Source organism: Clavelina lepadiformis, chromosome 1, assembly GCF_947623445.1.
Source record: "Clavelina lepadiformis chromosome 1, kaClaLepa1.1, whole genome shotgun sequence".
In the NCBI taxonomy this organism is placed as follows: domain Eukaryota; kingdom Metazoa; phylum Chordata; class Ascidiacea; order Aplousobranchia; family Clavelinidae; genus Clavelina; species Clavelina lepadiformis.
In genome coordinates this window covers 9,124,167-9,246,181 of record NC_135240.1, presented here as the reverse complement: position 1 = coordinate 9,246,181, position 122,015 = coordinate 9,124,167, and the positions used below count along the sequence as shown (strand labels likewise).

The following is a 122,015-nucleotide window of genomic DNA, read 5'->3' as shown; positions in this document are numbered from 1 at the left end:
CAAAATGGCAAACAGCAGGAAATGTCCAGCACTGTATTTCCAGTTGGATGACTTTATTGAAATCTGTTAGCAGAAAAAGACATACTAAAACTGCTATAAAATATTTATGCTTAAGTATCCCCTGGGAACGTGTTGACGGTTTTCAGTTGTTTATTAGGTTACTTTCATCTCGGCAGAAACGTCTTGTTGTCAATAAAACTGTTTCCGTATTCAAGACGAAAATGTGCGTCCTTTATAGGTACATATGCTGTCTATCTTGCTTGCTGAATGTAAGGTTGTGTTTACATTGGGAGAAAAGATAGTCTCGAAGCCCAGTTTATTGATTTTCATTCTTTCCGGCGGGTTAAGCATTCATCTTGATATCAGCGATAATTTAATGACGGATTCATTATTCCAACTGAACATTTTGAGGCGTTTGGTGCTTAAATATAAAGAAAATGCGTTTTTCAAGTTGTAGCACCTTTGTTCATTCGTAAGCAGAACAAATTGTTGTTGTGTCCGTTACTTTTTGCAATCCGCTATTTACAGAATTGCGCCGTTTGGCAAGAAAAAAACGTTTAGCGTGGATTTGGAAAAAGAAGTTCAGTTTTGGTAAAGAATTTTTGCAGCGGTGACCGTAATAAATCGTTCCGAGTATTGAGTTAAATAGGTTCATAGAATTACGTGAGTCATCTGACATTCTAAGCATTACTGCTTATATTTAATAAACCACTAATGGAGATAGGGCTGCCCAAACAAGCCGTAATGCGGGGTAGAATAACAACTTAGAATCTTTGTTATTTTTTAAAACAAGATAAAAGGAGGTATTTTTTATTAAATGGAGGATTAAACAAACTGCTCCCCTTTGCCAGTGGACCTATATACATAGATAAAAAATTTGTTAGTTTTCAATTTTACGTTTCTACGGCTTATGCGTTTAACTCATTAGCAGCATGAAGTTGCCGTTTGAGGAAGGTGTGCATTTAACTAAACATAGTAATGTTGGTGTATTGTAGTTGTGCAATAACCTTAATAACTGCAAGTACAACATAAGTGCTGATAGCAAAGTCAGCTTATCTGTAATTGACAATGGTGTGTTATAACAACGCCTGCAGTTTAGCATAGCCATAGAGGGTTTACAGAAGAAAACGTTAGTGGCTAGAGCAGTCCTATAAACTCGGAAATGTGAAAACGGCCAATTATAAGTTGCAGAAAAATGTGAAAGAACGTCTTGTTATAAGAATGAAACATATCTAGTCTAAATTTTTACTGATAAAAATAAGAATAGATTAAACTTTTATTCTATAGACATACCTTACGACTATCCATTTGAACTATAAGTTTTACATTCTTTTATGAGTAAGCATAAAGTTAGACCAGCCAGCTTGACAGCAGCAGGTACCTTACCGGCCCATTATTTAACATTTGTTATTATTTACATTAGAGAGCAGTGTTATGACATATGATTCAGCTTTCTCTGTCTGTCATTATGCTCTTCTTACCGGAAGTTACGTTTTGCCGACGCACGCCAATTCGCTCAAAGTAGCCTGTAAATTAGATTTGGCGTTTTTTTTCACTAGATGGCGCATGTTAGTAAGAAATTCAAAATATCTTGATGGTTTTACCCCATAAAAACCCTTGTCGTGCAAATGATGTTGTCATTTCTCAGAGACTGCCAGATAGCTGCAGTTACGCTACAGAGGCAGCCCAAAAATATGATCTAAGTTATTGGGTAGATATATAGAAGTTATTCTTGGATGTTAAGAGGAACGTTGGAGTGACGTAGCTAAGTGAATAATCCGGTCATTTTCACTGGCACAGAGGAAAGCAGAAAATTGTGGCTTATCTATTTTATCGGATAAGATAGAAAGAGAAGTCAAGCCAGGGAACGCTGTACAACATATGTTTACGCCACTTGCTCAACCCCAAATGCTTTAAACAGCATTGAAAAGAAATGCTGTTATTCTTATGCAGCTGAAAATCTTTATTTTTTCATTCATTTTAAAAAGTGGGCTTGGACATGGCTGTTGTATGATGTGTTTTATTTCATTATCTCGCTTTATCGAAAAGTAAAAGTGAACTTGCGGTAATTTATGGCTTGTTTCATTGTCTCAGGTTAAACCTGGTCATACGTATGAATGCCGGTGGTTAACGTTTTCACTCGCAGTACCCGCAGTACTCGCATTAAGAAACTTAGCAAGCTAAAGAGTTGGGATTTAGATAGATTTACAAATAAACTTAAAGTTGAATGACAGCTTGCGTATGGCATATATTATTTAAACTTCATGCTTTTTATTTGTGATAGGATATACGGTGGTATAACAAGGTACGGTAAAACTTTGAACGTGACAACTTGTACCTAGCATTTGAAAGAAGCGATGACAGCAATTAACGCCACTGCGGTTACCCAGCTTGGAAATATCAGTACGACAGGTATATACGGCTTCGTTGAGCGGGATGGCTGGGAGGTACTCTTAATATCCATAGCTGCTGGCTTCTGTAGCTTTATTACAGTGGTAGGAAACGCCGTCGTCATATTGTCTTTCCTTGTCAACAAGAGCCTACGCAATTTTAGTAACTACCTGATTCTGAGCCTTGCAGTGAGCGACATTACAATAGGCGCATTTTCCATGAATGTGTTCACCACAAATAACGTTCACAATAGATGGATTTTGGGAGAGAGTATGTGCAAAGCGTGGCTGTCTGTTGATTACACTGCCAGCAATGCGTCGTCGATGAATCTACTGGTGATATGCATTGATAGGTGAGTAGCTAAACATGGATCGTTGTGTCGTAAATACTGAAAGAAGGCAATTTAAACAAAAACACTTAGGTAGATTATATCACAACTTAGTAAAAATTCTATAAAAAATGACACATTTAAATTAGTTTCAAATTGCATAAACCGAAAATTAACAGTAAATATCAATAAAAGTTTTTCTTTGTACGTTAGAAGCAACCTACAAAGATTTTAGTGCAAGTGTCGTTGCATTTATGTCTATGAGATGTAATCAAAAGTTTGTAATAAGTTAATCAAGTTTTGTTGCGAATACTTGACCTAAAAACTCATGCATTTATTATATGGCGAAACACTTGTTAGAATATGGAAGTTTTTTACGCCCGTATTTATTGCTACAAAAATAACTATACCTATAAAAATCGCTTGCCTCGAATACGTATACCCTGAAATAGAGTTTTAATTTACAGTATTCTGCATAATTGATTATGTATAAGCGTGATAACAAATTTTCCTACATTTGAAGATGCCATAAATTTTATGTATGATCAAACATATAGGTTTTTAGAAATAAATGAACTTCAAATGATTGATTCTGTGCGATACACCTGTACAGGCTGAACTTATACCCTACAACTTACAGTGCATACACAAAACTGCAACTCCAGTTCTACAAATCGAGAGCTTTACTTTTTTCTTTCATTTCAGGTACCTTGCCATCATAAAACCAACGAAATATAAGCGGTGGTGCACTCCACGTAACGCCGCTTATGCTATAATTGCTGTTTGGACTTTATCATTTTTAATGTGGGTGCCGCCTATTACGTTGTGGTATCTTACGTCCAACAATACTCTGATACCGGAGGGAAAATGTTTCATCCCGTTTATTCACGATAGTTCTGTGATAACAATTGCCACAATATGTACCGCATTCTATATCCCCGCCACGATGATGTGCGGTCTATACCAGAGAGTAATATACAAGATAAAGAAAAGGAGATGGTAAGTACTTTGTCCGCCAGCATTGATTACTGCACTAAGGAAAAACTCTAATTTTAATTATTGCATTTTTAACTTTGAACATTGCTGTAATTCATCAAGAAAGCATTATAGTGACTGGTTCCGACGAATAATTTTTTTCAGTTGTTAAACAATAAAGAAGCTCGACTGGCTTTTAATAACCATTTTGTAAAAAACTTCAAAATGATTTTGCAATATACGGTAAACTCTGCAGTTATGTGTTCTAAATTAAAATCGATTAATCTACCAGCACGGAATGCTCCTGCGCAGGCATTTGGTATACGCCTCGCTTGAGGCTGCTGGGCTTGATTTTTAGGTTTGGGAACCAGAAACATGGGGTGTTGTTTTATTTAAAAGGTCAAGCTACTTTATAGCCAATCTATCGACCCGGTTTATCCGTATTATAGGTTTTGTTGATACGGTCAATTGCAGTGCTATTGCCGTTATCGTTATCAGCGTATTCTGATTTTCGTACGCCATCTAACTAATCAAATGGTTTTGCATTTTTCCATTTAGATCTGCATCACAAAAAATTGCCTGTTAGTATATAAGTTGAAAGCTATTGTGAGCAAATCTTGCGTGAATGCGGCTTTGCAGAGAACAAAGAATCGCAGAGATAATTTCGTTTCAATACACGCGTCACTTAGCCTCATGCACAGCAGCAGCAGATGTCTTGACATTTTTAAGGCCTACCTGATACCGGCTACCTCCACAAAATTGAGAGATAAAGCAATTTTAAGCATTTCTAGCAAGAAATCCACACCTCATTTTTGACAACGTCGCTCCTATAAATAAAATTAAGCCGCTACCTGAAAGATGAAGCATCACAATTCGTAGTATATTTAGTACAGTACAAATAAATTTTGTTATTGATCAATCAATCTTGGTCGATACACATAACCTCAAATATCTTCCACAAAACTGCGTGAACAGTGAGTGATAGAAGTATCACATGTCTTGATATTTTATATGACGCGTAAGTCTGTGATAACGTCAGGGTTGTAAGTCGGGCTGGGCTTTTCGGGTCGGGTTTTAGTTTGAAAAAAATCGGGCCATATTCGGGCCTGAATTTATACTCACACTCTGCCACAACCACGACAACTTTGTGTCGTAATTTCACTTTCTTTACAGTTTTACACGAATGCGCATGAGCGTAGAGTGCTACAGACCTCCCCAGAGCGGAACACAATTCGGGCTTCAACTAAATTTTCGGGTTCGGGCTAGCAATATAAGGCCCATTTACAACTCTGGATAACGTGGAAACGAAATGCAACAAACAAACATACATTTAACTGACGTTGCCGATTGTCAAAATTTTAAAATATTTCAGATAAAAATTAAAAATAACCATTGAAATCTACTTAATAGCACTGTAATAACAATTCGTTTTTGTTGTATAGGGGAATCAAGTCGTTAGTTGTGGATGCCAAAAAGACAACTTCCAAGGACGAAAATATAACTTCAAACAAAAAGAAGAAACAGAAGACTACTTGCCTAAAATCCCAGGGAAGAGTGCGTCTTTCTTCAGAAGAGAGTAGTCAGGTTAACGCTGAACTTGAGGCGACCAAGAGGAATGAGGTAAAACAAAAACTGCTGATCGCTTGCGACCTGATGGGGAAAGGATCCGATGTAGATAAGTCGAAGAATACAGTAGAAGCATCCTGCTGCAGCCCCCAGATTAAACAAACCCTTCTTGAGACTCCAAACAAAGATGACGTAATCTTCTCTCCTGAAAGCTCTCCTGATCGCAAGAACGTAACCCAGACTACCCTAACCAGTAACCATAATTCATCAAAAACCTTGTATGCCTCAAACATGGAATATTCCATGCGGACCAGCAGGACTTCCTCTACGTCTGTCCATCTGTCCAGGGTACCAGAAAACGGATCCTTTCGTCCCAAGACTCACTCTTTTAAGGAAAATTCGAGAGAAGCAAGGGAACGTCGGGTTACCGTGCTTTTAAAATTTATCCTGCTCTGTTTCATTATCCTTTGGCTCCCTTACAGCTTGATAGTAGTGATCACAGCATTAAACCCCAGTTTGTTTGTGCCACCGGAAATTTGGGCCCTCAGTTACTGGCTTTGCTATCTGAACAGCACAGTGAACCCATTTTGTTACGGATTTTGCAACGAAAACTTTCGCCGCACTTTTAAAGTTATTATGACAACAAAATGGTGGACCAGAGAAAGTCAAAAGCTTCTTCGGGTCGGAAGACATGGGGGGCGTCAGCAGCGTTTATTTGCGGCAAAAAAGAAGGTAGCTATACCGAGGTAAGGTTAACGAGTGGCTTTGAGGAGAGCTGTGTATCTGCCAGGGTACGGTGAAGATTATGTCGATGATTTGAATTTCCTTTTCGAAAAGCTTGGGTATAAACGTACACTCAAATCAACATTATCGACAAAACTGACATTTTTGTTGTAATGACAGAGTTTTATGACAAAATTTGACAAGGTATCAAGCCTTACGTCGCCACGCAGCATCCACTACGAAAATATTATTCATACGTTCCCGGTCGACAACGGAGGTCTTGTATGCGTAACCATTGATTTTATGTCACCTTTGTCTATCATTCTGTCATATACAGCCTATTCTGTTGGTTTAGTCTTTAGTTTTTTTACCGGTTAAAAGATGGGCGTTGAAATGATCTGTATGACAGTAATTTCGAAATCAATATCTGGTATGATTTGTTTTGTTTTTTCATGGTTAAGGTGTATACCTATATTTTGTTCTATTGTTATACAGTTATCAATATTGCACAGTTTTTGGTCGTTGTTAATGGTAATTTGCAAAGAAATCAAAGAGGTGACGCGCGATGTTTCTTGCACTCAGCACTCTTATTTCACCTTTAACCGAACGTTTTCGCAAGTACATTAAAGTTTGTTTGTATCAGGAAATTTTCGCTTTAAAAGTTCAAGTATTTTCAACCCAATACAGTACTAAGTCTCCATGAATCATTTGCTGAAATAAGACAACAAATATCTAAAAATAGTATTTATCATTGTTACACTGAATGTATGTACTGTAGCCTATACTGTGATCCATGATTGATAAGTTATTGATTGTGAGCTTTCCATCTGGTCATCGGTATTTATTCTCACGCCTTTTTAAAGGTTAATATGAAAGGAAAATATATAAGAGGCAGAAATTCGCAATTTATTTCAGCACCGTGTGTATCGAATTTAGCAATAGTTGTTATGAAATGAGCGCATAAAAACCGGTTCAAATGCTATTAATAAATCTTTGTGTTCTTTCATACATGAGTAGCCAACATGTCCACATAGAGTCATAGAGTCTAGTTGTGCAAGATTATAGACCTTCACGTATCTCTTGGCTCTGACTTATAGCGTATTTTCACGAATTAAAAATGCAAAAACATGATAATGTTTATTTTTAAAATTATTGTTATATGAAATTAGGGATTTTAGAACAAAAATTTGCCAACTAACAAACAAGATTGAGCAGTTAAGCAAATGAACTATAAGTTGTATCATATTTCGGCAAACCTATAAAATGAAATGACCGTGCAAGGTCCATGCCATGCTAGGTCACGAAAAGCGACTATAAACCTTTAAGCGTAGCTTAACATATTTTCTACTAAAAATATGTGGGCTATGCACTTTTGGACATTTATGATTGCACACTTGCACAAGACAGCTAACGCTTGTAAATGGCACATTAAATAAAGTTGTTTTCTTTGATGCGCAGTATCGTGTTTTGAAAGGCAGCGGCCTGTTAAATGCAAATATCAATTGCCAAAACTTTCATTTAATCAATTCGTTTTTTTCTGTCCTGTGAGCGAACAGGGCAAGCGCTGACGCTCGATGTAAGTAAACTTATAAGCTACGCAGTTAATTTCTGTAAATGACTAGCAGTTTGCATCGGGTTCTAAACTGAAACACGTTTTCGTTTACAAATACAGCACTTTTTTACATCAATATGGAAGATTTGGACTGAGCCCGAACGTACGACGTCATAATAAAACAAAAAAAAGAATTTTAAATTGGGCAAAATGTCTTTGCCGTTATACCTTAGGCTCCGTCAAGAGCCTACCACCTATATCGGTACAGGTGCATTTAAATGGGTGTATGAAATGAAAGCATTTTACAAATACAAGTTGTGAGACTGGCCTTTCAGAAACGGAAATTAGTATATTAAGGCTACATTTTTGCGCGTATAAATCGTACGGTAGGTTATCAGGCGAAACGAACTGAAAGGTCGAACACGACACTCCACGCACCTCACATGAATTCCACAACGACAACAGCGGGCGTACAAAAAACTGCCGGTATAGCAAGTAATGAAACAAGAGAAAGTTTACATTAAAACGACTGGTTGCAACCTATTAAATTTAGTTTAACAGACGTCGGACTTTTTCTATCACGTAATCTATAATGTACGATTGTACATGCGTATTTCATATTAACCAATATTCTCAAATTGTGGATTGTGTGCTACATGTTTAATGTACAGTAGTCCATACGCTTTTTCCACACAAAAAGTCAATGTACGAGCATATGTGGGAATGAAGTTCAGGTTCGTGAAAACACATAAAATTGGTGAGTCCCGGTTTCATGTTTGGCACATCTCTACTATTCGTTATACAAAGTGTTTACGGTATATTGCTTAATCTGCGTACGTCCAGGCCACTTGTTGCGGACGTGTGTAGGAAAGTCCTTCAAATACTCTTATTATGTTATTGTCTGTATCTATGGCTGAATGATTTTTTTGCATTTTCCATCGCAGCGTTGCAGATTTTGCAAAGAATTAAGCGACGTCCACGACGTCCACGACGTCCACGACGTCCACGACGTCCACGACGTCAATAAAAAAACGTAATAAAGTCCCAAACTTATTGTTTGTCCCTTGAAATAATACTGTATTTGGTTTCAACAAAGAAAATTGTGTTTGAGGATATTCAAGTAGCTGGAACCAACTTGGCAATTGGCGAATTTGTGAGATAATCGTCTTATGTTTTGCCAGCACTTGTTAATTGAAAATTCTTGTCCGTCTTTTACTTATTGAAAGAAATTAATCTTGAAGCAATGAAGCATGAAAAATTTATAAGGCTCCAACGGTGTTTGCGGCTTAAATTTTTAAAAGCGAATTAACGGCATTTTGTGAAACGCTTGTTTTCTACTGTTCAAGATCTAATTAAATTCGAAAACTGTCCGAGAATCTAATTGTCAAAGTAATTTGTTTGTCGTTTGATAAGCTAACTCCTAGACACCTTCAATTAAACCTTGCCAGTATGTAGAGGGAAAATTATAATTTTCGCTGACTAACAAGTCAATAGATCGTGTAGATTTACCAATGTTCTTATTTCAAAAATTAATTGATTTTTTATCAATCTAATGCAGACAGCAATTGAAAAAGCTCATTTGCAGTGTTATCAACCCAAACCCAACACACTTTTTTATAGGGGTAAATCAGGTGAATCAAATTTTACCTATATGGCCGTAATTTATTGCGTGGTAACCTTTTATAATAGATTTAGTTGTAATTATTATCTTTAAACCTTGATTAAGTATTTTGTATCGAAATAAAACGTTTTCCATATTCATATTTAGGTGTAAATTTTGTATGGGTGTAACTCCCAGTAGATAATTTAATTCTTAAGAAATTTAATAGAAATACAACAATTGCCTATTAGCTTACAAATTGCTCAATAAACGTAATTTATAATTAATAAGACATGGATAGGCTGAGCTATAGTTATATATAGCTAACTATAGAGCTATATATATAATTATACATACTGTATATAATTTTTCGTATAGAATTTATAAACGTGCATAAATAGCCTATATATACTTCATACCTACAAAAGTTAATTTTCGGCAGATCACTTTAAAATAGTTGTAAATACAATAAAAGATCACGGCATTTTATTCATGGAAATGGGATATCTTTTGCGACGCAAAATAAAAACTTTATGCATTACCTCTCATATTTGTGTTAAGCAGTAAATTAAAAATTTCTTTTACAAAGCGTAGCTATAGCTTGACTGATGAGCTGAGGCATTAGTCAAGAAAAAAGCGAAAGTACGTTTTTGTTTCAACTAGTAAACTATGTTCTTAACTGAGCACACTGTTATAACGAAGTACATTTGACATTCATAAATATAAAAAACGGGACATTTTACAACATCGTTTATCCTCATATCTAAGATTGATTAGAACCTTTTAACTGAAGCTGTGTAGGCCTAATGCATAAGACCATATATTATGTGTGTGTAGAGAGCTTTGACATTTTATTTTTACCCGAATTCCCAAAAGTGGATGCCGTTTTTACGTTCATATACACAGGATCATCGTGATGTAAAAAATGTTAACGATGGGTATAAAAGCAAGTGTGAACCGGGTTTAGAAGGTTTCAAATAGAAAACAATTTGCTATTTGTTAAGATACACGATATCAGTTTGTGATGACCTGTTCCAAAGAGCAAAATAGAAAAGTGCGTTCGCATCATGTCTGACATATAGTTATGCGGTAGCTATCGCCACCGTCCCCATTGTGTTTTACTGATAATTTAGCGCATGACTGATTACTTCCGTTATTTTACCTTTAAGCCAGACAGGAACGGCGCAGAGAAAATTTCCTGACCATAAAATGTAATGCATCGTTTATCAATAAACTGTTGCACTTAAATCATTCTCGGATTTGGTTCCTCGCAACGAAGACCGACCTTTTGCCCTTTGTTTTGTTTGGTTCCACCTTGCGGTGAGGTTAATTTTTAGAGAATGCCGGCATACAAACCAAGCATACATCCAATTAAAGCCATACTTTAAGACTGGTTTAAACATGTTAATTCACCTATTAAAGCCAACTGTAAGTGATATTGTATAAAAATCAGGTTGTAACTGCGTACTTTCCTGTCCCAAAGCTACATAATTTAATCCAAGGCTGGCGCAAAAATATCGGGTGTTCAGCAGCCGCTAGAATCTAAAGATACCTACACGTCACAAATTTGTATTTTTGTAGTTAAATATGAATAAATCTTTCGAGCATGAACTGTTCCAAGAATATTGCTGAAGGAAAAATAAGATTATTTCGGTCCAAGCATGTCTTCAGGTCTAACCCATTCGTTAAATTGTTGTTCGGTTAAATAGCCAAGTTGAAGCGCTTCTTCCTTCAAGGTTGAACCGTTTTTATGAGCAGTCTTTGCTATGTGTGCAGCAGCATCATAACTGCAAGGAAAAAGTAAACAATGTTAATGACCAAACATATGCTCAGTAACGCGCAAAAATTCTAGAAACATGTTTTTGGTGCTCTAGTTCGTGCAACTAACTGATTTTGACAGCTGTAACGCATTTTACCCGATGTGTGGATTAAGGGCCGTGACAAGCATCAGTGATTCGTGCAGTAAGCTGGAGATTCGCTCCCGGTTTGCTGTTATTCCGTTCACACAATTTTCGGTAAAGGAGACACAAGCATCACCAATTAGACGTGAAGATCTGCATTATTTTATTAAATTGAGGAAATTCGCTCTCATACATTTTGTAAAAGCACGACTTTTCTCATAACACCGAAAAATGTAACGGTAAATGCAAAAAGCATGATATAGTTAGCATGTGTCACCTTAAAACGTTTGAAACCATCATTGGTTTGAAGACGTTCAGTTCAAAGTGGCCATTTGATCCACCAACGGACACAGCAACGTGATTGCCCATCACTTGAGCACACACCATTGTCAAGGCCTCACATTGCGTTGGGTTGACCTTACCTAAAATTGACGGAAAGGTAAGATGGTTCCACTGGCTGATGTGATTTCATAAAGTGGGTTTCAGCAAGGACTACAAAGGCCGTGAAACATTGTAAGGAAAACCATTAAGACAAAGCCTACTGTACAAAGCTGTACCTGGCATGATGCTGCTTCCCGGTTCGTTTTCTGGAAGCGATAGTTCACCCAATCCACAACGAGGCCCAGAGGCAAGGAACCTACAATATTATTTCAGTATATTTTGGTCTTGGTAATATTTATAGTCTTTATAAGGTAATAATATCTATTTAAGATTCTGTTGGATGGAACAAGAATAACAGATGTTAAAAAATTTATAGTATTTTTATAATTCCAAGATATTAAACACACGTGAGAAAAATTTAGTCATTTAGTGTTGGTTTCTTTACCTGATATCATTTGCAATTTTCATGAGAGAGCAAGCAATTGTGTTCAATGCACCACTAACTTCAACCAAGGCATCATGAGCTGCTAATGCTTCGAACTTATTTGGGGCCGTGACAAAAGGCAATCCTGTTATGTATTAGCACAAAAAATTAGAGCTTGTAGCAAAACATTTACAAAAACTGATACAACACGTGGCCTGCTTTGAAATAATGAACTTAATTCACAAACTAACCTGTAATGTTTGCGACTTGCTCTGCTACTTTTTCAGCAAAACCGATTCTAGTGTTGAGCCCAGTTCCGACCGCGGTGCCACCTGCTGCTAACTCATATATCCTTGGTAAACAGTTCTCTATCCGTGCAATGCTGTTTTCTAACTGTTGGACATAACCGGAGAGTTCTTGGCCGAGCGTTAAAGGAGTTGCATCCTAAAAATAAAGCAGCTTTCGGTTATTAGAAACTTGATTAGCATATATCCACATCTCCACTGCAAGCAATAAACTTATTAAGTTAACCAAATAAAATAAGACACAGCATCCACACCAAGTAATGGTAGCACACATTTTAGATGCATGAGGTCATCGTATTAATTGCAAACATCATTAGGCACTAAGCAGTGGTTACAATTAAGTCACCTGGGTGTGCGTTCTTCCTATTTTCACAATGTCATTGAATTCTGTGGCTTTGTTTTGAATGCTATTTTTCAAAGTCCTCAAGCCAGGGATCAAAACATTATGCACTGATCTGGCAACGGCGATGTGCATGGCAGTTGGATAAGTGTCGTTTGAACTCTGCATAGTTGAAGTAATGTTGAAGAAAAGTGCCCAATCACAGAATATCATAAAAATAAGGTAAAGGATTTGACAAGAACCCAATTCCACATTATCTTTAATTTTAACCAGCACATTTTAACAGTTGTGTTATTATTTTATAACTACGTTACAAAATCAAAACAGGATATCTTTCTTATCATTATTGTAACGTCAGCAATTTAGCGCTTACCTGACTTTTGTTTACGTGGTCATTGGGGTGAACTGGGGTTTTACTTCCCAGTGTTCCACCAAGCATCTCTATTGCTCTATTCGCAAGAACTTCATTCACATTCATATTAGACTGTGTACCACTTCCTGTTTGCCAGATAACAAGCGGAAAGTGAGAGTCCAATGCCCCATTGATCACCTAACAGATCAAAAGATAACTTACAAGTTAATTACAACTTTATAACATTTGCCGTATAACCAACATGTTGCTTAACACTGGTATACCGGTATATTAGCGTTGGTTAACTGATATTTGCTAGTACCAGTATTCAGTGGTAGCACTTTTATTAATATATACCTCATCTGCTGCACCCTGAATAGCTGTTGCTATATCTTCTTGCAATCCAAATTGCATGTTAACAGTTGCGGCTGCTTTTTTTAAGATAGCAAAGGCATGGATTACTTCGATCTATAGTGTACAAAATGTATTCAGATTTTTAATTTTGCATATTTGTGAATTCAACCACAAAATATAGACGTACTGGCATTTTCTCTGCAGGGCCGCCGATCTTGAAGTTCATCAAAGATCTTGCAGTATTTGCACCATAGTATTTATCATCAGGTACTTGCAACTCTCCAAAACTGTCCTTTTCAATGCGATGACCTGGATTTGCCTTGGAAACAAAAAAACAAACTAATCAGAAAAAACATGGTACACTGAATGAATCTTGTTGTCAAAAACATTGCGCACAGTGTTGAAGTAAAACAAACGCATCACTGTGCATCACCAAATTTTGCAGCCTGGTCAAAATATAACTCTACAAGGTTTAATATCCAGTCCATTAACAGATATCACAAAATTGTTCTTAATTTTATTTGAGGTGAGCGATTGCAGAATTTAGTGCTATCGACAACTGCTTGATGATAAATAGCCATAGAGTTTGGAAAGGGTGCTAAGTGCAAGCCTGAGATGTTAATACAACGTGAAAGCTAAATATTTTCACATTCCAACCAATTCATAATAAACAACCGCTTCAAACCTCAGCAAAACACATGGAAATTTGTGTTTTATTCAAAAGTTTGCATATACTTTCGAAGTAGTAGCCATATGCGAGTTGCTACAGATAACCTCACATTGTCTTCATTTTCACGTAATGTCACATTGTTAGTGACGTTTTGATTTTTTGAAGTACATCCTACACGTCGTAAAGGTAGGATTTTATAGGAGTTTTTATAGAACAATACAGGCTCTTGACTTAAAAAACAACATCTTTTACTGCAAAAATACTTTCGCTTACTGGCTACCTCATCAAACTCAGACAGATACAAAAAAGTGATTAAAATAGCAACTAAAAGTTATTAAGTCAGAAAGGGGGTCACACCTATATGAAAATTTAAAGATATTTTGAGGAGAAACTGAGATGTAAGTAAGCAAAAAAGAGCTCTCAAGCTCCTACGCTTTGTGAAGTATTTAAATATTTGTATAGGGATCAGATTTTCACAGAAATGGAAAATTTAGCTATCTTTGAGATTAGTGCATTTATTTTAACATAAATTTTGCAGGTAGCCACTTGAAATTTGGCATATTTTAAAGAGGAAGAGCTGCTAATCATATCTATCAAAATTCATTAACATAAAATGAAATATAAAAATTTAATTAGAGATTTTTGGAAAAATTTCACACACTGGGTACTGTTGTATATTAGCCACCGTTTCAGCCAAAATAACAGGGGCCATGGGCCCCGTGCTGCTACCTTGCACACTGGAATTTTGCTTCTGCACACCCAAGATCTCGGCGAAAACTGCCATACTCTGCAGTCTAGTCTGTAGTTACACTTTATACTTCAGTCAGAATATTGTTTAATAAATGAAATTTCAGTTATTTTCTACCCACACATGTCATGGTGCATAGTACAGTAAACGTGGAATATGTCGAAACTCGTCAACGTTCATGTCGAACCCTTTCGTTTCAACGCGGTATTACAATAAACAAACTTGTTAAAGCAAATTTGGTCATTTGATCGCCAGTTTATAATTATTAAATAAAAAAATGGCGTTTCAGTGCACACACAAAGGCAAAAATGTGTTTTTATGCGCATAATTGTGGTGGTCGAAAACTTCATACCTTTCCAGACAAGACCGGACAGCCGAAGCAGTGTGCCGGTAGCCTAGTATGCCTATATTTATGATACTTACCATGTTTGCAGTGCTTCTAAACAATGTACCAACAACCGGCCTTATATTTGTTCTAATAATATCGCTTCTCGACTTATAGAACCTTGTGACGCGCGGAAGAAACCTATACGTACGTGTCAATACACCAGACATCTCTATGAACACACGCGACCTAAGACAAGTTAGACAACATCACAACACCGCAATATTCTGAAGGTTGCTGGAGCCAACTTGACTATTTTTAGGCGGGCAGTATTTTGCATGAGCTAAAAGACTGAACCACTGGAGCGTAACATTTCTTGTTAATAACCATAGAAATCTTTCATCAATCCAGGCAAATAATGACCTGCTTTCTGACGTAATAAAATACCAGTATACAATATACATGCATTCGCAAAAGTTACGGTGTCACACTATTCAGCCGCTGAATATCACTAACAGAACTTATAGAGTATATAACTATATACTTTCATTCCCTTTGTCTTCTACAGTAATGTGCTAAGATAAAAGAGGGCAGGATAACCAAACTTACCGAAGTGCGCATGTTGACCCCATGTGTGACGTAATAAATTCATTGCATGATAAAGGATTTGACTCAGCAGAAAACGTGCGCCTATTCAGTGGCTGAATAGTATGATACAATAACTTTTGCGAATTCATCTATACTGGCAAACAAAATACCGTATATAGGTCTCAGGTGTTGGCCTACTTCTATCTATAAGTTCTCTAGAGTTATTGTGTATTGAATGAATAAATTTATTACGTCACAGAGGTGAATATCTGGCACTACAACATAACTAATCAGTAATCACAAACAACTGCACGTGCAATTGTCTAATTTCCGATGTGCGTGCGTATGTAGGCTACTCTCTAAACACATTGAGAATCCAAAGTTTTGAATCAACTGTGACCATAATTAGCAACGTTATTAAGCATTAATTAAAGGAATTGTGAAAATTTTTATGAAAACCCTCTCAGCAAAATAGCTGAATCAGTACCTTCTTTTTGTTCATGTTTCAACACCGCTGTGTAATCTATAATTGCTAAAGCTAAGTTTAAGGATTGCAAAAATTTGCAGTCATTCTCAAGCGTTCAAATAATTTATCGCTATACATAGTTGGTCATAATGTATGATATTATTGTTTGTAAATGTAATTTTAAATTACAAATATTTGTAAATTAGAAGTGCGCGATTTATTATAAGAACTACATACCTGTTTTCTTGGCTTCTTGGGGGGAATATTTGTGTCAATATATATTGTGGTAATTGGACACGCTCTTTTGCAACAACTCCTTTCTTGAAACTTTTCAAACTTTTCACTTATTTCCTAACCAAAAACAAACGTAATAACAAGTATCTATAGATTAAAAATGCATACATAATGTATCTAAACTTAATGTTTACAGCAGTGGAGCCCAACCTGGGGTCCACGGAGCCACAAGGGATTCCAGGGGTCTATCAATGTCATGATTAATGATAGGAAATTAGGTAATAAGACATTGATATTTGTTTAGTTATATAGTAGTAGCAAGGACCAAGTAGTTAATCAATGTTAGCAGTCATTATAACAACATAATACAAATCATTACACATGTCACTGTCTTACCAAATGCAAGTGTCTACTGTACATTCTACACTTTAAGCTAGGTTAACAGTAAACATTCCTTTTTAATGTTAAACAAAATGTACAAGCAAAGATATTCACTTCTGTAGTCAAGGAAGCCACAGCGTGTCCTGTGTGGTCAGTCAGCTTGGGTTCAGTCGTGTAGTACATCATCTGATAATTAATACTTTCGGCATTGCTTTCCAAATCCCTGCGCAGTCGTGCTGAGACTTCTTTTCTATCCCTGACTGACTTATCATTAACCTGCAAGTGAACATGCACACATTTTATGTTCGTCATTAACTTGTAGGTTTTTGTAGATGAAATCTAGGTTACAAGAAAAATACTTGCTAGTTTATCATTTCTGCACAGATATTCTTAAATTAACCTTTTGCATATTCTTTAATCTAATGCAATCACATGTATGCCATATAAGGGTGAAGAATATTACTATGCAAGGAAAATGCTGTATATAGCCCATACATACTTTAATACTCATAACATACGACTGCATTGTTTCTTTAATAACACTCTTAGTTACACCACAAAAATACATGAACAATCATTCCTGTATAAAATCTAGTCGGTTTAGAGTGTGGATCAATATTGCGATACCTAGAATCATCTGACCTTTAAAGGATACGATAATGCTAGATCTAACAAGCAAAGTATCTTAAACTTTAATTAAAAGTTCTGCACACCAAATACAGAAATACTAGATGGCTTTGTGGCATCTCTGCCCTACTCATTGCAAATTCCATCTGGTTGAAAATCACAGATGTAGGTTGTTGATCATGTGTAATAACTAGGCTGTTGACTGTCTGAGTTACAGCAAGCTATCAGCAATTTGAAAGAAACAGAAAGAAATTGGCCACATATCCCATGCTATAGTATCAAATACCTGGTAATCTGGAAATTTAGCAATCTGAAGAGTATAAATCTGTGCTGGACAATCTTTCTTCTTTGAAGGTTGAATCAATTGTCGCCTTTTCACAGGAGTGGGAAGATTTTCCTCCTGAAAAGAAAGACATGTAAAAGGTTGGTTAATGTAATGTCAATTTGCAATAATTAAATTAAAAAATCTCCAACAATTACAGTAAGTATACAGTAACAAAAGACTGACACAAAGCATTAAGTCAGCACACAGGCAATTAATTTGAAAGACATATATACGAAAGATTGAAGGCAATTCAATCGGAGTAGTTTATCATCAGGCAAAGGCAAGTATGTTTAGTAATAAAGCATGTAAGAAAAATGCCTACCCTTTCCCTTTGTTTCTGTAGAAACAATTCAAGCTTTGCCTTTTTGCATTTATCTTTACCCTGATGGCATCCAAGTACTCTTCTTCCAATAAACATAAAAGGACTTCCATCAAAAGCAATATTTACAGTGTTGTGAATTCCCATGTGTTCCCAGTACACTCTTCTGCCAGCATGTGGTTTCCAATCTGTAGAAGAAATTACCTTTGGTAAAGCTTTGTGCAACCTATTAAATTTGAATATCATACAATAACGACTAGCGAAATTTAATTTCTAAACCTTATTTTCTGATATCAAAGTTATAAAAGTTTTAGACTGTATCATAATAATATTTTTAATAGGCTGGATTGTACAACAATGAAACATAGAGCTAATAAAGCATTTAAAATTACAAGTTATGCATACATACATTTGATTGATACGCATGGACATGGCACAATTCTAAATTAAATTCTTCAGTATAAACAAAATACCTTTATTTGCATAGTCCTTTGTCTTTTGGAGCACAACATAGTTGGTCAATGAGTAATCCTTGATGTGTTCAATAAATTCATCCACACCTTCTGTACTATAGCTTATATGATAGGGAAATGCCATATGACAAAGCAATTAAAGAAAACGTTAACACAACTGCACAACACTTTAAAGAATAAGCTATTTTCTACTCAGTCATTTGCTAATATCTGAAATCACAAACCAATCATACGCTCACTTTACTGCTATTATTTTACACAGAACAGTTTTACTGTGTCTGAAACCATTAAGCTTTAGGTAACACAAAGGTGAAAAAAAAGGGCTCAAAATTTACCATAAAAATCTGAGTGAAATAAGATATATATAAATAATTCCACAGTAAGAACTTGTCCAGTATGCAATGCAATATTTCAGCACATTGAACAGCATACTTTCAAATAATTATATTCGATGTTTACATTGGGTGATTAAGGTTGGCGCTGCATTCCAAAATCCAATAACCTATCGAAATGACAAGTGTTTTCTGGAAAAGCTTTTGATTTGTCTAGAACAGTGTAGAATGTATAAAATTGTGTTTAAATTTGAACTGGCATTAACTTAGGTGCAGTGACTATAACTATGTAACCAATGTAGTGGCTATGTGACCATTCGTTATATATTTAATTATGACCATCATATACAGTGCGAAGACATAAAATATATGGTTTTTGTGGAAAATATCAGTTCATCAGTTGAAGATGTAGTTCATTACACACTGAAAGCCGATACTGAAACACCTCAACAAGAAGAGCAAAGCTATAGTCCAGTAATCTGTTATGTTTGGTTTGATACAATTTAAGAAAATTTATCCTGAGAAAAATCTTAGTGTAACTTTAACTCCTTGACTATTTATCTTCATTCAAGTCTTGGTTACCGAGCTAGTGATAAGAGGCTTGTCTTTATTCATTTTCCGAATAATTTTTAAAAATTTTTTGTGGTTTTGCTCCAACTTGGAACTGTTCACCAGACCATTGAACAGGAAAAGGCATTTTAATGTATACAGATATCAGATTCATTTTTAATGTTCTTCAATGTTGTAAAGTATCAAAACGATACGAGAACTTATTTGTTTTAAAGGAATTATTTCGGGCCACGTTGAACTTAATTCCGTGATATACAATAATCTGTTCTTGATACCGTACAAAAACGCGCTCCTCAATTGTCCACCTTCTGTCCTTTCTCAGCACGGGCATATGAAGCGTGCATTGCTTTCGTTCCATGCTGGCAAACGACAACTTAATGCATCCCTAAGAAAATCCTATCTACCAATATAAATCCTACCATGTGGACCTGCCTGATAATAAATCAACAAAAATGTTTTAATTGTAGGCCTATAGGCTAGAATAGTGCCACGTTTGCCAACTGGCAGAGTGGTTAAGTAGCCTTTAACAAAACATAAAATCGCCTGATACTGAAATTTTCATTTCAGAATGCGGTATGATAACAGGGAATGTCCCAATTTTTTCCCGGTAAAAATTTAGCAATAAGATGAATCAGCTATATATGCATCAATTTTAGACCAGTTACACTCTCACGCATGCAGATTTAATGTGTACAGAACAAAGGCCGCTGGCCCGGAACAACGGATTGCATATTAATTGGATATGTGCTTGAGTGTTACTATTTGAGTTGTTTAGATAAATAGTTTAACTCTAGTTTACAATATAGTAATTATTAAGCATCTTGTTTGAGTTCTTCAGGAAACTCAAAACCAACCATTCCTCAAGCAATTTCCTATCGCTCATGCCATTGGTTAGTCGCTGCGTGCATACTAGCAATAGCAGCAGATCACATGAACATCTTAACTTTTTGAATTACGTTGGTCAGTGATAACGGTATTGCACCCACTTGCAGTTCTACTTATACATTTAGTCGCAGTCTAACTGTTTTCAATTAATGTATTTGTATTTATTATTTTTATAAGGTTAGCTAATTGATTATTATCATTTACCACCAAAGTAAAAGTTTGTTAAACCAGAAATATATAAGCTAGTTAAACTATACAAACTATATTATATATGTCTGGTTAAATTGAGTATGGATGTTAGTTTCACATGGGTGCAAATACAAGTAACCGTTTTAGTCAGTCAGCTTGGTATAGTTAGTAATTACTGTAAAGCAAGAAACAGTCAATTGTAACAATCGACAGTTTAAAAACAAAATTGTTGTGTACACTATATAACTCAAATAGCATTGACGTACAACGCACCATAACGTAACTTTATAAGTGCAAAACAGCAAAAATCTTGTTTCTGAAACAGTTTAGCGATATACACTCTGTTCTTAAGTAAGAAATATCATTAAATTTAAGGGGTGTGTATGCTATGTGAATCAAAAAGTTGCTCATTTCAGTTACGTACATTGCCAACGTTTTGAAATGTACCGATTCCGATATCCGAGCTGAGCCCGAGTTAAGAATTTATGTTGTGCAACCGGTAGCCTATATGCTTGTTTTGTAAATTTTTGTGAAAAATAACTTTGTCTTTTTATATTGAACCTGAAGCTTGGTTGCCTCTTTATATTTTTATTTGAGATAGTACCTGGACGGAAACGTAAAACATTTAGTGTCTGGCGGTGTGTTCATTTGTTTAAAAATGTGCATTTGCGATGCGATCCGGGAAAAGTTTTCGTTTTGAAATATATTTGTAGGAACAAAAATCTTCTTGTCACTCGGACTAATTCAAAAGAGCTTGGTAGATGTGAAAGACCAACTGGCATTCTTATAGCTCTGTGACGTCACAGACGTTATGTTAAATAAGAAATGCACATGAGCAGCAATGCAAGTGTGCAAAGTTAGTTTAAACTTTAGCCAGTGTAATCGTGGCTTAAAAATTCGTTGCAATGGTGTATAAGTTATAAGTATTATGTATAATTCTAAAAGTTGTCATAACGTTTGTAAATTGTACATATCAATAATGTCCCTCGCATTTATTTAATCGTGTTTTATTTTATGGTTTATGTGTCATGTAAAAAATTTATGATGAGCCCAAATAACCCAAGTCACTTCTGCATTAATCACCTATGGTTGGCCGAAAGTGTCTCGAATAACAATTCGCAATTTCGAACGCGTAGGCAAAATTTAATTATGATAAGTACGTAAACTGCGTTCGTGAGAAGAAAGTAGTTATTGGACCTGATCAGAAGAGTCAAAACAACATGTAGCTAAATTGCATATTCGCAAGTAGGATTTTAAATTACTGTAATTACATAAAACTTCAATGGGTGGCGGGTTGAAAAGAATTTTCATCAACGCGCACATAAAATCTTTCTACGTAAGCAACTTTACGTACGTCGTACGTGTAAAGAACCGCAAAATTTGACCTCTTTGACGTACCATAGCCTATTTAATATTGGGCGAGTAGGCCCAATTGATTTGCGTCCGCATTTGCAAAAAGAGAAGTGATACCGACGTAACGATGGCTGGATGGTAGTCGTATATATAGTTACGCAAAGTGTTTGTTTGCCACAGTCTGCTTCGCGCTACAAAAAAGGACTGTTCGTAAAGTTAGCTGACGAGAGATTGGCAAATAAATTCCAAAGTTTATTAAAATCTTAAAAGACGGAAATACAAGGCACTTGGCAAACAGAAGCTAATTTTTAAACTAAAAGAAACCAGGATAAGGTCATATATGAGTAGAACATACCACGCGCATTGTAACTTTAATGGCGTAGGCTATACGATTTCTGCAGTCTCTTTTTCTTGATAATATCATTATATCATATTAAGCTAAAATACGGATTAATTCTTTAAAAAGCAGAATTTCTACATACGGCAAAGCCTAACCGTTAGAATATTTGGAACAATGATTCGAGCTCAATTAAGTCATTTATTTGTGGCAAATCCAATAAGTTGCCCGTGGCATTCAAAAAGCGCTAAAGTCTCATTCAAGAGACTGCAGTCTGGATTAAGCTAGAATCTACGGACACAGCCTGGTCTAAGCTAGAATTTTATTTAAAAATAACTGCATAAAAGTACTACGTTTGATTATTCACAGATTTACAGGCTATTTGCAGCAAATATGAAGTTTCGTAAGCATTGTTCAGGTCCACTGAATGCTCTTCTTATCGTTTTGTTTTTATTTTTCCTAATGGCAAACGCCCAAAATGAATCTGGATTTCGGAGACGCCGGGTTTACAGCAGCAACGTAGTTACTCAAAACCGTAAAAATGTCATGAGAAATTTACTCTCGCGCCACAGGGTTACCCATACTGCTGGTATTCGAGTTAGCACCGAACGATTATACGGGTTTGTAAAAACTTTATTATACTCGACTCATTCATACTTCACTATATACCTAAAGTTTGTATGACGTAAACACCACCTGACTTTTTTTTGAAGGCCTAACATTTGTGGAGCAAGATGCTGTCCAGGATGGACAACGTCTAAAGGAGGATTTTGCACTACAGGTATATACGTGAACTCATTTCTGTCCGAATTTACGCAAGTGTTATGTATTCGCAGAAAGCGTAATATACTTTTATTTTGAAATAATCACATTTTTGCAAATCAAATTTTTTTTCCGTTCAGCTATTTGCAAACCAAGCTGTCAGAATGGTGGAACTTGTCTAAAACCAAACAAGTGCAAGTGCCCTTTACCGTACCGAGGTAGAACATGCGAAAGCAGAAAGTACAAGTCTGTTAGAACAATGATGAGGAAACGCATGAATAAAAACCGACCATCGCAACGAGCCACGGTTCTCGATACTTTTAAAGGGAGGAACAATTCGCCGACAACGGGTAAGCAACAACAGATCGTAACTTTTATGATAATCTTTGCGTTAAATTTTTGCCAAATGCTTAAAATGGAAACGTTTCGTTCTTATGTTTGTAAGGTTTTCAGCCAACGAATGCACTCAGGGTAAATTCACCGTCTTGTTCGGATATTACATGCCTAAATGGAGGCGAATGTGTAGGAGCATCATGTATGTGTCCATCTGGCTTTGCTGGAGGACGCTGTCAGTATCGAAACGTCCCCAGAGTTATTTCTGCTTCGACGCTGGAACGCTCTTTGAGTAAGGCGAAGCGCCAAGGTTTTAGTGATGTATAAGAAAAGTCATAAGTACAGTATATGAATTGTAAACGAAACACCGACTCACAGTTACTAACTTTTGGAATTTTATCATGAGCCATGACATGGCAACTGATAAGATCTCGGCAATGCATCGTTGTTTGTATATTCTATATTCAAATTCTATCTCACATTCATTTTAGAAATATGCAAAGCGTTGTGTGTAAATGGCAAATGTCAGCCATTTCGAGGCAACCATGCAAGATGTATTTGCGATCAGGGATACCAGGGAACTTTTTGTAAAACAAAGATTTCCTCCTCATCGCCAGCGCGGATCAGAACGTCTTCTCCGCGGCGTCCGATTCCAACATTTCGGCCTTCTTTGAGAAGCCGGCGAAGAAAAATTAGACGAAGACGCAGTAAACAAATTTCCACACTTGTTTTTGTATTATTTTTCTTGCTTCATCGTGTCCAAAATTTTGACAAGATTGTCACAGCGGCCGTCGGTATCTTAATTTCCTGTTTAGTTAAGTTTTGCGTTTCATGTAAAAACTACATACGTAAGATTTTTAATTTTTCAACAGAATTTCCTTCAGACTCGCCATACTCTAATTTCGGGAAATGTTACCGACGATACGGCAATGGCACATGCTCGCTGGCATATGTAAGACCTTTACCAGCTCATATCTGTTGCCGTGATATTGGCCAGGCTTGGGGTGAAAATTGTACTCCCTGTGTCATTATTAAAGGTAAGTGTGCATGTTTCGGATTCTTCCTGTCAGCGATAAAATCAAATGTGGGGGGCATTCGAACAAATGTCTTCTGGAATACCAGGCATTTTATTGTTCGATAAAGTGAAGAAAAAGCGTTTTGTATTTCCATTAACATTTTTTGGCACAAAGAGTTGTTACCTTTGGATTAGTTACGTATAAAGCGTATCGGTTATATCAGCTTATATCGATTACATGCATACATATGTATCTATCTACGAAGGATACTGCATGGTTATACGCTGATAATAAGAACACTAATTTGAGGTGAAACCAATATCATTCCGGCACGCGGCGCTTTGCCCAAAAATAGAAGCTATTGAAAGGGTGATTGATGTTTATTGCGTATTGCCTGCAAGGTTCCGGTTTCCCGGTCACCTGAATTTGTTCGCCAAAGCTAACCAAATTTCCCATGGCTTTGATCGCGTAGCGCGTGTCCCTTCATTACCTCACGATAGTTTTCACAGATTCGTATCCTTTCATCTGACGAAATTCTTAACCATTATGACGTAAACGGAAGTTGTTCAAGCGTGCCCACGTCGTGTTCAGAACAACAGTCGTTTTACTTTGTTCGCCGTTACTGCTTCAGCGCTAAACAGGCCCTCTTAGGGGTAAACTAAACTGTTTGCCTTTCCGCCACTACAAGTCGAACTACAACTTGGAATACTACGTTGGCTGAAAAGGCCGTTGCAATGTGAAAAAATTATGAACTTTCAACGCCATTTTATCTGACCTTTCAAATGTCATTCTGGCTTTCATTAAGCTTGTTAAAAAAGATTTCTATAAAAACGCAATTTGTTGAACTTTGTCCGAATGATAAAGGTTAACTATTTTCTTCCAATTGCTTGTAAACTGTTTATCTGAACGTATTTGGAAGTGTTTCTAAGCCTAAAATATTTAAATCTTTTTTCAGCCAAAGTATCAAGGAAAATAGCCACGACCGTTCGCTGTGGAAAAGGATATAACTTAGTACGCGGGAAATGCAGGGGTAGGTTCCACAGGTTCCGGTTTAATTCCAATTGCTTTATAGCTTTTTTTCTCTGATCTCTGCTCCTATTTCCATCTAATCCGTTTTGAATGCACAGACGTAAATGAATGCCAAAGCGGAAAAGAAAAATGCAAAGACGGTAAATGTGTCAACATCCGTGGATCTTATTGGTGTAAATGCTATCCTGGCTATCATCTGGGCCCAACTCGCAAGAGCTGCTTACGTAAATTATTTGCTTTTTATAAATGTACAAGTTGGCGTCGTCGTCTTGAAACGATCTTTTACAAACACGGAAAAATAACTCCACCCTACCGAGCTGATGACGCCCATTTAATGTTTTGTCCGTTAATCCTGTGTAAACCAGTTGCAGATGTTAAGAACGATTCGCCATATCAGATAATGGAGCCTTTGAAGTAAAGAAAACGTATTGATATCGAACCACTTTTAACCCCCCACACACGTTCTCTAACTGTGGCTGTTTGTATAGAACGCCCTCGAGTAAATTTTCTCACATTATGGCCGGGCAAGTAGCCAATGCTTTTATTTAATTGCAGCTGCGGAAAGACGTACTCCCCCATATGTTCGAAGCAGCACTGTTAGTATATTACTTATTACTCCGCAGACTTTTTCCAAAAGCCTTTCCGGATCACTCGTGGGATTCAAATTCCTAGAAGGCAGCACTTACGTCGAAGGTGGTGACGTAATTGCACGTAAGCGCCGTAAACAAGTCGTTATCATGACTAACTCATTACGTAAATACAACTCACTTGTGGTTGTGTTACTTCGGCAAACATAAATTGAACGCAATAACTTCCTTTGTTGGAGGAGTAAACAAGGTCTCATAACTATGTCATTGTTTTTCTAAAGATAAAATTTTTCGATTATCGTAAAATCTCCTACCAGTGGAACACTTCAAACAGATAAGATCAAGTAATTTTAATTATGCTTTGCAAGCAAACACGTTCAAGTAAAAGGGCATCAGTTACGAGGGCCTACCACCAAACACCCCACGAAAGTTCGTGCGACGTTGATAGCGCCACAAAATACAATGCAAACAAATCAAACATTTATACCAGTATAGAGGAAAATTAATCAAAAAACGGCGATGCACACAATTTACCACTAGCTAATTGTTTAAAATATATTTTTTAAACCAAACTTACTAAAACAAAATAACTTAAAAGCTGGAAGCATTGCAAATTTTTGACAAAACTTTTTCTTTTGAAGCTAAAGCAGTGAAGCAAACTCATTTAAATCGATGTTGCATCGCTATCAATAAAAGTGGAAAATGCACAGCACCTATCACGGTACGTGGAACTAAATCGACATGTTGCTGTTCATTGGGAGTCGCATGGGGCGTAAATGATGAACTGTGTCCGCTAGATGGAACAGGTAATTCAATGTACCATACCTCAACTGAAAAATGAAAATGCGCTGCATAAACATACTTCAAAACATGGAATATCTCGAATCAATATCGAAATGTTTGATGGCAAGTTATATTTTCTGCTTGTAAGCAATATGCAACTTTACTGTGGCAGATGACCGACGACTTTTGTGTCCATATGGGTCGGGATACTCCAAAGTCCCATCCAGTTCTGAAGGAATGATGAGGATGGTACATCACATACAGTCAAATGTCAAGTTACACTCGAATCAACGACCTTCCACAACTGCTGTTGCAGAAACAACGAGCTCTGCAAGGACTTTCATAATTTATAACACAACGCGCTCGACCAACATGAAGCACACCACATCCACATTTACAATCGGATACATGGAAACTCAACCATTTATTTCAAAAAGAGAAGAAATTGCAGAAACACAAAGAAGTGAAGCAACCACAGAAGCGTATTCAAGCAGCTCAGAATCAAAGAGATCTTTCACTGATCAAAGTACAGTGCCTTTGCATTCTGAAACCGATCTTTCAATTGTAACTGAACCACCGAATAAAATATCTACAACGAAGTACTTCACCACAACTGTAAAAGATCTCGGAACTGATACTGTTGAAGTTACTGGCGTTAAAGAAAGAGTTGGAAAGCAGCAAAAAGCAACCCTCGAATCTGACGACCAAAACCATGGAGAGCCAATAACCAAATATGCCAAAGTCAGCACCATAACGGTAAAAACCGATGCACCCGAAACGACAACTTTGGAGAAAACAGAAAGTGGGCACTCCATAACGAGTAGTCGTTACTTTACTCCTCTTGCTATTGTCACCGCGCCTCATAGTAGCAGCCAACAGATTGTTGAAGAGCAAACCAAACATGATGCGTTAATCGAGCTAAAAAATATACAAGAAAACAGCACTTCATCACAGTTTGTTTCGAATAGTCCAGAGGTTGTAACGGGCAGAATAATTTCGCCTAACACAGCGAAGCTGCTTGGACATGTGAACGACACTGACGACACTCAGCTGAAATTCAACCGACAGCTGATGAAAACTACGAGTACTGCGTTTGCGTCGGTTGATCCGACCACTTTGCAATTAACAACTACGACAAAACCACCGACAACCCCTATTGTGGTCACAAGCGAGTCTCCACCTGCGACACAACCAAGCTTAGAAAGGTCAACGCTGTTATTAACAGAAGCAACCGCAAAGAAGATATCAATGACGTCATACGCAGTCACAGAAAGGCCAACTGAACTAAGCCCACCGAAAACAACTTCCATTGCTAAATACCTATTTCACAGAATTGCGTCAACGTTTACCCCCACCGAAGGACAGTCGACAACTCGTCGTGAACACTTACCAACAAAGGGTCATGCGGGCCAAGTTGCGACAACAGTGTCGTCTTTCACGACCACTTCGCCGTCGAGCGCAAACGTCTTTTTGAAAATTCTAAACATGGCTGTACCGCGAACGTCCAATGAGAAGAAGGGTTTAGATCATGATAAATTGCTCAAGTAAGTTGAGTATTTCTAAAATTCTTTTGAATCGATTCTCTATGATCTGCTAGGCATATCATACTTCCTGTGTTAAACATCAACATTGCTTGCAGATCAGGTAATGACAATGAAGTTCGCGACGCTTGCCACCCTTCGCGTTGTCTGAACAACGGCACATGTGTGCTTTCTTCAATTGCACGAAAGGGCTTCTTTTGTAGCTGTCCATCGGGATTCCGTGGTTCTCTTTGCCAATTCAGTGAGTTGTTGTGGGTTAATCTAAATTATTGATATAATTAAAATTTATAGAGAACTGATAAAAGCGTCTTCTTCTTTTTACCATTATTTAACGTTATAAGGCTACATAACGTTGCAATTAAGGTAGCTGATGATATGTGTCTTATTTTACAGCTTACCTGTTGCATATGTGCATTTTCCAGCCATGTCTTCATGGAGGAACATGCAAAGATCATGCCAATGGTTTCCGGTGTGCATGCCAGGAGGGATATCGTGGAAAAAGATGTCATCGTGGTTTGTGAAATATGTCTAACTTTTTGATAAGCCAATTAACAGCATTTTCCAAACTTGTATCTTTTAAAATTAAAATATTTAATGTTTTTGTGTCATTTTACAGATGTGGATGAATGCAACGATTTAGCTAACTGTGTCGGGGGATCGTGCATAAATGTTCCCGGATCATTCTACTGTGCCTGCCCTACAGGATACTTACGCTCTCCCGACAGATCAGCTTGCGCTGGTGAGTTAGACCAAGCAATGGTGGCGCCAACAATAAAAACATTGAAGCTAAACGTCATTCGTCATTTATTTGGGTTAAACAACGTTTTAGATGTTGATGAATGCGAGAGGAGTCCGTGTCCGAGAGGCATGCGGTGCCAAAACTCCCCCGGAAGCTATCATTGCGAATGTGAGGGGCTACAGGAGCAATTCGATCCCGTAACGCAAAGATGTCTATCACCAAATCTTCCTACTACGACTATTACTTCAGTGCTACTGGAGCCAATTGGTTAGGTTTTTTAAGCCGCGCATGCACGATAGTGCTTTATATATACTCCAACATAGACTCAGTAAAACTCTTCACGCTATATAGCTAAGACTTAAACAATCCATCTGCTGTATGCATGTCAGGTTTAGGTAACCTCATTTTGTCAGATTGGGCACATTGTGATATATTGAATCTCTGTAGGTGAAGAAAGAAGTACGTGTTACACCGATCACCAAACCTGTGGTCACGTGCTGGTTGCGAACGTTACAGAGCAGGAATGTTGCTGTACGATGGGTCGCGCTTGGGGAAAATGTAACTCTTGTCCATTTGTCGGAACACGTAAGTCGTTATCATCTTTCAAAACTATTTTCTGCTAACAAGTTCCAAAATAACATTTGTCTGCTTTTTTTACGTTTAGCTGGATATCAGCAGTTGTGTCCTAAGGGCCACGGGCTGATTGTAAAAGAAGATTCGCCAGAAATTCTCGATATAGACGAATGCTCACTATTTGATCAAAGAATGATATGTCCAAATGGAAAATGCGAAAATTCATACGGCGCCTTTCAGTGCATTTGTAATAGAGGGTTTTACTACAATCGACAAGCTCATGGTTGTGAAGGTGTAAATTTCAGAATTAGCCTACTTCTATTAATTTTTAGTTAATAAAAACCAAGCAGTATACTGTACAATAACACACAACCAAAACGCTCAATGTTTCACAAAATAATCAGATTTCGACGAGTGCATGCATGGAGACAAATGCGTTGGGGGTACTTGTTCAAACACAATCGGAGCCTTCAGGTGCCAATGCCCATCGGGAAGCGTCTTAAGATATGGACGCGCAAAGGCAGTATGCGTTCCAATACCTACAGGTGATGCAGATACAGCTTTGACAGATTGATTTAGCTGTACCTATCAGTGCACCGTACTTTGCAAGAGTCTTTTGCTTTGATATACAATAGAATAGACGCTTACCATCACTTTACGCTTCAGTACGCTTACCGGCACACGTTTGTTGCAGAGAGGTCGCAGGGAAGGAGGTGGTTCGAAAATGGCCGATCTTCGACGAGGAGACAGCGGGTGGATCAATGCTCTCGGGGAAGTTGTCAGCATGGTATCTGCGTCTCAACGAAAACTGGAAATGTCTGCAGATGCAGGAGAGGTTACAAGTTTGACCCAAGTACGAGGACATGTGTTGGTAAGTGAATGCAGTAACCCCAAGCCCGTTTCGAGTAAGAGAAGCCACGCAAAGTCAACTTGGGTATAGCAAGCGTATTTTTGAGAGACAATTATTTAACCATTTAATCACATATGAGGATAGATTATGTTACAACTTTGAATATTGTAAATATTCTTTATCAGATATCAACGAGTGCGTGGAACAGAACCGGTTGTATTTTCTCTGCATTCGCGGGCGGTGCATAAACACTGACGGCTCTTTTCTGTGCAAATGTAACCCAGGATATAAACTCACGCGAAATGCCCAAGGCGTGGGACTCTGTCTTCGAGATGTCATTACTGACAACGATTACTTAAACGACAGGCCGATTTGAAACGCTGAAGGGATGGTAAAGGCTACAATGAGAGTGAACGATTACGACCTGTGGTGCAGATTATATTGCAGGTACATCGAATGATCTCTGTTGCACCTTTAAATGTTGGTTTTCTTGCATAACTCTTTTTAAAGAGCATATATGTTGTCCTTTTTCCATTATTTTATCGTTTTGTGTTTACACGATTATTTGCAAGCGCCCTGCAATCTTTTTTTTAAATTACCCACTCTCTTTCATTTTGTTGCCAACCGTGAAGTTCGGACACTGTAACAGAGCAATAAATCAAAGCAGCAAACTGCAGCAACATCTTTTCTTGGATAAAGAAATACTACATAAAACTTGAGTATTGGCAACAGTAATATGAAAAATGTACCTGACAAAATTTACAACATATTGAAATTTATCCGTCATACAAACACAACGTAATGCTTAGAAAGCTGTATCACACAAGAATATAGTTAATTATGCGCACCTTAGTTAATTGATAGCAATAGACAACCAGAAAATAGGTTGATGTTGGATGCACAAACACCAATGATATGGGATAGAGCTAATATGCAATTTGCCAGGTTCTTGGTTAGCTCAGACGTGTTGTACTTATAACGACACTAAATACTTTTTAATGATAACACTCAACTCCAAAGCAAAGGTACTAATGCCATTAAATTTACTTAAATAGGTTTAATGAGTTAACATGTTCTCCCATTAAAATGCCAGAATAGTTTTCAACGCTAATTAAAATTATATTCTTGCCACTTAGATTTCTTTAATACAAGCATCAATACATATTACATCACAAAAGGATGGAACGGAAAGTACTAAATACAAAATAAATATCAGAAATCACCAAACACATAAAATCTTCTGACCTATGTATGTAGTGGTGTTTAAGCCTAGTCCATGGCATGCAACAGTTTAAGTGCATAAATAAACAAAAAATTAACAACTTACAAGTTTTGAAAACGCAAACGTATGTTGAGCTAACCCTTAATGAATTGCAATAAATTGCATAACACGAAGTCAAAATAAATTCACAGAATAACAATGAAAAAGAAGTCCATATTTTAATTCAAGCGTGAATATCACCACATACAGTAACATGTGCTTTAAGCAAAACAATGTAACACCAGTCCTTCTTTCTGGATGAAGTGTATTTTTGCCTTTAAACGGTTATAAACTTGTAATAACAATAAATGAACATCATTCATCAGTTTGTTTTGCCTCTATAGGCACATTTTGTACAGTACATTTTTCACCGTTTGTGTTTTCACTTGATGGCTGAACTTCTGAATCATCCAGCGCATCAGAAGACCCGGAATGCAATGGCTTGTCATCAGACTGCACGACCTTGGACACAACTGATTCACTTTCAACCAAATCTGCATCGGCTGGAGCTTCCTCGGTGACTTTTTGTGGAAGGCATGGCTCCAAAATGGACAGGACCTCATGCATATTAACAAAATTGTCTTTCATTTGCTGAGCTGACAAGTTCACTGACCCATATGAATCCGTAATTACTTGATGGGACAGTAAGCACTGTATGCAAGCTTGGACATGCGGAAGCATATCATCTGTAAAGGCATTACAAAAGCGTAGAAAAGCATTTTTTTCAGATGAACTAAAGGCAGGTTCTTCAGCAAAGTAATACGCCACAATTACTTTTGCTGCACTCTTTACAGATTCTGATACAACTTGAGCTAAATCCACTACCATAGAAAGGGGGCAGCACATCCTCAATTGATTAAGGGCAGCCAACATTCCATTAAGATAAACAGCCAGTGGGGGAAAGTCAACAAGGCCTATTGGTGGCTGGGGCAAAGTATCGCCAGATCCACCCGCACTGACAGCTCCGATTGACGACATTTGATTATACGCAACTGATGTTGCAAGCAAAGAATAAGACATCATATCATCTTGAAATTCATATGTTGTTTGTTCAATGATCTTGGAAAACGACTGGACAGCAGTTTTTTGAAAAATAGGAATTAAAAGACACCGAAAATCGGCGCCAACCCGACTAAAAGATTGGCCAAAATACATGCACTGACCCAATACAGAATCCAATCTATTTCCAACGCCAATCTCTAAAGCTTCTTTGATCACTTTCACAAATGAATTAATACGATATGTAAGCCAGCAATGAAATATTGAAGCATCATATGGCTTGCTGTCAATAGATTTATTTATGCCATCATTGTAAAGAATGTTGGAATCATCTGAAAATATTGCTCTGTATTGTGTAACAATGTCAAAAAGATGAACTCGACAAACTTCTATTGTCCTGGTTATTTTGTCGTAAGCATCACTTTCATTGTCTCCACTTGTTATGCTACCCAGCACACTTTCAAGCCATGAATTGCGAGCTTGCAGAAATCTAAGGCGAAGTTCTGATTCTGTGAAACATTCAAGTCGCCGTAAAAAGCCGACAATTTTTAAACAAGCAGGTAATTGGATGGATGACCTGAGTTGAGTCAGAAGCTGTTCAAGCATCAGCTGGGCTGATTGTTGCACATCTTTTATCACGCTTGACATTATTGGAATTTCTGCTATAAATTGCTTTTTGTCAAGTCGCTTGACATAAAACATAAGTTCAAGAGCATCTTCGTAATACTGATTACGAACACATGTGTCCATTAACTGCGGTATTTCCAATATCTCAAGTATTTCTGTATGCCTGGTAAGAGTCAGTGAGTTGGCTCGACGCACTGCACCAATATCATTTGCTTCTTTTGTGAAACTTTGGCCATGTTCTGACAGAAGAGGAAGTTTTTCAAGCATATTCTGCAGTCTCTCTTCAATCACACTAAAATCTTGGAAAATATCCTTGGAACATTCTGCCGTTCTTATAAATGTTTTATAATTATGGAAGGCAAGTTCTTGAGTGAGATCTAAAATACGAGCTTTTTCGTTTCCTAGCCTTGATGGTTCAAGGTTCAGCTTGTTAATACCAAATGAGGACAAATTTGACAAATACAATGCAAATTCTGGGTTTCTTCGTTCACTTTCGCTGAATTTTTCCTTGAATATAGAAGAGAGCACACTCTCGTCGTCAATATCAATAGCTGGTGTCTCACTACTCGCCATATTTGTGCATTTGTTTAAAGTTGCTGTAATTGCAAATTAAAAAGTTGTTATTAACTCATATAGCTGTAGTAAAATTAGGCTTTTTCGGCAGGCGGGGTTTATGGTATCGACATCGGACACCTTTCGGTTTATACAATTTTTTTCAACTTGTTTACTGTATATTTTGTTTAGTGGCCGTACTAACATTATTCATTTTTAGGCTATCATTTAGTTACATTATTCTTGCACGTTTGAAGCCTTTGGGCTTTGCTGTCTTTATACAATACTTTATCCTGTTACCTAACTGACACGTCGTGGCATACTAGGCTATGAACTGCAAATTAAAAGCTACAATAATGAGTCTTAGCTTGGGGAAAGTCCCTAATTTATAGAATTAAAATTCAGTAGAGTAAGTTTAATGAACAGCACTTTGTTTTTTTTGTTGTTTTACAGAAAGATTCCAGTGTTCTTTACTTTGTACTTACAGTCATGACCAATTTGTAATAATTCGAGTTGCAGTTTCAAATGATTTCTTGCAAATCAGAGTTACTTGAAAGAAATAAAGTTTGGGTATGCCCAATGACTTAGGCTATAATGCTATCGACGGTGTGATAATGGAAATAATTTGTTATGTCAGGTGGTAACTCTTTTTAACTGGTGCAGTTGTACTAATTACTTATTATTTTTTAACAAAATAAAGTGTTTGGAAATTTTGTGTAGAAGTAAAATTTGCATGAACTCAATTCCTATGGAATCAAGTTTGAGACAGTCTGGAGGGCAAATCCCGACTCCATTCGTACTCCCAAATCCCAACCATCAGCAGTCAAGCATTGTACAAATTTGCAACTGATTTTTGCTAACTATTGTTATTTTCCAAAATCGGTTGTCGGAAAATCGTTTATAGCCCAGATAAATGGTAAACAACTAGATGTTAACAATGCTATGCTATGTTAACGTACATTGGCACCGCTTGCAAGGTTTTTACACCCTTACATTTCTGTTACATTTAATTGTTATTGTAATCAGTAACGTAGTTATGGTATGGGCGTTTCGTGCTTGCTCATTAACCTATTCAAAACGATTTGCGTTTAAATCAAAACACAGTCTTGAGTACGAAATCAAGTTGCTTACGGTTAGATTTTAGTTACATTTCTGTATCGCGCCAGTTAGCAGTCGTCGCTTGTGAAGCTGGGTTGAGCGCGCCCTTCAAGGTGTCAGATTATATAGGAGTTAAAGAGGAATTGGCGGCCATACAAGTATCACATTCTCAGACACGTTACAATGCAGTTAACGGCAGACTAGAGCTACAGCTATCTTTGACTCCAGTTTGAAAGAACTTGTTTGGTTGCAGCGCTGGCGATGTTAGGATAATCATTAATCTTCATCCTCGGACTGCAGAAAATCTTTGCATGACTTGGACCCGGCGACGATTCCTCATCGATCGAGTCCCGTTACCCAGCTAGCACTTGCGCAAGTTTCGACTTTCACACACTTTTTGATGAAAGTGTAGACTATCTTTTATTTTCTCCAACTATTTATATTATGTTTACACGCTGATAATAACAGAAAAACAACAAGCATATTACTATATGGTAGCCTACACAAAACGCTGGTGAGAGTTTGTAGTTTTGAAACAGAAAATCATAGCAAGCAAAAGGCAATCAGAGCCTGCGACTTTTGCAGTTCCGTTATCCAAAGAAAGTGTATCTTTGGATCGTTCTTTTTAGAACATTTTTATCTGAATACTTTTTTTTAGCCTATACAGATACAACCAAGAAATTTTTGAAACCATTAAATACAGAAGTAAAAATTGGAGGCTACCAGAGACGCCTTTGACTGCAGTGTAAAGCCAAATATGATTGATATTTGGCCAAACGAACTCATTAAGGTTCCCGCCCCAAAAAAGTTGCATAGCACCAAACCAACACCAAAAAGAACCTTTAATAAAATATATTATTACTTTATTAGTTAACAAAAAATATTTGTTGGAATCCACGGACCAACTAACACAGACGAGGAACTATAAAGGGTGCGAAATAGTGAGTACGTATAACAGACAAAGTTTGTGTTAGGCATTTATTGACGACGTTGAAGAATGCTTTTTGTTATCAGTGTTCTTGGATTCAAAACTCGCATCGGAATCTTCAAAAACCAAGCTGTATGTGTTTTCTATTCTACTATATCGCTCCTTTGCTTTTTCTTCTTTGGATGATCCTCCCTAAAGAAAAAAATATTTTGTGGATGGTTTGTTCAAAGAAACTCACGTTGAACTGATTTGGAACGTTTTTGCATATTCCGCTAGTAGCTATTACATGTACCTGTACTGACAAAATACTTGAAAGTAATTTTCAAAACTTCAATGCAAAATATGCCACAGATACACGTTAAGGATAAAGTCTAACACGAGCATTTTACAAACTATATTAAATTTATTATTTGTGTGTATACAAGGTGTGTACCATAACGTCAAGAAGCATGTCTTTAAATTGTTGCGCTTCCGTTTCTGTGAGGCTGCGCTGTTCCCCGTCTTTGGTGTTTGTAACCAAATGAACTTCTATACGACCTTTGCCAAACAAATCTTTTGTTTTTTTCAAGCAGATAGGACATTTGCTCATAAAATCAACCATTTACGTTCGCAAAAGGATTCAACTAAAACACTACTTTAAAATACATAAATAGCATTCCTTTGGATAATTACTTGGAAACGAAAAGCCGGCGGCTTTCAACTCATTTGTAAGCTCATCTTCGAATTTTTTCAAAGCTGGATCTACTTCATCAATATCAAGCTCATCATCTTCAACATCAGGCTCTTTACCAGCTTGATAGTGACGCACTTTAATCCTCACGTCATCATCTGATTCAAGATTCGTCTTATCTGCAACGTAAGACAAAAAAATATACAAAACCGCGGCTGGAACTCTTATAAATATGCTTCAAACAACTCACCAATTTGATCTTCAATTGTGGAAGGATCAAGTCCTAAACCTTCCACTAATCTCGTGAAAAAGTTGGGTGATGACATCACTTGCCGCTCAAAAAATGTAATTATCTCCACCTGAGCCTGCGCAAGTCAGGACAATGTAAATACATGTCTGCTGCATTAAATTATCTTGTAGTCGTCATAGGAAAAAACACAAACCATTCGAGCCATATCAGCTGTGGGAAGATGGCCAATTGCTTCAACCAGTTTTACAACGTCACGAAATAAAGCTGCTCTCTGCTTGTCAGACAATGTCAATACTTGATCCCTGGTTTGGTAAAAAAATGATTGCTATCGCTTTTGAACAGACTTAAATCAACGATGCAGGTTATTGAAAAACATTACACTGGGGCAAAGCGTTCAATGAATCCAATTGCTTTTTCTTTTGTCATATCGTACTGATCATTGGGCTGACTCAACTGAAAAAAGTAGATAAATTCATCAATCTGTATTTGCGAGGTATCACAGCAAAAAATTTTTAGAAAATTGATTCACCTGCTCCAAGGCCGTATCAGGAAAGCTTTCACCACTTCCTGCAAAATGCAAAAACCGTGGTGAATTTTACTGACTTTAGTTTAAAGGTTAATTACAATACTTTTACTTATAACCGTTGTCGTCAATTTCAGCAATTAGTTAAGCAAATTTAACAATGCCATGTTAAGCCAATGCATGATGAATACTACGCAATGAAAACATGTTTGTATGCTACTTATGTTTACAAACCAGAGTAGGAAAGCGGGGAAGCCATGTCCATAGTCTTGATTTGAGTCTATAACAACAAAAAAAACTGTATAATATATAACTCCCATGAGTAATTTAAAACAATCAAAAATGTACTTCAGAAGCTACATTACAATGCAGATAAGTTAAATGTAATCTATTACTTATGCAGTTATAAACCAAACTTTGATGCATTGGTTAAACATTACTGCTAACCTGACTTTTCTTCATCTCTAACAGCAGCTGTAGCAATCTATTTCTTTTCTCTTTCAGTAAAGCATTTGCTTCTTCATATGCTCGTAAAGCATCATCTGGAAATCACCGAAACTTAATTTTTTACCATTATTAATCACATGCGATTCAAAGCAAACCATTTAATAACTGTAAACTTACTTAAATTTAATAACTTACGTGATAATCGATCATGGTACTGGTTGTAACTACTAGATGAGAGCATAGGTTGACAGACAATGTCATAAGATTTGGAGGCAGCAATCAATCTTGTGTGAGGATGAGGACAGAGGATGTGGGTTCTTACAGTTATAATGTATGAGCAGGTGGAGGGTTCATCAACACGTTCAATGTATGCTTCAGTCGCTGATTCATCACAGTAGTACTGGAACAAAATGAACAGATACAAGTTTGAAAGAAAGTGCTCACAGGGTGGTAAAGGAAATTTTTAAAACAGAAACTTAATTAATGAACAAAAATAACTCTAAAACATCATAACATTTTCATTGCACATGTAACAAAGCTGTATATGTTGCAAACTGAAGTTTCCCATACTGGTATGTGAATTGTTGCTTTCTTCAGAGTGATGAGTAAGATAGCGACTAGTGCTTGTTGTAATAATGTACAACAATACTATCACCTTAAGATTTGGTAAAAGGGGTACTCACTCACCCTAATCTCTGTGTCCCGTTTATGATTGATGACATCACACTTTGTACCATTTGTATAATACTGTGTGTGATAACGTTGCACATGAGACCTTTTGAACATCTTTTCTTTTATCTGTTTCTCATCATTCCAGTCAAAGTCAGATTCAAAATTGCCCAAACTAATGATGTCGCCACTTGGCACGCCATCTAACAAACACACATGTGTATTTTTGTAACAAGGAAATTGTAGACTTACTAATCTTACAAAAAGTACCAAAATATGGTGAAACTGCAAATGGTGCCCAACAAGCAAAACTCTACTTAGTATATGATGAAGATAACATAGTATGTTAATTTAAGGCCCAGGCAAAACTTGAAAAACTAGAACATGTAAATCTACCATCACTATGATATTGTTGGATTTCCTTTCCATAACAGAGCTCATATGTCCACCAGCCATTTACAATCTTCATGCATGGCTCTTCCTTAAGAGATTCCAAAAGCTTAGTTATGGGATATGAGCTCGGTAATCTACTCTGCAAACGAAATATTCAATAACAAGAAATATCAGTATATGGTACCATCAGTATGACTAAAAGCATGATAGTTGCATATTAACATGCATTCTCTATTTTAAACACACATGTGCCTGGTGTAACAACATATCAATGGCAGATTTATTTGTACTAGTAACTTTAGTGGCAAGTCATAACCATAAATTGTATGAACTTATATGTTTTTACTTCAGTGTCGGTTTGGCCAGCCATTTTCAAAACTTTCTCTGGAAATTTACAGAAATAATTTTGTCCATGTTTTGAGGCAAGCTGAAGACCTTCAGATAGGTTGACCTGAAACAAGTTAAAAAAGATATGAAATCATTTAAAAGCAAAAATTTAAACAAATTGAGAGAACATAACAAAAAGTTGTGATTGTGTATAGAGTGTAAAACAAATAACATTATGAAACATTAAAATAACACTATGCTTAAGATAACATTACTTGATGGCTACAGATAAAAAGTTTAACCTATAATAATTAATCGATTGAAAAAAGCTGGTGTCCATGGTTGCACTTGTACATTTTCAAATTACTAAAAAAAGGCTTCAACAATTGCAACAACTACCCCAAGCGAAAAATTATTATGCTTAGTAAGTTAGCTGCAAGCTACAAACCACACATTGAAAACAATTATATATAATACGCTTTTGTTAATGGGTCAAACAAAAGAAAAGATGAAATCATACAAGCTGTGGCTTAGCACAATCGAGTGAAACAGGGTTAAAGCAACAAATGTGCATTTGATTTCTGAAAATGCCAGTTAAAAGTAAGCTATACTGGGTGAAGGTATGCATTCTCTTTTCTAGTCAAATAATGACCTCATTTAGAAATTTTTTATAATAATGATGCAAGTATCGCGATTGAGCATATATAACAACCAAATACTGTTATTTAACTAGGTAAAATATATTAGGTCAAGTAGCTCATAACAGGTACCTCTGCTGCATTAATAGGATCTTGCAGAATGTCTACAACATATTTTTGTTCCTTTAGCTCTTCTATATTTAGAAATCCACCATCAACATTTAACTCGATACAGAAAAATAGAAACACCAAATATCCTAAAATAGCATCAAAATCCAATACCATTGTTATCACTGAAAAGTTAATAAAGCAATATTACCTATGCAATAGAGGTATGTAGCTATGTCATCTGATAACCTTCCAAACTTACAAAATGTTTCAAAACAACAAGAAACTTTTTCTTGAAATTTAAATAAAAGAAACATTGTGCTCAACAGTCAGATCTGAAGCAACATTTTTTCTGAAGAACTCAAATTGGAAAATGTACTCAATGAAATTAGCGCAATTTCCTTTTATTTTATGTCTCACAATTATATTTTATATCTATGTCTATTTTGTGTCTTTCATCCTTGCTGCATGAGGAATGCCGCCCCTGTGAAGACGGCATAACTTCTAATGGCCAGTGAAAAACCGCTTAGTGCAGCAGTTACCAGCCAATGGTACACTTCCAATTAGTGACGCAAGGATGTTTCAGGTGGTACGCAAGCTCCTTCCTTTCGTAATATGCGGTGGGATTGCATTTTGTTGATAAATGGTAACGTAACCTTAAGCACCTGTATAGAGAGCATCAGAATAGTATTGTACTATCCTGGAAAACGACAAATGGCAATGCTATCTCTTGCTGCTACTTCAATTGGTTATTGGTGTTTATTATTCTCATGCTCACATAGTTGAAGGCTACCTTACTGAGCCATACTTTGGCATAGTGCCACATGTGCCGAGAATACATTTAATATTGCGCAATTGAAAGATAATGTTAAGTTTTTACATGGTGTTTCAAAAGTAAACTGTTTGTAACTGAAATTATGGTTGTATATCTAGTAGTTGCTGATAACAAAGTTAACCATATTTATGAAAAACTATGCAATTATAACAATATAGTTATTGTCTATGGTGACTGATTTGTATCCATTATTGTATATTAATTAATTAAATTTAGTAAATTTTTTTTGAAACACTCTGTTTCTGTAACGATAAAATATGCAGCATTGGCAATAAAAAACCTAAAGTACTTTAACACGATACCCAGGTCAAAAATTATAATCAAACATTGCAATATTCAATCTCAATTTATGACTAGCTAGTACTGAAATATGGAGGCGGAATATTGTCAATCAATATATGAATATTCCGATAGTTGGCTGAATACCTTGACACAAATTCAACTTGTACCATTCCTAGTTCAAACTAAAATTACACCACAGATCATGTTGGCTTAGGTTATGCCGATTATATCAATTTAAATGTGTTTCATCTGAATTTTTTAGCCATTTTTTCCCGTAGTGGTGCCTGGTCGCAGAGATTGTTCTCATAAAAATATTGGCAATACCAGAAATATTGGCAATTCCATGAGAAAATTCCCTGTTTCAAAAATTATTTATCCAAAAATTAGCAAGTGAGTGACTTTAAAACAACTTTAATGAGCTGCTTAAAAAGTATATGACAATGAAAAGTTATTTGCGATGTATTGCATGCTGACATGGTAACTCTATGAAAATGCAATTTGTTGGCGTAACAAAAAATCAACATCCTGATGGCAATAAGTTGGTCTACAGCAAGGGTCTCAAACTCAAATTGCTCTGGGGGCCAAATGAGGACTTGTAAAATGCCCAAGGGCCGCAATTCACAATGAAATGTCAACCATCAAGAACACAATAAGAGATAAAGCAAATGGGCTGATGATTTAAGCTAGTTATTTTTTGTTCTGGCTACTTAACTGGCAGCGTTTTTCATGGACAAGGACATCGATATTGGGCTTCCCAGAATGTCCAGAATCAGCAGAAACCAATGTCAGAGTTGCTTGCAGATGTCCATCAGTGATACGTGACCTTCCGTCAGATTTTGAATACAGGCTACACCCCTGATAAACACAGCACATTGTGCGGTGTTGGAAAAATCTGTGCTCTCATCAAGGGCAATCGAAAATGCTTCGAAGTCTTTTACCGTTGCAACTAATTGTTTCTCCACATTTGCAGCTAAATCTGTGACCCTACTTGCAACTGTATTTGGGGATAAGCTTATGCCTTCAAACAGTTTTTTTTTACCTGGACATAAAATGTCACTTGCTTTTACAAGGCATTCTTTTATGAACAAACCCTCGGTAGAGGGCCGTGATGACTTTGCTATCATTTTACTGATAACAAAACTCGTTTTTGCAGAATCTTCGTTGGAGTGATTAATATTGGCAAAGAAACTTCTTTGTTTGCAAAATGTTGATTTCAGTTGTTTAACTTTTTCTTCTCTTACTTTGCCCTGGTAAGCATGCATTGTTTTGAAGTGCCGACGCATGTTATACTTCTTCATAACAGCTATCTTTTGCTGGTAAATAAGGCAATGACTAGTATCTCTGACCGCGGTGATAAAGTATAACTCCTACCACTTATCTTGAAAAACTCTCCTTTCATCTGTGATTTTTCTTTTTTTTCGAAGCAGAAGACATGTGTAATTTAGCTTTTTAAACTATATCAATTTATTCAATACTAGGCTAGCTTACACCTCGACAACCAATTTGAACATTATGACCAATTCCACTAACACTTGATTGGTGCAATTTCCAACGTTATTGTGACAACTGTACAGAAGTGAATAGGCAATGTGACGTAATACCAGATCTTTCACCGCATAAATGGTAGAGTTTGGAAGTGATGTGATAGAAAAGTTTAATGAGTAGTTTCAAATCTTCGGAGCAATTTTAGAGTGAATTTTAACTTTTCAAATCTGAATTGTCAAATACTTGAAAATGCAGTACGCGAGCCGCACAAAACATTGTTGCGGGCCGCGTGTTTGAGACTCTTGGTCTACAGCATTATAAGTGTACTCCCAATTGATGTCACAATTTGGGTAGCAGTGGTCTACAATACAAATGTATCACAGGGTTGTACACTTCTGCACTAGATCCTAACAAGTTTGGGCTTCCTATATTTATCTAAAAGGTTAATCTACCAATAACTTTTTTGTTCCTCATGAAAATGACAAAAATTAAAGAAAGTAACTATCTCACCATAAATAGGTCATTCTAGCGTTTCTTAAAGATAGGCTTGGTTAGAAGAATGGGTATGCAATAAGTTGATTTTATCTATTTAAGATCTCACTCAGATCGAATTAAGTTTAATAAAAAGATTTGGATAAGGCTAATATACTAAAATAATTAAGTTAGATTAAGAAGAAACTGTGAAAAATAGCTTACAACAATCGAACATATAATTTTTTCGGCTTAATGACCAGTAGTGATAATCAAACTTAAACGATACAATCCCAACACTGAAACCTTACCAAACTTCAAAAACTGATTGGGTTGGCTTTTAAGCATTTAAAACGTCACTTAACGTAAATTATCTTGTAACTAGAAATAACCACAAAATGCATAGACTGCTATAGAAAACGGGCAACTAAACAATAACCACTGATCTTATTGTGATATTCTGATTCCCACATCACCAAGCATTAGGACAGGATTACTCTTCTCTTTTCCTTCTTAGGTTTTCTAGGCTACTGCAGAACAAAAGATTAATGCTTGGCAAATAATTCTATTATTTATCATCCAAAGTGTTGGAATAATTTAAAGCAAATGCAACTTATCTTTTACCTTTAGGGCTCTATTAGCCAGATAAGCTTATTCAGTAGGCAACATTGCCTTACATTCTATTCATTAATGGTTCTAACTTCTACCTACCCTAAAGTTCAGCTAGGACATGGCCATGACAAAGCGACAGACTGCAAACAATAGAATCTATGGTTCTAGCTGATAAAAAAGAGAAGGAGACCAGATAAAATAAGAGTAATCCCGTGCGGATGCTTAGCACTGAACCAAGGACGGTTGGTTTCATAATATCATGCTGAGATCAGTAGGTTATTTGGCCGAACTGTAGAGTATGGCCGTTTTCAGCAAGATCTTGGCTGCGCCAAACAACCAAAACTGACAAGTGCCGGTGGGCAAGAATCAGACGCAATCGTTGATTTTCAGTCAATGATTGCTAGCCTAATCTCTGCTAACTGCATGGGTGTTGCGATTTCACATAACTGGTCAACTCGGACCCATATGCCGATAGTCCTTATCTCGATATGATAAACCTGGTGACGTCATTATACTTGCTTTCCTTATTAGCCTATTTAATCTATCGTATTGCGTTTAGTTTTATTTCCTCCGGATTAGGTTTACAAAACCCTAACAGGCCTAAGCTAACATAATAGGCCTAATTCAAATTTTCAATAAACAACTTTTTTCACGATGGCTAAATAATTTTATAGTCTGTTCAGAAATACAGCTAAGGGTTCCATGATAGTTTTAAAAAATCCAGTAGGGATCCGCGGCTGGAAAAGTTTGAGAACCAATGAGCACTGGCCTGAGGTAAGCCTAACTTGACTAACCCAAGGCTTTTTTTCGTCGTCGTTTACTGACCAATCAAATAAGGTTCCATCACAATTTCGCTAAAGGGAGTTTCCCAAGTTTACTAGATTTTTTTTTAAATTTCAAATAATTGATCAGTTCACTGATCAGTAACTATGATAGTAATTATTACCATCATTTTCCATTACCGCCATTTTTCTTGCCTTTATTTTCCAGCATTAACTCATGTCTTTAAATCCAACAGAAAATAGACGGCTAGATAGACACTTGGTTATTAGGCCTATATAGAAAGCAGTGGGCTTCTAATAATGCGGCCCGTGTTCGATACCAGGTGGGCTTTCATCGAGCTCTTGATGAAACGCTTGTTCCTGTTCGGTGGTCCTAATGAATGTAGCACAGTGTCCAATTCGGGCAATACGATATAAAAAAAACAAAAAGCGCATATCAATAGGAACTAACACAATGGCTAGCTCGGTAACCTGGGCTTGATCGCCTATGATTTCTAGTGCAAAGAACCAAAGACTTTTCTCAGTCCGAGGATTAAGATTATCATACCATGCCATAATGCGTTCAATTATGTAAAAGAATTTATGTTTTCCAAAAAATATTTTGGGATTTAAACGTTTGAACATACGATTGTATAGGGCTGGTCGTCTGTATGATTTGCTGCACGTCCTCGCCTGGATGTACTGTAGTAACCTACTAACGCCAAGTGCCTGCTACGTCATAATCCAGCTTAGATTAAATTTTGAAGGGTTTATGACTAAATTTTGCACGCTTACGAATTTATGGTAATACCGTTGTCTTTCCACGGAAATTAAGTAAATGTTTTATCATCATCAACTGCCAAGTGTCATAAAGCTTAAACGGTATTGAGGTTTAAGTTGTATTGTAATCGATACCGGTACCGCAAGTTAAGAAGCACTTAACACAAACGTTTGCCATCCCAAGAAGTGTGAAATGTTATTAACTGTAAAAACAACCGAAGATTAACAGTAATTCTTATCAATATCACAAGGTAATGATAATGTTACGTGCGGTTTATACAGCCGCGTTTTGAGGGACAGAAAAAGTCTCTGAAAATTTATACTTTTTAACTATGGTGATTTTTTAAAAGTGAAATTGGATTAAAAGGTAGATTTAGGTTACTATGCTATAATATTTAAGTTAAGTTAACAAGAATTGTGAAAACTGACTGCGAACGTACGATTTTTTCCATTGAAATAGTGTCAGTCTATTTTTTATACTTTGATGCACGATCCTTTCAAGTTTCTTAGTTGTCGTCACAGCCAAAATACTTTCATTGAAAGAACTGCGCGTGTGAATGAATTATTGGTTTATAAAAGTTCACCTATCAGTTGGGTTTACTCCAGGTCAGTTTGATCACATGATCGCACTATCGCCATTCGACCGCATAAGACCATAAGCTGTTGATATGGTTTCTTTCACGCGCGCTTAGTTTTTCAATGGTTGGTATGCGGCGTATTGAACAAACGATCACGCCCTTTCGAAGCCGATCGAGTATTAAGACTTACGAAATGTCATTGATGGGAATGACGGCACAGTAAGCGGATTATCGTACGTGGTATCTGAGATATACAGCAAGGGATTCAACATTTTGGCTAGGTTTTGTATGAAGTTAACTTACAACCGAAGAAAAATAGAAACATTTAACTGGATAGGCTAGGAAGGTTATTATGTTTGGCAACATTGGCCGATTAATGGCTTAGATAACTACAAAGGTTATTGCGCGTTGTTATAATACACTGAACTACGTAATATTGTGTCAAGTTCATGAAGAACATCACAATTAGCCTACATATAAATTACAATGTATTGGCACACGCAAAACAATGAAAGAAGCGTAATGTGATAGCAAAAATTCCAAAGAAATAGGACTTTATTGTGTAACAACACTTAAATGTTAGAATTTGTATAATTGCTTAGCTATGAAACGTGGAATATGCCCGGAATAGTAATGAATTTTTTGCTGTTATTTTGCACATATATTTGCTGTAGAAATACAGTGATCAGTGAAGTGTTAAACAGTTTGTTATGGCTGTCACTATTTCACTGGAAAAAATCGTACGTTCGAAGCTATTTTCCAGAGTAACCTAAGGTTATAACGTAGTAACCTAAATCTTCCTTCTAATCTTAAAATTTAATTTGAAATAGACCCTACAAAGCTAAAATCAACTTTTTTCATACACATTCTCCTAAACCTAACCTCCTATCTGTAACAACGGGCGTTACCGACTTACGGTGAAATCGTCACTTGCTTTTGTTTAGATGTACTTACAATAAAAAATAAGTCATAAGTTTAATATTACAGACGTTAGTTTATCTGGATTTAAAATGCGATTAATTTATAAAATTGTTATATTAGACTTGCTTCTATGCGTTGTGATAGATGTGAACGAAGGTTTTACAGGATTGCTTGAGTCAATCGGATTTTCGGCATCCACAAAAATAGCTGGTAAAGCATGATGCAGAAAGAGTTTTCTAACCATATTTGTTAACTAATTTTTATGACGAAATTTAACGTAAAAATTATTTTTAAGTCACAGTATACGTTGCATTAAACTGGTTATTATAACATTATTGAGAGTTGTAATTTTTTAGAAAAATATCCATTTTTGATATATAAAGTTTTAATTTTTACTGTCACAATCATCATAACGTGACTCAGGTCATTTTGCAATTTGACTCGGGTCATTAAGGAACTTTGACTCAAGTCAAGTTATCAAAATGTTTGACTCCTGTCATTTTAACACTGTATTATATAGACTTATGCCCAGTACTGTATAGTGTGTATACATTGCTAAACTTTTACAAACATGTTGTATTGCCATGTTTAGGTGACCCTCACATTCGAACCAAGAGAAGTTTACTCAATTTTCAAAATGTGATACAATGTCTTCAACCGTGGGCAAGCATCATTGCAACATATGGGGATTATGGCTGCTACTGTGGATTTAGAGGTCATGGAAGACCACTTGACGACACTGACAAGTAATTTATTTTGAAACTCATTAGTCATTATTAATGTGATATGTTACCGATATTTTTGTGTTGTTTGTTTATTGTTGTATATGAAGGTAGGTTTTATCTAGCGTTTTCCAAGAGTTATCCATTCAGTCTTCACTCCTATCCGAAAGGATTTGCATCATGAATGGACTAAAATTTTGACAAAGATATACTGGCATACTGATAATCAGTAAATTTTTAATATGCAGATGCTGTCATCACCACGACAAATGCTATGACAATGCAGACCTTACAGCTAGTACATTTTCAGAAATTACTGGTGGAACCTATTTCACAGATTATTCTTTTGATTGTACTGACAACAAAGTCACATGCCGTAAGACTAAAATTAACCTGCTTGTACTTTTCCACTTGTTTAACTTCCAGCTAGCTAGTTTTTAATGCATTTGGTTCTGTATGAAACTGCTGAAATATTGTACAACAACCTAGTGATGTGAGATTAACATGTCCAAAATCTTATTAATAACCTCTCCTTATAACTGATTAGATGGAGATATCAATACCCCTTACCAGCAATCTGTTTGCCAGTGTGACAGAGCTGCAGCAGAATGCTTTCTAGCCAGCAGAAGGTCTTACTCCTCAAAATTGTATAACATTAACACTGGAAAATATTGTAAGTTGTGCACTTCTATTGCTTAACGTCTGTCACATTTTGTAGTTGTTAAATGCAAGCTTTTTTCAGGTGGAGAGAATGCTAATCTAAATGATCTCGCTCTGAATGTTCACACATGTAAGTCTTAGATGTCGATTTTGAGTTTTTGACAACATTTTTTAATTGCTCTTTTTGAAAAAATATACAGTGTACAAATTTTATTCGTGTGAACTGGAACCTGATGAAGACAGATGCTGCTTACAAAAAGGCTACAATTCGGCTTATGAAGACTGTTGTGGTGGAAAAGTCAAGTAAGTTGTCAAGAAAAATTTTTTTAGAACTGCGCTTCGAACTTAACTTAATACTGTAATAAAACTAACAACATTGTTAAAATAGGGAACAAGAAAATGCAGTTTAGATTTACACAGGTGCAAAAAGAGAGTGACTGATATATTGTGCTGTAGTGTAAAGAACTCAAATAACCCTTAATTAATATCATAATTCCCTTATTGATAGCTTCTTATAATTATTATATAAATACTTGTTTATTACGTTCAGAAAGCTTCCAAAGGTTCAATTCAAATACCTTCGCTGCTGTAACAGTCGTTTGTATGATACTCAAACAAAATTATGTTGCCACGGCTTTCTATATCCAAATGTGGCTCATATGAAATGTTGTGGAAATTTAGGTGAGGCTGCTGATTCTCGTTATGCAGACTGCCTCGATGGTAAAGTAACGTTTCATGAATTCACAAATAAAAATAAAACCCTAAATGTCTCCTAAATGGAATTTGACATTTATCCGTTTCATTTTGCTTGTAAATATTATTTCATTGGAACATATTTTCATTTCTTGAACACATTTCTTAAATTTTATATACTTTGAAGCACTGTATTAAACATGTTAACATAGAGCTTTTCTATATATATGACCAATTTAATCTTACTGTTTGTTGCTTGTATTATGAAGTGTAATATTCGATTACTGCTGAAGTGCATTGCGTTGCATGTTGTGCTTGAAGTGCCTTTGTAGAAGTCCTATCTTACCCTGCTGTTTGATGTTCACGGACCAAAAGAACATAAAATTTAGCGTTGCTGCTCAAAATCTACCATTACATTGAAAAAAACTATGCCCAGCTATGAGCTATGCAATTCTTGAGCATAAAATGTAAAGTATTAATGGAATTAGAGTGCCAATTACTGTGATTCATAACTCTATATTCTATTACATTAATTGTTATTTTGTATGGTTTGCTTAAACATAGTTCGACAGATATTGCATTCAGTTTTTCATTTGTTATATTTTATGGACTGTTACATTCCTGTAATATGAACCGAGTGGTTACACGGTTTTACCAACGCTGACAAATTTTCTTGCAAAGCGTCTGCTCTTTTGGAAATCAATATAATCTTCCTTACAGAAATTTGAGTGTTTAAACTTTCAGTTGTATCTCCTACCAATTACCATTCTGTATTCCCCAGGTTTTAAATAAAAATGTCCTTATCCAAATACCTTGCTGCTTGTCTAATGCAGTCAATCCAATATAAATCAAACGATGCTGAAGATGTATGCTTGTCACTGAACCAGGTGTTATGTAACCTTAAAAATGCTTCTAATGTCAGGTTGCATACAAGCAAAGGACTTTTTTAGAAAACTTATCACCATTTGTTCTCCACTATGTTAGAAACTTGAAGTTTCGAATGTTTAGCGATTAAAAAATTTTCCCCGTGTAATTAGATATTCGATTTGACAGCTTGAAATGAAGATTAATAGTTACAGTATAAACCGCGGTTTATTTTATTTTTTCTATTTGTTTTGTGGGACTTACCATATTTCTTCGAAGAAACAAGCATCACAAAAACCTCGAAAGAAATGTTTTAGACGTGTTAAGTATTACTATCAAAGGTCCAGACAAACTCGTGTTTCACTGTAGTTAGGCTATGCCCTCCCTAGCAAGGACGCGCAGCAAAGTCGACAGAACGAATTGCGGGTAAATTTAGTTTGAAACATTTGTTCGGATCAGGCCTTAAGGTTCTTTGTTGGGTTTTGATTGTAACACCAGTTACCGTGGTACCACACAGTGGTGCAAGATTTCCATGCTTTATAAACGCGCGTAGGCCTAGTAGGACACGTTTTAAAACCTTAACTTCTGTTTGTGTATTTCTCAATTACAAAGTTATGCTGTAACAAAAAAAGTTTCAGTTACAGTTTTTAAATACTGATGCATAGGTTTGTTGCAAACTCTAGTAAAACATTAGTCCTGGAACACAAACGCCAATGACGTCTTACGGCTTGATTATGACGGCACACTCAATTGTATTGTTTGTTTTTAGCCATAAACTATGCAGAGCAAAAGTTACGATGCTAACCGTTGTAGTTATCGCACAATAAAACACATGCTCACGAACAATTAACGAGCAGGAGCATTGCAAATGCGAGGTGGGTGTAAATGGCAATGACCGTCAGATTAGCTTTGAATTCAGGGAGTTCTTATGGCTATTTTTCAGTGCTTTTTGATTGAAAGCTCTTTGATAAGAAGAATTTATTTTTGCACTAGTCTTCCCTTCAAAAGAAAGTACTAATTTTTGCGTGAAATATTTCCGTGCCAATATTAATAAGTAAAATTATTTTCAGCGGTTTATAGCTTGGTTCATAGATATCCTGTTTCATGGCTGGTTGTTAAAAAGTTTTTCTGAATAAGGGCACTTCATATGCGTATTCAAAATACTTCCACTTATAACTACAGTATTTGTGCAATAGACTAATCCTCACACTGATTCAATGATTGTTTTAGGAAACTCTAGCCAAATTTAATTAAATCGCAGGCAACCTTAAAAGTCTAAGACCAATTTCGTATCGTGATAGATTTAGACCGAAGGTAACAGGATAGGCTATAAGATAAATATTCTTTATTTATAAAATTATTTTTATGTTATTGTGCTTTTACCTTTGGTCGAAGTCTTTTCGAACTTCGTCTTAGAAACCTTGTCTTAGACACTTGATCTTTCAAATGCTATAAAATATTCGAATCGCTTTGCTGAGATGGTTGCTAATACATATCGATTAGTGAAAGTCTGAAACATACCAGTTTTGTAAACATACTTTATGCTATATGAATAATTTATACCTGCATTGTCGTATTAACTGCAACAGTTTGCAAAAGCAAGACTATATTTCAACCTTTTCCAAGTTATGAATAATATTTTTTTTGCTTTATGGTTTAAGCCAGTGGTTCCCAACCGGGATGCTATTTGCAATACACAGGAGTGCCGCAAGCTATTCCTATTAAGTTATTCATTTTTATCTATGACGTTTTGATGTAGTTATAGGTAAGATTGCTGTTGCCGATGCAATTTTTATGGACAATTGTTTTTGTTACATCACTAGGACAATTTTTGTCCTACCGTATGCTGGTTCAATGAACAACTCACAAGTTCTTAATGTAGCACATTTCGATCATTGTGGTTTTGTGACATCACATAGAATATATGTATGAGTTCTCCCGATGGTCGGTTCTATTTCAGACTAGTGAAAAAGTATTAAGTGAATACTGTGTTTGTAAAGGATGTTTCCCATTGTTTCTTATTAGGAGAGGAGCAGTGTGCTAAGCATCCATTTTGAAAGTAACATTCAAACTCCAAGTAAAATTTCTGTGTTGCTTATGTTATGTTGACATTTCAATGTGTAACTTCTAAGTAAGTGCCTTTCCTAATGGCACACCTAGAAAATTTGTTTAAACTAACAACCTGCTGCAGTCGAAGCCAATGCCCGTTGATTGCAAAAAAAGGTGCCGCAAAATATTTTTCTCTTCTATAGGGTGCCGTGAGCCTAAAAAGGTTGGAAACCACTAGTTTAAGCATTTAGAAAACTTAAAGTTTCTGTTCCGCAACAGGCTCACTTTATTTCGCTATATGTTCAACTTGTTGCCGAAAAAAAATTTGTGTAAACTCGTGAATTTTACATTGAACTGCTTGTGATAGTTCTATTGTTTACTTATTAGGCTTGTTAAAATCCAATTTACGGTGCAGTTTACGAACACTGGCAGATGGGTAATACTTGTCGTTGAGCTAGAGTTAGCGTAGACACACATACAGTAGTTTAGTACAGGATGTGGCAAACAACCATCGTGATTAGTAGGGCAATCAGTTTTTTGACCTAAAAAGTTTAAATTTTGACCTTAAAATTTGCAATTTTTGTCCTTATTTTGACCTAAAAAATTTAAATTTTGACCTTATTTTGACCTGAAAAGTTTAAATTTTGACCTTATTTTGACCTAAAAAGTTTAAATTTTGACCTTATTTTGAAAAACGCTATACTGATAGTCTCTACACTGTCTACAGCAACTTTCTAATCTAAAGCTGCATTTAAAATTGACAAAACGCTTTTCTAGTGTTGACTTTTTGTCGTTTCTGCGTATTAAGATTGACAACTTGCAGTTTCAAATGCAATGCCTTCACATCGTGACGTCACCAGACGCGCTGAAAGGCCTTCCCTCTCTTTGTGGCTTTGGTTCTAAGTATAATTTGGGGCACTGGAATTGTTTGCGGTACAAGAAAAGAGAAAAACGGAAGAATAATATTACAAAATGGTTACAAAATTACAAGTTTAATAGATTTTGACCTAAAAAGAAGACCTAAAGAAACAATTTGACCGTATTTTGACCTAACGTAACATTTTGACTTTATTTGACCTAATAACTTCTATACCACACGTCGTACAAAGCTGAAATTTGTTTTGTGCTTGTTTGATAGCATTCTGAGCAGGTTAAAAAAAATTGACCATATTGACTTTTGGTTGCCCTAGTGATTAGTGATTACAAAAAAAAGATCGTGACTATTTCACCGTAAGTACGCCTAGGCCACGCAGGCCGTTGATAACAATATAGGCTGACTGGAGAATGTGTAGGCTATACCAAAACTTGAATATATAAGCTTAACTATTAGGGGTTAATTGAATAAAGATTTATGTTAAGTTTAGCTTACTATGTTATTGTACAATATTTCAATAAGGTTAACAAAGGAACTGCGTAAATTAGCTTAAAACGTTAAGCCAACGATTTGGAAATAAGCTACATTTGTAAATGACATGATATGTACAAAAAGTCGGCTGGGCAAAATCCACGACGACGAAAGCCTCGCCAGACTAAACCAGAACGGTGCGTCAGACAAAAGTTCCGGCATTTTATTAAAACGTAAAATGATTAAATTATTAGGAATGTATCAAAGATTTTGGTTAACGATAAGTAACCAAGAAGCCGGTGGCGGTAACCAGCTTCACGTCGGTTCAAAAGGGCGTGAATAATTGCAGTAAACCAATAAAATAATGAATAAATTTTTGTATCTTTTCCATACTTTACTAAATACGATCTTGGTCGTGGCCTACTCCATCTTATGGTGGTTTTATTCCATTATTTTCGATTTTACTCACTTGTATTTAGCTTATTTTGTTGATAATGCCCATTTGCAAGACCACCAAACCCGTTTACTCACGAAACACCAACCATAACAAACTCGCGTAGTTGTTCGCTGAGCATTTATTCGCATATCATTTATTTATTTGTGTACTTATTTGCATGTAGTATCAATTAATCATTTTATTTTTCGTCATTGGCGACAAAACTGATTACTAATTGTTAATAGCTTGCGCTAACGTAGGCTACAGGGGAAAGTGACAGAGCCTTAAGACCAATCGTTTAATTTGCGGATAACAAGAAGCATGGCCACTCAACCCATGCAGTGAGTTACTCGCTGGGTTGTCCAGTATAAGCAAAGACATATTGTCATTTACGAAGCAGGTATACCAACGACAGCTCGCTGATAAATTTAAACCAATCAGCTCAACAGCATTGTCTGTCGGTCATAGCGCCTTAGAACGGCAACTTGACTATTATCAACGGGGTTGTAGGCCTAGTCTCTGAGTTAACAAGTTTGTTTCCAAAAATATATGTTAATTAATCCTTTATAGTTTATACCAATGTTAGCATCTGTTGATCTTTTTTAATCTAGAAATGTAATTTGACCAGGAGTAACCTTTACCGGGGGCATAATAGCGGTAAACATTGCATTTGCAGCAGCATCTTTTACAAAAAAGTACCGGTACTGAGTACTGACAAAGTACCAAACTACTTTTTAAAAATAGTACAGAAACCTTCGGTACATTTTTTGTCAATTACCAGTACCGTTACCGACGGTACTTTAAAAGTACCGACTGCCCACCTCTGCCTCTGAACCACGGTATTGCGCCACTGGCTCAAAAAATGAGCTACTAAGGTTATGCAGTGTTTACTTCCACAACACTGGAAACAGTGTTACTTAGGTCGTGTCCACACACAAACCGCCGCGAGCAGAGCATACGCTCGTTTGCAAGCGCGCTAGCGTAAGAAAAAATAAAAACATTTCTCTCACGAGTTCTCAAGCGAATTTTTAGCTGCTCTTCTACGCCTGCGACCTCAAGGGGAAATATGTAACTCTCACTCGCTCGGTTAGGTTAAACAAACGTAAAATACGCTTGCGAAAAATCTCTGGATACAGCTTTACATACTGCACTGGCGAAACTTCTAAGCTAGTATATACACACTGAAGTGCTGGCATTTACCACAATGCTTCTACTGCATACACTATACATATGATAAGCATGTAGGCCAGCATGCTGCGCAAAAACGGAGACGGGCTTTTAATATTTGAATGCGGGCTTGCGCCTCTGATTAAAAACAATTTTAAGCCACGAATGTGCTAGCCAAAATTATTTGTGCCGATGGCGCAAAATCGTCACTCAGAGACTACAACCGCCGTTGTTTATCCATAGATACTACATTAACATAACATTAACAAAATGGAGTAGCGTCACGTGATCCCTTTTTGCCAACATGCTGCGCCTGAAAGCACCAAAGGTTTGAAGGGCATGCCGTTCATGGAGATTATGTTCTTTGATTTGACTTTTTTTACTGAATGCCCTATGTCAGATTTTGCAGTTTGGATGCATGTAAAAATATATCAACGGACATTGATGTTTTTAAATAGGCTAGTTTCTTGTAACTTTTTTTATTGTAACCTTCAAATCCGTGAATGTTGATTGCAGAATTACGCCTTACTTATACAGATTTTCACTGATCTATCCAACGGGAGCATTCCAGATCTAAGACCTGAACGTTACGCCATTGATATTGTGATAAAATGTACGTTTAGGCGATATACCAGTATAGATTGCTTTTCGTTTAGTTGGATTGCATAGGCTAAACTGACTTTTGAGCTTTTGAAAGAGTTAATGCTTCTGTGCATGCCAAAATTAGCGTGTTTGAACACATGATTTGTTGTTGAAAGCTGCCATACTTTCCAGTTGGGGTGATCCAGACGACAAGAAAATTACTTTTTCAGAAAAAGCACACTTTCAGTCTGTGTCAACTATGTTGTTGGTATTTGACATGGTTCATCTATACGGTGTTTAACTTTATTGAATTTATCATCTTTAGGCTTACTGTTGAATGCTTATTAGTGTAATTTAGGTTTTTCAAAATGACTGATGGAGTAGATATAGACTTGTATGCTGATGTTGATCATGAGTTTGCGCAGGTAAACATTGCCGCTATTTTCTTCTATTTAGCCAAGTGTTTTTATAAAGGCTGTGTTATTGTGACACATTTCTGCATGATAATGTATAATATGTTATTTATATATTTGAAATTTTTTAATTGATATCACGGTTAATTACATTCAATTATTCTTTGAACAAACGAACAAGCAAGCGTTCAATTTAGTACTGTATACCATATTGCCATTCGCTTTCGTATTCAGAATTACCATTTGTTATATCACTAAAGCTTGTGATTTTTTGTTTGTACCCTTAAGTGCAATGATTCTCAAACTTTTTTCGTTGCGACGCCTTTGGAAAAGTTTGCTGGACTTGCGACGCACCAGCAGTAAGAATCTGACAAAAACGCTTATTAACAAAGTTGCATTTATTGATACAACAAAAAAAGAAATAAGAATGTCCAAAAAAGAAATATGATACAACAAAAAATAAAATATGAATAAAAAAGAATGTCATTTGATCTTGCTTGCTTTCGCAAAATTTATCTCATGTTGCAAGAATTTGAATTCATGTGAGATAGCAAATTATCATTGTGCGATGAAATTACATATTGTTGAGCTGAGCTGATATACGGTTAGCTACGAAACAGAATTATTGTGTGGTGCCGTTGGAAAATTAAAACCAAAATGTCGCGACGCACAGTTTGAGAACTGCTGCTTAAGTGTATCTTGTTCCATAATGACTTTATTTGCTCACCTAAATGTATAAGTTATGTATATATGTGATAGTGCAAATTTAATCTGAATTTCCTCATTGTCACGTATTCACGTTTCTGTATATGTGTATATCTTTATGTTAATTAGGAAGAAAACAACTATACAAGTGGGGATTTGTATGATGACATGCTACAGCCAGCATCAAGAACATCAAGTGTATCACGTGTGAGTTACCCAAAAGATTTTGTATTTTTATGACATTAATTCTGTTATTTGCATAATCGCATAAATTGTTTACTGTGCCCTTGCCGTTTTCATTCTATTTATTGATAATGTAAATACTTCCTTGCAAAGTGAGTGTGCTGCACATTCCCAGGTCGTAGCTTCCATGTGTAATTTTAGCTTTACAGATTAAAGAGTAGGATTCATTAATGCAATAGTACTAGATGTTATGGCATCCATGTATTCAGAAACTGTTTGTTTTTAGTCTTTTGCAAATGTGTTTTTATTGTTGCTTGTATTTTTAATTAAATCTACACTCTTTGGCATTGGATGCAAAATGCGATGACCCAGTCAGAAACTGATGTATGTTGTTAAACTTAGCAGGGATTTGCAGCTACTCTGCTGGTTGCTTTGTATATAATTCTAGTTGACCAATTCAAAGGCGAGTTTCTTAAAGCAAGGTATATTTTATATACTTCTGTTTGAGATCATTTTAAGTAAATACTCTTGGTTGTTTGTGATGTTACGTTTATTGTTTTCTGTTTTTAGATTTTGTAATTACTACAGGAAACCTATTATATGCATACTAAGTAATCTTTGTAATCAATTTCATGTAAAATATATGAAACCCTGCTGTTTTTTTGTTTACTGCTCTTTCTTTTTTTGAGATATCTCTTTAAGTCAAGGTTTGTTATCTGTTTTCATTTTGAAGGTTAAATTTCAAAGGCATCAGACTTGGATGGTAGATATTTTGTTCCGTCAACTATCTCTACCCTCCAAGTAGTGTTAATTTCGTATAAGAGCTGTTCTGGTTTGTGTGGTAATTTGTACGTATGTCTTGTTTCTGTGATGGCCTTGTAAAACATTCTGTCTATTTTACAAATATTTGCTGGATTAAACTGTTTATATATTTTTATTCCAATATATGAAGGTACTGTTATGTAAATGATATCAATTTTAACTCCAAAAAACAATCATTTTGGTATAAATTTGCATTATCACTATATTTATTAGTTTAAATATATCTTTTACACACACGCACACACACACACATATATATATACAATCATGTATTCAAATTTATAAATATATTTATTTAAAATGTTGGTTTTTGTAAGTTATGCTCTATGATCTGGTGAGTAGTGATATCGGATTTTTTTTATTTAGTCTATATATATATGCAGCATGCAATTACTGAAAAGCAGTGTGAACCAATTTTGTGTTATAAATGGAAGGCTTTCAAATAAGAAATTGATTAAAATTGAAACTGATGTTTTGATTATAGCTGTAGCCTATATGTAGTTAATTTATAATACCAGTTGTAACAGTTTATCAGTTTGATATATTTCAATTGTAACCTGTAGTTCAAGTTAAACGTTCATAAATTGATCATCTAAATGTATTTTCCATCAAAGAAATTTCATACCAACAGTTTAAAAATAACGTCACATGCTAGGCTTGTATATAACATTTTACTTTTTTGTAACAATTTGTGCTTAATTTTCAAGGTTTTGCAATAATGTGTTGTATACGTTTGTTTTTCTAAATATTTTGTTGAATTGGTTGCCAATGACCACATTTATTATTTACAGCAGATGTTGCTAAATTATTAAAGATAACAACTTAGTTTAATTCCTTAGACTTATAATAACATGATAGTAAACCACTTCTTCTATTTCAGGTTGTATGGATTTAAAAAAATAGATTTTGCTTTTTCTTTTGATCTGTTCGTGAAAGTCAATCCTCAGTTTTCTTCTCATTGCAAATATCTTTTTAAAACATAGGTGTTTGCTGACAGTATACCTAGCCCAATGATGAGCCACAGTGGTATACAGAATTGTAGCGTTGTATAAAATGTGCACTTATGTTACTACCAACTGATGCTGCATCTGTTATAGGCACTGCTGCAATCTGAAATTTATATGCAGTGCTCCAGTATATACCTTATATTGCGTCTTATATTTTAATTTATCATATTTGTGTTTCCTTTTTAGCAGGCTAGTAGCAATGGCCTTACAGGTGTTGCCCATGCTGGAATGCAATACAACTATCAAGGAAAAAAGGTTTCAATATACGTTGGCAACCTGACGTGGGTAATGCACTTATAATTAATCTATGCTAACTGAATTTGAATTTTGCATATATTGTTGTCACTTAAATAGGGTCCAAACTGATTAATTACGCCAGGTTGTTGCAATTATTTTAACAAAAGCAAGAATATATATATAATGGCATTTACAATCAAAGCAAAATCTGACATGTTACACATCTTTGGTTTATCTCTTGAGCGAAGTGAAACTGACTGACTTTGGTATTACTGTTTAATGGAGTACTAAGGACGGATGGAAAAATTTTTGACATTTTTATTTCAATAGCAACACTGTGGAAAATGGCTACAAAATAGTCTATAGATCTAACAATAACACAAGAATTCTTAACATAATACTGTCAGTACTTACGGTTAATCATTTAAAGCAATGGTGCGCAGTGTTTCGACCACGACTGACTGATTTATCACAGAGGTAGATCAAGTTTCAAGTCGATCTATACATATATATGTAGTTTTAAGTTAAAAAAAATCATGGAACGATTTATGTGCAAAGCACCTAAATAAGGAAATATGCTTAGCAAATGGTTTAAGAGCTATTTTATTGGACAATCATTTTGACCTGGCCATTGTAGCTGGGGAGCTAAAATGTTTGGGTGCACCTGATATAAAGCAATGGTTTTCAAACTTTTCATGATGTTCTCATACCCCTAAAAGTTATAAAGGATTGGAAAGATGAACTTGCACTGCATTACAACAAAAGAAAAAACAACTTTTTATATTTCTGTAGTATGCCAATTTTTATCCAATTTCTTGTAGACTAGCATCATTGTTTTTGTGTTTTGTACTAGTTTAGTGCTACCTGTTTTTGGTGATTTAAAAAAAATTACCTGGCAACAGTGCATGCATCCCCAGGTCAGCAAACCTCGATTGAAAGTTTTGTTACTATATTTGTTACAGTGGACAACAGACAAAGACCTGCAAAAAGCAATTGCTAATCTTGGTGTAACAGATTTAATTGAAATAAAGTTTTATGAAAATCGTGCAAATGGGCAATCGAAAGGGTATGTAGGTGTTTTATGTTTTTATGGCAGGGGTGTACCACATGAAACGTCGGCTTTATGAGCCACGTAAAAGCAGTTATAACTATTACTTAAAATTGAAATCAAAATGAGATTTATGTTTTCCTAGCTTTGCATTGGTTCACTTGCAATCTGAAGCATCTTCTCGGGTTGTCATGGAGAAGTTACCTCAGAAAGATCTGCATGGACAAAGTCCAGTAGTTACCCCATGCAACAGGCAGAGTTTGAACCAGTTTGAACAACAATCCAAAGCTCGTAAGTTACACTTTAAATGATGAAATTGGTCGGTTTCACCAAAAGCTCTGCAAAGATTTTACTTTTTTTTTAAATTTAGAGTCCGGAGGAGCTCCTCCAAAGCCCCCGACTCCAACCCCTGCACCGGCACCTGCATTGCCCCAGTTAAGTCAACCTCCTCCTGCCTTGCCTCTAGCCAATGCATCTGTTGCTATTAGCTGGCCACCTCCAACACTTCCTGCCGTTACTCAGACTTCCATTCTTGGTCACCCTCCGCTAAGAGCAGGACCCCCTCCTCCTTTTCCTCCTCCAGGTATGAGAATAATATTGCTGATATTTTTCGCTTAGATCAGACGTCCTCAAACGTTTTTCACTGAGGACCAGATAAGCATAAGACCTGACGATCGTGGGCCAGATTACTGTTTTGTTTAATAGGTTACAATGCAATAAGCCCATTTGTGGCACAGTGAGGCAAGCCAGTTTCAGGCCGTAGTTTGGTTACCCCTGGCTTAGATGATAAAATTGTTTATCATTGCCCCTCACCATGTAGCTAACATTTTCCAGCCTTGGCAGTGCATTATGCGAGCATTGAAGTGAAACTAGTGTTAGTATGATGCTTGGCAGTTCCAAAATTCGTTGTTCATAACTGAGTGTCATTGCTGGTGCTTTATGAGTTGAGTTGAGAATTTTTACAAAAATTAGCTCATCGGATTTGGGGGTGGTATGGTGGGGGTTAAACAGTTCCAGAATTTGTGTTTACTTTCAGAATTTCGAAAACCAGGTCACTTACCAAAAGGTCTTCTTCCTCCAGTTGCAGCATTGAGAGGTGGAGTTCATCCTCCGATCTCGATTCCACCCCCTGGAATTCCACCACGGACTGTCCCACCTCCAGGTCTAGCTAATGTTCCTCCACCGTCACTGGTAAACGTTGTTTGTGATTAGCTAGAATCACTTTGGGTTTATTATTATCTTGAAATAAGTTGGCACAAACAAATTTCTGGAGTAAATCATTTTTAATGCAATGTTGCAGGTTTTGCCTCCTGGAATTCCCCCACCTGGTTTATTTAAGTCTTCCATGCCGCCAAGGATGCCTCCGCCAGCAATTGCATTGCAGCCTCCTAGGGGCATCATGATACCACCACCTACTAGCTTGGCAGGTGTCAACACCAGGATCCCTCCACCTCTTGGTGTTCTTCCTCCTCCAATTCTTGCTCCCGCTGCTGTACCACCCCCCATAAGTGGTCCTCCAGTAGATCAACGTCGGTCAGATGCATATCGTTCAGAGAGTCGCTCTCAGTCTCCTCGGTTATCTGAGACAGAAATTGAAGAGATCATGATCAGGAATCGTGCCGTTTCCAGCAGCGCTATATCTCGTGCAGTTGCAGATGCAAGCTCCGGTACAGTGTTGCTTGTTTGCTAAATGAAAGTTTCCATTCAGTATAGCCCAATTTCATTATCAAAACAATGTCCCAACTATTTTATAAAGGCGATTATGGAGGTGCAATAGAAACTCTGGTCACTGCAATCTCACTCATCAAACAATCAAAGGTTGCCGGTGATGAACGAGCAAAAGTTCTAATAGGGTCACTTCAAGATTGTTTGCATGGCATTGAAGAGAAGTCATTCGGCTCCGGCACAGGGTAGTTACCTTAATTTAACGATAGAATACTGGATGATTAATTTTCACCAATTTGGTATACGCATTGAGCAAACACTAATAGATACGCTAAAACTGTTCTACTTTGTTCCAGTCGTAAACGCGACAGATCACGTGACCGTGAGGAGAGATCTCGTCACCGGGAATCGAAATCCCGAAGACGCGATCGTGATAGGGATCGTTCGAGGAGCAGAGATCGTTATGACGATCGCGAATATCGTGATCGTAGCAGGGAGCGTGATGGCGGAAGTGGCAGCTATTCCAGACATTCCGATCGTCACCGTCGTTGATTCTCATCTTGCTGTACAGAGGAACTGACATTCTCCTGGCTTATTTCAACTGCCACGCTTTGCCTTGTAGCCCATTTGGAAACTAGCAATTATTTCCCCTGTTAACACTACTGTTAGTAGTTCTTAGCGTACCACAGCTCATAGCTGGCGATGTTCTCGGGCTCGGATTGTTGCATTTAACATTAAAGCCAAGGTTTATCTCACTGAGAGATATGCAGCAATGTTCATTGTAAATAAAACACTTGATAATCGATCAGTTGTCAAAAAAGTCAAGTAAGAACAAAGAAACTAATTTAATTTCCGGGAGCTTACTGTGTCTCTGTTAATAATTCTTCTATTTTCAGTAATTGTTACCATCAGATGTGCGGATTCAGGTAGCACAAGGAGAACTGTTTTGTGACTAGAACTACCAGAAAATAGTTTAATTCGCTGGTTGCTTCTGAATTACGGACAATATCACAAATTCACAACTCATAAAAGTTAGCTCTATTCATGGTAATATCGACGTCGAACAATTGTTTTTTTTATAATACGCTAGGTTAAAACACCAAGAAACGTAAATGCCGAACGTATCCTTAGTATTTGTCAATCAATAACTGGTGTTTAAAATTCAACAAGGTTTAAAAAAATCATTCATTTGTCTATTCTGCTTTAAACGAAGAAAGGCAAATTAATTACAAACAGACTCGTAACCGATAGTGTTTGTTGTTTACAGAGGTGGACAGTACCGTGATACTTAATTACTTTTTTCAAGAAATATAAGTCGGTGCATTTAAAATGTTTTGTTCAAGGTTTTAAGAAGTATGTATTTTAAAACGTCCTTTTAATTAGAACTTACTGCCAATTTCAACGCATTTTTAATGTACAAGTGTCTAATCAACTTGCAAAGAGAGAGTTCATATATTTGTTGACGTGAAGTAACCTTTAGCGAGGTCATCATGTTAGAAAAAATATGTTGAAATTGCAATTCATTCCGATTCCTTTAAAGACATCACGAGGTAGAATATTAAAATGTTTGAATTCGATTAAACCAAAAAATGAATGAACGCTTACATCTAATGAAAAATCGAGCACATGTTAGTTAGAACAGGAAATTGCCCAGTAGTGTGACAGTTTTTTGAACAAGTGAGCTACATGACGCCTGAAAACGCAAGATGAAAGAATTTTCTTTCTTGTTGAGCCATGTGATTATAATGTAGGGCAGGCTACACACTGAAAAACTATTGTTCAAAACTTGATTGATGAATTATGAAAAACATTAACTACAAATTTGAAACACAGCAACTTACAATAAAGCACTTATATTTTATTTTGACTGGAATAATTGCTTGTTATCATTAACTGACCACAAAGTATTCACTTATATCTTTCGAATCTTCAGCGCATAATCGCAGCAATGCTCAGTAACTTATGACTGGACGTGTATGATGTGTAAAATGCATAGAGTGTCCCTTACATTTCGTGCATGTATAGGGTTATAAGCAAATAACTAGAAAATAAAATTAAATATTTTTTTAGTGTGTTTCGAAAGCTTTATGTTACACACGGAATAAAACTAATTTGGCCTTTGGACGTTTAGCAATTGGCTCATCAACTCAACTCATTAATTGGCTCATCATCAACTGTTAAAAAACCTCGTAGTTTCCTGTTTTTAAACATATGCCAGACTCGTGCCTCTATTTTAATATTGCGGTTGGCAGTCTGGCATTGTAGAAAAGACTGTTTAATAATACATGTACTGTATTGTATAATTTATGTTTTGTTATAAGTTTTCAGATCCAGGGTTAGACTAACTTTTACTGTTATAAGATGTTTATGTTGTAAACAAAGATCAACAGTTGCAAGTAAGGGAAACTACATTATAACGGTTTTTAAATTCTGTTATTTGTGCATTTAGTACAATCAAAGATTTCCTTTAAATCCTGTCTGTCTTGAGTTCATTTAAGTTTAGTTGAGATTGATCAAAGCTGTTTCTGTAAACAGAATACATCAATGTCTTACACCTTTAGGTCTTAACTTAAAATTAAAAATGGCGCAAGATAAAAAATTGAGAGAGATGAACAGGCGACTTCTTGAACAATTGAAACAGACTCAGAATGAGATTTCAAAGCAAATTGTTACGGTTAGACATTCAGACGACAAAATTTTGACGTCAATGCCATTAACATCAACTTTAGCTACCAAGTCTATAAAAAATAATAAACCTCATCATCAGACGCCCACTGTTGTTCATAAACCATCAGGAATTAAGAAGAAATCCCACACACTCGGAAAGTATCAAGAAATAAAGAATAGTCCCTCCACAAAATATCCTATCATCTCAGAATTCTTGCAAAGTCAAACTAAGAAAGGAAAAGTTGTATCCTTTGTTGATCCTTCGTTCCCACCAAATGAAACTTTGTTAACTGATCCTGGAAATGATAGACATTCTTGCTCAAGAAAGTCGATGAAGAATACGAAAATTTTGCGTGATACAGCTGGAAATCAATCTAAGTTTGTTATTACACCAAAGAAATATCAGCAGAAAGAATCAACACCTTTACTGGGTTATGACTTTGTGGCTGGCTTGGTTGAAAACCAAGATCCGACAAATGCCTTGTCAGACTCTTACTTAAATGAAGTAAAGGAATTTCGTGATGTTAATCATTCAGAATGCCACAGCAAGATGCAATGGAATGAAATGTTGAAGACTGTTAAATCACCTCATATTGAAGCAACACCTAGAACTAAACCTTATAGAAGTGCGCTAAAGACACCTGATCCAAGTGATACCAGAAGTTCTAGTGTAGTTAATTTTACCGTTAACAAGCGATTATTTATGTTACCAATGGATCCAGAAGAAAACATCAAATCACCATCAGCTCGTTCTCCACGATTTGTTCGTGTGAGCATTCCCAAGGCATCGCTGATATCGCCTTATGATTATTCTCGTCGTTACAAACAAAACAATGCATTGGGCGGAGCAGACACCCTTGCTTTACCCGATCACTGTGCAAGGGGTTGGCAGAACACTGTTGCTAGGAGCAGTGAGCAAAAGACAGGCCAACATGCGAATATTGATTTATGGTCATCAGTTCATGTAAAAGAGAATCTTACATCACTCCAAATAAAATCTGGGCAAAGGAATGCTCTTGCTTTTGCATTGTAGACTGTTGCATTGTACAAATATAAACTCTTCCTGTTGTCGATGCTGCTGTTTTACCAATTCGTATACTAAAAGTGACTCTGGTTAGTTGTCATCAAATGAAATTGCATAAATGACAATTGGTGAATAACTTGTTTTATTAAATATGATGCACAACCTTTGCTGTTGTAGAAAGAGTTGTGTAAAGTGGCATGCATGCGTTTATTTTGTATCCAAAAATTTTGATTTAATTAATTTCAGATCGTATGGTTTAAACTTTAAAGCAATTTTATTGCAAATATTGTTTTTCAAGATAATAGCACGGTATGTTTTCCCATTTTAGGTTGTAGGTAGGTGACTGTGTAACTAAGTGTGGATAGTTCCTGGATTGCTGAAGCTTAATGGCTGAAGAAAACAATAATATTGTGGAAGATGGTTTGAAGGTAAATTAGCTTGCGAGTTGCTATCTTTAATTAATATTGAAAAATTGTAATTTCTCTATCAATATTTTATACTGTTTCATTTCCAGACAACAGGTGGCAAAGATGGAAAAATGACCCCAGGTGAAATTTTTTATAGATTCATTTATTATACCATATGTATGTATCTATTTTAAATGCTAATCAGTTATTCATGTAAATGTATGTCCAAGCTAATTAAAAAGAAGTCTAAGTGCTGTGTACTTTTGAAAGTTTAATTCAACTCATTCTCCATCTCTTTTTGTTTGCAACACCTTTTGATTGTATTACAAACTCACATTATGACCATCCCATGTATGTCATGTACAGGTGGCTTGCTCGCGAACGTATCACTGCTCACCACTGGAGGATCATCGCTCCAACAACAGTTAACTCAAAATGACACCTTACGTTTTGCTGGTGAGTGTTTGTCTTATGAATTTGGAGCATTTATAGAAATGCACTATGGCCTGTGTATATAAGTCGTTTTGAGTTATTGACATGCATTGGTTTGTCAAATATACAGGAGAAACACTGCATCAAACTAAAGGTAAAAAAGCTAAGAATCAGGTAGATACGTCCACCCCTGCGCGACCATTTGGCACCAATAATGTCATGTATGGTTTTGACTTGTCGCCAGTTCATAGCCACGAACTTCCTTCTTCTGCGCGGGATCAGGTTACTCTTGTTCAGTAAAGTATTATGAAATTAGTCTTTTATTGTAATTTTCAACCTGTTGTTATTATTGCATTTAAATGTGTATCGTTTAATTTTTTTATTTTTATTGACTAAGGATACTGTTGAGAAATCTCCAGAACCTGCAAAAGATGTACTGCAGCCATCGATACAAGACAAACTTGAAGATGAATTTTTTGCTGACAGCAGAACAAAGGCAGCTCCCAACTTTATACAGGTTTAAACTTTATACAGGCTGTCTCACTGCATAAGTTTCTTGAACTACTCTCACTTACACGAGACATTATGATCGTTCGTCATAACTTGTTTTACTAGGCGTCATTAGTCTCATCATCTCATCAGTCTCGTTTGAGTACGCGTACTGACAAAAGTTTAAATGATGACACTGAAACAATGATGAGTCAGGTATACTCGCAATCATCGAAACCAAAGGTTGGTTAAAATTGTTTTTTAAAGATTACACAATTTTAATTAACAAGTGCAGTAGAAAAACTAGTCTGGACTGCATAAGTTTGCAAGAGAAGAAAGAAATAGAAGTGATTAAGAATACTATAAAACAAATCTTGTGCATTTAATTAGTATTGTACCACACCTACCATTCACAGAGAACAGGTCATTCGCCACGACAGGCCAAGAAAAATACAAGTATATCTGTGCATGGCAGCAGATCCACGCTTGGCTTGTCACCACGAAAGTCTAGCAAAACGTATGCCCATATCCATAGCTCAGGGTATGGTGCTATGACACCTGTTAAACTGTCAAATAAGAAATCGGAAAGCCGAAAGAAAATGACTGGTAAATGATAGTTATATTTTACATCGTTCCAAGAAAAACTGTTTTGTGTGCATGTTTGACCATATATTTCTAATAATAATAAGATTTAAGCGTGTTTTATGCAGGCTTATCTCCTAAGAAAAAGGCAAAACCGAAAAAGACTGCAACACCACCTACAAGTTTTGTTTCAGCAAAGCATGAGCAGTTTTACTCGTAAGTTACTAACTCTTTACTCATGAATATATTTATATGAGCATAACAGTATCAAAATGCATAAATTTCAAACATGATACCCAGTGTACAAGAAACACCAGTGCTGCCTGAAAAGCCAGGTTGGGGACAACAGCCAATGAACACTTACAAAATTGATTCTGGAGAAAGCAAGAGTATTTTTAAGGGAACTTCTGCTGACCTGACCATTGATGGTGAGTGCAATTGTAGCTCTTCTTGTCTGTTCTGAGTAATGCTTTAATGGAAATATGCATTTGCGTATAAAATAGACAGGTTTAGAGATAAATCTCTTTGAACATGCGTTATGTAGATTCACATGATGTACACCTGGCGCTCTTAGAAAAACAGGTAAGTTTACGCCAGTAAGATTACACAGTAAAGTTACATATTGAACATGTGTATTCTTGCTACGCTAGCAACTCGTAAAAATACACATAGCTGAATATTAAATAACTTCAAGGTTATTAAATGAATTCAATTAGCTTCAAGATAGAAGAGCGTTGGAAGAGAAGTACAACACACTTGAAAAACAATGTTCCCAACTGAAAGTGAATAATGCTGAAGTTAACCAAGAAAAGTAAGTTGAAAATACAATGAAGTTTAACGTTTTCTGCTCTTTTGCTCTGTTGAGTAACATTTTTTATTTGGCAGCTTTCTTTTGTCTGCAAAACTAAACAAACTACTTGGTGTTACTGAGTCAAGTGAAGTTCCCATAAAAGGTAAGATGAATTTTTGTATAAACCACTACATTTTACATTGAACATAATTCTGCATAAACTTGGATTTTGGAATTATTTTAGATTCTTTAAATGACAAGAACAAAGACCCCAGTGATTCAGAAGTCCAGCAGCTTAAAACGGAAATACTGGAGCAGGAAAGATTGCTTAAAGGTTATCAGCAGGTAAGTTGCAATGATCTAGGTCAGCGTGGTCCAACTTCTATTCATCGCGGGCCAAAATCAAAAAATTTTTTTATCTTGCGGGCCAATGTTTTTAAATCAGAACTGAAGAAATGTGAAATTAGAACTGAAGAACAATGTGAGATTGATATTAGAACTGAAAAAAGTTCTCTTTTTTAATTAAAACTGAAATTAGAATAGTTCAAAATTTTTAGCTATTAATGCTGATCAATGTGACATCTGCGGTCGAGGTTCTTCCTCGACAATAGCGACTATCAAAGCTGACTATCAGTTCACAGGCCAAAAAATCGGTGCTCGCGGGCCAAAGTTGGACCACGCTGATCTAGGTCGTTGCAAAACTATACTTTAACAAACCATCATGCTACCGGTAAGTTGCGTTACTTAACAGCCCAAGTTATCATGCAAAGCCAGGGCTTCTCTTGTTGTTCTCCATCCGTAAACTACTTCTGCTGTTATTACAGCCCTCGCTGTTTAAGTCATTTATAATGCATATTACTTTGCAGGAGAATGAGAAATTATATGGTGAGGTTGCTAAACTCAAGGCAAACACAAAAGAAAATGAAAGTGCCATGTTTGATGAGAATCTCAGATTAAAAAATAAAGTTGCAGCTTTGAGGGAAGATCTTATGGCCAAAGACGCAATTATTAAAGACAAGGTGACAATCAAACCAAGGCTTCTGTGTCTATAAACCTGGGGCAAGTTTTGTAGCGTGTTGGTGAGTTGTTGTCATTTTGTTGGCAGAATCGACTTTTAGGTGACAAGACCAACTTAAAACCAAGAGTTTTCAACGAAGCATTGCAGACTAATAAGGTGGGTTGGCAAGGGTTGTTCCACTGTGCAATTTATGGTAGATAATACTGCAACAGATTCAGGATGCTATCAAAACCATTTACATTGTTAAGGATTCCAGTGAGAGAGTTTCTGTCGAGAAATGGAAAGAAGCCTCAAAGCAACTAGCAGGTACCTGTTTCAATAGACGTGGGTTGTGTGTACGGAATTTGTGTTGCGTTGTTTTCTTTCGCATTTCTTCACCTTATATCCATCATTATTTTATGCCTTTTGATAGAAATGAGGGATAAGATATCATGGTATGAAAAGAATCAGGCCATTTTGGAAGAGAGGTGTGAGGGACTAACACATTCTGGCACTGAAATGGCAAATTTGAGAGAAAAGGTGAAGTTACTTGAAAAGCAATTGAATGAAAAGGCTACCTCGTTCAAAAAGCAATCTGAACAGACTGGGGATCTTCGCAGACAGGTTGATTTCATTGCTTTGAATTGAATTTTTGTGCTCCATAATGTAATCTTTTCATTTTATTTTTGTCTCCTAAGTTCTCTGAGAGCTCAAAAGTTTGCAAACGTTTTGCTTTCAGGTCAAAGAACTTGAAAATATAACAATGAAGAGTCAAACTTTTGACCATGTTAAAAGTATTTTACACGGCAACGATGAAGTAATCCTTCTGGAGAAACGTTGCAGGCATCTTGAAGATCAGCTCAAAGAACAGGAGGATAAATCAGCCAAGAGCATGCAGAGTCTCCATCAACTATATAAAAAGTAATTTGCACCAATTTAATCTTACTCTCGACACAATGCACTTACCTTTGAATTTTAGAGCGGGGTTTAACCAGTTTCAGACTATTTCATGAACAATTAAAATTATTTGACCAATATTGATTATACCTATTTCACTTAAAAGATCTTTGGGTTCATCATAGGTTGCATATGATTATTTTACCTGATCAAGATGGCTAATGAATTTATTGTGTAGTTTAACTTAACATAATTTAATATGAATAAGTGTACACAATACCCATATATTTTTCATGTTGTTTAACAGAATGAGTGCAGATTATGAGTCACGTGTGAATAATCTAAGCAAACAACTTGAAGTCATAAAATTAAATTCTCGCAAAGCCCCACACAAGCAACCGGCAAGATCACCAGATGAGACCTTGCTTCGAGAGATTGACAAACTAAAAGTCCAGGTACCGATTAGTTATTACTTTTGTTAATCACGTGTCAAGGAAATGATGTCTAGTGTCTATGTCTATGCATAATGTTTAAGATGTATTTAACATCTAAATACTGATTTTTGTGGAACAGGCTGAAGGTTTGCGGCAGGAAAATCAGAAATTGAAAGACGAGGTAAAGCACACAACTGAAAAGCTTCTGTTTTAACTACACTAGTGTACCCATTTGTTACCATTTGTGATCGCTCACTTGCTTGTCTATGCATTTTAATTTCCATAATTGTTCAGACCATAATGCCAATGTTAAATGCTTGCATGTGTAGGTGCAGTCATTATTCCAAGATTTATTGCATGAAAGAAGACTTCATAAAGTGAAGAGTCCTGGCAAGAAAAAGGGTAAACTCGAAGGTTTGTACCAAGTTGTGTGAATACCGTCCAAACGTTCATATCCAAAGTGTTTATTTAATAATATTCCATGTTATCAAATTTAGGTAGTTCGTGGTAGAAGGTAGAAATTGTTATTTTTCATCAGGCATACCCTACAACCCCGGCTATTTTTCTGAGCATATTGAAGCGAAAGCGAAGCCAACTGTTGAAGATGATGTCAAAACAAAAGAGATTGAAAGATTACAAAAATCAATGAATGCTGTAAAGGTAAAACCTCTCAGCTTTTGTTTTATGAGCAGCCTTGTTTTGTGGGACTTGGTAATAACTATGTTTTTTGTTAATGTGAAGAGCGAACTCTTCAAAGAAATTTCCCACTGGAAGAAATTATATGAAGAAACAAAGTCTTCAAATGACGCTTTAAAGCAGCGGCAAGATGTTGAAATTGAATCTCTGAAATCTTCTCATGAAAAATCAGTTGCCATACTAAAGTAATAACTAATAGATCATCGCATGACTGATATTTGTATATTTTGTTGTTTGGATGTTAGTGCAATGATGATGAACGTTGATCTATAGTTAATTTTGAATTTTTTGTTGCAACAATTCACAGAAATGACTTATCAACACTAAGCAGTAAAGTTACAGTGACTGAATCGAAGTTGTATCAATGCCAAAGCGAATTATCGTCGAGTAAAGCTTGCGAAAATGCACTTCAGATACAGGTTTGGCCATATTTCTACCAGGTGATTGCATCTAATCTCAAACATTATCGGTTCTACCTATTTTTACGATCAGATTAAAAGTCTGCTGGATGAGTTGCAGGCTACTCGGCGTGGCTCCCCTAGTGTTGTTGTCCGCCACGTTGAAGCACTCCAGGCACAAGTGAGAATGCTGGACTTTCGACAGAAATCACGAGAAGATAGGCTAAATAAAGTAGTTTCGGCTGGTGCTGATGAATATTTGAAAGCCGAGATAAATTCTCTAAATGGTGTTGTAAGTATATTTGCATCTATTGCAGGTTTAGTTCACTAAGTATTATGACTTCCCTATGGTAAACGTCAGTAACAAAGTTGGTTGAAGGATTTTTGTTTGTTTGTATTTTCTCGGTTTCAGATATCTGAGAAGAATCTTCTTTTATCAAAATTCCGATATGAACTTGACACCATCCTACAAGTTCTAGAAACTCTTCAGAGAGATAAATCAACATGACCAATCATGAACCTTGTGCATTTTCATTACTTTTTGCTAATACATTATATTTTTATATAGAGAAATCTCAAGTCTTTTTACATAAATGGACACAACACACCCATCATTACAAATGCAACTGTTTATTTAAATACTGCGCTTGCTTGTATAGCACCTCACAACATGGGCGTAAATGCATCAGAGAACCACCGAGTAAATGCAATTGCATCTAAAGAAGCATATCGATAGGCAATTCATGATAGAACAAAAAGAAACAAACATGCAATCAATGTAGGATACCACCAGTGTTTTCAATCTTCATCATTACCTAAAACCAAACAAAATTTTAATTCATATACGCTCCCTCTTAACCTACTAAGTAATAAATACTCACAATTAGCAAAGACTGGGTCAATATGGTCGTTCATTGATTTGTATTTCTTCCTCGCTGAAAATCGTCTGGCAATTTCATAAAAGCTTTTCTTGGCAGCTACATACAATTTACAAACAGTTTACAAGTTACTGATCCATTCATACTGGTGTTGACGTCAATGACAGAAAACTTAATTTTTCTACACCATATAAATCAAAAATTACCTATTGATAATGATGTAATCAAAATATTTCAAGACCAGCATAGACTTACTGTATTTACTATTTCTATAAGACATATACAGTAATTAATACGAGGTGATAAAATATTCAGCAAAAACTTGCCCATTTACTGTAATTAAAACAGCTACGAGCAGAAATGTGACAAAAACTTACATTTGCTCATATGTTTCAAGCTCTCTTTAAACGCTTTGTCTTCAGATGAATTAACTGTGCGATTAAACATTTGTGACTTTGCTAGCATTAATAGTAACATATATTCAAAAATCACCCAGTAAACAGCTAAATATCATGTCATTAATAATTAATATGGCACCTGATTGACTGAAATCTTGGCTGGATGGTTCATCCCTTGCAGTTGCCATCTCTACCATTGGATCGATGCTGATAGGGGTAAACTGCATATAACTTAAGCGTGTTAGTGAAAGTACAGAGGTTTTCTTCCAAAATATGCTCCAGGCATATTAGACAAACATAAGCATTATTACATACGGCGTTATATAAAGGCTGCTATTGTAATTGGTGCAATTTATAAGCGCTAAAATAGTCTCGGTTGAATTTTTGCCGAGTACAATATATGTATATTTTTCATTTCACAGTTTAGCAATTTATGTGATAGTATAGGCGAGTGAACAATAATGTACAGTTATAACAAGCTGCCTAACAAATTTAAGTACCAATAGAAAGGTAAACTTACATGTTCACACTGAATAACATGATTATCACTTACTTGGTCTCTTGGGTTGGATGATTTTGCTCTGCTTTCGCTGGTTGATGAGTCTTAAAAATAGACACGTTCAAAAAAACCTCAACTTCAATCTCTTAACAGATTTTTGCATAATTGATATTCACCTTCGTTAAGCTCCTGCAAAAACTGTTCATTTCTTCTTAGTTCCTTCAAAAACTCTTCATTTTGCAACAGAAGTGCAACTTTTCTATCTTCAACATATTGTGCTTCCTCCGTTCCACTCCGGTAAGTTCTTCGTGAAGCCGGAGAGCTATAAAGAAAATGACAATGAAAGTTAACAGCAAGCAAGCTTGTTAATGAAATCATTCAGAACACCAAGCATTAAAAGAAAGATGTTAAAATATTGCAAAATTAAAAATCAAGCTGGGCAAGAACACAACAGTTGTAAAAAACCTGAAATGGCGATGCAATGGCTGTTGATGGTTACGATGATGATGCGATGAGGATGATCTGGTTTTAGGTGATTCAACCATAACCATTCTTTAAATAAAACATGTTCAGTTACATTTAGGTTGGCTGCATACGAGGCGTAAAAACAAGCACAGGTACAGCTGCACATCATGACTGAACATACACAATGCAAATCATTTACATACACCCAAGCAAAAAGCATTCATTGATAAACTTAGAAGCAACCACCTTCGCTGTGGTGAATGGCTGCTGTTGCCATCGTTATCTCGGCGGACGCTGGCCTCCCCAACAGTTCTACGCCTATCTAATGGTTTTCTTGAACCTGATGATGACATTCTGGAGTTTGATTGGTCAGGCAGATGGGAGTGTGACTGACGTGTGATTGGTGGTGAATTCCAGCCTTCTGATCTCGACTTGTGCATGGGAGATGTCTGTAAGTTGCACAAAAAATAACATCACTCTCATATCATACAGTGCCAGCACTGCAAGGATATGAGACATATGCTAAGTCTTTGGTATTATCTGTTGGATTAAACCAGGGGTGTCCTACCAGTGGCCGGCGCGGCATTTTTCGAAATGACTTATATTATCAACTGAATCGCCTATGTAATTTATGGCGAACATACATTCCGAGAAATTGGCATTTATTGTTTGCTTTATTTGTCTATTGCTCTATACTATAGAGCAATAGATAGTAGAGATAATTAATTAATAGATAATGTAGATAATAGAGCAATAGATAGATAATATACTATAATCTCTAGTGCAGGGGTGCACAACTGTTCAAGTTAATTTTATTGCATCACAATCCACATTGTTACACATCAGATTTTCCACATTGTTACGTCCACATCCTTTCCACGCAATCAGTAAGTTAGTATGCTTCAACAGTCGGTCAGTAATATTTCTTGTTTTCTTGCTTCATTGAGGTACATCTGATATCAGAGACTCGCGCAAAACGCATTTAGCAGTGAAAAATCTTCTGCACTCTGCAGTGATATAGAATTTGTCGAATAGGAAACGAAAAGCAAGCAACGCTAACAGAATATTCCATGAAAGGTGGACATGTGACTACTTTTTTGTGGATGTCGACAATAAGCCAATTTGCTTGATATGCAATCAACCTGTATCACAATGCAAAGAATACAACGTAAAGAGACATCACGTCAGTAGACATTCATCAGCTTATGATAAATACCAGAATGAGTTCACACAAGATAAACTGAAGGAATTAACAAAAGTTCTTCGTGGACAGCAAATGGTTTTATCGAATGTTTCTTTGCAGCAGGAGTCAGTTGTGAAAGCGAGCTACTTGGTGGCTGAAATAATTGCAAAAAAATCGAAGCCGTTCGCAGATGGAGAATTCGCTAAGGAATGCATTGTTCGTGTTGCTGATGTTATATGTCCGGAAAAGAAAGAGACATTTGCAAAAATAAGTCTGTGAGATCACTAATTTCGGACAGCCATCTGGAAAACTCGCTTTGCATTGCTACATCGTCCATCTCACTGAATATTGTCAAACTTGTTAGAGAAAAACAGTGCCAAACTTCACATCGAAATGTCGACATGTAGTAAAAACTTTGTTGACTTTACTATACCTTGGTATATTTATTGTTCTTATAATTGTAAAAGAGGATATTATGTATTTCTAAGATCAGAATTTTGGTGTGAGGGTTTTAATTAGAAATTAGCAGTAAACACTCAAGTGGCCAATCATTTGTAAATCGCATGTGGCCCTTTGGCCAAAAAGGTTGGATACCCTTGGATTAAATTATAGTTTTGGGTCCACGACTGCCAAACTATATAGTTTAATAATGTTGTTGAATTAACTTGTGTAGTACAATATACCTGTGTCCGACTAATGCGGTTGCGATCTGGCACAATTCGAAGAAAATCTGGAGGAAGTGCGCCAAGCAATGGTGGATTCCAGTCCCTGTAATCACAAGTACATGTGGGAAATTTGCTCCTGTTTACCAATTACTACATGCATGGTGTATAAATACAATGTGTGTATAGTAAGGTGTTTCATTTTTCCACCATTTTTTGTATTTAAAAAGCTTGGGGTCTCTCATCCTCTTGTTGAAGTTTCGGGGGGGGGGGTACGTTTTTCTAAATTGGTGATATCTCGGTAACCTATTATATATAACTAGAGCTACAATCAAGATATTAAAAGATGCATGATTATTGATTTCCTATAACCAAGTTACTTACGGTATGTTTGCTCAGGGTATGGTAGAAGTTTAAAATCAGAAGCAGTCAAAATAAAGGTCAGATTGGAAACAATATGGCGATTTGCATACAAAATCTGGGAAAATTTCTTGCTTTTCTCAAATAACTGTTTTTCTAGATCAAAAATGCAATTAAAATGTATTAAGTAGTTATTGGAAATCAGTAATACTGCAACTTTTGATAACTTGTTGATAGCTCTAGCTTAATAGGTTACCAAGATATAGCCAATTTAGAAAAATTCACCCCCACTGAAACTTTAACAAGAAAATGCAACCTCAAAATGATGTCATAAGTAAAAAAAAATTCAAATTCTTTCATTGTGCCCAAAATATCACCTAGAGAGACTAAAAGCTTTTGTAAATTTAAAAACATTGGTGAAAAAATGAAACATCCTAGCGTAAACTCGAAGTCGGAAGACTACCAGTTTATATTTAGGGTAAGTATTAAAGCTCCATGGAAAGAATAACACCAGTATACATAAGGAAATACCTATTCAAAGATGCTTTTAAAATGAAAACACACGTTTAACAAGACCAGCTGAATGTTAAACAGGGCCAAAAGTATGACGCTAATTTAATGTCAAACCTACCAATTTCCAGGAAATATGATATTCTGTAATAAAATGCTGGTACCTTCTTATATTATGCATATAATTCAAATGTCTGCCAATTGAAATCACTAATGGATTCCGTTTGATTCTTATATTACTATTTATTAGAAATTATCAAAAATGAACAGTGTGGGACTATGGAGTGGTACAATTTCAGTTCATACACAGGCAATGATGCAATTAAAACGAGAAAATTGCAGAACACTATTCATCGTAATCTCAAAGCATATACAGCAAAGCCAACCTGTATGTTTTCCTATGACTTGAATGTTGAGACATGTCACCATGTTTCTCAGGATAAGCCTCGACTGGGTTTGTTGAAAAAGTGAAAGCAGGTGGTGGTGGTGGTTCAAAAGATGGAGCATATCGGGGAGGTCGATCATCATCACTGGAACTTAACCGGTCGCGCAACTTAAAAAGAACGCAAGATTTGTTAATTATTCAGTATGCAATAACATTTAAATTCAGGTGATACGAGACTAATGTATTCTGCCAGTTAGAATTATCAGCTTACTTCTGGTGATAAGCTACCACTTGACTCGGTGCTATCATCGTAAGTGTAATAAAGTCTCTCAAATGTGGCACTGAAACACACCAAAAAGCACACAATCAAAGTCTCAAATTGTCAGTTTTTATACAAGATATTGAGTGAAAGCTCATAAACTCATCGGAGGAAATCTGTTACATTACTCGTCATGTAAAGTTTGAGATATTAAAAGTTGGTAAAATTGGCACCATTGCACCAAGTCAACAACAAAAGCTATATTCATATGCACGGCAGTACGACAACGGGCAAAGTGTTGCAAAAAATATAATGAACAATCTGTTAATTTTTAGATAATGAACACTGTTCAAGCCCTAGGACAGATAAAATAATTCTGAGGTAAGAAAAATTTTGAGTTAACAACAGTCCAACATTTGTTGGAACGGAAATATAAGTGTTTGTGTATTTAATAGAAACTATGCAAAGACTTATCGCTAAAACAACTTTGAGTTATCGGAAATTATGAGATAACTTTCACTGTTCTACTAATACGAAACACTACTGGTAAGATTTCTTCTTATCACAGTACTTGATGTATTTTCAATAACGAATGTGCAGTAATCTACACATAGCATATCATATTACTTAATGATTATAATTTCCAACTATCATTGCTTACTTTCTTCCATTTTGTGACATACTGTCCTGTGTTAACTGTAGAAGTTGGTCAATAGTAGAGTCCACATGGCCAGCATTAGCTCGTAACACGCACTCAATAACATCTTTTCCAAGGGTTGGAAACATTACATGAAAATCCTTCATCGCTTGCCTGTACAATGACACAATGCAAGATTTAATAAATTGGAACATGAATCCTAATAAGTGTTCGTAAAGTCTATGCATGGGTTTCTGTGTTAAATTCATTATGTTATAAAGCAACAACTAAATCATAAATGAATTGATCTCATGACATCACAGTAAGTACTAGTAATGCTACGCTTATTGAACTAAACTACGCTAAAAATGGCAATTAATTCCATTGTAGTCTTACCAGAATTTTTTCAAATACCTGTACAACATGCATATATACCTGTATTCCAAAGTACGAGCTTGGATGGGAGAGTTTCTGGTATTGCTCATTTTTGTAGCAAAAGTGCACAATGCAAATATAAATAGTTACAAATTATAACCTGTATTAGCCGACTTTAATATTACAAAAGAAACTTCTAAAAATGGCAATTTCAAAAGATTTTTAAAACAGGGGAACCCGAACCTGGGTTGTAGCTCTGAACTAAAATACCAACACACCTAGGATAATTATTTCCTTGTACTGTAGTTGTAGTTAGAATGCCTGAAGCCTTTACTAACTATCCTTGCTACTACATCAGGCTACAGATGATGCAACCCACATCAGTCTACAGATAATGAATCTAACAAGAGAGTATTGAGTTGAGGATCAATGCTTGTTTTAATTCGAGTTAAATGCTATTGCCATGAATCACAATTCTACATATTTCACTTCCTGAATGGCACCCTTTAATGGTAACCCTGTTGTTGATGTTTTCCAACATATCAAAGAAATTGGTGTGTGTGCTTAGAATTCAGAATATTACTTTCTTATATATGAATTTTACTTCAAGTAAATAATATCAAGTGAAATGTAAAGTTCTTTAAACAATGTTTGTCATACGATTCTCAATAAAATAATCTGTATTTCAGCTCCAAGTTGAAACATGTTTTACAAATTACACTGAACATTCTTATAAAGGCCTCCGTGAATCCAAACATTGTTTGAGAAACATTAATATCAACCTAGACAAGTGACAAGTAAGAACTATAAATGATGCAGAACAAAATAAAGCAATTGTCAACAAGACAAAAATTCACTGCAGTTTATCAATGGAGTAGTTAATTAGCCAACAACAAACAACACAGCTGAGTTGACATCATGCAAAATTATACAAGCAAAACAAGAAAGGTTAACTATGATGGAGGGTACACAGTATTCCCAAATTCGTTGTTTTGTCACATCACTTGACCACAATTGCCAGCCTTTTTTTCTTGTACATTTGGTTGTACAAATATAACGAGAAAGTTTTTAGTTTAAAACAGATGCTTAAATTGTGGTGATGTAAAATGTGTAAGAGGATTTTTTAAAATTTGTGTCGCTGCTAAAGAGGTTTTAAGAGAACAACTGCACTAGAATGATTTTCTGTTATGTTACCATTCAAGTTGGTAAATTATAATTATTTTATAAAAAGTTTTTCCCTTATCTTTATAATAAGTACTGACATGAAGTGTCACAAAAACTGACATCACAGTGCCCGGTAAGAAACAGGTTTAAATAATTTTGAATCATTAACATATGGCTTATGAGACATGTCATTACTTTTTCTCTGAGCTGCGTTTCTATTTGCTTTCAACAATGAATCCCATAGATTAGTTTTAAAACTAAAACGCCTACGAAAAGAGAAACAAAACAAAGAGTGAAATTCTGTGTCACTTGTGTTTTACTGTACTGAAAAGCAGGCCTGCGACAAGAAAGTAGATAAAACAGTAGCCTGACTTGAATAAGCTTTAACTAATTTTCATCAGAATTCATAGCTTAAAAATTTAAGGGCTATGTTGGATTCTGTAACTAGTCGTTTTTGACATTGTAGTACATACTCTCATAAATACATTTATTGTTGAGGGAAATTGCGTGTATTCAAGGTCAAAATATTCTCAACCCTTAGTTAAAAACCAATGACAAATAACTTTGCAGACATTTATACAGATACAACATGTTGATGATGTTCATGGTTAGACAGTATTATAATATTAAAACTATTATACTATTATTAACCTATTATACTAGCCTATTAAAATATTATATAAAACTATATTATATATTATTCATTGATGTAATCCTGCATGCCTTTGAGGCAATTGCACAATATTCAAAGTTTTTTAAAAATGTGTTGAAACATGATCACAAACAATTTAAAAACTGACTTTATTTTAAGCATGTTTAAAACACAAGATAGTTATTTGCGTTACATATATGTAAACTTACAAATTTTCTAACTGTGTGTATACATTTTTCGGGTCTGGTACACAAGTGCGCAACTAGATGACGTTACAATTTGAGTAGCTGGGGTCTAGTATACAAAGACACCCTGTAGTAGTGCACTTGAATATTAGATCCCATTTTTCTGCCAATTATGAATGCATTTTGATTATCGCGCTTAGGCTTATTTACCATTTAAAAATTAATTTAAAATATCATCCACAATAATCAATAAACTGCTAATTGTGCATGTGAAGACACAAGTTTTGGGGGATGGTGTGGGCTGAAGCCTCAATTCTTTGATTATCTAGCTTATATTCAATTAGTGTTGAAACAACTAGCTTTTCTTTGTTTGTTTATTATAAATTGGTGTTAAGGCAAACAACTTTGAACAGACATAAACGTACATGTTGGTGAAACTTGCGCATGCAGGTGCCACACTTTCCACTATGGAGCCTAGCCTAGCTTATAATGCTGGCGTATTCGAAAAATAAATGGGCCCTTTCTGCCTAGGCCCTAGTTGTAGTTTTTTTTTTATTAGACCTCGGCTACTGGCAGACTTGGGTCTCTTACACTTTTGCACTACAACTTGAAGCTCTAAATGAGATGAGTTATGAAGTAATAGAAAAGAAATTATGCGTAATAATTCCTCAGTACACGATCCTGATATTAGTGATATGGGAGTGCAAAAGTAGGAGATCTGCTCACTGTATTAGGCTAAAAGCTATAGGCTAATGTTTATCTGATCCAGGCATGCTAACCTGGCTCTAGGCTAGACTGTAGGGCCAAATGGCCAAGAAACACACACATTACATTAATAAATTACTTATTTGAAACAAACTTGATAGAACCCGATCCCTACTATTGCTGTCGATTTGCCGTGGCCTGAGTGGCCAATTAAAGAAAAAAAGTGACACTCTCACTGAAACGAATGTCTGCACTGATATAAAACCACGTAAACCACCCTACCAAGCTATTTACAAAAGAACACGGATAGAGTTAAGCCATGACTCAACTCTATTAACTGATCCTTTTCAATCCAATTCCCCAATCATAAACACTGAATGGAATTTCTATCAAATAATCCTAACTGCTTTGATGGAAGCTGTGGAATTATTTTGCCCTTTAGCGCCACCAACACCTCGAAACCAAAACCATCATAGAATACTAATATACAGTACAGTAGTATGTAATAACATTTCGTTGGTGTTGCTTTCTCTACGATGGAACTTACGGCGGCAAAAATAGAGAAATGATTCTTCTGTGCAGTTAAATTTTCTTTAACATTCTAATTTCAAACACTTAATTTTCAACTCTGGAACTCCGTAACTGACAATTGTACATGCTTTTGTTAACCCTTGTTATGTTTTCTGGTTCCGTTTCAACTTTCCAAAACAAACAAGAAACAAGTCAATAGCGGACGGTTTGTTCATACCATAATTCTTATTTTATTCATGTTGCAAGCTATTTTTTACAAAGTAATGTGGAAAATTAGGTAACATTTTCTAAATCAATTGCATATTTAACGTACTGGAGAGATTTGATACGCGTAGTACGCCGCCGAACTGACTGTAGTAGCCGTGAGTGGCATAACTCGACAAAATTGCATAATATCTGACTTCTTAGAAGGGCGTATCCAGCCCAGCTCACAGGCGGCTTTAAGTCGATTCAAGCACAACAGGTAGCCTATGCTGCTACCTGGAGTGTAGCCAGTTTAATGTGTTCTGTCTATAGCGAATGCGCGACACACACAAACAAAGCGCATTCCAATTACGTCATACTTACAACGTGAATACAAACATCTTAAAATATACAACTAACAGACAGATGGCGGCGTACATCACATCACTCCGCCGCCAGATGAAGGATAAGGAGAGGAAATGCGCGACGAAGCATGAAATCATTAATTGAGCACTGAATTGCGAAAAAAGATGACCTAAGCATTACAAGCATATAAACCTTACCCTTGCGAATAAATACTGTAACTTGTGTAGGGCCTATATTCTTATCAAAAAAGATTACCAGGTGACCTAAGACAAATGTTAACGTAAAAAGTCGGAAACTTTGCATCGAAAGGGCATCCGGTAAGGGTTACCTCCGTCTGAAGAACGGTGTCATCGGTTGTATAGTCTGTGTTGGTGGCAGAGGTTTGCCTTCAACCCGAGTTTGCGTACCTTTATTTTGTGCTGTAACAATCGCAATGACTTGAGTAGACTTTGTTTCACACTTTGTTGGATGTAGATGACTGGCAGAGCAAGGCAAGGCAACACATTGGTGTTCGAAAATGATGGCAAAAGGTTTATTGCGCAAGTGTTGTTGCTGAGTTTGCGGAATAACTTACTAGTTTCTGGAGAAGGTTGGCAGCATGCGTGTTGTCGCGATGATGAAGTTGACGTTGCTACATGAAACTTTAAAAATAGACAACGTTCCGTCAACTTTTCTACTTGTTGTAACAAGAGAATTTGAGATTACATAGTTTGCAATGCGTGTGTGCACGTGGCAGCTGGATCGTACGAAGAAAATTGAGTCATGATAGTTGAAGTCTTGTCGCTAAAGTTGATTACAAAGTTGCTGTGAACCTGTACGATTTAATGGGGAAGAAATCCATGTTGTTCGGCAGAAAATAAATTGAAATCCACTGAGTTCGCGGGTGTCACCAGTGTAACTTTTCTTGAGATCACCGGTGTAACGTATTGGAGAGATGTAATACGCGTGGTACGCCGCCGAACTGACTGTAGTAGCCGTGAGTGGCTTAACTCGACAAATTTGATATATCTGACTTCTTGGAAGGGCGTATCCATCCATCTCACAGAGACTTTTATATGATTCAAGCACAAGTAGCCTATGCTGCTACCTGGAGTGTAGTCAGTTTAATGTGTCCGATCTATCATAATGAATGCGCAACGAACACAATCAAAGCGCATTCCAATTACGTCATAGTTACAACGTGAACACAAACATCTTAAAATATACTGTGGCGGTGGACGCCACACTTACTTTAAGTAGCTCACATCTGCTTGACGAGCTATTTTATTGTACAAATATTCAGATCAAGTAATGATTCAAATGATGTTACAGTATGTGAGTTTCGCAAAGCTTTTTAAGAGGCTTTAATTTTTTGGTAAGTGATTCGAAATCCTACACTAGCTCCGGTAGAGTCGGTGTGATAATGGAGGCGCAAGTTGTCTGCTGTTGAAGTAAAGCTTTGTCGAGGTATCTCTCCTTGGAATCGACCAACGGATTTTCCATTGTCAAAAATCTACGATAGTCAAAATTTATTATGTTAACCTATCTTGTTGTTGCGAAAATATTTTGGGGTATAGAAAGCCAGTAAACTAAGCTAATAGGCTACATTGCTCCATCTCCTGTCTTTCGTATCACTTTTTCTATAAGCCAATGTTTTGCAATTAAATTAGTCTACTCTTACTTTATAACTAGCTTACTTCCAAATAGTCGCAGCACTCTTGCGTTTCAAAAAGATCTAAGTTTAGTTGAATCAAAGAGTCTGGGTCGGTCAGAAACTCATAATAGCAATCCATATTATGAGGAGAATGTTGAGGAAAATTCGGAGACTGGATAGTAGTTCGAAATAAATATTTTACGCTAAAACTGCGATCGCAAGCTGTGGAATCATTTTCAGTGCAAGTAAATAATAAAGTATAAGAAGCAGTAAGAAATATTTGAGCCACTCACGCACATACAGTATATAAGCCTACTAGATGGATCATAACATTGTACCCTGTTTAAATCTTGCGGTAAAGTAATCAGCAGCATCTATTCCAGCGCGATGGAAGTAAATTCTCAACGTATCGCTATCTGATGTATAAGTCTGCAGCTCGGTGCTGTTTCCTTGTAGTTTTCCTAAACTTTTTAAACCATCCAATACCTAACAGTGGGCAGCAAGTCAAGAAAACCTACTAGGATATATCAGCAACGAAATGTGCACCAAAATACCTGGACGTAGCTGCAACACAGATTCGTCTGAATATTTGTTATGTGTAGTCGGACTTGGAGCGCGTCCACCGATCTAATCGTCCACATACAGTCGTAAGTATCAAGGCTTTCATTTGTGTATTGCAATGATGATAGAAACGTGCGGTTATTGGAAGCAATCAACTCCTTTCCGCAATTGTTTCCTAAAATGGACAAAGTTTACATATATTTTCCTTGCAGACATTACATTGTGTATATGAAATCGACTGAAATCTTAAATTTCTTCATATTATTTTTTTACAAAACCAAAAGATCCCACCATATATAGTAGACAAACCTTGCACGTAAGTGGCTGAAAAATTTCTCCCTTCGGTATACAAGCGCACTCGTAACTGTCCGCCGGACGAAACAACAGTGATATCGGATGGAAGTAACTCAGATACTTTGCCTATCTGTAGCAAGCCATCATACACCTGCAGAGAGTCATAAATAAGACTTAACCATGGCCTTATCCTTCAAGCAAAACCAACCTAGTATAAGTTTAGCTATTATCTTAAAAATAAAATGTTGCTCCTGGGAATAATACAAGTTACTTATAGAAAACACCAATAAGTTAAACAGCTTACAAAACACCATTTATTGGTTTGAAAGTTGAAGCAAAATTATAAGCTAAAAGAAGCAGAAAAGTATTTTTCCAGAAAGTTCTTTTTTGTAATGAGTTTAATCAAAATCAACTATACTTTTGCACATGTTCCTTATGTATAGATAATTACTTTCAACTGCACATATGATTTATTCCATTATACAATTAACTACTAATATCAATTTAAGTTAGTTTATATACATAATTACAAAAAATAAGTTATAGGTTTAATGAAAATCAATAGTCTGGATGTTATTCAGCCGGAAACCAACCAAAAATCCAAAAAAGAATCATAGACAAAATAGGATGTATATTGCTAAAAAGGTGCAGTTTCTTAGCGATATGATTCAATCATGAACGCTTTGGTCTTATTTCAAGCATGATATTTCAATATTTGGTTATATTTTTACATTGGCTTCAAATAGCATCTACTGGAGTTTGGCGTTTCCCAGTTCTTCAACCAATAACCAACCTACTAACCTCTACAGAATCGCAGCAAAACTCTGGCTCTACCAAAAGTTGATTTATTTTCAAGACAACTTGCTTCTTAGAAGGGGCTTTGATGAAATAATCACAGTCAATTCCGTTGTGTTGACCATAATTTGAATACGGAGAGACGAATATTCGAGGCGATGCCAGAGCCGTCTTTGTGAAACCGCATGAGTGTTTAACTAAAATAAGGTTGTAAATATTTATTTAATACGGTGAACCTATCACTCTCAGCCTATAGTCACTATAGCTTGACCAGCCCACTAGAAAAGGTATGACAAGGTCTGTTTTCTATGAAGGCTACTCACCTTTTAGTGTTATCTCTGCTGTAAAACCTTTACTGAACCCCGCCCCGCACGTGTGGTAACGGATCAGTAACTTCGGTCCACTGGATACGGCGACAGCGTTGCTAACATTGCCTTCAAGGCGACCCAGTTTCACTATATCCACAATCTATAAACATGTAAAATGATGAGTGATAATTTTCCAGCTTATAAAAAAATATGAAATTTTTGAATGCACAAACTTATTAAACTATATTTCTTTTAATGAACAAACAATTGTTTATAATTTAATGTTTTGGTGCGATAACCTCCACGTAATCACATGTAGTATCGGTGTCAACATCAAGGCGAGCTTCAATCTGGTAAAATTCTGCTGGTGCCATGAGGTAATAGTCGCAGAATCGATAACGTTCCGATCTTGATGGATAATTTGGTGACGTTATTCCTACTCCTCCGCCCGACAACTTTACAAACTCACCACACTCAGCTGGAAATAAATTGTGTAAATTGCAACGTCTAAATATCAAGTCACCGACGGAAAAGGTCACAGCACCAAAATTCAAAGCTGCTGATTATTTGAATAGTTTGGGTTATCATAGGAATATATTTAAAATAGATAGAATTTCCACATTATGTAATAGTTGGAATAATTCTTATTCCCTCGTTTGGATTATTCTGTCACCGGAATTAATATGTAACCGTGAAAACAACGGCTACATACATAATTAGATCTTTTGATGCCCTATATACCTTGAATTAAATTTCACTATATGTTTATACACAGCAAAATGATATTTTTACGAGTGTATTATTTCAAAACTTGTGTTAGGCTACTTTGTACGTAAGATGCAAGAAATCCAGTTCGTGAAATGCTGCCGTCTGAATGAAAGTAAACGACTAAGTCCTGACCGCTTGAAATAAACGTTTCTGGCAAGTCAATTTTTCCTTTTAATTTGGCCAGCCTTGTCAAACCGTCAAAAACCTAAAAGATTATAAACGCTTGTTTACAAATGGTACAAGTGGTGAACTTTGAATTAGAAATAAAAAGTAAAATACACATCAGTTTATTACTTCGACATAATCGTTGGAAGGCTCTGGGTCGGTTTTTAGTACGCTCAGTCGAATTTGCCTGTCTTTGTCCCTAGCTGTTACTTTCCAGAAACAGTCTAAGTTGTTTGCATAACCAGTCGGATAATTTGGCGAAGAAAACTGGTTGATGTAAGAGAATATGGCCGTAAGGTTCTCCCCACAGCTAGATACTGCAATAAAGGAATAGAAGTCTCTATAGTTTGTGAAATACTCAAACCAAATTCTGAACCCACAGAACAGACATGAGTTATAATATACCGCTTCTATATGTTCCCCAAAATCCAGAATTTTCTCCAACGAAAGCAGAGTTGTACACAAACTCTATTTCTAGTTTTCCATCGACCGAAGAAAAGATGGGAAAGCGGTCAATGTTTCGATCGATTTTTATGGAGTCAAACTGTCCACCTATAACCTATAAATAGAACATAAATTCTTTAATAACGATTGAAATAGAATTTGCAAAAAGGACAAAACAATATTGCTTAGTTCTCATATAACATGAAACTTATGTACAACCCGATAAGCTAGAAAGCGAATGCAAAATAAATCAACATAATATGCCTCAAGGGAACAACAAGATCTTATCCCCCATGCTTGCAGAAGCAGAATAACTCTGAAACCAGTTTGCGCGGTTATGGTCCATCTGCAAGGACTCCTTCCAGAAAAGAAATGTGGAGAACTTATAACTTGAGAAACTTTTCGAGCTGTTCTTATGAATCCGCACAAGCCTTGGAACAGATATAAGAATACACTTGTAATGTTTCAAAGAGACCGCTGAAAGTTGTATGACCTTATACTTGTTTAAAATTCAAAATAAAGTAAAATTCCAGTAAAAGCGCTTATGTAGTAGAAGTGTGCTTGCGGTAGAACAAAGAAGAGCAAAGTGATTAAAATTCCGCAAACCTTTTGGCCTTATCCGGTAGGTGGCGCGAAACCCAGCATGGACAATCTGGTGATCGGAATGGAAGTAGATTTTCATGGTGTTGCCCGAAGACAAGAAGAACGTTGGCGACTTGATACGACCTTTTATTCTTAGAACATCTTCGCTGGTGCTTGATATCTGTGTGCAACAATTCATGCTCCTTAAAATAAATGATGCATTTTTGGTCGAGGGTAAACAAAGGAAATCACATGGTCGCATAAAAAACAACTTAAACTCAATCACTATAATTATATATATCGACAATAGTCAAATATTTTTGCACATATTTCTTAAGTTAAGTAGATTTTCAAAACTTTTCAACGTTTAACATAGGCCTATTATGTGTGTTATTATGTTCACTTCAATATAATCACAACAAGGTTCCGTCATTTTTCCGAAAAGGGTTAATTGAATTTTACTAGTTCCTTGTGCTGTCAGCTTCCAAAAACACCCCAAATTGTTTCTGTAACGTAACGGAAATTGCGGCGTAGAAATGCTCTGTGTTCTGAAGTCAACATCCAGCATTTCTCCGCAATTAAAAGCAACTGAAATGAAATTTAAAAAATCAAATACGTGCAACAAGGTGTGTTATAGACTATAGAGTATAGACAATACTTGTTGATAACAGCATATGTCAATATACTATGTCAGCATACTTGTCAATAATGTTATGTCTAAGCACGATGATGTTTAACTGCGTTACGTCCAACCTACTTTGTTTATAAACCGCGTAAAATACTGGGCCAGATACACCGTCCGATGTAAGCCAGACAACCACACTTCCATTGCGAGAAATATATTGCTTGTTTTCTGTCACCGTATCTACGACCGACTCCAAATTTCCGATGTCATCCTCTACCTGATAAAATCATAAAGTTTTCAACACATTACTAGATGTTAACTATAACAGTTAAGAAAAGTGTTTGGTATCAGAGCTATGGCTTCTTACATAGCCAGTACTATAGGTGGATTATATTGATGAAACACTTACTGTGTAGGAAGTACAACAACTCGTAGTGTCATCCGAGGTGACTGTTAGAAGAATTTGACTTTCCGGAGAAGGAATGATGATCCAACTGCACGCGTAATATCTCCCATACTTTTTGGGATAACCGGGAGACATGAGTATTTGAGGATTCGTTGAAGCGTAGGTTGTGAAACCACACCAAACTAAAACGTTTTGTCAAGCATCGAGTTTAAAGTTGTTTTATTCAAATTACTAAATGCAGAAATAGTAGAATGTGAAGGACATTGACGTATAATGATAGAGAAGTTTTATATACCTACGTTTATCATACGCAGCGCGAAACACTTTCCCGCTACCTTTTCCATCGGAATGGAAATAAACTACCAAGCTATCCTTGGTAGAAATAAATGATGCAGGGGTTTTGGTGATCTTACCGGAGATTCTTGTTAAGCGCGTCATTCCATCAAAAACCTGGAGAGGAGAAAAAAAGTCATTTTGTTTCCACTGTTTTTATGCGATTGTCTATACTCACGTCGATGTAATCACAGCATTCCTCCGTCTCTCCTTCGCTAATGCTCAAAACGACTTTTTCGTAGTCTTTTTCGGCTTTAAGCAACCAATAGCAGTCCAGGTTATAACTGTAATTGTCGTCATCGGAGGGAAAGGAAAAGGTGCCGTCATAACTAACTTCCACGTTTTCTCCGCAGTTTTTTGCTGAAACGTTGGCAAAAACAGCACGATGATGATTTCACAGATTAGGTTGATTCAGCTTTGCTATGCACAAATAGTTCATCGTTAAGCGTCATTAAGCCTATATACCCAGTCTGTACGTGGCAGTGAAAGCTGGTCCTCTGTTATGAGTTATTTCGTAATGGCCTTGGATTATCAGGTTGCCATTTCCTCTTGTGACAAAGGGAATTTCCGTGCTTGTTGTGCCAGTTAGTCTGGTTGAGGTGGAAGATGAGTCGTCAGTAACCTTGCACGACAAAATCGGATCTCTTTCATTATGAAATGCGATATAAGAAATCACACAAAATCCTAGGTAATATTGAAACATAAACCGTAATTCATATACTTACTTCAATATAATCGTATTCTGGTGCCATATCTATTGAAGTAAATCTAATAAGAACTTGATAGCCTTTGGCTGGATAAATTGTCCAGTGACAATCCCCATTTTCCTTAAGAGGGGCTGAAGAAAGAATTTGATCATTCGTTTTGGCCGGAAGTGCGTGTTTGCAGGTATTGGAATCAAAGTCTGAAAACATTAAGAATACTCAAGCCTCAAGGACTGGTTCACGAAATATTCAGTTTACTTGCAGTTTACTATCTGCATACCCCTTACAATTACAAATGTGTTGTAGATGAAGATTAGAGTAAGACCAACCGTTTCTGAGAGCGACGTAGGACACAAGGAAACCTTCCCGTCTCCTTTGAGAATCGGAATGAAAGTAGACAGCCATCGTGTTTCCGTTGGAAATGAAACTCCGAGGAGATTTAATGAGCCCACGTACTCTTGCACGTCTCTTGCTCATCTCAGATATCTTCAAACCAAAAAATTCAGGTTATAGGCCTATAGGCAATTGGGCATCCTTAGTAAGCATTTAATTGTTTTACGTTTTAAACACTCAATAAAAACTAAACATCTTATAGTGACTTAGTTAACCGTATGACGTACGGCTGATTACTTTCTTATCTACCTCAGCGTAATCGCAACAGGCTTCTGTTCTTCCTTTTAAGAAAGTCAACTGAATCCTTTGGTTATGTCCAGCTTGTAATTTCCAATAACAATCCAGATTGTTCGGATAATTTTGCGTACGAGAGTTAAGATAGTTAGGCGTGTAAAAGTAGTCTACAACATGTCCCACAGATAAATATGTTCCACAGTTTGATGCTAAATCAAGACAGAATACTGTCACGTTTTTACTGCGTGCTTGAATCGTTTTATAGTTAAATCTTAGGATATTGCGGTCGAACCTTCTCGAAAAGTCGCCTGAAATCCGGTTCCGACATCACTAGCATCGGAGTAAAACTCGACAACAAGTTTTCCATGTTCAGAAGACATAGAAACGTCCGAGCGACTTGAACCATTGAAAAATCCTATCGTGTCAAAACCATCCGAAACCTGCCAGTTATTACTTAACTGTATTATGTTAATAAATGTCAGGCAACTCCAACGAGGTTTCTGTACCATATCCACATCCCAACCTTTACGTAATCACAGCAGGCTTGTGAGTCAAAATCTGTTATCGTGAGGAAGACTTGCATATCTTGGGACGCGGAAATCGTCCATGCACAAAAGAGATTATTGCCATAGGTACCCGGATAGTTGGGAGTGGCGATCGTCTGATCAGTTGCGTTCGCGGTCAAGGAAAAAAGACACGAACCTATTAACTCCATATTGATTATTGGAAATTGGAATTGTCTATAGAGTTGTCTTATTGCTACAGCTATTCAATTAACGGTTTAATTTGTTTGAACTGTAAGAAATTTTGTCTGAGAAATTTAGAACCTTTTAGTGATCAAATTAATTTTTTCGAAACTTACTGGCAACAGCACGAAAACCAGAGTTCTTGTGGCGTGGATGACGGGTAGTATCGGAGTGAAAATACACAACCAAATTGTTGGCATCCGATTGATACGAACGCGGAAAACCTGTGCGAGTTCTCCAAGAAAGGCGTTCTAACTTTATCAGATCATCAAAAACCTTGAAGCAATTTTAGTCGTTTCAGTTTTTTCTGCTATTGATGTCATTTTGATTCAATCTTTAACTTTACTCAAGTATATTTACGAAAGTTTTGTAGCCATTTAGAAAGCCTATGTGATTTATTTTACATTTTTCCAATATGGCGTGTTAACAAAGGCAGGATAATTTACTTACATCGATAAAATCTCCGTAGCTGACATCAGCTTCATAGATAGCAAGGATTACCTTCCCGTCCTGGTCAGCTGGCCGTAATTGCCAATAACAATCCAAATCGTTAGGATAGTTATCGGGATGTCCCGGTGTGGAAAAATTTAGCGTAGCGTTGCTAACATTTAAATTGCTTCCGCAATTGTTTGCTAAAGAAAAGCACCGTAGCATACATTTCTTGATCAATTGCATGTTGCAGTGATCACTATTTTGAAGCGTTTACATGGCGATATAGCCTAGTTCTTAACATCAATTCAGTACCGATATTAACCTTGTACATATGTTCCTTGAAACATTGACGTTGAACTGCTATGATCAGAGTGAAAACGAATCACCAAACTTCCACTCGAAGAAACGAAAGGAACTTCTTCCCGGAGTTCTTCGCTAATTCGACCTAATGTTAGAAGGCCATCTTTCACCTGCAATGCATAACCGTTGATAAATGCACTGCCTGTATTTATTGCATCAATACGAAACAAAGCATATTTCTTGCTACTGACAGTGAGGTAATGGCAACACGACTGGGTATCAAATCCGGAGACGGTGAAGAGCACTTGATAACCAAACGGAGCTTTTATTGTCCACTGACAATCCAAAATGTCGCTATGATTGCTCGAGTACATAATTGTCTTATCGATTTCTTCTGCATCTAGAGTAGTTGCGGTACATTGTTCACCTGCATAAGAAACTTTTTCTCAAAACTAAATTTAGCTGCTACCAAATAGGCTACATCTATAAGTAGCCTACGACCGTTATTAAATCTTAGATAGTTTTTAAATCAATTAATCAAAAATGTACACCGATGTAAGGTAGCGTATTCTACTGGCTGCTAGATACGTTAACCTGCGGCAAATGGTGAAACAAAATACATCAGAGATATGATTGTGATTGCCACGGAAGACATGCTTTTTCCAAAATATTTTAAAGGATAACGACATATAGCTTACACCTGCAGCAACAAGGATGTTTAATTGCTGATGTAGCCTATCTAATTACTTTTAAAACACGTTCCTTTACCAATATCTACACCAAACGAAAAATACCTGTTGCAGATAAAATGCCCCAGGCTTGTTTTTCATATGATTTTAGCTTTGTGGTATTATTTAAATATCAAACTTTCGTTCATTATCAAGTGCAAAACGTTTTTTACTCATTGTGTTGTTTATTTTTTGCCATTTATTGTACAGAGCAAAAGTTACTATGCTAACCGTTGTAGTTAGCCTATAGCACAATAAAACACATGCTCACGAACAATTAACAAGCAGGAAGTAGGCTAATGGTAAAGCTCAAGGGCTTAAAACAAGCAAGATATAATTAATACAATTGTGCTACAAGATGGTAGGTCAACATGGCAACGAAATCCACAAAATAGTTCCTAAGTTTAATAAATCTACACCAAATATTATAAACAACGAAACAAATACAGTATTGGGAAATGTAGAGGACATGTTTCCTATCATTGAAAACACAGATATTAACAACCATTTGTTTGAATGCCACTAATGATAAGAACTTGGGTCTTGAAAACGTTGGTGTTCTGCATTATGCAATCCATTGTATAATTAATTAAACCTAAATAAATCACGAGTTAACGAAAACTAAATCGTAACATAATGGTTTCCTGTCGTTCCGTTCTCTCCTGTTAAAAACTGTGTAGGTCCACTACCTGGTTATTGACAGAAAAGTAGCCTATGTATAGAAAAGCAACTTATTTATATGTTAACTCCCATCAAATGAACTGATCTCAGTTAGTCATGCAAGAGTAAATCAACAACTGTACGATATTACCGTACAATTCAGTGTCTCTCTTTGCTCTGATTTCTAGGACCTTTGGTACAATCCAAGCTTTATTTATGATAGCTATTCGTAGACGTTGTTTCGTATTTAGAATTCGTAACAAATAAACAGCACAATTGAACAAAACAAAAATACAAAACTTTGAATAATTTGGATTTTGATGTGTATTTCAATACGTATTTTAATACACTCTTTGAACAAATTATAAAAATTAATCTATGGGTTGCAATAAACGAATCTTTACCTTAACCTAAGCTTTCTCAAGTATATTTGCCTGTGTTTCGAAGCTTAGATATCCAAATCTGTTGGTTAGAAAATTGATCTTACGTGATGTACTATTTCTTTCGATTCTCTTTATTGATCGATTGGACGAAATATCAGACGACGTATTTTCGGTGAAAGACTAAAATTGAGGTTGGTTGGAAAAATGACACTTAGTTGGCGCTAGTACAAAGTTGCATTCCGATTTCGCTGTCGTCATTTACTATGTATCAAGTATCTATACAGAGAGCAATCCCGTTACGTCAAGATGTAAACAAGAAAAGTCGACATTCGGCAATGGGCAAGTGAAACAAAAGAAACAAGTTCCGTTTTAGTGTTGCTGTTGGTTCTAACCTAAGTAGTTCTTCAGAAACGTGACTGTACACAAGAGTCAAGAAGGTGAAGCATGTATGTCAGACATTGGAATTTTACAAGTATTTTCCGGATATCGTAACGTTTAATATTTTTTACTATTTTTAACAGGGTTAGGCAAACCGCAAAGTTTCTGCAGACTTGGACGTTTTTGTATGGTTTGAATTTTGCACGCATGTTGTAACAGTAGATATTTCTATTTGTCATCTGATTAGCAGTTTAGTGCTTTTTATCAAATAGTATAGGTTTCCATGATATAGCCTGCAGCTCAGTTTCTACAGTTTATCACAATATAGGGCAAGTTCTTTGCACAGGATTCCAACTAAACTTTTAGCTATAAGCTATATACTATAGTGGAAAGCAATAATCATGGCGACTGAACTCTCGAGATTTTTCAATACTCTGCTTGTTGCACCCTCGGACAACAGAGTATGACCGTTTTCAGCAAGATTTTCTATGCATCATGCAACCAAAAATGACCCATAGTGGAAAGTGTTGCAACTGCACGCACAAGATTCATCAACGTGCCCGCCAAACTTTTTTATCTTCACGCCGATTTATAATAAACAAACAAAGAAAAGCTGCTTGTTTAAATGCGAGGCAATAATAAATAAACAAAGAATTGAGGCTTCAGCTCACGCCATCACACTAAAGTTTGCATCTTTGCATGCACAATTTCTTGTCGAAAACTGCCATACTTTCCAGTTGAGAAAATGACAAATACGCATGCACAAAAGGTGCACTTGAAGTGGGCAATTACACAGAAATTGACTGTTTCAATCTCTTTGTGATTACGTGCAATTTGTTTTTGACAGAGTTAACATTTTGCACTAAATTCTTATTGTAAGTATTACATTGGCATGGCACAAATTTTGCCATTACATTTATTGGTGTGTTTATTTTGCGCACTGGAAGCAAGCTTTCCAATAGGGACATTAATAATTTGTTTTAAAAACTTTCTAGTCTTGGCCATGCATGCCTGTCGAAATATTGCATTTTGTGATTGTTTTTTTCCATAGTGTGCCTTGGGTGTCGCTCTAGTGGTTTAGATACATTTTGTTTGGAAAATTTTTACCTCTGAAGTCAGAACAAAATTCTTATCTGACTTTCAACTAAGTTGTAAGATATGATACTATACAATAACCGGACTACTGCGCTTGCTAAAATTGGTTTTAATAACAATATTTTATATACCTATATCATCCAATTGGAATAAATATTTCTTATGCAGGTGATGGCGCTGCTGTAATTGTAAACGTTATATAATTTGCACAATTGATGCTCAAAGAACGATTGATATACATGCAAACATGTTAACAAAACAGGAAGAATATATCTTCATGCAAGCACAAGAGATGTTTCCACAGTTAGATGCTGATGTGCTTTGCATGATATTGTCTGAGCACAAATTTCAAAGTTAGTATGCACAAGTTATTTTACGGTCATTAATGCATGTATAAGTAGTTATAAGCTGGCTTGTTAGCAGAGTGTATAAAGCACTAGATTTGCAATGGTGCAAACATGTGTTTGAAACTTGGGGATGCTATGGTTGTAATCGTCTTTGACCAAGACAGTAAAGTTGCTTGTCCTGTCTGTCCAATGGTCCTGTTGACATAGGTGGGCAGTACTGTGGTACTATAGTTCCGAATTACTGTACCGCTGTCCTTTTTCAGTACCCATACAGGTACCGTCGGTACTTTTGAAAAAAGTACTGAAACTCGGTACTTTTCACGTGATAATTTAAAAATTTTAGCAAGTATGTTTTCAAAATGTTACATGTTAATTAATAATTAATACTAATTTTAGCATCTGTTGATCTTTTTTAATCTAAAAATGTCAAGTAAAATTGCAAACGATTAACGTCTCATATGTTTTTACCTGGAGTAACCTTTACCGGGGGCATAATTGCGGCAAACCTTGCATTTGCAGCAGCATCTTTTACACAAAAAGTGACAAAGTACCGCACTACTTTTTAAAAATAGTACCGAATACCGGAACCATCGGTACATTTTTTGCCAAGTACTGCCGTACTGGTACTGTTACTGACGGTACTTTCAAAGTACCGACTGCCCACCTCTGCCTGTTGAACAGTTTCAGCAAGATCACATGTAAAATAAAGAATGATGTAAAAAGTTCATTCTTTGAAAGAAATGGGCGTAGACAAGCTTAGTAACCATGGGCTGAGAAGTGAGGATTACTGCCAAGTACAAGCTGTGCAAGGACTTACCTGAGTTTGAGTACAAAGATTCCAAGACCATATCATAAACGCTATTTACAGATTTATGATACATTTGATTTGTGATGTACCAGACTATATATTATATATACTTTGGTTTATACTCTTATTTTTTGTACTTTTCTGTGATTATTACAATCAAAATTATTGTGTAAGATTTGCACAGGATGCAGTGAATGAAACCGTGCATCTGGTTTAATTTTCATTTATATGTATGTACATTTTCAGTTGACGAAGCTCTGCAAAGTCTAATGATCTTAACACAAACCATGGAGGATGCCATAGATGAGAATGTGCCGCTACAAAATGGTAATATTTTAAGTATATAGTGATTGTATTTCATTGGCATGTTTACAATTCCTGTTTACATGGAAGTTTCATTTAATGCAGTCAATTTGCAAATATCGTACCAAAGCAAATCTGTAGTGTCAACAGTATTGTTTTGTAAACCCAGTTTTTCCCTCAATAAACCAGATTTTGCAGCACATCCATCCATGTCACAAAGTGAGGAGAGAAAACTATCAGCCACAGTACTTAAAGTCTCCACTGACTTTAATGTATACGAAAGTGTATATAACCAGGACCATGATCTTGAATACTTACCCGTCCTGAAGGAGATGATGGTTGAATCAAAGTTACCTACAAATCTCCAACCAAATGTTGTAAATAGATAGTTTAGTATCTTGTGAAGCAAACTAACTGATGTAGTTCCATTGTGATTAACTGCAGCCACTGGGTTATTTGTACTTTTCATCTTGCACTACTAATATAAAATTACGTGTTATGTTGTTAATGCTATTAAACAACATTTTTCTACAGAGCATCCATTTTAACTTTCGTTACCTTTGTCTTGACACTTTTCTTATTTTGGAAGGTTTCTTTGTTAATTTGCTGATTTTTCTGTAAAAAAATTGCACCTGGTATTTTTGAATAAAACCTAATTATTAACTTTTCTGTAAATCCTAGAATTGTGATAAGGTTCAACAATATTCTTATTTAAATTACGTTTTTGATGGTATATATTTTCTTAAATTATGCACGTTTAAATATCTACTGATCATTAAATGTAATTAAAGTTAAAATTAGAACTGTTACTAATAAGAATCATAGCAGCACTTTTATCAACATTTTTCTGCCCAGTTGCAATTGCGTTATACACAGTATTAATTGTGCTTTCAGATTAATTCAGCTTTGATCTTGCAGGGGAAACTCAATTCATTTGTAAGGCATTCACCCCTCACAATTGTGTTTTTATCAACTATCTTATGTATTCATATTAATAACAAGGCTGCAAATTTGTACGGCGAAAAATTAATAATCCCGCTCTGTAATGAATTGTTTTTAGCTTTTGGTATCGGAGTGTCAACAGCAATGTTCCCTCTAATTTTTCACGAGTCTGAGCAAACACATTAACTCTCTGAGCGGTCCTTTGGACCACTGTGAGCAACATCAGACGTGCGCACTGTGGTCATTATTATGCGTTTATTTTATTTTCAATTGAGGTTGTTGTTTTTCTTGTGCGGAGCACAGATTTTGTGTGTGCGGAGACCGTGTCAGCAGTGCGCATTTGCGCACGCGCGCAGCTTAGAGGGAACATTGGTCAACAGTCACTCACTACATAATCGTCTTTTTAGCAGAATCTGCTCACTAGTTTCTGCATTATGTATTGCGTATCTTAGCTTATTTACTTACCTGCATCTATTGTTTGTCATCAAATTTATTTTAAACCAAACTTATTTGCAGAAGCGGTTTTTGTGGGTTAAACTTACAGAGAACACTGAGCAATTGAGTGTCACTTCATAGTGTTCACTAATTTTTTGTATTTTTCCAATTTAAGGTTGAAGGAGAAGAAGAAAAAGAAGAAGAATGTGTCGGTTCAAATAAAATATGTGAAAGTCAAAAAAATTCTTCTGCTAGTTTGGATGATGAATACATTGCTACAGGTTGTGAGGAAAATGTAGATATTGGGTTTAAACCCAAGTTAAAGAAACTGTTTACTGTACTGTCATATACTACTGTTGGAAAGCTAAACGGGGTTCGTTTAAGTTTCGAAGGAGGTGGCCAGCGTGTGCCTTCCACAATAAGCAAAGTAAATTCTCACATTGTTGCAACCACTGTCTTTAATCCTTTGAAGAAGTAGGTATTGTTGTGTTTTTAAACAGCCCTATGTTGATTTTACTCATTTGAAAAAAACCTTCTAGTTTTAAATACTGCATTCTACTCAATTTTTGAAATTTAACTAATAGTTGCTTTGTGCGTGTACATACAAGGAATACTGCTAAATTTAAATTACCAGTCCAGTCCACTATTTGGTGGACTTTTTTATATGAATTAAAATAGGCCTTATCACAGTTATTATCTTCATTTTTTACACAGGCAACTTGAAAATACATCTTACCAGTCAAACGACATCAGTTTATCTTCTGAACTGGTTACTAAAGAAGATATCGAACCTTGTCCATCAATAAGAGGTTTGACCTTTTCGTTGCATTTTTGTGGTTATTGATTTGGATACCTGTTTGTTATTTCAACGTTAACATTTATGAATAGATGGCCATAAACCTGACTTTGTTCCTGAAACCGCTTTTGTGAGGACAGAAGAACTAATATCAACTGTAATTGATGTTGAAACGAAAAATGTGTTGAGCACATCCACTCCTGAATTGAATCTGAATGCAAACAAAGATTGGCAAGTAGAAGTGAACGAAACATTAAATGGAAACAATGGTTCTTTTTTTGTCGATACTGATCCACTTTTGAATCCTCCGAATCTCCAAAGAACTTGCGAAGTATTTCCCAACCTTCCATCTGTTGATAGTCTGCCCTGGATAAACATGAGACCTCACCACTCAGCAACAAATCGTGGTCGAGGGCAGACACAAAGATACCCAAACAATTCTCAAAGGTTTAGCTCATTTCCATCGCCAGTGTATTACAGACCAGTTTCATCATCAGGATATCCCCGAAATCCTCCGCCTGGTTTCAGTGGCCGTGGATCGTCATGGTCAGTGCCAGCCCCACAGAGACATTATTCTCCAAGATCATCAAGTTATCATTATGCTGGGTCTTCATTTTCACCTACACGAGCAACTAGATCTCCATCGCAACATCTTGTCCCAAAACCACGAAACGATCAGTGCCTGGAGATTTACCTTATGAGGGGGGCTCCTGGAAGTGGGAAATCAACTTTGGCAAAAAAACTTGCTGGTGATTTTATTAGCAGTTGTTGAATCAAAAGTGTAAGATAAAGTACATTTTTGCATATCGTACCTGTGTGTGTTAACCTGGTAGACTATCGCGGGGTTACACTGCAGTCTGTTGTAAAGTTGTGGTTGAGGCATTCGTGGGAAAGCAGGCATTACAATTGTGAGAATAATTGTTGTTGGTAGCAGATCACCATCTGCTTTTCATTAAAACATTTGTTGTTGGTAGTCAACAAACTAATTCCACAACTTAAACAATGGATATCTTTTGACCTCAACTTATTGTCTTAATTTTTTAATGTTAGGTAAAAATGGAGTGATTTTGAGCACAGATGATTTCTTTATGATACGAGGCATCTATTATTTTGACCCCAGTAGATTGTCGGAAGCTCATTCCTGGAACCAACGACAGGCTGAACAGTTTTTAAGCAAAGGTTAACCCAATTCTAAATTTTTCTTTATAAATTTGTCAATACAACTACTGCATACATGTATATACCTGCTAATAAGATCGTGAATAACAACATATTTGCTTCAATTCTGTTTTGAGGGCACACTATTGAGTGCTTCTATAAGTTATATTTATAACAAGAACAATAGGACATGTTGTTCTATTGCAACGTATCCAATCTAATTGACACGATGGGTAAACTTAACAGGCATGTCCCCAGTTGTAATAGACAACACAAATATTGTGGGTTGGGAAATGAGACCTTACATGATGACTGCAATCAAGTATTCATACCACATCTATATTAAAGAGCCAGATACACCGTGGAAGAGGAAAGGTAAATGATAAATAATAGAGTGTGTGAAGATGTTTTTCTACTTCATGAAAACATGCACTTTCCTTTTAATTTACTCTTATTTGTTATTTAGAAGGCAGTGTTGTTGAATATGTAGACCACGGAATGCGTAGTTTATACGGTGGGTCACACCCCGCAGAGTGACAGAGGCCAACGCTAATGTACACCTAGAGCTTGAAAGCATATTTCATTTCTTGTGTTTCAATTATGTGCACTGTTTGTTGTCTGCAGCAAGTGAACTGACGAAAAGAAATTCTCATGGAGTGCCAAAAGATTCTATCATCAATATGCTTGATAGGTGGAAAATATGTTTTATATTACTTTATGTTTGTATTATATTGTATTTGGATCACTATACTACTGTGACTACAGTGGAAGCTCGTTAACCCAACTTAAAGTTCTATAACTAGTCCTGGCAAACACCCGCTAAAATGCATGTAAATATCTTGTGCTATTTGAAGCTTACTAACTCGAATAATCTGTTGAGGCCAAATATTTTACTGGTCCTAGGGTTTAGGCTGCGCTTATTTAGCAATTTATGAGGAAGTTCCAAAATTTGTACCAATTCTGATATCAAAAAACTGCAACTCATAAGGTTCTGGCGTCCAGTCTTGACGTTTAGAATTCTTGACGTTTAGAATTTAAAACTCTACTTACAGATAAGGTTTGTGCAATTCGTTTGTTGTTTTTTTGCACATCAACTAATTCCAAGAAAAGTTGTTAACAGAAGAAATAAGCATTTTAATCTTAAAGATAAGCCTTGATTAAAATCGACAAACTAAACTATAAAATTATGCATTTATAAAGAAAAACAATTATTTCATGGAATCGTAAATTTTATAACAATTCTTTTAATTTCAATGCCGATACTCAAGAACTGTCCTATTTTTGATATCGATTACAAATAATTGTCTTATTACTACTCACTATCTTAACATTCTTCAAGAAAGTAAATCATAAAGTCGGTACAAGATGTACACTAGCTGCCATATGAACAAAACTTTACTTTTGGCGTTTAATTGATATTTGGTTTATCTTCTTGGAAATGAATGTAGGATCTGTTACATCATAACACTGGTCAACAGCCAATTTTAAACGGATATGCGATTAGGTGATTCTTGAAGGGTTTGTGATGCTGATTCCGAAAATGCCCTTATTTTGTTTCTAGCACATCAGGTTTTCGAGATATTTGCATTTTAAATTTTTAGTTGTTATGCTATAATAGCCTATTCTGGGAGAATCTTTTGCCAACCTTTTGCAAAACAAGTGGTATATTGAGCAGTTAATTCCACATGTAACTATTGCTTATAGCACTGCAGCAGAAAATTTGAAATAAACTGTTTGGTTTTCACAATGTTTGTTAATGGCAGATTTTAATCAAGTAGTAACATATACTGTTCAATAGATTTATTTGTGCCATGTTTTGATCGACTGCTATTCTGCCTTTGTTATGTCAAGAAAGTGCAAGAACAATCCCGATTGTTGTATTTGTGGTAGTTTTACAATCAAAGGCAAGCAACGAAGTATCACTTCAGATATCAAAAAGATGTACAAGTTGTACTTTGGCTGCCCATTAGGAGACCAAGACAAAAAGTGGGCACCACATCAAATATGTACAGCTTGTTCAACTGGTTTACACAATTGGCTACACAAACGAACGTCATCGATGCTTTTTGCTATTCCCATGATAACCGAAAGAACCAAAAGACAACATTTAGGACTGCTATTTTTGCCTTGTCAATGTAAAAGGGTTTAAAAGCAAATAATTCTGCTGAGTCCGAATACGAACCAGAAGAAAGTTCAAAACCAATTCTGATACGTTTAAACGACCTTATAAGAGATTTGTCTCTTTGCTAAGAAAAGTCAAAACTGCTTGCATCAAGATTAAAAGAAAACAACTTGCTTGAGAAAGATGTAGTAATAAGTCATTACAGAAAGCGAAACTTGGAGCTGGCCGCAGGATTCACAGTAGCCGAACCTCTTTGCTACTGCCACAACATTGATGACTTGTTTCAAAAATTGGGTAAAGCACACATTGTTGATGAGTGGCGACTTTTCATTGACTCTTAGAAGAGAAGTTTGAAAGCTGTGTTGTTGCACAATGGAAATATAAAACCGTCTATTCCTATAGCACATTATGTTCATCTGAAAGAATGCTATGAAAGCATTGAAGTCCTTCTGGAAGCTATTCAGTGCAATGCTTGCAAATGGAGTATTTGCGGAGTCCTCAAAGTTGTTGGCATCTTGATGTGAATGCAGGGAGGATTCACGAAACACTGCTGCTTCCTGTGTTTGTCGAACAGCCGTGCTACCAAAGAGCATTATATCAGAAGAGACTGGGCTGTAAGAGAATCGTACTTAACGGGAGTGGCTAACATCGAAAACGTTCCTCTAGTAGACCCTCAGAAAATTCTCTTGCCACCTCTTCATATCAAGCTGGTTTTGATGAAGAGTTTTGTTAAAACAATGAGAAAGTGCAATTCTAATGTGTTCGCATTTCTCTGCAAAAAGTTTCCTAGCATAAGCCAAGCAAAACTAAAAGAAAGAATCTTAGTAGGCCCTCAAATTAGAGAAGTGCTAAAGGATCCACATTTTGAAAAATCATTGCCGACGTTAGAATTTTGTGCTTGGAAGGCATTCAAGTGGTTGTGTGCAAACTTTTTAGGAAATACGAAATCGCCTTGTTTTCAGGCAGGAGTTAATGATTTACTTGAGGCTTACTGAAAAATGGGTTGCCGCATGTCCCTCAAAATGCATTTGCTGCACTTCCACTTGAACTTCTTTCCAGAAAACCTTGGTGCAGTTAGTGACGAACAAGGTGAACGATTTCACCAGGACGTTTAAGCTATGGAAGCTCGTTACCAAAGCTCGTTTTTGGAATGAGGAAATGATGGGGGACTACTGCTGGATGTTATATCGTCATGTGCAATGTTCCCTCTAATTTTTCACGAGTCTGAGCAAACACTCTAACTCCCTGAGCGATCTCTTGGACCACTGTGAACAGCATCAGACATGCGCGTGGTCGTTATTATGCGTTTATTCTATTTTCAATTCAGGTTGGATTTTTTCTCGTGCGCAGAACAGATTTTCTGTGTGCGGAGACCGTGTCAGCAGTGCGCATTTGCGCACGCGCGCAGCTTAGAGGGAACATTGGTCATGTGACAAAAGAAAGTCATATGCCAAACATTTTTAAGTGCCATGTATCATAGCTGTGTATTGTTTTAATGCTTTTTTCTGAAAACACGGATTCGATGATATCTTGAAAATGTGATGAGCAAAAGAAAAACTAAAGGCAGATTCGGAATCAGAGCAAAAAATACATCTTAAATAATATACTTGCGTTCTCGTTTAAAAAAAGAACTGAAATTTTGTTGACCTGTGATAATAATCGATAGCCTACGTCATTGCCATAGAAATTAAATTTTTGTTGAATATTGCACATAGTATTTTAGTGATACAGCATGTAAATTTAAAATCATTTCATTATCTTGTGTTCATTTCGTGCTATTTTTATTCTTTGTTTAGAATATCACTTATTAGTTTATTGCTTATCATCTCACTATGGTAATAGATTGAGGCACAACATTGACTGTGATTGCCATTTATTCGAGATTACAACAATAGTGAACATACAGTTTTGGTGTTTAATCCGTGCAATAGTGTGTTGCAGTACACCAAAGCTGAAAGGTCATTTTTTCAAATGTTGCAATTTTTACCCTATACCCATTTTATCACTTGGCATATAAAAATCTTTAAAGTAATTTACCGAGTCCTTTCAACTTCAAGTCAACGAGTTTCGACTGTAGTTCAAAGAGATATTTATTTCTTAAACAAGATGTTTGTAATGATGATGTGGTTTTCATGATGTTTCTACCAAGAATTATTATTTGCTTGTAGGTATGAAGAAAATCTCACGGTTGAGAAAGTTGTTGGAAGGGAAGCATACCAAGAATACCTGAGAAAAATAAACCCAAAAAGTCCCGCCAAGCGAAATGAGAAACAAAGTGTTAAACCTGCTTTGTCAAAAAACTTCAAGAAACTTAGTTTAAATGAAAATAATGTAAAAAGAAAACTGAGTGCAACTTCTCAAGAAAGAGCACCAAACTCGTCTACAAGTTGCAAAGCTGTGACTTCCAACAAAAACAGCGATCATCTTTCTTTTGCACCTCCTACAGCATACGGCATGAACACGGATGATCAGAAGACTCATATCAGTGACGAAGAAGATTGCACATCTTCATCATCTTCGTTTGATGAGTTGATGATGATGAATGATAAAATAAATTCTGGACTCTCCAGTGAAGTTTTGTCCGACAAAGACAGATATGAAATCGAAAATGCCTTCCGGTTAATGGAACAACGGGAAAGTGCATCCACATCCACTAATTTGTCAAACCTCACCAAAGGAAATGACTGTTCCTCAGAGCAAAAGGTTTTGCAGTTGGCACCTGTTGCAGATAGCACTAAAGACGGCAAGAATCTTTCACCAAGCCCCAATAACTTTGGTAAGGTCACTGTGCCAACCTACTGTTTTTCTTTGTGTAATGTATTGTCAATAGGGTTTTAAATTTAAAGAGTTCATTGTGTGCCTTTGTACATTGTGCTGGCAGATATACCTACTAAATTGTTATGTGTCCTTTTTTATTAGTTTTGTGCCTTTGTTTGTATTGTCAGGTAAACCGAGTAACAAAATGTCAAAGAATCAATTGAAGAACAGGAAGCTGGCGCCTGTATTTGATTGCCCAATCCTTGAAAACAAACCTGACTCTAATAATAATAACTGGAAAAAATATTTTGATGATTCCCTTTCAACTCGTTTTGTTCCACAAGGCACTGTTAACAAAGATTTCTTAATAAAAGAACGAAACACAGTGGAGACAAGGACAGAAGAAGAAGATTTTGTTTTGCTCCGTAAAGTGGAGAATAATGTAACACAAGATGTCCAAGCCAAGGTGTTCCTGGGCAATGGATTAAATTTTCATTCAGAATTTTCTGTAGACAAGCTTGATAGAATTAGTTGGGCAAAAACATTTGACAAAAGCTCTTCAACAGCTGATCTTGAAGAAACAGTAAGTCATAATCTGTCTATTTTTTATGAACATGTGTTGATAACAGAAAATGCCCTGTCATATTAGCTGGTAACTGATTTGCGACCGGTGACCAAGCTAATGAAAATTTATTTCAAATGTTCAACAAAGCAAGTTCAAATGAGCCAGTAGTATTTCCTATATTTGGCTTAATTCATATTTGAAATAGTTTCCAATATATTTTGCAGGCAGTCGATTCAGATGAGGATCTTGCCACTCTTCGACTGCTCTTCAGTGATTTGCCTCCTGAACATCTCAAAGATGTCTATCTTCGATGTGAGAAACAACTACATTTGGCGACAGATCTCATAGCAGAAGACTCTCTGTTTGGGGCAGGAAGCAACTTAAATATAGGTTTGCTGAATCATTTGTGACTCTTATGCTTTTAATTCTTACTGTTTGTCTGTATTGTTTCCTTTCAGTTCTATTGTATATCTAAGGCTATAGTATGTACACATCAACTAAATAAATATTATTCAATTTTAGATGACTATTATGATGCGCTTTGTGTGGAGGATTATATCACTTTTGGAGACACGTCAGAAAAGGAAGAACCTTCTGAGTTATCCCAGACCGGTAAGGAAGTACAGGTATCTATTTGACACCGATAATGACTTAATGTACTCTGCCTAATCAACGTTTTTGCCAATCTTAGAAGTGGCTGATAGAAACAGGGAACAGCCTTCCATTCGGTTGAAGTTGCCGGAAGAATTTTTGCGTCAGCTGATTCTAGTTTTTGGTGAAGGAGAAAGCTTGGACAGTGATGAGTTTGAAATTGATCTCGATGTTGATACAGCAAAGGCAATCTACAATGCATGGAAAACTGCCCAGAAGAAGGAATTTGTTACAGAGGTTGTATTAAAATGACTTAAAAACTGGTTTTAAATCCAAGTGGCTATGTGCTTAATTGCTGTTCTGTTTCCTTAAATGCCAGGACTCAGCTTCTGAGCACAGCACAGACGTGATACCAGTTGTCACTGAATCCGTTCCCAGGTTACGTGAGATATTTGGTACAAAAGCACCCACTTTAGATGAATATTCTCAAGACAAACAAAATCAGTGTGAGGCTGATGCAAAGCAATTGAGAGAAGATGAGGAACTTGCTAGAAAGTCAGTGTACAATTTTGATATTTTTACGATGTTAAGTTGTCCAAAGGATCAAATATTCAAATTTTCAGTTAAAATAAGTGCCACATACAGTGCCAAAAACAAGATCATACTCTAACCAAAGTTTCTTTAATATATGATAATTTTCCTGCAGGCTATGTTTATTAACATTTGGTAGAATTTTTGAACAAAACCTTTTTATGTCTTTTAGGTTACAAGAAGAGGAATATAAAACGTCTCCAATGATGACCAAACGAAGGTAATTTAAATAATTTTCAGGCTGAGCCAAAACAAAGTAGCATTAATTTTTGTGCAATACTTAGAAGCATGTTGATAGTAAGGTATGCAATTGTAACTACTGTTTACATCAGCTTGCCTGAAGAAACTACAACAACTAAAAAACTACCAACTGCAAGGCGACGAAAAATAAAGTATGTTTATTGTTCATAACCTAAGACTACAATGCTACCATTAATACATAAAAATGTTGGTTTTTCACATATTTTGTCATTTAGAAAAAACTTGTATCCATTTTATCAATACAAGGCTTTGTTTACAGGCACAAAGCTCCAAATTTATATAAGGAATCCCCATCTCGCAGTTCTAATGACAGTGGAAAGTGGTCCATTGATCGTCGTCCTCAAAAGCAAAAGTTATCACAGATTATGGCTGAAGAGCAAGCTGCGCATGCTTCAGAACAACGACAGAGTGCACAAGTATGAAACCTTGAAAGTTCAATTTTAATATGTAGTTAAAATAAAATTGCCACTGCTTTAAGATCTTAATGATTGAGTACTTTGTGTTGCTGTAAATGTCGTGGTATTTTATAATGTACCATAAAATGCCTTTATCTTGTTAGCTGAGAAAAACAAAACTCTCATCCCAACTAAAAAAAGAACAACTTCACGCCATGTTCCCCGCTGTACCGAAACACATCCTGGATGAGATGTTTGTGGTAAATTGATGCAAAAAAGCGGGATTTTTTCCTTTTATTATTTTGCTGTATCTTTTTATTATAAGACCCTTTTTTGAAACATTAAAGCTTGATATCTATCTTTGTAGTCAAACGATTGCAACCTGCAAATCACCATGGAGACAGCTGCCTGTATATTTAGTGAGGAAGAGCTCATGCTTTCTTCTAGTGATACGTCTTCCACTACTGGTGAAACATCGAAGATGCAAGAGACCAATAATTTGGGAAAATTTTCTGCATCAAGTTCTCAGAAAATGGTATTTATTGTGACTTAAGTAATATATAATTGATGGTTTATGATTTCAATGGCATATTGTGTCAGCACTACCCCGAATTCTGCGGATCAGTAAAAATGGTCGAATTCTGTTGTAGTAGCAAGCTTTGTACCAACAACTTGCACCACTTATGATATGATTCTCTACAGATCAACATTGACGCCATGGTTCCTGAAATTATAAGTGAAAAAAATACATACCAGGACTTGAGAGCTGAAGCAAAGGTCCACAGGTATATTGAAACATTGTAGGTCTGCTGACAGAACTCGTTACATGTCAAGTTATTAGGACATTTTATACAAACGTTTATGTTTGTTGTCGCCTGCGAATGCTTTTACTAAGCAATGGGTACTTAACACAAAACCACTGTTTGATGATTATATTATGAGTAACAGGCAAAACATTTCCACATCCGTCTGGTTAATTCAAATTTTAAGGCTTTGTTGTACCATGATCGTATCTTTTTCTTGGATTATGTCTTTATTAACCTAAAGATTGTCCCAAACAGGCAACAAATGCACGAATGTCAAAAGAAAGCTGCAGTTGCAACCCATCAGCATCGAGGCCCACTGGCTTCTTATTACAGAGAACAGGCCAAGATGCACATGAACAAACTACGTGAGGCAAATCAACGTGCTGCCAACATCACTTACCAGAAAATGTAAGCATTTATCTCAGACATGTATACCCAAAACACTATCTTTTTTAATTTTTTACGGCTTTGTATTCACTGAATCCTGTTATGGAAAAGTTGACTGTTGTTCATCTTCTCATATAAAATGCAGCTTACATGCTAATAGGGTACCTATTGGTTTACTAAACTTCGCGAACACATTTTTCTGTGCTTAGTCAATGCAAAATTTATCGTTGGTTTGATGCATTGTTCAACTCTGTTTGCAGGAACGAAGGGCGTTCTAAAAATGAACTTGACTTACATGGTCTGCACGTTGATGAAGCAATAGACACTCTCAAATCAGTGATTGCTGAAAAGCGCAAAGAACGCAACAAGCCACGATATTTCTTTGTCATAACGGGACGAGGTAATGTTGGATTACTGTCAATAGTTTCAGAATGTAATGTTGCCATCCAATATTGAAACATTAATAGTTGGTTATTAAGCATGATTTATTTTCTAAATACAGGTCTAAATAGTCATTTGGGTGTGCCCAAAATTAAGAATGCGGTTATGGAATTTCTGAAAATGAAGAAAATGGCACACAAGTTTGTCAATGCGGGCATGATAAAAGTTTTTCTATGAGCTTTGTTACCATTTTTAATCACAATTTACCGTTTTCTCTCAACTAAAATGTTATTGCAATATCATTATTTTTAGTGGCTATTTCTTCTCAAATGCGTCCTTGTCTTTCTTCATATAGTTATAGTGCATTCACAGCAAGCACCTGACTTGGCTGTTTTTTTATTTCTATAAAAACCTTCTTCAGTTAAGATCTGTGGCAGCGTTGTTTCTGCTATATTTACTCTTGCGATAGAAGTACCTCATAAATAGAGTGTCAGGTATTTGCTTGGTGTAGTGTGGTGCCTTACTGCCTACAAGGCTATGTTTCGCTGTCCCTGTACCCGACACATCTAAATGGTGGCAAACTTGTTCTTATGGCCATCTTGTGGGTGGTAGGGGTCACGTGCTGGGTTTATTGTCTTCGTGCCAAGACGTAGAAATTTTATTTGGGCAACTTTGTCAGCATAAATTATGTTTGCTTAGTTGTCAAACGCAGCAGAAACATTCCTTTACTTGTTTTTTTGTCGTTATTATTTCATTTTCATACAGAGATTAAAGAAGGTCTATGCAAATGCCAATTGCAGAATCACAGAGATGCATTCTTGTTAATATTTTCCTAAAATTACGCAGATGTGGATGTGTAGAGAAAGTTTTTGGCTTTGTATTTTGCCACTGTTGCCTTTTACCACAGGTGGTATCAGCTGTCCGAGCAACCATATACTGCGATTCATCATATTTATGAAAGCTAATGTAGTAGCGGCTTAGCGTTTATTGAGGAATTTCAGTTGAGCAAAATTTTGCAAAACCTGTTCTAGATATTGAATATTTTGAGTCGTAATTATCAAATTATGTTTTTAACGGCCAAACACTTGTGGCAAAATTTCTGCGTCACACCTAATCGTCAAAGTTTCTTGCACGTTTGTGATCTGAGCAACATTTCAATAATATAATCTATTTCAAAGTTTTTTGTCTGTGCTGACTACAGTGTTTGTGTTTACACAAGTCTTTGGCATCATTTTTGTCATTTGCCATTTGTGAGCAAGATTTAGAGTTGTTGTCATATTTTGTGTATTTTGCAATATTGCGATTACTGTGTAGTATTCAACAAAATCAACACACAGTTTTACAGTATGACGGGAATATACAAGAATCACTTTTTCCTGGTCATGTGTGGTTGTAATCATATAATTTTGATTGAAACAACTCGCTTGGTTGGTTGCTTTTTGGGGACTCTATCGTGAATATGTAATGCGCTGATATTTTTAAATGTTGTCATTTTTTATATTTTCCTGTATGTTGTTTTCAAACAGAGAATGCCAGAATCGCAAACCGGAACGACTCGAGTCGTTTTTTTGAAGACTTGAATTGACTTGAGTCTCTTTCAAGGAAATTACATTAAACACTTTACAAGAGTCTGCTTATTTTGAATAATCCAATTTCAGTATTTAGACACTGTAATGCGAATCTCTTATTTTTTCGAACGAATTTCTTGAAGTGTGTGGCGGCCATGGTGACACCATGCGGTGATTCTGCTGTCTTCGTTTGGACACGTGGTATTTGCTTGTTATATATATGTGTGTGTGCGTACTAGTTCTTCGGGCACACGAGATCAACAATATAAGTTGGGTTTGTAAGCGTCTCGATTGTTCAAGTAGGCTACGATCGGGACAGCTCGTGCTCACTGGGAAGAAACGCAACCTTCCTTGCTCTTCATCCGGAGTCATAACTTTACAAGCGCCGAATTGGTGACCCCGTAAAGCCCAGTGAAGAACGGTTTCTGCAACGAACTTTCTGTCCAAGATGACGCCCACTTGTCGCAGCTACGTGAGCACAGATTTGACTAAGAGGAAAATTTGACTACTTTAACGCGAAGCTGGAGCGTTTGCACAGCGTAGTCAAAAAGCAAGCAGCAGAATCGTAGTAATTACGACGACAAGATGAAACAATCAAGGTGCGTCAAAATGAAGTCAAGCGACTAAAACAACGGTTTCAAATGCTGGATGCGACGATCAACAATACGCGTAATTCGTCTAGCATCAACAACCCAGACCACTGCACCTAGTCCACCAGTATTCACCGGTTCGTTGAATAACTCTTAACCAGCAAAGCGTCTGTGCTATTACCACAAGAAATTTGGTAAGCATGCCATCAACTGCAAAAAAGACTGCGAATCCGAGTACCGACATTAGCCAAATCTGTTAGATAGTTTATTCACATCGGTAGTTCTTTTACCTATAACGGAAAACTATTACGGTATACTCTATATGTAATTAATTGCACAAAATCTTGAAATCTTTTTGTGGTTAAGAGCAGGACAACATTTTCCAAAGTAGGCTATAACTTGGTGTGGCGAGATATCTCGGCCATGTCTAAAATACGACTGTTTTAAAATATGAACTAAGATAAAAACAAACAACAAATCTCTTTCAGCAGATGGATGTGACGCGCTTACGCTTTCCGGAGGTGAGGATGACGAAAACAACAAACCAATTCCAGCTACATGCTTTTATCCTGGCTTGTTTATTTTCCTTAAGTGGAACGGCACAGGCTAATATTTTCAAGATGGCGTCCTCGTCGTTTCACGGCACTAATGCGTTACAGAATTTACTTACCTTTTTTATGACAGCAATTCTCAGTTTTTATGACTTCACTGCACATATAGCGGTTTAGTAACATTCTCCAGATTCGTAACCAATTCATGAAACTCGAGCTGCATGTCAAGTGATTTACCATGTAGGACCCGAGTCAAGTCGAATCTTTTGGTAAAGAAAAGTCGAGTATATGGATATCTAAGATTTGCAGTCACCTCGATGGTATTTTTAATACCATTACATCATTTCTTGGAGAAGTGTTTTCTAATTATTGTTTAAAGTTTATGAACTTGTTTTCTTGCTCTGTTACAACTGTTTTGTTACTACTTAGTAATAAGTAGCCTACTTTCATTAAACGAGTTGAAGCCGGCGTGAACTAGCTATCAAAAATCTTTACATGACGCGAAAAGTATCTCAAACCCCAGTTTTAGAAGTCCTGGGTTACAGTATACTGGCGACTGTTGCCATGCCAAAAAAATTTGAATTGGAAAAGGTCTGACTTAGTTTATGCTATTGTTGTTGTTGAATTACAGAAACCAAAAAGTCTTTCTTAATTCTATAGATTAAAATTATTCTTGTTGTTAGATAAACCACAACTGAACCCTTTTGTTTGTAAATAAATATGACAAGCAGCGACTTCAAGTGACAAGAAAACATCCTGGCCACACACTTTCCTGAGGTTTTCCTTTCTGACAAATCTGCTGGACTTTAGGTGAGTATTTTGGTTTCATTAGGGTATTTTGACGTAACTTTTGCTAGCCATTGCACTAAGTGGTCAAGTTCAAGTTGTTATGTCTTGTTAACAATTATTGGTTACGTAATGTGGGCTAAATAGGCTATATAAGCCTACAAGTCAGAAAACAATCATGACTTTACCAAAAAATTGCTTTAGTATTAGTTTTTGGTTCTATCCGAAAAAACTGCAAAAAAGTTTCAATTACTTGAAAATTGTTTGGCTAAACGGGGCAGTTTGAAAGTATGTTATGCAAAATAAAATTATGCTTGTGATGGACTAAATTTTGTTGTTATACGGCGGACTGTAGAGTATGACAGTTTTCGCCGAGATCTCGGGTGTGTCCATGTGCAAGGAAGCAACTGGTGTGTACTGCGTTTGTGTAGGCATAATGTGGCCCAAAACGATTGAAATCATGGAAAAAATCAGTGTTTACCCTTTTGATTTTTTAGAGAAATCAATTTTAAACAGTAATGTTGCAGTATAAGTTGTAGCAAAAGTTAGTATCTCCTTGCGCTGGTTTGCAATGCCGTTTAAGAAAAAAACTTAGGTGTGCTCTTGCCATAGTCTGCAGTCTGGGTTATACTTTAAGTAGGTAGGCTATAACTTGTTATATTTAGGTTTGAATCAGCAGCATAGCATGTTTTTTGGGTCTAGTAAATAAGTGCACAACCACAGGATGCCTTTGTATACTAGACCCCAGCTACTCAAATTGTGATGTCATCTGGTTGTGCACTTGTACACTAGACCCTGTTTTTCATACGCTGGATATGCAACTTTAGTTTAGATCCCTGCGAGGTTATATTTTTGTAATTGTTTCGTAAAATTTATAGTTTCCTCCAACAAAATTATTACATCAAAATAATTTATTTAAAAAACCTGTTCACTTAATAATGTGTACGTTTGTCATAAATTTACATACACGAAAATATGCCGGCATAAAAATTGCATTTAATTTTCCATGGTAGATTCCAGTCTGGCACGTTAATAAAACTGAAACAACCTAAATGCTCAAAACTGTCTGCTTGTCGCTTTCATTTACAGCCTCGCTGTAGTTTACCTTTTTCTTACCCCCTGACGGCAGCATCTATCGCTTAACTATTGCAAAAGTTAACAAAGCTAGTTTTCAGCTTCCACCAGCAGATCCAGATTTTTGTGTTTTGCTATGCCGCCAATAATTCCATTCAATGTGTTGCTTATTTTTAAAACAGTGGGTCTGATTTCATTTAATGTCTAGTATTCATATGTTTGCGTTATGATTTACATCTCCTGCTTAGCAAATAGGCCAATGTATTTTAAAATATGTTATGCATTTATAGCCCCAACAGGTAAACAAAATGCAAATATTTCTTCGCACTGATCAACTACATTGCATTGATGTCAGTGAATCTGACTTGGTTTCGACTCTAAAAGAAACAATCCAAATCAGAGAAGGGCTACATGCTGAAGACCAGGTATATGTGTAATTCGATATATATATATTGTATAAAATTGTTTTTCACTTCAACTTGCCCAATTTTCAATAATTCAACTTGCTCCTGATTTTGAAGAAATGGAATTGGATTGTTTCATCACTTATTTAGTAATGGCTTTACTTTTTATTTGTTTTGTAAATGCGCATAATTTTTCATGTCAAATTATTGCTTAAGGTTTTGAGCTACAATGGACAAACCTTGGATGATGATATCGCACTTGCAGCTGCTGGCATCCACCACCTTTCAACAGTTACTGTTCTTGCTAGACTTCTTGGAGGTAATTTCTTATGAATGTACCATTATATTTACTTAACATTTCAGAAGCTGTATATTACAGCATGAGGGTACTACACTTTCAAGGATAACATAACCGCTTTATAAATCATTTCTTTTCCTCTGTTGTAAAGTATTCCATGTGCAGTAGAACCGCAGTAAGTTTAACACCCGTGGGATCGTAGTGAAATGGTCATGTTAGCTGGTGGTTGTGTTAGTGGATTTCGCACTGAACGTTGACGTCACAATTGTACATGGACCGTGTTGCTTATATAGCCTAAACTATATTATAAAGCGTGGTTTTGGAGATGCAGAATATGTTTTAAATATGTAATAGTAGGCGTTGTTGTGCCACACATCTAATAAATGCGATAAGGGATTAATCAGTTTCTACTGTACTGCAAGAAATCTTCGATAGATGCTTGGTTTGATGCAATCTTTCAAATTTTGTATCGTTTTGAATATCGTGCTAGGAATGAGAAGATTGGTAGTAGTTTTAGAAACGGTTTAATATCTTTTACATGTTTTAAAACCATTTAAAAAGTGTTAAAAAATGTTGAATTGTTGCTGCAGATTTATTTGCAGTATATGCTTATGCCATGCACTAACCTTTGTGGGCACACAGAGCAAGCAATCGCTATACTACAGTCTCATATGCTTACGGCATAGCTGCAATGAAGTAGCTGTGATTTAACAGTTGCAAATTAAAAAGTTCGGCAATTTTTCTCCCACTTATAGTAGACTGTTGTTGTTATTATCGTGATGTGCTGATGTTTATATACTGGTTAAATGTATTGTTTATGATAATAAGGACATGATGTATTGTATTTTAATTTAGGAAAGGTCCACGGTTCCTTAGCTCGTGCTGGAAAAGTTAAAGCACAAACACCAAAGGTATGGCAGAAAAGGTTATTTTTAACTTAGAGGCGGTGATATGGTATTGCTTTGTGTTCTTATGTGGCTCAACTAGGCATTTTTTTCTTACCACTTGAGCTTTACTCTGCTAGCTGCGATCATGGTTGCAAGTATTGTTAATTGGAATGCTTAAAGTCTCATTGACTTTTGTACTTGTGTTGGACAACGGTAATCGCTATGTCCAAGTTACCACTGACTTTTCAATGCAGGTGGAGGCTCAAGAGAAGAAGAAAAAGAAGACAGGAAGAGCCAAACGTCGCATTCAGTATAACAGGAGATTTGTAAATGTCGTGCAAACATTTGGCCGCAGACGTGGGCCTAACTCAAACTCCTAAACATGTGTGAACCACCATGCAAATAAACTAATTGATTTACTAAAATTTCAGCTACGCAACTTTATCTTACTAAAAGGTTCTGATTAAGTTGAAGTTTATAAAAAACTTGGTTTTCTTGTGGCAAAGTGAGCTTTTAGCAACAGACTGAGGCAGAAATTAATAGTAAATTTTTCCAGTGAAGGTGGATTGCAAAGACCACTGCCACGTATGGGTGTGGTGTTTAGCGTCACATGAGCCTTTTCATCTCGCAGTACATTTTACTGGTGGTAACCAGTGTTGACATTAAAAAAAGTTGGTAGCTTGTGCACTATATGGCATGGCCCCTTTCGCCCCCCCTAGCTACGCCTATGTGTTATGCAAGTTCCGATAGACACAGATTGGAATTGGGTTATTTGAAACTGTTTGCCCGTACAACCGAACAGCAGCAAGCGTTGCTAACGCCTTGCACGAGAACATTACAGCCACAACAAAACTGGGTCTCAAACCAGACTTGCATGTTTGCGAACTGGGTTCTCCACCGCTCCTCCACCCAGCCAACTTTGATGTAGGCCTACAGTATCTTGAAGATAAAAACTTTTTGCATATATATTCCCTGCAATTTAACGTTGTTTTTTATGGCCAACAAGAGAAAATTAGACCTGAAACTATTTTTTAAATTTAGGTTGAGCATGTAAGTCAGTGGCTTACCTACGGTCATAACTTTCATAAGATACCCAAATAGTTTCCGATGATAAAATCTCAACAGTATTGCTACTCCCAAGCATTAGTAACATATATATTACATAAATTCGACATAACCTTTTTCAGTAAAATTGGTTTTCGGGAGAGCATTATGGACTCTTTATACGGCCAGCAGTAAACTATGTGCGGATACTTTGCCTGACCCTGGATAATTATGTAATTTTGACTAATTTGTACATAATGGGCGTTACTTATGTCATGTAACGAAAACCTCGAGTTGTACATATATGATTACTTATAAGCATTTTTCCGGGTCCAGCAAATTTATCTGAATTCTGAGTTAAAGAGAGCTACTAAAGTGTTCTTGGTCCTTGTAGGTATGTAAAGCATAACCTTTTGCAAGTGGAAACACAGATCACAGCATTAGCGTAACCTAAAAACCGGATCATACTTACACAAACGTGATGGGTTAATGACGTAAATAAAACGTATTCGTAACTATTGCACGCATCTAAACTGCGGCCCTACGTAGTGTAACACCTTTAAAATAATGCGCTGCATCGACTTCAAGTAAGATTATATTCTGCGAGGAAGAAAAAAAATACGAAAACAATAAAACAAAAATGGGCTCCTAGATCAACCAACTGGTACACAGCACAATTTCCACTCGAAAACTCAGTCAAAAATGACTTAATTCGATATCGATAATTAATAATAGGCTTTTAAAAGTAAAATCCACGGTCATGAAGCGTTCAAAAACGGAGCTCGCATCAAAAAAGGTAGAAACGTTTAAGCCACATACAGTAGCTGGTCACAACCGTAGCGCCATGATATCTAGTAAGTGGTACGATCTGGGCAGGCTTTAGACGTGGCAGGTGCTTCGTGATGTCCTTTTACAACGATTGGACAAGGAGTAAACCACGTCATACCACGTGAGAAAGACGTCAAAGAAAGACTTTAACGCAGCATGAGACCAACGCTTCCGTTGCAGCGTGGCCAAAAAGAATGGGTATAAATCATCATTGCATGACCCGCCGATTACGATCGGAATGCAGAGTAAAATCTACAAAATGAATAACGATAAAATACCGGTCTTGTCTAAAATGCATTTGCAGCAGGGGGAACAACGGTAGTTCGAGCAAAATTTGAAGTTCATTTTGGCGTAAACCAATGTACACCTCCACAAATAAACCTGTTGGTTTTAACTTGAAAAAACGAAGTCTTTAGGCCAAGACTGGGTTCAGAGGATTTGCCACTTTTTCAAAAAGGCGGCAGCTTTCAAACAAAATAATCTGGTAAAAAGTGAAGAAACACTGATTAAACGACAACATACACACATACAAGGGTCAGGACAGGGGGACAGGGGAACGTGTAGCTTTCCATCACACTCCTAATCCAATAACACTAGGTTTTAAAAGAAATCCATTCTTTACAAAAACGGATTATTAATGGTGAAGCCACGGCACTGGAATCAAAATCTATAATACAAATCAAGCTGATGAGAATTATCTTTAAGAATTCCCATACTGCGTCAAATGCAAAAATGGTATAAAACTGCAATGTTTCATTAGTTTAACAAGCAAAGATTCGTCTCCTTAATAGTACAATGGAAGAATCGACTCCATAATGCAGCTTAATGATTTCTAAAGGACAACAATAGAGCAAACAGATACGTTTTCATCTATCAGCGATGAAGCAGTGAGCAGTAAACTGCCGTGCCATAAATAAAAAAGTAAGTGCAGTAATAATCACATGATACACATCAAATTATCCTAGTTTAAACAACACACCAGTCAACATATGAACACGAAGGAACAGCGCTGCTATTGCATGGACTTTCGATTGCCTGGAAAAGTGGTTATGCCTGAGGGGTCCAGACCAATTCCCTTCCAGTCTTCCTCGTCATCTTCGGACTCGGTTAAGCTTGCTTCGTCTGTGTCCCTTTCCGTTGGGCTTACAACAACCAATCTGTTTCCACTAACCGGAAGACTTAAGTTACTTCCGTTTCGGTCGGAGATTGCATCCAAAAGTGGGGATCGACCAGTCGAAGTAGCAGCAGAATCCATTTGACTGAAGATGAGAATTACCTGCAAAGAAAAATTACCTCATGCTCACGCAGCTTATCTAATCAAGCGGTTAAAGACTTAATCAGTTTCCACCACTAGCGACCTTAGACACAACATTAAGGTCTATTTTACTTTTAAGAAACAAATCGCCTACTTAAAGTCCATTATCATACATTATATTAAACATTATACTAACTCGGAAATTGGGTGAAAAAAGACGATTGGCTTCATCCTTGTTTGCACGATCCAATTCATGTTTTTTAAATGCCAAAACAATCATGTCCTTCTGCTGTGGCATGTGAGAGCACTAAAAGAAATCAAGGAAAAATTCTTTCGCCACAAAATAAAAGCCTTGCACGGTAGTTGAGCTTCTGTCACCTTGAGCCTAACACTTTTTACAGTTTACATGAAAAAATGAAACATACTCGATAATATTGCTGTGCATTTCCATTGGAATTCTGATTATTGCGATCTTCACCAGCACCTAAGTAAAAAGTGAAACACAGGAACGTGATTATTACAAGTTATCATCATAGTTTTGAAATGTACAGGCATTGAAACATTACCTTCGCTGAATTTTGATTTCCCCAATTGCGCAAAGAACGTATTAAACCAAAAGTGAAACACTCTTTCCTGCCATGAATAACACAACAGTGATTAAACAAACAATGCTGTTACCTGCCAGGCCTATGTATTGGTGGTAGCATGATACATCTAACACAATAACTGAGCTTAATTAGTAAAATCAAACAATGGAAGCTAAGGAGTTCAAATTAAGAGTAACACTAGCTTGCCTAACCACCAACTAGCTCGTAGCGAAACCCAGGAAGTTTCAGGACAATGGTGAAGGGTGATGTTGCATAAAATTTCCAAAAATATCAGCCACATATACAATTGTTTTCAATGATGAATTTATACACTCTATATCAGGGCTTCTCAAACTGTGGGTTGCGAAATGTAATTTTGGGGTCGTGAAACAATTCAATTTTAATAATTTGAATTTGTTTTTTGTGAATTTTTTATTCGCTTTGCTGCTTCCATTATGTGGTTCTTTTATTACTGTAGGCTACAGCTACTATACTTTGGTGGATTGTGTGCATTTGTATGATTTTGCCAGAGACAAAAACATCGCTTGAGGTTTGTAATTAGACGTTTATTGTTTTAATATCTTTAACGTGTAGTCTACCCATCAAGGGGTCGCATGAAAATTTCTTTTGTAAAATGGGGTCGCATAACTAAACAGTTTGAGAAACCCAACTCTACATAACGTGATAATATATTCCCTTTATGCACCATTTACAACTTCATTTGCTATGTGTAACATGTTGCAAGTGTAAATTATTTAGCGAAAACCAAATAGAAAGTATTATCAGAAAGGAAAACTAACCTTACGCATAACAGGCCTGTTGTACACTTCAATCTTTATATCACCACAAACAGGCAGTGGCTGAATCAAGTCAAAAATGAGAAAGTTGTCACCACGTACAACATAATCGGGGTTTGAGGTGTACAACTTCACCTTGAGTTGATTTACAACGAAAAATAAGCCTGGAAAGTAAGAGAGAACTTAATCAAACATTGGTGCAAATGGCTTTGAAGCATTGTAAGTGAGAAAAAAATGTTTGTATATAAGCGGCGTAAAAATTTGTGATAACGCCATTAAAATCTAAATTGGTCTAACATTTACAATACTATATTTATCATGTTCACTCATAGTCTGGCTTACATATGGAAGTATGCAACATTTACATGGCTTTCCGAATACGCTATATATAGTTTACGCAAAAAATGAGCAAGCTGGTGCAAAAGATTTAGATGGTAGCAGTACTATGATACAAACAGATAAAGTAGAACATAGCTCAAAACTTAATTAGAGACTTGGAAATTAAGGAAATATACACTTCATCAATCTGATGGCATATAAGTCAAAAAATCATTTCTTTTCTTTACTTATCTTGATCAGTGATTGATTAAAAGGCAGAATGCCAGAATTGCATTTAACCTTATAAACACCTTTTGTGAAGGACAACATTGGAAATTTGAGGGAACAGTATTTGTAATATCCAAATTTAACCATATCTTTTATACAGTATTGTGAGCTAGACTGCTACACTGTACAATACTACAGCAAAAGGTCATTGGAAAGAGCAATTGGCTCTTGAAAAATTACATTTATCTAATTCACTTAAAAGTTTGTATAGCAAATTAAATGGAACTGTAGATTAAAAGACAGTATTTAAGCATTGATAATAAAAACAAGACATCTATAGCATATATACTTGGTTTGGCAGAAAGCAACCGTCTAAAAGAAGCAGGTGAACTAACTGCAGTTATTCCATCATCTGAGAAGTGCAGTGTTATAGTAACATAAGTCTTCTGAATACTCGCAAGCTATTGTTAAACTTTCTTTCAAAATAAGCAGTTAAAGCCTAAACCATTAAACGACTATTGACATAACTTACTGGCATTATGCTGAAGGGGAAGTGTTTCAAACTGTATGCTATGAAGTAGTAGAGTTGTTGGTTTGTACATCAAATTTGATGCTTTCAATTCAGCATAGTAATTCACGTAACGAATTTGTGAAGGAATAGTCACACCCTTTCAAATGAGAAATTGATTTTTATTGTACACATATACATGTTATTTGTTCATACTATACATAAACCACATGAAATAAGATGAACTGTATGAATCTACTTGCCTTCATATTATTAGTTCTGGCAAGACTGTAGAAATTAAGCACGTCAGTTGGTGCAGCAAACCTTCCTCTGTGCAAAAGGTAGCAGCATATCATCACCCCAGTACGACCCTGTAAGATTATTTAATGACAAAGAGATTTTCTTAACCGATAATATTGACTTTTAATCAATTAAAACCGACTTGAAAGTTGTAACACAGGTAGTCCAATTCACAAGAGCAAAGGTCAATCATGTTTAACCTAGCAGAAATCAGTTATATATATATATAAGCTTTCAAATGGGCTTGTATATGCTGGCAAAATTAACTAGCACTCTTCATCGTTTGGCACAATATGGTTTAAATGACTGACGATTTAAAGCAATCTTAAAATAACAATAACATATGAAGCTATATATACCTTTCCTGCTTTGCAATGTATAGCAGCAATATTGTCCTTATCTTTGCCCAGCCACTGGTCGACATCCTCACAAAATGGTTTAATCAACTCAAAACTTGGCGGGTTGTGATCGTCGAATGGAAAGGACGCAACTGCAAAGTACATTGTAACACTTTACCAATATATTTTTCAACTTTTCAAACACCAAGCTCATTAAAGCATGCAACAGCTTGTATAATATAGGTGGTACTTTGGAAAAATGATTGTACCTCTGTCATGAAACTTTTTTGTGTCATAAACGCGTTCAGAACACCTGTGGGAAGAATGTGTAGTTACATTTTATGTCCACATTCTATATCAATTGATCAACTTAAAACTAATCTTATATAACCACGGATATTGTTTTCGTTAAACATGGACATGGGAAAAAAACAGTAGACGGCAATCCACGAAAAATATAAATGCATAATTTGATGTTCTGTGGTGTCATATAATTTGCATTGTGTTTCCTGCTTCATGCTTTTTATAGCCCCAATCTACCACGAAAGCTAAATGAGCTACTCAGAATACCGTATATGCCAATCGGGCATCAGCTGGATGCTTGGTGCAATTCGCAGCTACTATTTTTGACTTTCACACAGTTTTCAGAAACACTAAATCCTGACAATCTCACAAAAACTAAGTAATGTAAGTAATAACACCAAATTAAAACATAAATAAAAATGCGAGATTCAGCAACCTCCATTCACTTTATTTATACTCACAAGTTGTACACCTTGTAATTATTACTATGCTTGTATTCCAGAAATCTATAACATATAAAGAACATACATTCATTCAATGAAATGTACAAAAAATTTAAAGATGATGGAAATAATGAACAACAGTGCATTTTATACACTTTGAGGAAACTAAAGGTTAGCCAACTACAAAAAACAAACAAACTTATTTAACTTTAATAAACCAACGAATAACTTCAATACAACAGAAAAGCTCACTTCACAACATCATCGATGTTATTTCTATAAAACCCTTCTACTTTATCAGCTGGAAAACCCATAGCCAGCACATTCGGACATATATCTGTGGATAAACACATAAAAGGTTGGTATGAAATTTAATTGTAAACAAAAAAGTAATAAATTGGTAGTCTGGTACAATCCACCAAAGAAAAAAAAACAAACTTTTAGCCATTAAAAGAATAATTTAAAACATAAACATACATGAGAGGTCCAAATCAAAGCCATCTTCTGTGTATCGCCTCTTGTTCTTGCTAACGAGGCGTTTTATTTTTGACATGTTATCATTCAACTTCACTTAATTTCAAACTCAGCGACCTAAAATGACACATCTATAGCAAACAATAAAACAGACTGAAGCATTAACCAGACAGTACTCCATGTAGTCCAACTTTCAAAACGTAACTTGTCATGCAGCTTAGTAATACTGCTGCGGCCATCACACCCTTAGAAAATGACGATACAGGAATTGTGATGTCATTACATCCTGACCCGAAGCATTCACCATGCGCCATTTATAAATAAACCTAGCAGCAATACGAGCATACGACTTATTTGGTCAATAATGCATGCACTTAGTAATCTGCAGCAACTTGGTGATTGTATCCGTTCAGCTAGCATGTTAAAGTTCCACCACGATAAACAAAATATTGGATATAATGATCTATAATTTCGACGTACTTAAAATCACAATCTCTGTGTTTATTACACAATATCTATTCGCGTGATCTAGCTAGACAATACTGCACGAACATAGATTAGCTATAATAGGT

General features: G+C 36.2%; 14 protein-coding genes and 1 long non-coding RNA gene across 19 annotated transcripts; 9 read left to right on the top strand and 6 right to left on the bottom strand.

Annotated features, from left to right (window-relative positions):
* Positions 1-2,296: 2,296 nt before the first annotated feature.
* On the top strand, positions 2,297-6,489 carry LOC143470379 (muscarinic acetylcholine receptor M1-like). The gene is made up of 3 exons (XM_076968489.1): positions 2,297-2,743; positions 3,425-3,718; positions 5,137-6,489. The coding sequence occupies exons 1-3, from the start codon at positions 2,358-2,360 to the stop codon at positions 6,008-6,010; spliced, it is 1,554 nt and encodes a 517-aa protein (XP_076824604.1). The 5' UTR covers positions 2,297-2,357; the 3' UTR covers positions 6,011-6,489.
* Positions 6,490-10,688: 4,199 nt separating this feature from the next.
* LOC143465680 (putative fumarate hydratase, mitochondrial) lies at positions 10,689-18,558 on the bottom strand. Its single transcript, XM_076964099.1, has 15 exons — positions 18,349-18,558; positions 17,879-18,063; positions 17,518-17,631; positions 16,719-16,880; positions 16,227-16,340; positions 13,380-13,511; positions 13,196-13,306; positions 12,860-13,036; positions 12,493-12,648; positions 12,093-12,285; positions 11,863-11,986; positions 11,594-11,673; positions 11,314-11,458; positions 11,052-11,189; positions 10,689-10,922 (listed from the first exon to the last, which is right to left on the bottom strand). The coding sequence occupies exons 1-15, from the start codon at positions 18,470-18,472 to the stop codon at positions 10,781-10,783; spliced, it is 2,097 nt and encodes a 698-aa protein (XP_076820214.1). The 5' UTR covers positions 18,473-18,558; the 3' UTR covers positions 10,689-10,780.
* A 3,723-nt stretch (positions 18,559-22,281) lies between these two features.
* On the top strand, positions 22,282-30,903 carry LOC143457277 (uncharacterized). The gene is made up of 19 exons (XM_076955230.1): positions 22,282-22,634; positions 22,728-22,795; positions 22,917-23,126; positions 23,222-23,401; positions 23,601-23,816; positions 23,982-24,146; positions 25,081-25,155; positions 25,253-25,378; positions 26,383-26,547; positions 26,697-28,068; positions 28,164-28,306; positions 28,459-28,578; positions 28,682-28,804; positions 28,895-29,071; positions 29,252-29,389; positions 29,469-29,669; positions 29,782-29,922; positions 30,072-30,248; positions 30,413-30,903. The coding sequence occupies exons 1-19, from the start codon at positions 22,408-22,410 to the stop codon at positions 30,601-30,603; spliced, it is 4,215 nt and encodes a 1,404-aa protein (XP_076811345.1). The 5' UTR covers positions 22,282-22,407; the 3' UTR covers positions 30,604-30,903.
* A 68-nt stretch (positions 30,904-30,971) lies between these two features.
* Positions 30,972-33,959, bottom strand: LOC143457293 (conserved oligomeric Golgi complex subunit 8-like). The gene has a single exon (XM_076955231.1). The coding sequence runs from the start codon at positions 33,685-33,687 to the stop codon at positions 31,804-31,806; it is 1,884 nt and encodes a 627-aa protein (XP_076811346.1). The 5' UTR covers positions 33,688-33,959; the 3' UTR covers positions 30,972-31,803.
* A 1,199-nt stretch (positions 33,960-35,158) lies between these two features.
* LOC143464337 (uncharacterized) lies at positions 35,159-40,739 on the bottom strand. The gene is made up of 14 exons (XM_076962159.1): positions 39,742-40,739; positions 38,991-39,095; positions 38,648-38,783; positions 38,270-38,454; positions 37,778-37,982; positions 37,583-37,677; positions 37,370-37,415; positions 37,142-37,179; positions 36,992-37,065; positions 36,806-36,914; positions 36,613-36,727; positions 36,365-36,541; positions 36,126-36,229; positions 35,159-35,884 (listed from the first exon to the last, which is right to left on the bottom strand). Exons 1-14 carry the CDS (start codon positions 39,892-39,894, stop codon positions 35,735-35,737), a joined length of 1,692 nt encoding a protein of 563 aa, XP_076818274.1. The 5' UTR covers positions 39,895-40,739; the 3' UTR covers positions 35,159-35,734.
* A 4,898-nt stretch (positions 40,740-45,637) lies between these two features.
* On the top strand, positions 45,638-49,240 carry LOC143468830 (uncharacterized). The gene is made up of 7 exons (XM_076966262.1): positions 45,638-46,652; positions 47,035-47,188; positions 47,413-47,540; positions 47,712-47,837; positions 47,907-47,954; positions 48,025-48,127; positions 48,375-49,240. The coding sequence occupies exons 1-7, from the start codon at positions 46,532-46,534 to the stop codon at positions 48,598-48,600; spliced, it is 906 nt and encodes a 301-aa protein (XP_076822377.1). The 5' UTR covers positions 45,638-46,531; the 3' UTR covers positions 48,601-49,240.
* Positions 49,241-54,710: 5,470 nt separating this feature from the next.
* On the top strand, positions 54,711-61,845 carry LOC143452067 (cleavage and polyadenylation specificity factor subunit 6-like). 3 transcript variants are annotated; one of them, XM_076952911.1, is made up of 10 exons: positions 54,711-55,385; positions 56,208-56,285; positions 58,280-58,375; positions 59,290-59,393; positions 59,521-59,666; positions 59,746-59,958; positions 60,412-60,566; positions 60,676-61,042; positions 61,132-61,285; positions 61,397-61,845. In XM_076952911.1, exons 1-10 carry the CDS (start codon positions 55,329-55,331, stop codon positions 61,590-61,592), a joined length of 1,566 nt encoding a protein of 521 aa, XP_076809026.1. In that variant the 5' UTR covers positions 54,711-55,328; the 3' UTR covers positions 61,593-61,845. The 3 variants fall into 3 exon arrangements, with proteins under 3 accessions (XP_076809026.1, XP_076809033.1, XP_076809018.1); XM_076952918.1 differs by having other exon boundaries at positions 58,277-58,375; positions 60,457-60,566; XM_076952903.1 differs by having other exon boundaries at positions 54,712-55,385; positions 58,277-58,375.
* A 1,628-nt stretch (positions 61,846-63,473) lies between these two features.
* On the top strand, positions 63,474-65,059 carry LOC143451687 (migration and invasion-inhibitory protein-like). Its single transcript, XM_076952406.1, has one exon. The coding sequence runs from the start codon at positions 63,622-63,624 to the stop codon at positions 64,738-64,740; it is 1,119 nt and encodes a 372-aa protein (XP_076808521.1). The 5' UTR covers positions 63,474-63,621; the 3' UTR covers positions 64,741-65,059.
* Positions 65,058-71,474, top strand: LOC143451667 (centrosomal protein of 162 kDa-like). The gene is made up of 26 exons (XM_076952381.1): positions 65,058-65,159; positions 65,246-65,279; positions 65,505-65,594; positions 65,701-65,852; positions 65,968-66,087; positions 66,186-66,302; positions 66,476-66,665; positions 66,770-66,857; positions 66,942-67,069; positions 67,186-67,223; positions 67,358-67,452; positions 67,527-67,594; positions 67,676-67,776; positions 68,298-68,450; positions 68,537-68,605; positions 68,698-68,755; positions 68,862-69,052; positions 69,168-69,349; positions 69,633-69,780; positions 69,899-69,940; positions 70,089-70,173; positions 70,298-70,419; positions 70,501-70,640; positions 70,763-70,874; positions 70,948-71,145; positions 71,266-71,474. The coding sequence occupies exons 1-26, from the start codon at positions 65,118-65,120 to the stop codon at positions 71,359-71,361; spliced, it is 2,859 nt and encodes a 952-aa protein (XP_076808496.1). The 5' UTR covers positions 65,058-65,117; the 3' UTR covers positions 71,362-71,474.
* On the bottom strand, positions 71,468-77,681 carry LOC143451673 (CUE domain-containing protein 1-like). 2 transcript variants are annotated; one of them, XM_076952393.1, is made up of 13 exons: positions 77,525-77,681; positions 77,114-77,263; positions 76,465-76,534; positions 76,195-76,361; positions 74,960-75,044; positions 73,340-73,542; positions 73,094-73,180; positions 72,805-72,950; positions 72,683-72,732; positions 72,269-72,350; positions 72,109-72,162; positions 71,735-71,830; positions 71,468-71,668 (listed from the first exon to the last, which is right to left on the bottom strand). In XM_076952393.1, exons 1-13 carry the CDS (start codon positions 77,572-77,574, stop codon positions 71,652-71,654), a joined length of 1,257 nt encoding a protein of 418 aa, XP_076808508.1. In that variant the 5' UTR covers positions 77,575-77,681; the 3' UTR covers positions 71,468-71,651. The 2 variants fall into 2 exon arrangements, with proteins under 2 accessions (XP_076808508.1, XP_076808515.1); XM_076952400.1 differs by lacking the exon at positions 73,094-73,180.
* A 4,645-nt stretch (positions 77,682-82,326) lies between these two features.
* Positions 82,327-91,733, bottom strand: LOC143460061 (cubilin-like). 2 transcript variants are annotated; one of them, XM_076957425.1, is made up of 29 exons: positions 91,568-91,733; positions 91,225-91,400; positions 90,996-91,143; positions 90,692-90,873; positions 90,358-90,517; positions 90,019-90,197; positions 89,788-89,935; positions 89,511-89,704; positions 89,198-89,354; positions 88,890-89,068; positions 88,630-88,786; positions 88,343-88,524; positions 88,131-88,281; positions 87,835-88,013; positions 87,558-87,702; positions 87,204-87,388; positions 86,825-86,981; positions 86,483-86,649; positions 86,180-86,333; positions 85,904-86,091; positions 85,667-85,814; positions 85,141-85,319; positions 84,857-85,001; positions 84,540-84,730; positions 83,754-83,889; positions 83,438-83,619; positions 83,222-83,369; positions 82,927-83,105; positions 82,327-82,742 (listed from the first exon to the last, which is right to left on the bottom strand). In XM_076957425.1, exons 1-29 carry the CDS (start codon positions 91,626-91,628, stop codon positions 82,584-82,586), a joined length of 4,716 nt encoding a protein of 1,571 aa, XP_076813540.1. In that variant the 5' UTR covers positions 91,629-91,733; the 3' UTR covers positions 82,327-82,583. The 2 variants fall into 2 exon arrangements, with proteins under 2 accessions (XP_076813540.1, XP_076813549.1); XM_076957434.1 differs by lacking the exons at positions 90,996-91,143; positions 91,225-91,400; positions 91,568-91,733 and having other exon boundaries at positions 90,019-90,204; positions 90,692-90,830.
* A 994-nt stretch (positions 91,734-92,727) lies between these two features.
* LOC143447248 (uncharacterized) lies at positions 92,728-94,374 on the top strand. The gene is made up of 3 exons (XR_013114059.1): positions 92,728-92,935; positions 93,029-93,181; positions 93,266-94,374. It is a non-coding gene; the product is annotated as an uncharacterized LOC143447248 (long non-coding RNA).
* Positions 94,375-94,385: 11 nt separating this feature from the next.
* LOC143447240 (uncharacterized) lies at positions 94,386-109,490 on the top strand. The gene is made up of 24 exons (XM_076947248.1): positions 94,386-94,570; positions 95,619-95,699; positions 95,865-96,052; positions 97,228-97,526; positions 97,767-97,861; positions 97,941-98,597; positions 98,899-99,027; positions 99,253-99,381; positions 99,631-99,697; positions 103,297-103,904; positions 104,074-104,468; positions 104,675-104,840; positions 104,973-105,062; positions 105,142-105,338; positions 105,421-105,596; positions 105,805-105,852; positions 105,965-106,024; positions 106,153-106,309; positions 106,453-106,548; positions 106,656-106,823; positions 106,991-107,073; positions 107,350-107,502; positions 107,742-107,881; positions 107,984-109,490. Exons 1-24 carry the CDS (start codon positions 94,465-94,467, stop codon positions 108,097-108,099), a joined length of 4,404 nt encoding a protein of 1,467 aa, XP_076803363.1. The 5' UTR covers positions 94,386-94,464; the 3' UTR covers positions 108,100-109,490.
* A 1,764-nt stretch (positions 109,491-111,254) lies between these two features.
* Positions 111,255-114,445, top strand: LOC143469118 (ubiquitin-like FUBI-ribosomal protein eS30 fusion protein). The gene is made up of 5 exons (XM_076966689.1): positions 111,255-111,381; positions 112,722-112,856; positions 113,052-113,154; positions 113,989-114,044; positions 114,275-114,445. Exons 2-5 carry the CDS (start codon positions 112,740-112,742, stop codon positions 114,398-114,400), a joined length of 402 nt encoding a protein of 133 aa, XP_076822804.1. The 5' UTR covers positions 111,255-111,381; positions 112,722-112,739; the 3' UTR covers positions 114,401-114,445.
* Positions 114,446-115,641: 1,196 nt separating this feature from the next.
* Positions 115,642-121,604, bottom strand: LOC143451208 (phosphatidylinositol 3,4,5-trisphosphate 3-phosphatase and dual-specificity protein phosphatase PTEN-like). The gene is made up of 12 exons (XM_076951677.1): positions 121,447-121,604; positions 121,222-121,306; positions 120,988-121,032; positions 120,493-120,536; positions 120,245-120,375; positions 119,849-119,956; positions 119,610-119,745; positions 118,535-118,695; positions 117,714-117,780; positions 117,573-117,631; positions 117,344-117,454; positions 115,642-117,168 (listed from the first exon to the last, which is right to left on the bottom strand). Exons 1-12 carry the CDS (start codon positions 121,520-121,522, stop codon positions 116,905-116,907), a joined length of 1,287 nt encoding a protein of 428 aa, XP_076807792.1. The 5' UTR covers positions 121,523-121,604; the 3' UTR covers positions 115,642-116,904.
* Positions 121,605-122,015: the final 411 nt, after the last annotated feature.

Excerpts from the sequence above, each read along its gene's own strand:
- LOC143470379 (XM_076968489.1), top strand. The coding sequence starts at position 2,358 with ATGACAGCAATTAACGCCACTGCGGTTACCCAGCTTGGAAATATCAGT. Across the intron at positions 2,744-3,424 it reads CTGGTGATATGCATTGATAG|GTACCTTGCCATCATAAAAC; the intron begins GTGAGTAGCTAA and ends CTTTCATTTCAG. Across the intron at positions 3,719-5,136 it reads AAGATAAAGAAAAGGAGATG|GGGAATCAAGTCGTTAGTTG; the intron begins GTAAGTACTTTG and ends TTTGTTGTATAG.
- LOC143465680 (XM_076964099.1), bottom strand. The coding sequence starts at position 18,472 with ATGGCATTTCCCTATCATATAAGCTATAGTACAGAAGGTGTGGATGAA. Across the intron at positions 16,881-17,517 it reads CTAAATTTCCAGATTACCAG|GTTAATGATAAGTCAGTCAG; the intron begins GTATTTGATACT and ends GTTCACTTGCAG. Across the intron at positions 11,674-11,862 it reads AAAATTGCAAATGATATCAG|GTTCCTTGCCTCTGGGCCTC; the intron begins GTAAAGAAACCA and ends ATAATATTGTAG.
- LOC143457277 (XM_076955230.1), top strand. The coding sequence starts at position 22,408 with ATGAAGTTTCGTAAGCATTGTTCAGGTCCACTGAATGCTCTTCTTATC. Across the intron at positions 25,156-25,252 it reads AGTACGCGGGAAATGCAGGG|ACGTAAATGAATGCCAAAGC; the intron begins GTAGGTTCCACA and ends TTGAATGCACAG. Across the intron at positions 29,670-29,781 it reads ACAAGCTCATGGTTGTGAAG|ATTTCGACGAGTGCATGCAT; the intron begins GTGTAAATTTCA and ends CAAAATAATCAG.
- LOC143457293 (XM_076955231.1), bottom strand. The coding sequence starts at position 33,687 with ATGGCGAGTAGTGAGACACCAGCTATTGATATTGACGACGAGAGTGTG.
- LOC143464337 (XM_076962159.1), bottom strand. The coding sequence starts at position 39,894 with ATGGTATTGGATTTTGATGCTATTTTAGGATATTTGGTGTTTCTATTT. Across the intron at positions 37,180-37,369 it reads TTCCCCGCTTTCCTACTCTG|GAAGTGGTGAAAGCTTTCCT; the intron begins GTTTGTAAACAT and ends TGCATTTTGCAG. Across the intron at positions 37,066-37,141 it reads CTGATACGGCCTTGGAGCAG|TTGAGTCAGCCCAATGATCA; the intron begins GTGAATCAATTT and ends TACTTTTTTCAG.
- LOC143468830 (XM_076966262.1), top strand. The coding sequence starts at position 46,532 with ATGCGATTAATTTATAAAATTGTTATATTAGACTTGCTTCTATGCGTT. Across the intron at positions 46,653-47,034 it reads GGCATCCACAAAAATAGCTG|GTGACCCTCACATTCGAACC; the intron begins GTAAAGCATGAT and ends TGCCATGTTTAG. Across the intron at positions 48,128-48,374 it reads TGTTGTGGTGGAAAAGTCAA|AAAGCTTCCAAAGGTTCAAT; the intron begins GTAAGTTGTCAA and ends TATTACGTTCAG.
- LOC143452067 (XM_076952903.1), top strand. The coding sequence starts at position 55,329 with ATGACTGATGGAGTAGATATAGACTTGTATGCTGATGTTGATCATGAG. Across the intron at positions 58,376-59,289 it reads ACGTTGGCAACCTGACGTGG|TGGACAACAGACAAAGACCT; the intron begins GTAATGCACTTA and ends TATTTGTTACAG. Across the intron at positions 59,667-59,745 it reads TGAACAACAATCCAAAGCTC|AGTCCGGAGGAGCTCCTCCA; the intron begins GTAAGTTACACT and ends TTTTAAATTTAG.
- LOC143451687 (XM_076952406.1), top strand. The coding sequence starts at position 63,622 with ATGGCGCAAGATAAAAAATTGAGAGAGATGAACAGGCGACTTCTTGAA.
- LOC143451667 (XM_076952381.1), top strand. The coding sequence starts at position 65,118 with ATGGCTGAAGAAAACAATAATATTGTGGAAGATGGTTTGAAG. Across the intron at positions 65,280-65,504 it reads AGATGGAAAAATGACCCCAG|GTGGCTTGCTCGCGAACGTA; the intron begins GTGAAATTTTTT and ends TGTCATGTACAG. Across the intron at positions 71,146-71,265 it reads TAAATTCTCTAAATGGTGTT|ATATCTGAGAAGAATCTTCT; the intron begins GTAAGTATATTT and ends TCTCGGTTTCAG.
- LOC143451673 (XM_076952393.1), bottom strand. The coding sequence starts at position 77,574 with ATGAGCAATACCAGAAACTCTCCCATCCAAGCTCGTACTTTGGAATAC. Across the intron at positions 77,264-77,524 it reads GCTCGTACTTTGGAATACAG|GCAAGCGATGAAGGATTTTC; the intron begins GTATATATGCAT and ends GTCATTGTACAG. Across the intron at positions 76,535-77,113 it reads ATGTCACAAAATGGAAGAAA|TGCCACATTTGAGAGACTTT; the intron begins GTAAGCAATGAT and ends GGTGTGTTTCAG.
- LOC143460061 (XM_076957425.1), bottom strand. The coding sequence starts at position 91,628 with ATGTCTTCCGTGGCAATCACAATCATATCTCTGATGTATTTTGTTTCA. Across the intron at positions 87,389-87,557 it reads TTACGCGGTTTATAAACAAA|TTGCTTTTAATTGCGGAGAA; the intron begins GTAGGTTGGACG and ends ATTTCATTTCAG. Across the intron at positions 85,815-85,903 it reads CTTCCAACGATTATGTCGAA|GTTTTTGACGGTTTGACAAG; the intron begins GTAATAAACTGA and ends ATAATCTTTTAG.
- LOC143447240 (XM_076947248.1), top strand. The coding sequence starts at position 94,465 with ATGTTAACAAAACAGGAAGAATATATCTTCATGCAAGCACAAGAGATG. Across the intron at positions 97,527-97,766 it reads GTCTTTAATCCTTTGAAGAA|GCAACTTGAAAATACATCTT; the intron begins GTAGGTATTGTT and ends TTTTTTACACAG. Across the intron at positions 103,905-104,073 it reads ACCAAGCCCCAATAACTTTG|GTAAACCGAGTAACAAAATG; the intron begins GTAAGGTCACTG and ends TTGTATTGTCAG.
- LOC143469118 (XM_076966689.1), top strand. The coding sequence starts at position 112,740 with ATGCAAATATTTCTTCGCACTGATCAACTACATTGCATTGATGTCAGT. Across the intron at positions 113,155-113,988 it reads TCTTGCTAGACTTCTTGGAG|GAAAGGTCCACGGTTCCTTA; the intron begins GTAATTTCTTAT and ends ATTTTAATTTAG. Across the intron at positions 114,045-114,274 it reads TTAAAGCACAAACACCAAAG|GTGGAGGCTCAAGAGAAGAA; the intron begins GTATGGCAGAAA and ends TTTTCAATGCAG.
- LOC143451208 (XM_076951677.1), bottom strand. The coding sequence starts at position 121,522 with ATGTCAAAAATAAAACGCCTCGTTAGCAAGAACAAGAGGCGATACACA. Across the intron at positions 119,957-120,244 it reads TACATTGCAAAGCAGGAAAG|GGTCGTACTGGGGTGATGAT; the intron begins GTATATATAGCT and ends ATAATCTTACAG. Across the intron at positions 117,632-117,713 it reads GAAATCAAAATTCAGCGAAG|GTGCTGGTGAAGATCGCAAT; the intron begins GTAATGTTTCAA and ends CTTTTTACTTAG.